The sequence below is a fragment of the Mangifera indica genome, chromosome 11 (genome assembly GCF_011075055.1).
Source record: "Mangifera indica cultivar Alphonso chromosome 11, CATAS_Mindica_2.1, whole genome shotgun sequence".
NCBI lineage: Eukaryota > Viridiplantae > Streptophyta > Magnoliopsida > Sapindales > Anacardiaceae > Mangifera > Mangifera indica.
The window spans coordinates 6,888,334-7,032,152 of record NC_058147.1 but is presented as its reverse complement, the minus strand read 5'-3'; the positions used below and the strand labels follow the sequence as shown (position 1 = coordinate 7,032,152).

General features: G+C 32.2%; 12 protein-coding genes and 1 pseudogene across 23 annotated transcripts; 9 read left to right on the top strand and 4 right to left on the bottom strand.

Annotated features, from left to right (window-relative positions):
- Nucleotides 1–5,305: 5,305 nt before the first annotated feature.
- LOC123229685 lies at nt 5,306–8,298 on the top strand (annotated as a pseudogene).
- On the bottom strand, nt 8,225–12,221 carry LOC123228808 (serine decarboxylase-like). Of its 4 annotated transcripts, none has more exons than XM_044654257.1 (6): nt 12,067–12,221; nt 11,596–11,925; nt 10,048–10,279; nt 9,749–9,942; nt 9,526–9,662; nt 8,225–8,914 (listed from the first exon to the last, which is right to left on the bottom strand). In XM_044654257.1, the coding sequence occupies exons 2-6, from the start codon at nt 11,876–11,878 to the stop codon at nt 8,345–8,347; spliced, it is 1,416 nt and encodes a 471-aa protein (XP_044510192.1). In that variant the 5' UTR covers nt 11,879–11,925; nt 12,067–12,221; the 3' UTR covers nt 8,225–8,344. The 4 variants fall into 4 exon arrangements, with proteins under 4 accessions (XP_044510192.1, XP_044510193.1, XP_044510194.1 ...); XM_044654258.1 differs by having other exon boundaries at nt 11,596–11,917; nt 12,067–12,217; XM_044654259.1 differs by having other exon boundaries at nt 12,082–12,186.
- Nucleotides 12,222–15,657: 3,436 nt separating this feature from the next.
- Nucleotides 15,658–17,138, top strand: LOC123228676 (SKP1-interacting partner 15-like). The gene has a single exon (XM_044654137.1). The coding sequence runs from the start codon at nt 15,922–15,924 to the stop codon at nt 17,029–17,031; it is 1,110 nt and encodes a 369-aa protein (XP_044510072.1). The 5' UTR covers nt 15,658–15,921; the 3' UTR covers nt 17,032–17,138.
- Nucleotides 17,139–31,909: 14,771 nt separating this feature from the next.
- LOC123229925 (serine/threonine-protein kinase STY46-like) lies at nt 31,910–43,743 on the top strand. 3 transcript variants are annotated; one of them, XM_044655973.1, is made up of 16 exons: nt 31,910–32,406; nt 33,531–33,645; nt 34,376–34,488; nt 34,687–34,806; nt 36,294–36,360; nt 36,999–37,109; nt 37,691–37,741; nt 38,134–38,273; nt 38,361–38,468; nt 39,256–39,329; nt 40,757–40,932; nt 41,595–41,690; nt 42,281–42,361; nt 42,495–42,545; nt 43,136–43,167; nt 43,235–43,376. In XM_044655973.1, the coding sequence occupies exons 1-15, from the start codon at nt 32,225–32,227 to the stop codon at nt 43,148–43,150; spliced, it is 1,500 nt and encodes a 499-aa protein (XP_044511908.1). In that variant the 5' UTR covers nt 31,910–32,224; the 3' UTR covers nt 43,151–43,167; nt 43,235–43,376. The 3 variants fall into 3 exon arrangements, with proteins under 3 accessions (XP_044511908.1, XP_044511906.1, XP_044511907.1); XM_044655971.1 differs by lacking the exon at nt 43,136–43,167 and adding an exon at nt 43,455–43,743 and having other exon boundaries at nt 31,911–32,406; nt 43,235–43,375; XM_044655972.1 differs by lacking the exon at nt 43,136–43,167 and adding an exon at nt 43,455–43,743 and having other exon boundaries at nt 31,911–32,428; nt 43,235–43,375.
- Nucleotides 43,744–53,610: 9,867 nt separating this feature from the next.
- On the bottom strand, nt 53,611–60,240 carry LOC123228599 (extensin-like). 3 transcript variants are annotated; one of them, XM_044654028.1, is made up of 3 exons: nt 59,808–60,240; nt 53,899–54,746; nt 53,611–53,799 (listed from the first exon to the last, which is right to left on the bottom strand). In XM_044654028.1, exons 1-2 carry the CDS (start codon nt 60,195–60,197, stop codon nt 53,934–53,936), a joined length of 1,203 nt encoding a protein of 400 aa, XP_044509963.1. In that variant the 5' UTR covers nt 60,198–60,240; the 3' UTR covers nt 53,611–53,799; nt 53,899–53,933. The 3 variants fall into 3 exon arrangements, with proteins under 3 accessions (XP_044509963.1, XP_044509962.1, XP_044509961.1); XM_044654027.1 differs by lacking the exon at nt 59,808–60,240 and having other exon boundaries at nt 53,899–54,183; nt 54,220–55,002; XM_044654026.1 differs by lacking the exon at nt 59,808–60,240 and having other exon boundaries at nt 53,899–54,489; nt 54,520–55,001.
- A 5,784-nt stretch (nt 60,241–66,024) lies between these two features.
- On the bottom strand, nt 66,025–69,331 carry LOC123229319 (RNA-binding protein 2-like). Of its 2 annotated transcripts, none has more exons than XM_044655062.1 (7): nt 69,197–69,331; nt 68,997–69,086; nt 67,499–67,635; nt 67,115–67,406; nt 66,932–66,993; nt 66,710–66,791; nt 66,025–66,408 (listed from the first exon to the last, which is right to left on the bottom strand). In XM_044655062.1, the coding sequence occupies exons 2-7, from the start codon at nt 69,076–69,078 to the stop codon at nt 66,305–66,307; spliced, it is 759 nt and encodes a 252-aa protein (XP_044510997.1). In that variant the 5' UTR covers nt 69,079–69,086; nt 69,197–69,331; the 3' UTR covers nt 66,025–66,304. The 2 variants fall into 2 exon arrangements, with proteins under 2 accessions (XP_044510997.1, XP_044510996.1); XM_044655061.1 differs by having other exon boundaries at nt 69,166–69,313.
- An 8,125-nt stretch (nt 69,332–77,456) lies between these two features.
- LOC123229312 (PH, RCC1 and FYVE domains-containing protein 1-like) lies at nt 77,457–85,095 on the top strand. 3 transcript variants are annotated; one of them, XM_044655052.1, is made up of 9 exons: nt 77,457–77,821; nt 79,144–79,195; nt 80,375–80,464; nt 80,590–80,676; nt 80,790–80,909; nt 81,178–83,289; nt 83,425–83,571; nt 83,948–84,453; nt 84,630–85,095. In XM_044655052.1, the coding sequence occupies exons 2-9, from the start codon at nt 79,184–79,186 to the stop codon at nt 84,787–84,789; spliced, it is 3,234 nt and encodes a 1,077-aa protein (XP_044510987.1). In that variant the 5' UTR covers nt 77,457–77,821; nt 79,144–79,183; the 3' UTR covers nt 84,790–85,095. The 3 variants fall into 3 exon arrangements, with proteins under 3 accessions (XP_044510987.1, XP_044510986.1, XP_044510988.1); XM_044655051.1 differs by having other exon boundaries at nt 79,144–79,230; XM_044655053.1 differs by lacking the exons at nt 77,457–77,821; nt 79,144–79,195; nt 80,375–80,464 and having other exon boundaries at nt 81,186–83,289.
- Nucleotides 85,096–96,830: 11,735 nt separating this feature from the next.
- LOC123229317 (U-box domain-containing protein 29-like) lies at nt 96,831–98,306 on the top strand. The gene has a single exon (XM_044655058.1). The coding sequence runs from the start codon at nt 96,969–96,971 to the stop codon at nt 98,166–98,168; it is 1,200 nt and encodes a 399-aa protein (XP_044510993.1). The 5' UTR covers nt 96,831–96,968; the 3' UTR covers nt 98,169–98,306.
- A 3,595-nt stretch (nt 98,307–101,901) lies between these two features.
- LOC123229316 (protein MITOFERRINLIKE 1, chloroplastic) lies at nt 101,902–103,456 on the top strand. Its single transcript, XM_044655057.1, has one exon. It carries the CDS (start codon nt 101,997–101,999, stop codon nt 103,194–103,196), a length of 1,200 nt encoding a protein of 399 aa, XP_044510992.1. The 5' UTR covers nt 101,902–101,996; the 3' UTR covers nt 103,197–103,456.
- Nucleotides 103,457–105,931: 2,475 nt separating this feature from the next.
- On the top strand, nt 105,932–108,323 carry LOC123229315 (L-type lectin-domain containing receptor kinase S.6-like). The gene has a single exon (XM_044655056.1). It carries the CDS (start codon nt 106,153–106,155, stop codon nt 108,184–108,186), a length of 2,034 nt encoding a protein of 677 aa, XP_044510991.1. The 5' UTR covers nt 105,932–106,152; the 3' UTR covers nt 108,187–108,323.
- A 5,916-nt stretch (nt 108,324–114,239) lies between these two features.
- Nucleotides 114,240–119,382, top strand: LOC123229313. 2 transcript variants are annotated; one of them, XM_044655054.1, is made up of 7 exons: nt 114,240–114,530; nt 114,966–115,054; nt 115,434–116,411; nt 116,507–116,728; nt 116,810–116,934; nt 117,093–117,355; nt 118,719–119,382. In XM_044655054.1, exons 1-7 carry the CDS (start codon nt 114,528–114,530, stop codon nt 119,271–119,273), a joined length of 2,235 nt encoding a protein of 744 aa, XP_044510989.1. In that variant the 5' UTR covers nt 114,240–114,527; the 3' UTR covers nt 119,274–119,382. The 2 variants fall into 2 exon arrangements, with proteins under 2 accessions (XP_044510989.1, XP_044510990.1); XM_044655055.1 differs by lacking the exon at nt 114,240–114,530 and adding an exon at nt 115,210–115,229.
- A 7,920-nt stretch (nt 119,383–127,302) lies between these two features.
- On the bottom strand, nt 127,303–128,768 carry LOC123229318 (nuclear speckle RNA-binding protein B-like). The gene has a single exon (XM_044655060.1). It carries the CDS (start codon nt 128,591–128,593, stop codon nt 127,742–127,744), a length of 852 nt encoding a protein of 283 aa, XP_044510995.1. The 5' UTR covers nt 128,594–128,768; the 3' UTR covers nt 127,303–127,741.
- A 9,398-nt stretch (nt 128,769–138,166) lies between these two features.
- Nucleotides 138,167–143,605, top strand: LOC123229205 (ABC transporter G family member 22-like). The gene is made up of 10 exons (XM_044654852.1): nt 138,167–138,238; nt 138,452–138,697; nt 138,802–138,905; nt 138,987–139,219; nt 139,306–139,645; nt 141,901–142,209; nt 142,299–142,586; nt 142,684–142,968; nt 143,056–143,163; nt 143,260–143,605. Coding segments are annotated over exons 1-10 (2,139 nt in total). The 5' UTR covers nt 138,167–138,237; the 3' UTR covers nt 143,485–143,605.
- The last annotated feature ends 214 nt before the right edge of the window (nt 143,606–143,819 follow it).

The window sequence follows — 143,819 nt, the reverse complement described above, 5'->3', positions numbered from 1 at the left end:
CCATCAACAGTCACTGTTTCAATTTGTTGAAAGGGGCATTTGGTTTGTGTAATGTTTTATTATCAAAATAGAGAGATTATCTTGAAGATAGATTACTTAAAAAATAATTGAGTATAAATGATTATTATATTTGATAAAGTTTGATAGGTATAAATAATTATTGTATTTGGTTAAAGATAATAAAAGAATACTAGTAAATCATTTTATTTAAATTCTTTTTAATATAATTATTTTTAAATATTTTTTATATTATTTTTTATATTAATTAAAAATAAATTTATTTTTGTCTCAAAAAATTAATAAATAATAATATAATTATAATAAGATCAAAGGATTATTTTGCCCTCAAGTTTAAATTTTATCCTAAAGTCACACCAATAAGGTTTAAAAAACTTAAAATCTCATCCATTTATTAAAAATCACAGTTATGGCTAAGGGTAAAATAGTTATTTAATAAAAAAATTTTAAAATCTAAAGTTTTATTACATTTTCCCCCCTCAGCTTGAAGATCTAATAATTCAGCTCCCACCTAAAGTTTGAAAAATCAAAATTTCCCCCCTAGGGTTTGCAAATCACGGTCAAAGTTGTCGAAGACGACCGTCTTCGGTGGTGTTGGCTCTCCCTATCGGCTCAACTCTCTCTGCTAATCACTTCTCAACCATCGATGTAAGCTATTTCCTCAAACGAAGACGAAATCATCTTTGTCTCGAACGAAGACAATTTTCTCTTCGACGAAAACGATCGTCGGTGGTCTTAGACAGCCACGTCGTTTCTGTCTGAGGGGGGTCAAAGTAATAAAACTTTAATTTTTTGTTAAAAGATGATTTTACCCTTAATCCTAACCGAGATTTTTAACAGACGGATAAGATTTTGAGTTTTTCAAACCTCATGGGTGTGTCTTTGCAATAGCACTTAAACTTGGGTGGGAAGTAGTCATTTGGCTTATAATAAAATCAAAATTACTTTGGTAATCTTTTAATAGTTAAGGTAAAAGTGGTAATAAAATTACCACCTATATTACCTGTCACGTTAGTATTAGCAATAAAATATTACTATAATTTTTTATTACTGACAAATCAAACAAGGTAATAAAAGTGAAATTACCAAGGTAATCTTTAAATCTTGGAACCAAACAACCTCGAAAGCTTTATGTATATCCTATGTATATTAAAATTAACAAATAAAAAAAGATGGGATTATTTGCCTCTTAATTTTTTTTACATTCTCATTTTAATACCTAAGGTGAAAGTGGTAATAAGATTATCACATATATTACATGTCACATTAGTATTAATAATAGAAGATTACCGTAATATTTTATTACTAACAAATCAAACAAGATAATAAAAGCTAGATTACCAAAGTAATCTTTAAATCTTAGAATCAAACAACTCCAAAAGCTTTATGCTTATCCTATATATATTAAAATTAACGAATGAAAAAAGATGGGATTATTTGCCTCTTAATTTTTTCTACATTCCCATCGTAATAAAAAATTATGAAAGATCAGACGGGGCAAGCCCAGGCCGTTGCGCCTAGGCCTGCCGATTAGTGGGTCTAGTGGGTCATATCAGTTTTTTAGCATGACAAGACCTATATTACAGTCAAAAGCCTCCTGAACTGTACGCTAGCCCCCAAAATTATATTAACTTTTGCATTTTTATCAATTTTTAATTATTTTTATTTTTAATTAATTAAAAAATTTATTTTTAATGGGTCGTGTTTAGACACGTCAATTGGGCCGGGTCGAATGGAGGCCCGGCCCGAAGCACGAAGAAAAGCCCGGGCACGATAAAGCCCGGCCCGGTACTGTAGCGTGCCGGGCCGGGCCCATAGGCTTATCGGGCCGGGCCTTGGGCCTTAATATTAAACCCATGGGCTGGCCCGGCCCGGCCCGGCACTGTTCACATATATATATAATTTTTTTTAATTTTTTCTTCTGCCTGGTGGCAGAAGGTAATTCTGCCTGGTGGCAGAAGCTGCTTCTGCCAAATGGCAGAAGCTAATTCTGCCTGGCAGAAGCAAGCTTCTCCCAGGCAGAAGCCCAGGCAGAACGCTTCTGCCTGGCAGAACGCTTCTGCCTGGCAGAACCGCTTCTGCCTTGGCAGAAGCCGTTGGCTAGCTTCTGCCTTGTGGCAGAAGCCGTTGGCTAGCTTCTGCCACAAGGCAGAGGCAGAAGCCGTTGGCAACGGCTACTGGCGCCAGTAGCCGTTGCCAAACTTTGTTTTAATTTTTTTTTAATTAATTGATTTTTTCCTATAAAAACCTATTCAATTTTTCATTTTCATTTTCAATTACAATTACAAATTTCTCAAACTCTCAATCTCTCAAACTCCCAATCTCTCAAACTCTCAATCTCAACTATTTATTATATTTTTAATTTCATTTTATTTTAATTTTATCATTACAAAATATTACAAATGGATCCAATGTCAAATGAATTCAATCCATTTGAATATTATCATGCTGGCGTTGATGATATTATTGATGATGCACAAGGTGGGATAGGTAGAGCACCAACAGGTGAAAGTGGTACGGGTACAGGTTCGCATTGTTCGACAGAGAGAAAAAGAAAACAAACGTCAATGGTATGGGAACACTTTGATAGAATAGAGGAAACAATAGAGGGGAAATTAATTCGTCGAGCAGTATGCAAACATTGCGGTTCTTGTTTAACATGTGCAAGTACAAGTGGGACGGGACATCTTCGCCGACATGTTACTGATTACTGTAAAAAAATTCCACATGAACTTAGAGGACAAAAACAAATTGCATTCACCAGATCGCGATCTGTTGGTCCAGGTGCCACTTCAGCAGGAGGTCCGAGCGGTTCTGGACATATGGGAGAAATGTCAACTTTTACGTACGATCAAATGAAGGTTCGAGATTACATGGCCAGGTATGTCGTTGCTTCTGATCAACCTTTTAGTTATGCAGAAGATGAAATTTTAGAATGGATGATGCAAAATAGTATTCAACCAGCATTTAGAAGAATTCCTAGGTCAACTCTTAGGTCAGATATATTGAGAAATTATGAACTAATGAAAATAAAAATTATTGGAGAATTAAGTAATTTTAATGGTGTTATTTCAATAACTTCTGATTTATGGACTGCTACAAATCAACGTATAGGGTATCTTTGTGCAACTGCTCATTATATTAATTCTGATTGGCAATTATGCAAAAAAGTTATTGCATTTAGAAATTTAGAATATCCACATAATGGTCTTGCAATTTATCGTTCATTAGCAAATATTTTTGATGAATATAAAATTAATAATTCTATTTTTTCAATTACTTTAGATAATGCTAAAAATAATAATAAAGTTATTGAATATATGCATAATCATTTATCTCCTCCATTTAATGGAAAATTATTTCATGTTAGGTGTGCATGTCATATTATTAATTTAATCGCTCAAGATGGCTTGAGTTTGGCAAAAAAACATTTAGAAGTAATTAGACATGCCATTGCATATATTTCATCATCCCCATCACGGGTACAAGCATATCATCAATTATGTAAATCAATGGGGTTAAGAAGGAAAAAATTAAAAATAGATATTAGCACTAGGTGGAATTCAACATATCTCATGTTGAAAGCATGCGAAGGGTATGAAGTTCCTATAACACGATACTTCAATACCCAACCAATGGATTCGCAAGATCCTATTTTTTTGACAGATCAAGATTGGGAAATAGCTATGGCTTTAATGAACTTGTTAGAGCCATTGAAAACAGCCACAGATCATTGCTCAGGTGTGTATTATCCGACAACTTGTTCTATAATATATAATATGGTAGAAATAAGTGATATATTTAAAGAACATAGGTATCGTCACTCTCATAATGCTTTTCAAAATATATGTATGCAAATGGAACAAAAATTTAAAAAATATTGGAGTGAAATTCCTTTACTTTATTCTGCAGCTACTATTTTAGATCCTAGGGCAAAAACTAATGGATTACAAAATTTATTTGATGTTATTAATGAAAATTTGTCAATTAATAGCAATGTAAATTCTGTTGAATATGTTCAAGAATTTTTATTTGATATGTATAGTATTTATGAACAAAAATATGGAAAAACTGGACAAAGTTCTGCACCAGAGGTAAGCTCTGGTAGTTCAGGTAAAAAAAAGTCACGCATATGGTCTTTATTGCGCAAAGGTAAACAAACTGTTAGTCAAAGTACAAATTATAGTCAATTTTACAATTATATAAATATTGACCATTATCCTGAAATTATTCAAAGATATAATGCTGAAAAACTAGATGTTTTGGCATGGTGGAAAGACAAGGCAGAAACCTTTCCTGTGCTTGCAGCCATGGCTCGAGATCTACTAACACCTCCGGTGTCAACTGTAGCATCGGAATCCGCTTTTAGTGCAGGGGGATGTGTGCTGGATGATAGACGATCCAATTTACATCCAAATATGGTCGAAGCGATAATGTGCATGAAAGATTGGATCAAAGCTGATTTTAAATTACAGAATCGTGTGACAGAAGATGTCTTTGAAGAATTCAAAGATTTGGATGTAGAAGATGAATAGATAAATATTATATAGTAGATAAATTTTATTTATGTTTTGTAATTTATACAATATGTAAATTAATTTATTTGTATTTTATTAACAATTTATAATATTTTTTATCATGTAACCACGGTATTCCTCCGCCATAAGTGAGGGATTATAAATAAAATATTCGGGGTACTGTCCTCGATTTTAATAATTGAAAAATAATTTGTGTTTAAAAATTTTAATTAAAACTTTTTTTAAAAATATTTAATAAGGCCCGGCCCGGCCCGTTTACTGAGGCCCGGCCCGGCCCGTTTACTGAGGCCCGGCCCGGCCCGTTTACTAAGGCCCGACCCGGCCCGTTTAAAGCCCGTTAGTATATGGGCCGGGCTTTGGGCCTTTATATTTCAAAGGGCCGGCCCGGCCCGAAGGCCCATTACTGTTTGGGCCTCGGGCCCGGCCCGGCCCATTAGCCCAACGGGCCTTGCTGAAGTCGGCCCGGCCCGGCCCGGCACGGCCCATTGACGTCTCTAGTCGTGTTAGACCAACTGGTAGATCTTGTCCTAAAGCCTCAACACGGTCCGCAATTTTGTGCATTATGCCCTTGTGAGCTTTGCCAAAGAGGGGGTAACAATACACATTATCACCATGAAACTAGTCAAGTGTTTTGTCAGACAATATAGTAAGTAGCTAAGCACTGTGTCTTACATTGGGCACATTTTTGTTCCAAGGTGGCTGCCCAAGCTCGGTTTAAATAGGCACACAACACAATTAAGAAGAAAACAATGGAACTATGCAGCATCACTTATAGGAAGCTAACATATGATAACAATCTATCGTTTATGGAGAGAACAGCAGCAATTTTCAGTTCCTATTTCTGCTGCGATGCAAGGAGCCTGAGCTTTCCCGTCCTGGTACCAAGTTTTGTGGTGCTCAACCAACTCGTTCAAGAAATCATCCAGTTTGTCAACGCTGACACTAGGCATAACCACAACATGAGTGATATTACAAGGGCCGGTGTTGGTGCCGGTGCCTCTGAATGGCTTTCCTCTGGGATGGGAGTATTCAATCTGCTAGACCTTCTCATATTCTTTCTATTTCTGCAAAATCACATAGTACTTTGAATAAGGTATATCAATAGTTACAGCAGGTATTTACTTACAGAGGTCAGGGCGCGGGAGCGATCAACACTGCTTTAGCTACTAACTTATGAACATGTTATGAAGGAAATCATTTTCACAAATTTTTTTTTTTTTTTTGGGTCCCATAACCATGCTCTGATACCATTTGTAACACCCCAGGTCCAATAACCCGGCCCACTGTTAAGATATTGTCCACTTTGGACACACAGTCCATCATGGGTTTGCTAATGGGCTTTGCAACCCAAAACGCGTCTTTACAGTTAAGGAGCTCACAGGCTATTTAACCAATCCAATTCTCCCACCACTAACCAATGTGGGATCCAAAGACAGAGCACACACAGACCCAGCATCTCTCCCGTGCTTTGTCGATGTGGGATTCGCCTAGGGGTATCACATTACCGTAATCTTTTATTACTAACAAAACCAAACAAGATAATAAAAGCTAAATTAACAAAATAATCTTTAAATCTTAGAACTAAACAACTCCAAAAGCTTTTTGTATATCCTATATATATTAAAATTAACGAATGAAAAAAGATGGGATTATTTGCCTCTTAATTTTTTATTACAATATTTTTTCTACATTCCCATTGTTATAAAAAATTATGAAAGATCAGACGGGGCAAGCCCAGGCCGTTGCGCCTAGGCCTGCCGATCAGTGGGTCTAGTGGGTCAAATCAGTTTTTTAGCATGACAAGACCTATATTACAGTCAAAAGCCTCCTGAACTGTACGCTAGCCCCCAAAATTATGTAACTTTTGCATTTTTATCAATTTTTAATTATTTTTATTTTTAATTAATTAAAAAAATTATTTTTAATGGGTCGTGTTAGACCAACTCGTAGATCTTGTCCTAAAGCCTCAAGACGGTCCGCAATTTTGTGCATTATGCCCTTGTGAGCTTTGCCAAAGAGGGGGTAACAATACACATTATCACCATGAAACTAGTCAAGTGTTTTGTCAGACAATATAGTAAGTAGCTAAGCACTGTGTCTTACATTGGGCACATTTTTGTTCCAAGGTGGCTGCCCAAGCTCAGTTTAAATAGGCACACAACACAATTAAGAAGAAAACAATGGAACTATGCAGCATCTTACTGATTATGGTGCTTGTTGCCACATTTGTTCTTTCAGTTTCCTTCTTGTTGACCAAAAACAACGGAGCATATTCCAGGAAGTTTCGGGTGGCCTATTGTTGGTGAAAGCCTCTCATCTTTATCTGATTTCTCCAATCCATCTGGCATTTACAGCTTTGTGAAGGAGAGGCAACAGAGATAACAAAATCAATCAAATGAAGAACCATGAACACATGTAAAAATATATCAAAATTGTTTGCTTTGATGTTCTAATAAATACTTTTGCGTTGGGGAGATACAGTGTGTTCAAGCTGGGAGAGAAGCAAGCAAAATTTTTTTAACAGGAAAAGATGGGATTGTGAGTTTGAACCTTTTTTACACAGAAGAGCAAGTTCTTAGTTCAACCAGCTTGCTGCAGACCAGTGGAGAAGCACACAAACGGCTGAGATGGCTGATCGCTGAACCTCCTTCAGTTGATGGCCCGAAAAAAATATTTTTGGTTTATTAACACACTCGCAATTGAAACACTGGATCAATGGACTGGAAGAACGGTGCTGGTTTTTGAAGAGGCTTCCACAGTTGAGTCTAGAGAGCAAGTCAATTAGTGCCCGGTGGTGTTTTCTATCTTCAAGTATATCTAAATCTTCTGTTGTTTATACAGTTCACACTGAAAATGATAGGCAACATGATAAAATGAGCTTGGAACCAGCCGGCAAGGAGCTGGAAAAGTTTCAGGCCAATTTTAAACTCATCTCTTCCGCATTTGCTTCCTTGCCATTGAAGCTCCCAGGAACAGCTTTCAATCAGGGTATTAAGGTAGTACTTTTCAACAACTTAGCTGCATAAAATCATAAGAAATGACACGAAAAAGAAAAAAGATGGACTCGTTTTGCATTTTGTTAAGCTTTTAAAATTGCCAAACAGGAGACAGAGAGATACTGAAGATAGACTTACTGAGAAACAATTGAAGGACAATATATTGACTCTACTTGTTGCAGGTCATTACACCACAACTGCTGCTCTCACATGGCTCATCAAATTCCTTGAAGAAAACCCCTACTGTTTTGGAACAACTCAAGAGTAATATGGACTTCACATTTTCCTCAAAATTTTAATTTGTTTTCTTGAGAAGTTGAACTGAAATTTTCCAGTGGCTTTGCAGAAAGAACACTACGAGATACAATCAAACAGAAAGGGAACTGCAAATCTTACCTGGTCCGAAGTTAACAATATGCCTTACACTGCCAAAATAAGCAAGCAATTTTTTTTCCTTTTACAGCAAGTAACAATCTGTTGAAAGGTCTCTTTCTTTTTCGGATATTTTCCCAATTGAAATTCAGGTAATCAGTGAAACTTTTTGTAAAGCAACAATTTTGCCTTGGTTTTCAAGAAAAGCTGCTGAAGATTTCAGCCATGAAAGCCTAAGGCAATATCAAAATTCAATTAGTATACAACATAATAGTCAGAAACCGGAAAACAAAAAAAAGATGCTAAAACAAATCCAGATTCTATTAAAATCAAGAATTTTGATACAAAAAGGACAACAGACAAGTAATCTCTGAGTGATAACAATCTATCACTTATGGGAAGCTAGCATACGATAACAATCTATCGTTTATGGAGAGAACAGCAGCAATTTTCAGTTCCTATTTCTGCTGCGATGCAAGGAGCCTGAGCTTTCCCCTCCTGGTACCAAGTTTTGTGGTGCTCAACCAACTTGTTCAAGAAATCATCCAGTTTGTCAACGCTGACACTAGGCATAACCACAACATGAGCGATATTACCTTGGCAAGCAAGCTGCCACTTTCGAACAAACTCTTCATCATGAGGACGCTCAAACACAACTGTGCTGCTAAGTTCATTCAACATGGCACTGATACCAGCATCAAGAAGGCGGTCCTTCAAGTAGTGAGCATTTCTAAGACACTTTTGGACTTCTTTTTGGAAACCTTTGTATCCTTTTCTATTGAGAGTGTACCAGAGGAAGAGAGGAGCATGGCCATTTCGACTTCCCATGATTGTGGCATCCCTCGAAGCAAGGTATTCAACATTTCTTGAGAGTGCATTGATGTGCTCCATCCTTGTTATCTGAACACCACAAGGCATTGGGCATCCCACAAACTTGTGGCCAGACACGGACACACTTCCAATGGGTTTCTTGAAACTAACCTTTGGTGCCTGTTCATCAACAATATGGATAAGTCCAAAAAGGATTAAACAAGGCCAAGAGAATGAGACTGAAGATAGATTAGCACTTGTGTAAGGTTAATCAAACATGTGCAAAAGGAGCCAATAAATCACACTAAGACAGCTATCCAGTACAAACATTAATATCATCGCATCATCCAATTATCCACATGTGAAATGAGATACTTGGTCTCCACAACTTACAGATTTTCAACAGAAATGCTTTGTGACAACCGTGTTTTCTAAGGTAAATTGAAATATATACATGAAAAAGCTAGTTCATACCAGAAATATGAGATTTTACTAACAAGCCTATTGTGTATGATTGAGTTCATCCAATGCAAAGGAACCAGGGCAGAAAGTCTTTTTATTCAAACTGAAGCCAAATAATATGTTCTGGAATGAAACACACCACAGTTGACTGATTCAGTTAATAATTAAGAGCAAAAACTATTAAATCATACCAAGGAAACTCTTAAGAGCAAAACTGCTAAAGCCCAAAACCATCTGCTAATGCAAGATATGAATGACAGAAAGAGAAGCCGAATTTTCAATCTTTAAGTTTCCTTATGATGTTAAGAGTTTGGAATGGCATGACTTACACGTTTAACAAAGGGCATCATTAGTCCAAACAGAGCTCCATCACAATGAATATAGAAGCGATCATGCTTAAATCCACTTTCTTCAAGCGTTCTTATCACAAGATCAAGGTCATCAACAGCTCCTTTGACAGTTGTTCCTGTATACAAATAATTGATCACATCAACTCAGTTAAAAGTGCACATTCACTTCTTTGAGTTTCCCAAATTAGGGGAGAGAGAGAACCTATATTAACATTGATAATAGCTGGTTTGTCCTTGTGAGCAAGTAGTTGAACTTTGAAATCAGCACAATCAATTTCACCAGATATCAGAGTGTTAACCTTAACACATTCCATTCTATACATTCGTGCAGCTTTAAAGACTGAATAATGGGACTCTTTCGATGCATACAGAATGCCATCTGGAAACACCTCCCTCCTGCAGGATCAAAGTACAATCTCTTCCACATTTCTTTGACAGAAACAATAAATGATTATGATGCGAAATAGAAGCAATGCAAAGCAATAATCTAACCATACTTACCCAACTAAAATGCCATGAAGATTGCCTTCTGTACCACAATTTGTAATGTATCCCCAGTATTCATCTTTCTCTATTTCCCATAGACGAGCAAACCAATCCAAAACACCAACTTCAAACTGTCTTGAATGGACACCATAGTTGCTCTCAATAAATGGATCCCCAAGATTGTTGATGGAGAAATGCTGCAACTGACTAAGGGCACCATAATCGAAGTCAAGATTATAAGGATAACCTACAAAAAAGACACCATTTGAAGCAAAAGTTTAAAACCAAAGACATAACTGGAAACTCTATTGTCAGAGTTCAGAATGACAATGCTTTTTCATGGCATCTTTAGTAATTGACACAAGTTTATCAGTTAAACAATGAAATGTTGCCTCCCACAAGTAACCATAAGAAGTCAGAAGGCCTCCAAAACTATGCTACTCAAAACAAATTGGCAGCAACTACTCTTACTCTTTCTTCAACATATCTATTTTTTTCACTTGAACATCAGTAAGCACAACCTTAAACTAAATCACTTTCAAATTTTCTGATATTAGGTTACCACTTTTCATATTTTGTGCAGTAAATTGTTAAATATAATGAAAATGATACACATTTTCGACTACATAAAAATGACAACAAAACAATAATAAGCACACACATAACTTTCACTTATGTCTAATTTGTAAGTGTATCCCTTGTCATATCAAATAACTCTATATAAACATCAAATCACAAACCAAAAAAGAAATTAAACTAGTTAATCTCAGGCTATGTAAGAACTAACAAGAGATTAGTATATATTCACGCCATATTTTATTCAGCATTCTAACAGATGCTTCTGCTTAATTTTTTTTTTTTTTTGGCAAGTGCTTAGTTTTTATTTATTTTTTATTTTTTTTGGCAAGTGCTTAATTTTTATTTACTTTCTGCTTTTGAGAAAATAATAATCTCAGAGGCTATCACTGAAAAAATGAAAACAAATCAATGTAACCACTCACACTCTGTACCAACGTTATAATATCTTAATAATATGGCTATCACAATTCGCACATCCAAAAGTAAAAGTTCTGCTTTTAAAAGCAATAGATGTCTGCTTTACCAAAAAAGCAAAAACCTATTTTTATGGTAAAACCAAAAATATGCTTTTCAGCTTTTCAGCTTTCAAAAACAAAATTATAATTACAAATGTGAGACAACCATCAGGAGTACCCATTTACCTCAACCACTTGAGCATATCATGTGGTTGAACTTGAAAAATAGACATGATTCATTTAGTTCAACTAGAAAAAGCACTTAAAATTTTTCAACTAATTTTCAACAAACATACACCTAACAGTAAATTTAGAATTCTTATATCATAGCAAATATGAAAAAGGTGTGACGTGCAACATTTACAGGCCACTTACACTTAAGTATTATCACAGTAATCTTATAACTTGTAAGTTAGTATATGATGTAACACACAGTCATTATTTTAGCTTACAACAACTAACTTGAAAATAAAGTAGCATGCATCATCTGAAACGACGACGTTTAAACACATTTCTTAATGTTTAATACCTAAATGGTGCTTAGTCCGTTCGACCAAGGTCTTCCTATAGCGAGCCAAGACACCAGCCATGTAAGCCTCCTTATCACCGGTGAACTCATCGTTCGCTTCCGGCTCTGTGACAGCAAGGCACGTGGTATGCACGTTCTTCCCGAGCACAATCTCTCTCTCAGTCTCCGTGTCAGACTCGGCAATAATCTTCACAGGCCCGCCGTTCTGCTCCGGCACAACCGGAGGCAACGGTCCAGGCACCACAGCCGCCGGATCAAAACCTCTAGAAAAGATCTCCGCCATTGCTCCTTTCACTACCTTCAAACTAGCCTCCACTTCCACCTGACGACCTAAGACATAAACGTAAATTAACAACGCAAATGTGAAATAAATCAGAGCGCGTAAGCGAGTGAGCAAATTGTAAGAAGATTTTGAATATTAGAGGATGTGTTAGTTGAAATGAAGTGATGGCAGATCTAGAAAGAGAAAACCTGATTAGAGATTACCGAGGCGGTGGATTCGTTCGTTCAAGAACAGAGAAAAATTTGCCTCCCCTGCCGAACACTTTATAAGAGAAGCGAGAAGGAAGAGGCGTTGCTGCCACTCTATTTATAGTGGCAATTTTTCTGGAGAGCCAACTTAATACAAAATTAGCTTAGATTTTTTTTTATTTTATTTCATATACATCACGTGAGTCACTAATTATTATTGCCAGTGTGCCACATCCTGCCGACGAGAATAAGCCAACAGCAGAGTAGATAGGAGTGAACCGACGTCGTACTGTTTTAAACTACTATTCGGAATCCTTAGTCCTTACTACAAGAAGTCGACCACCAGTTCTACTCTTGTTCGGCGATCAAACAGAAGTAAGTAAGCTTAGTAAACCACGTGACAAAGAGGGGGTAAGCAATGCGGATTATTTATAAATTTTGGAAATTGATAAAATGGTTAAGCCTGAAAAATATGAAATTTTAAACTACTGAATGGTGCATGCATGAAAAGTTCAAACCCGTTCATATCATATTGGATGAATTAAATGGACATAGGATTATTTTAAAAAAATGAACAATCATTCATGCCAGATGAATATTTGTTCCAACAATTACTATTTACAAATTATAAAAAGTTTTATATCTACACATAACATCGTTATTTCATTATATTTAATTTTTTTAAACCTTGTTTAATAAAAGTGTTGTCAGGATTACTATTAGGAGGATGAACTTAATTTATTTGATTGAAAATCTTATATGATAAATGTGTTGCTAATATGATAATCAGATCTATTGTATGTGTTTTTATATTTTAATAATTCGATCATATGATATTAGTTTTAGGTTAATGTAAATATAGAATAATGGGATAGTAGTATGCATAAATATATATTAGGAGAACGGTTGAGTTTTCATGCTTTATGTCTAGTTGTGTGAACAAAGAAGTAATTTTGTTAGTATTTAATAGTTAGATGATTCCGATAGAAGGTGTTATAAATTTATCTTTTGTGTGGATATTAGGTTTGATGATGAGAAAGTTGATAGAGAAAAATTAGCCGACTTTTGATATGTGATGTACAAACATCTTTCGACTTAATTTGGTGTTGTTTATATGCTTGACCTCATAAAAGGCCATACACATGCAAGCCAATACCTCTATTTCTGTCGTATAAATATAATGATGTGAAGCTGACCTTTCTCACTATTGCGTCTTCACTGTCATTTCTGTCCATGAGTGGGCAGTTTGAGGTCATGTTGAAGAGTACACTGGTCTAACATCAGACGCACAAGTTTTAAATAAAGGGAGATATTGTTAAAATTAGCTCATGAGAATAAAACTATTTTTCTAAATAAAGGGAGATAGAACAAAATCAGAGCTCAAAATTGCGAAACAGCGTCGTTTAGTGTTCCTTTCACTGATCTTCACTCTGCATGTTGAGAAAATTTCCCATGTGACTCACTTGCCGAAATTCGTAAAAATATATTCTGAAGGGTCCACCATGGAAACCAATCAAGATTCTATTCGATAAGAGTCGACCAGACACGTATGGCATCACATGGGGAATTGTGATTTTTTTTTTTTTCTGGTCCCACAACTTCAAGTTCAATGGTCTTATCAATTCTTGCAACGTGTTGACATCTGTGTTTCCCGACACAACATGATTGATTTTTATGTTTCTTTAAGGGCCCAGTAATATTACAGTTGGATAAAATTAAGAAGGCCCAAAACGTTAAACTTGTTTCGGCCCATAAATTGAAAGCAGGCTTTTAACGACTAAATTTCACTGAAAATATAATATGGTCAGGGTTGTTTGTTTTTCAGCAGTAAAATATTTCTTAAGTCATATATATTTTATTATTAACGTTCATTTATTTATTTTATCAGTAATAAATATTTTAATAATATTATATTAATAATAATAATAATGTAATAAATAATATAAGAAATAATGTAATTATTATTTTTATGATTATATTTTTATTTATAAAATATCAGAAGATAAAATTATTTTATTTTTAATTAATATAAAAATAATATGAATAATATTTTCCTAAAAGTTTCCAAACAATTCTATCATAAATATTAGAATTGACAACTTATTTTAAAGGTCACGTCAACCAAGCCAAATTTTCAAGGCTAAAGATTCTCTCCCACACAAGGTATCATCCTTTAGCCTTAAAAGGTCTATTTGGTCATTTTCATTTATTTTTGTTAATGAAAATTTGGTTCAACATTTTTTATGGGTAAAATCATTTATTAAATACCTCATATTTTCATTTCTACAAAATTGCATAGATAAGGATCTTCTCTTTGGTCACACTATCGGTGGGGAAAAGTGCATGTAGTCTCTCATCAAATGCCAAGTTTACCACTTTGGTCGCCCTCAGTAATACCATCCCCTCATCTTTGACCACCTTGTGGACCACCGTGACCACAACTTTGGCCCTGACATGGTACCGATTCCAACAACACTAAGAACCACCCCTTTTGAAGTTTCAACAATTACATTACCGACACCTAAATATCTTTAAACCTTTTCAATTAGGATAAAAATTTCTCTTAACTTGATTAGATTCATATTAACTATTTGTGTTAAAAAACTTAAATTATAATTTAAATTTTTTTGTATCATATCGTATCATATCATATTAACGTGTTGTGTAAAAAATGATCAACTAATAATAACCAAATAATATAATTAGAATTAAATTTTAAAATTACTTTAAAATATTTTTGTTATCTTACTAAAATAAAGACAGGTTAGTTATGGATGTTTGTATTAAGTGGACAGTAAAAGCTAATTTACTATAAAACCAAACATTTTTATTATTGGAAGAATATCACGGGTGAGTAAAATAGACTTTTCCAATTTAATGGGTAGTAAAGTTATTTCTCAATGTTTGGGTGGAAAATAGTTACTCGGATTATCTGCAATTATAGCATATATTAATTAAAATAGCTTTTTTATATATATATATTGATTTTTTTATTATACATATATAACCGAAAATATAAAATATCAAAAATATTTTAAGATTTTATACTTACATAATCTAGTATAAACTCACTCACTCAACAACTACGATTAAGATATAAGATAAAATAGGATAAAAATATAAAAAATTTTAACAACTTTAATAATCAAAAGATTTGTTGGATGTGTAATCAATAGATCACTAATCTATTTAACCAACTCTAAATTCTAAGATTTATACTTTTAAAAATAAAATCAAATTAAAAAATATTATATTTATATAATAAAAAATAATTATATCTATAAAACAAAATAAACGGTTATTTTAATTAATATCATCAATCATATATTCAATAAAATTATGTGTATCTATTTTTTATATATAATTTATATACACAAATGAGGTATTATCATGTGATTAGATTTTTTTATCATATGATAACACATATTTTAAAATCACCTAATTATATGATGACATCTCACTGTATATATAAATTATGTACTAAAAATAGATACACATAACATTACTCATCATACATTATGTTGTTTTAAACTGAGAGTTTCTTTCCTTAAAAGGTACTGTTTCCTCCGCCTACTTTGAAAGTAAAATAAACCAACTCTAAACACGGTCAAATCTCAAAAATCTATTGCAATTATATTTCCCAGCCCCACTACAAGAATTGTGTAATTTTGATATGAAGCAACAAGAGGCAGAAGAATGGGCAGTTTTTATATTTCTGAAAATACGGGGTATCTGGAAGGTATTGAGCAAAGGACCTGCAGCATTAGAAGAAATCCCCCTCACATCTTCTCCGTTATTTTAACTTTCAGCCCCCTAAAATAAAAAACTCCCCTGTGATCCTCCGCTTCGCGCCCGATGGACACGCCCCCGATCTACGCTCTCCCGCAAGACACGCTCCAACAGATTTTCTCCTGTCTGCCTCTCCGTCAAATCATCGTCTGCCGATCAGTCTCAAAACTCTTCAATCAAATCTTAACGTCACCGTCCTTCCTACACCACATCTCCACACAAAGCCCTCCCCTCTTTCTACTCGCTCTCCGTCCGCTGTACCACCACCACTACCACGTTTCTCATTCTCTTTTTTCCGTCCTCCACGTCTTCGATCCTAACCAGAATATATGGCTCAGATTCGATTTCAGCTTTCTCCCTTTCAGATCGCTGCACCCTGTGGCTTCCTCGCAAGGACTCCTTTATGTCTGGGGTCATTCGCCCGACTTGCCCGAGTCAAACAAATCTCTCATTGCTTGTAATCCCTTGACTCGCCAATTTAAGGTTTTGCCTCAGTTAGGATCAGCCTGGTCAAAACATGGATCGGTTCTGGTTGACTCGTTGAACCGAGTCATGGTACTGACGGAACTAGCCGCGCTGTTTTATTCGAACTCGGTACATTGTTGGCTAAAGTTCTCCTCCAATCTTCCGTCCAAACCGCGAAGTCCGGTTATGACGTCAGACTCTGTGTACGCGTTATGCGACGTCGGATCACCCTGGAGAAGTCAATGGAAATTATTCGCGTGTAAGTTATCGACTCTTAGGAATTCGCAACAGTTTTGGTATGGTTTAGAGAAGCACGAGTGGGGAGACGTGTTTGATGTATTGAAACGGCCGCGTTTAGTTCGCGGAAGTGGGAATAGGGTTTTGATGGTAGGGGGATTGAAGTCATCGTATTCGTTAAACTCGTCCTGCTCTACCATAATTATACTGAGACTGGACTTGGATTTGCTGGAATGGGAGGAAGCGGGGAGAATGCCCGGGGCTATGTATAAATTTTTTCAAGAATCGAATAAGTTTAAGGTGTTTGGAATGGGGGATAGGGTTTGCTTTTCGGCAAAGAGACTTGGGAAGTTAGCACTGTGGGAATGTGGGAAAGGAGGAGGAGACTGGAGATGGATTGATGGACTGGCTGTGAGTGGAGATGGCCCAAGTCGTGGATTTGTGTGGGAAGCAAGACTAAATGCAGTGCCTTGAGGTTTGTATTTTGAATTGAATTTGGATGGCGGAGCAATTTAAGAAAAAGGACCAGACGATGATGTATTTTAATTTTAGATACTAATAAAAGAATTTGTTTGTCTTTTTGTTTTTGAGCTCAGTTTATTTTTTGTTTTTGTTGTTAAATTGCAGTTTCTGTGCATTGATGAAAAAATTTAGATTACTTGTTAGTGGAAAGACAATGGATGTTTTGGTTGATTTTTTGTGTTATCGTTTGCTAGGAGTTAGTGGAGAGTAAAGGGAGATGGTATTTATACGGCTATAAGTGCTTGAGCTAGACTGACTGATTGGAGTTGTAGTATTCAGAAATGCATAATTACGGCAAAAATGTTGCAATGAGGCCTTGCGAATATTTTTGTTAGTTTTTTGTCCAGTCTTTCTTAGCAGATTAGAATCTTCTTAATTGAATTTTAAAACTTGATGGATAATAAATTCCGCAGAGTTTCTTTGTTTGTGAATTATTTTACAAATAGTCATCACCTCTTACAATAACCAAGCTTGAACATGATCAAGTGGTCAATATTATAACATGCTGGATCTTGTGTGGCTGGCAAAAGAAGATGTAAGGTTTTAGTTAATAAAATGTGGATAGACTTTTGTGTGGAGGTGCAATGTAGTTGCGAATTGCAAAATTTTCAGTTGAAGTAGAAGTTATGTTTCAGAACTCTGCTCCAATACACCAATTTTTTGTATTAGAAAAATACACCACTTTTGGTTGAATTTGGTTGTGATGACTAAAGTTTTTACCTACTCCAGTTCTTGGTTGTTTGCTTCCATATTTTAATCTTTTTTGTTACTCTTTCTGATATTAAATCAATGGTGACAAGAATGTATTACTGGTTGTTAGTCTGTTGTTTTTGTCTGAGTTTGTTTTCATCCTGGTTCTTAGTTTGTAGAACTTATGCAGGAATCACTAAATATGAGGAAGTGTATTGTTTTTTCTTTCTATTGAACCTTGTGAACTGGAAATGGATTTTTATGTAGAAAGTTAATGAGCACTGCTATGCGTACTAGCTTTTGAGTTCGCACGTAATGTGTCATCATATGATTGAGTGTTATTTTCTTATTAATTCAAAATACTTAATCATTTGATGACACACATCAAGTATGTATCTATTTATGTACTCAAAGTTGGTAATAATAGTTTTATCAGAAAGTTAATATCTTGAGCCCTTCCTCACACTAATTTATCCTCTATTACAGTCTTTCTTATCATTTATCAGTCTTCTTTCAGAGTCCTCTCTCCCATTCTTTTTTCTCTCTCCCTCTCTCAGTCCTGTAACTGATCCATCTTGTTTTAGCTAACCACAATTCTTACGTATTCTGAATTATACTTTTCTGGGGGGTTTCACTCATTACTTTAATTTAATTTGCATTATTTCTAGTAGAATTATTTAATTTATGGGCTGTGATTTATGGTTTTGTTAACTTTTGAAATACTGCTACAACAATTTTCCTGCATTTGGTTGCAATTTTGGGGCAGTTGCAGAGGCTAGAATTTGTTGCTGATGTTTTATTGCTAGCTTTTAGTGATTCTGTTCATTATTTTCCTACGTCATGTTATATAATCTATGTGGGAACCAGAGAAATTAAGGAGTGTCTTGTATTGAGAGGAATGGGGCACATTAAATCCGTATGGGATATGGTTCAATGATTAGCTTCCCTTTGGGCCTCAATGATAAAAGAATTTCAAGATCTTGCTTCTTCATTCATTTAAATTGGGAGGGGAGTTTCGGGATACATTTAGTTTTGATAGTGAGCTTGTGGCTGGTTTATGAGTCATTTTTTATGGTTCTATTTTGGGCTTTTCATTGTACACATCAATTTTTTTTTCCTCAGTTAAACTTGTCCTTCTTTAGTGGGTTGTTCGTTCACATTTCTATAGCCTTGCCTCTAAATTTGGTTGAACATCAATGGAACCATAAATAGATCTGGTATTAATACGGTTAACCTCTAATCGTTTCTCACAACTCTCTTTTCTCTTCTCAGATCTTCTGCATGGTTTATCTTTTCACATATCACTTATCAGCCATCCCATAGCCTTCCCTTATTGTATCTCTTCACCTTTTTCTGTCACAGATCTGTCTTCAGTTGGCCAAGCAACGATCTTCGTTACTGTAAATTATAGGCATATTGGGTTTTATGTTTTCGGACATAGATATGAGTTTATATTATTTATCTATTGATAACATGGTGTATATTTTGTGGGGTGTACATTTTCTGGATGATTTGATGGTGTGTAGATATGTTGCTTAGTGGTGTAGCGGATGGATGTTGGACATAGGAGGGATACCAAGATTGTCAAATATGTGGTTTTCATAATAAATATGGTCAAATATGTGGTTTTCATAATAAATACTATAGGAGCGAGCGAGTGCTCCTCTGGAACCATTATGGCTGAAATCCCTGGAAGAATATTGACATTCTGGGATTAAGTATCCTATTTGTGCAAGTCTTTGGACTTGAGTTTCAAGGGATTTCCAGATATTTCTTTCTTCTTAATCCACCTAAATTGGAATAGGATTTTTTGCAACATTTTTCTGTTGTTTTGTGGGTTGCTTTCCACAAACTGGTCAATGTCCTTTTGTACAGCTTCATACAAAGTTTTTTTCCCTGGGTTATTGGGGATGATTTGACACCTTTGTGGATATTTTATCTACTTTCTGTTTCCCTTTCGATTAAGATAATTTCCTCTCTTGTTTCTTTTAAATAATAATAATAATTATAGAAAAATCTATATTTAGAAGTTCCCAGTGTCATGTATGGTTTGGTTTTTGAGTTGGAGTTTCCTTCTTACTCTTCATATGGAAGCGGTTATTGAGGTTTAATTTGGAACAAAATTACTATTTTCATGGCTATCAAAGGTGAAAAGTCAAGATGAATGCTTTGCCTTTCCAACAACCTCTCCGGTAACTGGGGAATTCGCCGGCAGTATCTTAGTGACCTTTTAACTCACCGTCCCTGAGATCTCCTGATCAAACAATTTAAAGCCTAAACTCTGGCTAGGATTAAGATTGCTGTTAGATACCATCAGAGATATACTTGGCGGAGTTGTTCTCCTTGTGTAGCCTCCTTCAGGATTGTCTGGTTTATAGATCGATAAGAAAAGTCTACAAACATTTCTCCGAAGCAGAATTATTATTACCTTTTTCGGGAAAAACCTAAATTACTTGGTAAGATAAACTAAATTTTATTTGTGTTGGAACTAAAGGTATTTATAGTCTGATTTAGTGTGATTTTAGAGTTTTTTAAAACCAAAATTAAAAAAAAAAGTTTAAAAATTTTTTAAACCATTTTAGATTTTAAACCAAATCAAATTGAAAAAATATAATTTAGTCTCATTTGAATTTCTCTTTAAATAGATTAAAATTATATACTTTTACATATATAAAAAAATTCTATCAAATATAGTTTTTATATATTTAAAAAAATAATTTGATTTAATTTAAAAATCACTCAAACTATAATTTAAACTAAAAATAGGTTTAAAATTTTTAATGTAAATTAAACTAAATTATAATTTTTAAACGATTTAATTTGATTTTACCAATTGAACTAAATTATACAAGCCCATAATTAGAACTCTACCAATGATAATCCATTTTCATAAGACGAAATCAATAGTATTGTCATTACACAGTCATTGTAAGAAATCAAAAGAAAAATATTTGTGATTCTTACACCTCAAATCTCTTATAATTAACAATTAATTGTAAATCTAATGAAAATAATTTTTTTTTTCTTCTGATTATATTCCTTGAAGATCCAGGCAACCGTAAAAGACAAAATGTAAAATCATTTCCCTTTGTATTACAATTAATTTCTCCCAATTGAGAAGTACTTTAGTTATTCTCACATTATATAATTTTTTTTTTTGGGATCATTAGCATCATCAAATGTAGAAAATCATGATGGGTCCCCATTTGCTTTATTTGTTGAGTGAACATTTTGGAGTAAAATGGACCATCAACCCAATAAAATCTCCCTGGCGGCGTATCATGTTCCATACTTATGCATAATCTAGGTACCCAACATCCAATGCTCAACCTACCTTATCAAAGTGGACCTAAATTTTAATGTAATTTCCTTTTATTTTGTTCTTATAAAAATTTACTCTCGATGCTAAGAGTTATTTATACGAAATTGGTTGGTTAGCTAGGTTTGTAATCTGTTTTCCCTGGGTTTAAGTTCCATTTTGGATTGGATTTTGAAAGTTTCGAATGAGGCCTAATAGTCATTCCATTTTGGATCAGATTTTAAAGATTTTGAATCCGACTTAATAGCCGTTTGAGTTTGAAGTAATATCAAAGGAAGTTTGGAACCAAACACGAGTTAGAATGCTAATCTATTATCTGCTTAAGCCAACTGCTAATAGAGTTATTTCGTAATTAAAAATACTAATAAAAAGTGGATGCATGCACATGCATATTGAACAATGAATGGATGTTGAAAAAATATTGACAATGGCTCCCAACAAATGGCATTGAAAGGCCTTAAACAAGCAATCTTCAAGCCATGGAGCACCGTCGAAAAGGTAACATACTATACTATACATATTCTCATTTGGTTTTATGTTCATTTACTAGGTTTGCGACTTGATGAAGAGTTACATAAAAGATTTGGACGAATTTATGAATCTTATGAATTGATATATGGTGTGCATCCAACAATGCTAGCATATTCTACTTATTAAGCTTATTAAAAACATGTTTTTCTCGTTGATGTCTTGCAATTGCAGCAAAGGGATGATGTGCCACAATAAACCGTTACATCTAAGGATGATAATTTGGGTTCGACTTTAAGAGCTCTAACTCTAACGGAGAGAGAATTCTCTGATAAAAACGAGAAAGAGGATGAGGACGAAGATTAAAAAAACCCCCATAATTGAGGATGGGCCGGGGATGGGGATGCATAGGTCTTTTCCCCACCCCGTCCCTTTATATTAATATATTTATTTAAAATATTAGCAGAGACAGATCGAGGATAGAGATTGATATCTCTTACGGGGACGAAAACAAGGACGGGGATTAAGATCCCTTCCCTGCCCCTCCCTATTGTCATCCCTAGTTTAGATCAAGCGACTATGATATGTTTACATTGAAGTTCATCTAGTGTCTATCATTGGGTTAAACATTTGGTTGTCATAGTGAGGACTCTAACTGTTTTAGGATGTAAATGATCATTCATTTGTTTTTTGGGCAACTGGATTGATTGCATTTGTGTTATGTACTCTATATATTCGTTACATTTTTTTTTTTTTTTGGTTGATGTAGATTGATAGATTGTTGTATTTTATTATGTATTGTGTATAAATCCATTTGTTTAACATTTTAATTAGCACTAGCAAATATTTATGATTGAGCGACAACCATTAATTAAGGTAAAAAATTAATATAATTGAAAACAAACAATAATATAAAGCTAAATATATATGTTTGGAGAAAATTTACATTAACTAATCTCTTATACGTCATGTTTAGTTGAATTATCACCATTTTTAGTTTTTTATTGGCATAATTCATTTTCTTACCTCCACACTTGTCCGTTACCCTTCATATTCAAAAAGAAAATAAAAAACATTGACATTTTGATTAGACATACGATCTTATTATATAATATATAAAGGAATTATTGAAGAATTAAAAAAGACTAAATTATGTCAAAATATTCAATTTTATATGAGATTTCTTGCATATTGCATATGAAACACATAGTGAAAAAATTAATACCCCCCCCCCCCCCCCCCCCTCCATTAAGCTCAAACAAGAGTTGAATTAAGTTAAGTTAGACTCGAGTTCAAAACGACTAGCTTGAGTTAGTAAATAGTAATACTAAAAAAGATTAATAACAATGTTGAAGAAGAAAAAAATTTTGTTAAAAAAAAAGAATCACCAATGAGACAAACTTCAGTATTAATGTCAAATTTGAATTGATTTCAAAGAGTTGAAATTACTTCAAACTCGAGTTTAGCTTGTTCAGTTATGAGTTAGCTAAACTCGAATCTACCCTACACATTACATATTGTAAAATTTCAACAAGAGCCTTGTGTATTACATGTAGTACAATATCAATAAGCCTCTAGTATTACACAAAATAAAATTTTAATAAAGCCCTGGAGCATTACATATAGTAAAATATCAGAAAAGCCCTGTGATACCCCTAGGCGAATCCCACATCGACAAAGCACGAGAGAGATGCTGGGTCTGTGTGTGCTCTGTCTATGGATCTCACATTGGTTAATGGTGGGAGAATTGAATTGGTTAAATAGCCTGTGAGCTCCTTAATTGTTAAGACGCGTTTTGGGTTGCAAAGCCTAGAAGCAAACCCATGATGGATTGTGTGTCCAAAGTCGACAATATCTTAACAGTGGGCCGGGTTATTGGACCTGAGGTGTTACAAATGGTATCAGAGCAACTCCGCGTGTCCTCTTGAACGATGGTGGGGCAAACCTCAGCGAGGACGCTGAGTCCCGTAAGGGGGGGTGTATGTGATACCCCTAGGCGAATCCCACATCGACAAAGCACGAGAGAGATACTGAGTCTATGTGTGCTCTGTCTATGGATCCCACATTGGTTAGTGGTGGGAGAATTGAATTGGTTAAATAGTCTGTGAGCTCCTTAATTGTTAAGACGCGTTTTAGGTTGCAAAACCCAGACGCAAACCCATGATGGACTGTGTGTCCAAAGTGGATAATATCTTAACAGTGGGCCGGGTTATTGGACCTGGGGTGTTACAAGCCCTTTGTGTGATATATATATATATATATATATATATATATATATATATATATAGAGAGGTGATCTTGACTCAATAAATTTATTTATGTATAAGCTGCCTTGGTGGCAGTTGGAAGAAGTTTAGTTATTAGTAATTAGTAATTTTAGGTGGTTGGAGGCATATTTAAATGTCTAAAAAGTCGTCACATTAAATTAGAGCCAAAGCAAAAAGTTTGAAAATATTTTCCTTCCTCTCTCAAAATACGATGCAAACAAAAGGGAAGAATGAATCTCCCAAATAAGCTATTTATTACAGCCAGAGATAAAGTATGGATAATAAACTGTGTTATGAAAAATAATTAAATTAAAGCTTTATATTTGGATTGCATTCAATTAGCTTAAAAAACAACACTAGATATGTAGTTTGCTGTAATTCTTAATTTACAAAATTGACATGTTAGTCTGGATCTCTTTATCTTTGATGAAAATATATACTCCAAATCACTTCTCTTATGTTAGACATCAATTTAGGATGGAGAGAGAAGATCATTGGCTTCGAAGATGGTGGATAGAGAAAATAAGAAAAAAATCCTAAAGTTTGGGAGGGGGGGAAGGAGGGAAACGTGATTTTTCAAAAGTTTGAAAAACTTTAGGTAGAGATGAGATTGTTAGTTTTTAAAACTTAAGGAGAGAAATGTAATGAATTTTATATTTTTTCAATATTATAAGTAAAATAACTTTATTTAAAGAATAATGATATATCACCATATAATTAAAAAGTTTTAATTAGAAATATAGTAATACCCAATCATATAGTAATATATCATTATTTATATATAAAATTGTATATATTATTTATATATATAATTTTATTATTAATGTAAATATCTCGGGATACTTCTAAATACCTTCCATGTCTATATAAAACAATAATTGTACATCTAAAAGAACTCTTATGAAAAAAAATTATTGTTCCACCACACTTTGTAATCATATATAATAAGAGATTGACTTGACTCGAATTTTAGCTATCTACCGCACAATCGCGTGTGCGAAGATAGCACTCTAGTCTACTCAAAAGTGTAAGACAGTTTTGTTGAGTTTGTAATTCACTAAAACAAGATTGATTTCATGAGATTCAGTCGGTTCTTGAATGTTGTTTTATTAATGTTAATTGAAATACTAAGTTGTGATGGGAGATTGTGACAGTCAATATTAAGAAAGAAATTGGTAATTTTTGTATTTGACAATGTTAATCCTTGAGTAATTAGAAAGTGACATTGGAGATTCGATAAGGAACTTAATGAAAACAACTCCTCCAACTTTGAAATTGGTTCAATCTGTTTTCACTATTTGACTTTAAATTGGGCCATTGCAATCTTACAATTAGGAGAAGGGAGAAGGACTATTTCCCACCCAACTTTTGATGCATTCTCAAATTGGCACCCACGGCAGATGAAAATCCAGTTTTCCCACCCGTGACCAAACTACCGTCCAATTTTTCCGTTAGGAACAGAGGTAAAATCGTCATTTGCTATTTAAAACCTTAAAACTTTTAAATTTAACTGTTTCCCCCCTCCAGGTTTTAAAAACTAATAACTAACCCATCCTCAAAGTTTGAAAAGTTTAGATTTCACCCCTGGGGTTTGCTCCTTCTCCGGCCACCATCGACGGTCGACGCATTCGATCGATCTCCCATCTCCGACTACAAGGACGACGAAGGACGACCCTTCGTCGCCCAGATCTGGACGAGGAAGCGTTGTCCAGATCTGGAAGAACAGACGTCGTCCTTCGTCGTCGCGTCTTCCAGATGCGACAGCGTCGTCCTTCATCAGCGCGTCTTCCAGATGCGATGAGCGACGAAGAGAGACCTTCGTCGAGCGATCTCCCAGATCTGGACAACGAGCGAAGTTTGAAACCGATCTCCCAGATCTGGACGACGAGCGACGAAGAGATCTCCGTCTCTTCGTCGCACCGTACGACGAGGAGATGAAGATCTCTTCGTCGCACCACGGCCGTCGCACCAGGAGAAGGAGGAGGTCGGTGACGACGCCGGAGAAGACGTTGGGAGATGAAGTTGAAGAATGGGGGTGAAATGCTAGTTTTGAAAGTTATGGGGGGGCGTCTGTATTTTGAAAAATATGGAAACCCTAGGTTTGAGGGTGAAAATGTTAGTTTTTAAAGTTTAAAAACTTTAGGGAAGGTGAAAATGTTAGTTTCTAAAACCTAAGGGGGTGAATGGTAAAACCCTCACATCAATTTTAAAAAATTAAATTGAGGGGTATTTTGGTCATTTCATCTAACAAGGGTAAAATGGACATTTTACCCTTATGCAAACAGATATCATCCATTTTAACAGCTTATGGGTGGGAAAACTGGATTTTCATCTGCCGTGGGTGCCAATTTGAGAATATATCAAAAGTTGGGTGGGAAATAGTCCTTCTCCCTTAGGAGAATCAAATCTTAATTGTCTACCCAAATGTCAGGAACTCCACTAATGATTAGAATAGTACTGGATGTATTTATTTTAGATAAGCCAAAAAGACTATTTTCCACTCAAACTATGCTAAATTTTCAAAGTTTCTCTTTTAACTTTAAAAATATTATTTACCTACTCATAGTCAGTTAAATTTAACGAAATTCTAACTCCTGAAAATTTAATCTTATTTTGCCCTTTAAAAGTTTAAAACCTAATATTTTATCCCCTAAGTAAAGTTTAAAAAGATCACATTTTTTCTCATAAGATTTAGTTTCAAAACTCGTTCACTTTCTCTGACGTCATTGCTGACCGTCTCTCTCTCTTGACAGTTTCCCTTCCTCCAACAACCCACCTCAACTCCACCCTAACCCATCCGACACCAAGAGACATCGTCTGAGAAGACGATCGTCTTCCCAGACGAAGATGACACGACTCGTCTTTCTCTGGGAAGATGAGTCATCTTTATCTGGGAAGACAATCGTCTTTCTAGACGATAAAGACGAGATCGATCGATCTCGTCTCGTCATTTGGAAAGACAATTTCTCTTTCCAGACAACGTCTCTTAGTGTCGATGGGTTGGGGTGAAGTTGAGGTGGGTCGTCGAAGGAAGAAAAATCGTCGAGAGGGAGAGACGGCCGACGATGGCACCGAAAAAACTGAACAGGTTTTGAAACTAAACCCTAGGGGGGCAATGTGATTTTTTCAAACTTGGTTTAGGGGAGAAAAGTTAGTTTTTTAAATTTTGGGGGGGAATAAAATCATATTTAAGTTTATTTTTAATATTAAATATAAAATAACGATTTTACCCTTAAAATTAACAGATTTAAACGATCATGAGTAGATAAATAGGATTTTCAAAATTAACGGGGAAACTTTGAGAATTCCGCATAGTTTGGGTGGGAAATAGTGCTTTGGCCTTTTAGATGTATAATTTTGTATATATTTATATATATTATCATATAATTAGATATTATTTTATTTTTAATTTAAAATCACTTAATTATATGATGACATATATAAATGTGTATATATTTGTATATACGAAATGGATAAACATAGTTTTATTGTAATAATTATAAGTCCCTTACGATGTATGTATTCAATAATATGATATGAGATAGGTAAAAGATAATACGTATCATATAATATATCAAATTAATACAATACAATATACGTATCATATGATACAATACGTATTATTGATACAGATTGATACACCATTTAAAAAAATATAATGGTATAATAGATGCATATTTGAAAATTTTTAAAAATTTAGAGGTATTTATAATATTTTTTAGAATAATACCTATCAATTATATTTTTTTATTATTTTATTTTTAAAAAAACTAATCGTATGATATAATATAATACATTATATATAATATAAAAAGTTAAATTTTTAATATACGATACGATATATAATTTGACTACTATATTTTTGCTAAGTTTGTAAATATTTTTGATAATATAATTGAAATGAATTTGAGATCATTTATATGAAATAAAAAAAAGTATTAAATAAATAAATAAATAAATTTTGTAAGTGGAACATTGCAAAGGAGGGGAATTAACCTAACTTAATTGGCCCAATTAATATCGAATAACACAAAGAAACAACGATAAGGCCTAAGCAATTACAAGTTGTAAATAGTGATGGACAATTTTGAATTCCATGAAAAATCCAACACTTGCCTTATTATTTTAAATCAAATAATTCTCCTCCAATCAACAAGCAAACAATATTTGGAAGCCTCCTTGTTAAGGGTATTTTTGTCTTTTGAACAAGATATGATCTTACCATGAATGAACGGTGAAGCTTACGTTTCAATATTTTATGACTACAATAATATAATAATATATGTCATTGACTGCAAAATAAGTGAAAGATAAAATAAAATTAAACATGTCAGCCAAGGCAAAGCACCATCTTTGAATAAACAGTTCAACAAGATTCAAAAATAAAAATCAATAATTTGCAATTGTCCTTTGGTTCGAATATATTTTATTATCAATAATAAAATATTAAAGTAAATTAACTAAAAAGATTATTAATAAAAAATTATTAATATATTTAATAAAAATAAATATATATAATATATAATAATAATAAAATAAAATTAAGATTTTTTATTTAAATATTCTTAAATATAATCATTTAAAATATTTTTGATATTACTTATTATATTATCTAAAAATAAAGATATTTTCGTCTGAAAAAATTAAAAAGTAAGATAGAATAATCAAAATTACTATTACTTTAATAATTTTTTAATATCTAAAAAGTACGTTTGGTTTGAATAATATTTTATTATTAAAAATAAAATATTATTATAAAAATATATTACTTAGATGATTACTGGGTGTAAAGTATTATTATATTTGATAAAAATTGATGAGTATAAATAATTATTATATTTGATTAGGTGTAATAAAATATTACTAAGATATTATTTACCTTCAATATTCTTGAATATAATTATTAAAAATATTCTTCCTATTATTTATTATATTAATTAAAAATAAAAGTATTTTTGTCTTTAAAAATTAATAAACAAATATATAAATATAATAATAAGTAAGGTGGATTTGATAATAAAATTGTCTCTTATTTTACCTATCGTATTACTATTAACAATACAAAATTACTAAAATATTTTATTACATACAAATTAAATCAAAGAAGGTAAGTAATTAAAACAAATAAATTATTATAGTAATTTTTTTGTCCTTAAACAAAACTGGAGATAATAATCAGAGTAACTTTTATATAACTTATCATATCATTATTGATAATATATATAAAATTACAATAAAATTATATATACAAACAAAGATATGTCATCCTTTGATTATGTACTATTTTATTTTTAATTTTTTACTATTCAATTACTTGATAATATATTATTGTTTATGTATAAAATTATATACATAAAATTACTTATATAATTATCGGATAGAGAAACCTTTAATTTTTTATTGTGTGAATAAAAGGAGAATGTTTGATCATTAGCTGGTTTTTAATTTTTACATTTATGAATAGGGTTGGATTCGAACCGAGCCAAGCTCTAGAACGGCTTGGTTCATATATAATTGAGCTCGAGTTCGTCGAGCTCGTGAAAGCCAAGCTCGAATTCAGTTTGATTCATTTTTCGTTATTAAAACGACATCGTTTTAATACATATTGATCAAAATGACATCATTTTGTATCAAAATTTTTAATTGAAAAATCTAGCGAGTAGTTCAAGGTCAAACTCGACTAGGGCTAACTCGTTTTGGACTTATTCAAACCGAGCTCGAACTCAAACTCGAACTCGAACTAGAACTCGAACGGGCTTGATTTGAGTCCAACCCTATTTATGAAGATAGCAATCAAGCAATTAAAAAAATCATTGAGTTTACACATGAGATTCACTCTATGTAAAAATACATTAAAAAAAAATTCCCAAGATGTGATATTCAACAAGAATATCAGATTAAATTGTCGGCTTTAATCTAGAAACTTATCATATCATATTTTGAAAATTCCCAAGATGTGAAATAATAGCTTAAATTAAGAGGAATAATGCTTTTTGCTCAAACATATGATTCCCTGCCACCCTAAATTCTTTATTATAAATAATATATATATATATATATATATTTTTAAATAGAGTATTGTTTAGAGATACATGTGTAAATTACCATTTGGTAATAGACAAATTAAAGAAACAGTATATTCCTCTTTGAAAAGTTTGGAATCCGTGGAATCAATTTATTAATTAAATTTTTTAACCAAAGTCTTGCCTAAGTTTTTATTAAATTTCGTCATGATTGTGACCGAAGAGTATAATAATATAATGCCCAATTTGGTGAGATTAGCCGTCCCACAATCATGGATATTGCAGTATTACTTGATTAATCAACTATATGTGTCGTGAAACTTAAGAAATGGCTCATGAATCTACTTGAATTTATTAAAGGCCAAAGCACTAATTCCCACCCAGGTTTGATATTTTTTTAAATTTTCACCCCCTAATTTAAAAAAAAAAAATCTAAAATCTCACTTATAAGGGGTTAAGTTAAAACAGTTTCGGTTAGCCTAAAATCTTAGATACAATAAAATGACCAAAATGCCTTTTAACATAAATAACTATTTTACCCTTTTTCCAAATAAAATGACCAAAATCACCTGTAAGGTAACTTGCTTGAATTTCATATCTTGGACGTAGAATTACCCTGAACATTACAGCACTTGAGGCAAACTTATTTATGAACACATTCACATAGTCCTCAAATGAACATCATTTAGAATACCTTTACAAGAAGCACGGGCATGTTCAATTTCTCGTTTCAGAATTAGGGGTAGAAGTTACAAAATGTACAAAATATGATGCAACTGGAATTTCTATGCGAATCAAAAGCCGGCAATACTGAAGATATTTGCAGTGCAGTGTCATTGAATTTATCTGTACATTGCAATACTGAATGGTGTTTTAGGAAGACAAACAAATCCCAGCCTTGGAGCTTTAGTTTGATATGAACATAAACATTGAAACCATTAATATAGATAAGACCCCAGCTCATTCCCTTGACACTAGGCCCCTCCTCTGGATCACGACCAGCTTCAAGGCCTCAACGTAAGCCTTTTGTCGAACACGCGGTACGCCAACACAATCAGCGGAATGAAATGAGGCGCGGTCTCTTCGGCTTAAACATCGCTTTTTCGCCTGAAAAAACGAGATCCGGGTGGTGAAGAAATTTTTGGGGAGGATGCGAAAATGTTCGTGGATACTGTGGTCTAGTTGAATCTGCAAAAGCTTGGAGTTGTGGCAATGGCTTCTCTCCATGGGCCGGAAAAATGAAGAAAACAAAAGGGTTTTAAGGAAAGAAGTTGAAGAGAGAAAGTCAGCACAGAACACGGAGGGTTTGACTGTTCTGGTGACAGATTTGGTATTTAATTTGAATTGTTGCTTTCTTTGTCAGGAATTGGAAAAGTTTTTTAACCTGTTGTAAGTATATTAAAAGTAAGAGATTTTAATGCCGTGTAAAAAAGTACTCATATATCTAACAGAATAATCTAATGGAAATAGTGAATGGGTAAGTGTTTAAGTTTTTTTAAAGTTAATTAGTATAAAAATCAATTGATCAAACTTTTGGGGGTATCTAATATATGTAAACGGAAACCGTCCCATATTTTCAAAATTAAATTAATGATATAATTATTAATAAATAAAAAAATTCATTAAGAATCAATGGTAAATTCTTAAAAGCCTATTTCGTCTCGTAGGCTTTTCTCAAGGAAGGAACTTGGACCTCTACTGTCACTGCATTTACAAAATATGCCTTCCTCTCCCACGCCACGTGTCGATTTCCTTCAACAATACTCTCTTGTCTTTTCTTCTCTTATATTCTTATTTTGCCACGTCATAATCGCCCTCCCATTGCTTCACATCATCTTTCACCGATCAGCTTTTCCAAACAAAGAAAAAATAATTTAATTGTAAAAATTATGGAAATTTGGGAGTAGAGATTAGACGAAACTTCCCATCAAGTCAATTTTCAATTAAATGGAGGTTATTTATGTAATTTCAATTGGTAGAGTACACTGAAAATATTCACAACCCTATCCACTCCACTTTACACCGAATTTTTATAATAATTATTATTATTTTCGTATTTCATTTCATGGAAACAGGCCTGGTCTCTGTTTTGCCTTTTTCCTAAATGGCCTGACATTCGCTCTCTAGAAAGTTAAGACACAAGAAAAAGACTCAGCTCAGCGCTTGCTTCCTCTTGCTTCTCCGTCTGAGTTTTCTTTTTTGCTTTCCTAAATTACCCTCCACTTCCCTTCAAAACTCCATTTTGCTCGTTCTCTGTCCTAGTAGATTCTTATAATAGTCAAAGATCCTCTTCTATTTCTCTGAAATTTCCTCACCTAACTCGGCTATGTGACGTTTTTCCCTGGACTCGGACAAAGGATTATTGGAAGTAAAGCGCTATGGATTTGATTGAAGGAGTGGGAGAGAGCTCGTCTCCGCCTCGTAGCTTTGGCAGTTTTAGTAACTACGATTTGCGAAACGACGTGTTTAATCGGTTGATAGAGTGTGGAAATGAAGAGGCTGTGTGTAATCCAGAGTTTCGCGAACAGTTGGATGCTCACTTCAATCGATTGCCTGCGAGGTAATTATACAAAAATATACATGTACGTTTTTTTCTCTTTTGGAAGAAATTGATTTTGAGTTTGTTGTTTTCATTTTGAATGTTAACGTTATTGTTGTTATTTTAAGTTGTTCTTGCTGAATTGAAAGATTCGGGTTGTACGGATGGAGTCACACTGTGTTAGTGTGTTGCATGTAGTCATGTAGATTTGATCTTCTTTTGTTAGTTCTTTTTTATTTTTTGGTAAATGACTTAATGATTTTTTGTTGCTTTGTTTGGTTTAAAAAAAAAAAAGTTAAAAGAAAGGAAAAAAATGGATGTTGAATGGGAATTATTTTGATGGGGTATGAGAAGCATTTTTTGATTGATTTCCATTTTTTTTTTTGGTAATTTATGTTTTCTGGTGCTGATATCTGCTTGAGTCATCAGGAATATGCGCTCACTATTTTCACTATTGGATCTTTATGCTTATACATGTTTTTATTTTTTTCCTTTGTTGTTTACATGGTTTACTGTGAAGACTTGGCCTCTTGAGTTGAGTTGTGTGCAGCCTTTATTAGTGGGGCTTTGTGAACTTCTCTACTTGCACTATACCCTCTTTTAATATAGCTTGACAACAGGGTCTATGGATCAAGAAATTGAAAGTAAAACTTAGCAGAAAAAAGAGGATCAAAGGTAGATATAAATCATAGAAAAGACAAACTTGGGTTTGAGAAAAGAGAGCTGTTAAGGTAAAGGAGAGCAAGCAGCTCTTGGATGAATTTTTACTAACCACAATTTATCATCGTTCTTACAGCTCTAAATGGAGCCTTTATATAGGCATGTTTTCCATTGTGGAATTCATAAAGATAACCCTGATCTAATAACTAGCACGATGAAGTCCAATGTTACATAGAATCTTCCTAAATACATTTTAAACTTGTGTTAGAATCCATGAAAATTGTTTTTTTAATTAATCTTCTGTACATAGTTTGCAATAAAAAGATGCAAATATTACTTCCATGAATAAAAATCTAATAAAAAAAATAAAGTCTTTGTTGAATCTTTTAATTTTTTTTCTAGTCTCTTGAATTCTGATCTCTTTTGGCTGGAAGTATGATTAATTACATTATTAGTAAATTAAGTTGCATCCTTTTTTGTATTAGTTATGGGCTTGATATCAATATGGATAGAGTGGAAGACGTTTTGTTGCATCAAAATCTTCTCACACTTGCAAAGGATCCAGAGAAGCGGCCTGTTTATCATATCCGATTTATGGAGGTAGTACGTTTTGTTCTGCTGGATGGTAAATGCTTGAATTTTTCTTCTTGTTGAATATTTTTGCCTTAATGCCCGTGAAAAACAACTCATCTTCTTTTTTTGATTTGTTTGTCACTAAAATGCAAAAAAACCAAGTCTGTCTTATGAAAACATTGGATTATCTATGTAGCTTTCTTTACATAAGATGATCATGAAGAGCAACAAAACATAAAATGTGTAATTTTAGAAAATTTCTTCTATAGTCTGAAAGTGTATGGTATGTTCAAGATGAAATATATAGAACTGCATTCTTTTTTTTTCACTTAGTCTCAAACTTTTATATATTGTCTTTTATTTGTGGAATTATGATGGGTGTAATTTCCATTTTCACTTGAGGAATGGAAAAGTAAAAGCCATTTTCTACGTTGATGACTTTTGACTTTCTTTTTGCAGTGAGATTATTGTAGAGATGAGTTGCAAATGAAATATGTAATTCAATGAAATAACTTTTGTTGTACTTCATTTTGTTTTATATATGAAATCTTAATCTTTCTTCACTATTTATCATCTGTATCTACACAGCTGGCCTAAATGCTAAAGGATTTTACATTTTGCATTTTCTCTTTTAACCATGAATATACCAATTTTGTATTTATTTCTTCTCTGGTCTTTGGGTCATGTATCTCATTTTCTCTTCTATTTTTACCAGTATCATTATATGCTTTGCTAACTTCTTTTTTTTTTCTGGTAGAACATTTGCACCAACTCAGATGGTACTGAGGATCAACAGGATATAAACGTTTTTTCTAGTCCAAGGCCATCTCTTGATGCAGATAATGAAGGAGTTGTGTCATCTCATAAAAGGTATTTTATTTGTGAAGGTCTTATATGCCCATTTCTACTATCTCTGAGCTTATTAGCTACGAATGAATTTATGATGTTGCATGAAGCTTGTATTGCATGGTTCCTGCTGTTTTAGATGATGTTTTGGTGTGGTTAAAAAGGTTATTAAATGTGTTATTTTTTACCCTTATTGGTGACTTGTATTATTTTTTCAAATAGAATCAAGGATTCTGCAATTGACTTTGAGCCTTGCTCTAAGCTTGAGGACCTCAATTTGGATGTTAGAAAAAGTACCAATGACATGGAGGAAAGATATCTTACAGATAACTTCTCAAGAAGGTACTTCAAATCTCCAACAGTTTTTTGTTGTTTCTCATAAACCAATTGATAGGCAAGGAGATTTCCAATTTAAGGATTGAGAATGCTGTTTGCTTTTTGTTGGTGCTATGCTTTTGCTTTAAATTTTACCAGTACCTTTCTGTTTTTATTGTTTTGGCTGTTTGCTGAATTAGATTTTATCCTGTCAATAGCTAGTCCTAACTGATATAAAGATTACAATCAAGAGTAACAAGAATTAGCTGTAACAAAAGAGTTTCTTAAAATTGCGTTTCCATCTAGAGCATCTCCTTCAACCTTTGAGGATGTAAATTCAGGGAGAAAGAGGTAGGAAAGACAATATCACTTTGAGTGAGAAAGAAAGTGAGTATCTGTGTGAGTGAGAGAGAGAAAAGTGAGTGCATGTGTAACCTACCTATCATTTCTCTTCTTGCCTAACAGAATGCTTTTGATTCAAAGCTTTTTGTTGATATTTGGTTTGGCTTCTATTACTATCTCCATTTTAGGCTTCATTTCCTAGGTTTTTGCATTGAGCTTGTACCTGAGAAGGAGCATTAAATGACTCACTTTGGTTGGGTTTAATTTTAGTATGGCTTCTCATTCTGTTTAGGCCTCACTACATCTGTTTATATTTGTTGAATATTTACACAATTAATGAGACCTCTTTACTTGATAGCTTAAGCTTTATGGTTATGGTTCCTGAAAAATAATAATGTTTTAGTCATAGTCAACTTCCAAGCTTAGAGTTGAATCAGACTTGTTGCATCTCTGGGCTCCTTCGGCAGGAAGTTAAATGTCCATCTATGCTTCTGTGCTGTTTGTCTTTTCACTTATGTGCAATTTTTTTATTCTTTCCGAGGGACAGTCAGTTCCTGCTACTGGATCTTCAAGTAGTTGAGGATCTCACTTGATCAATATTGATTCTCTTCAATATTTGGGATTGGTAGGGTACCAAAAGTCTAAATGACAATTAGGCTTTTTATAAAGTTCTTTGCCTATAGCACCTTTAAATTCCTTGAAGTTCTGCATATTGCAGAACCACCTTGAATTACTTGAGATAATAAATTATCTTCTTTATAGCATTTAGAGCTAACAGGCTATATCCAAACATTGTTGAGGTATTTGCTTGATCCTTATCCCTGCATTTAGCTAGGTCCATGAGAACCTCATTGTAAATAGTACCAAAACTTGGCATCACTATTATGTTGCATAATTCATAATGTTATATAAATTGAGAAATGGGAGGAGCCTACAGATTTTTTTTATTATCATATCGATGATGAATAGTGTAAGTTTTGCTCCAGTGTAATATTTTTGTAAAAGCATTGATTAATGCTGACAAATGATTGAAATCTAAATTTGAATTTCTCATTTTTTTCACGAGTTTAGAAAAAGTTAGATGGTTAATAGAAGCTGTATTTGTTATATTAGTCATAGATGGGATATAAGCATATGTTGTAATAAGTTATTTTTTTGCAATTGTAATGCAGGCAAGAAACTTTGAACATTCACGAAGTGATATTTTCTACAGTAGACAAACCAAAACTTCTAAGTCAGGTATGTATGAGGAAAATTGTGTTTCATTCTTTGTTATCGAGCTTTATGTTCGTCATGAGATCTACTCTGAGTCTTATTTTTATCATTGTGAAAGCCTTAAACTTCTATGAACAAGTTATGCTTCTGAATGCCTGTGTGTTTTGACTGAATTTTACTGGTGTTTAAATTAGCTTCTTGAATGGTCATAATATTTTTTTGCCAATAAAATATAAAGTTCAGTGCCTTTTGATTTCTCTGTTTGCGTGTGAAAATGCATTTAAATCCACAATTGTGTAAAATTTAAAATTAAGAGAACTGCATAAGTTTTAACTCTATAATCCATCTACTGCTGCCTACCTGTAAGAGATATTGTACTATGTGAAGTGCTATATTTTCTGATATCAAAAGAAAAGATATCTGGAGCTTAAAATTTTAAGTCTGTCTTTTTCTCTATTTATTTATTTGTTTTTCTGTGGTAAAATTGCAATTTCAGTAGATTTTTTTAATTTTTTTGGAAGTTATATGGATGCATAATTAATCTAGATCAGAATGAAGTTATGGCATTTTAGCACCATCTCTTCACTAGTATACCAAATCAAGCTTAAAATTCTGACATCAAGATTGTGAATATCTTCTAATGAGAAGTCATTTTCTTCTAGCTTTCTGCGTTACTTTCTGACATTGGACTAAATATTCGAGAAGCACATGTGTTCTCTACAACTGATGGCTACTCCTTGGATGTATTTGTTGTGGATGGATGGCCAGTTGAGGTATGTTTTTACTTGCTATTCTGTTTATTGTCTTTTTGCTGTTTTCACTTTAATGTTTGCGTGTCTTTTTATTTGTCTGCTGGACCACTGGTTAACAGTTCTTTTACATATTATAACTTGAGATGCAATCCATATCCTATTTATCATTTTACTGTTCCTTCAATAATGCCGATCCTTTGCTCACCCTTTTATTTTTCTTCAAAATGTTCATAAACTGCAATCAGAAGTGTTTTCTTGTTTCTCTTCTTTTCCTTCATCAGAGGGACTTATTCTTTCGTATTGGTCTTGGTTTCTGGTTATTCAAGAATATTGCCCCAAGCCATTCTATTCACTTTTATTAATTTTTCTGTGACTGAACTTATATAACATATTTATACAAAACTGGTGGCTATACTTTTTCAAGCATTATATTTTCTTTGTTTTTTGAAGTAAGATTTTTCAAACTGACCTTTTTAAAGGAATTATGCTTTATCCTAGGACACTGGCCTTTAAATATATTAAGGAGCATTGTGATTATATCTCTTTATGACAGGGATCTGTGCTGAGTCCAAATGTTGCTGACTTTACAATGTTGTGCCCAGGATACAGATGGTTTGTATGAGGCTATGGAAAAAGCAATTGCTAGAAGTGAGGTAAACTTTTTTGCATTGTGGTCCCCTCGTATATATGTGGTTTGGTTGTCCATGCTTCCATTCAGATGGTCCATCTCAGGGAATTAGAGAGTGCTTCCCTGACTTGTGTGGCATTATATATATTATGTTTTTTTTCTTTTTGAAAAAGTCAGTTTAACTAAGCCTTTATTTCAGTTACATGATCAGCTCAATTAATCATTACATCCTTTCCCTCTGTTTCTATTCTATGCTGTTGTCCTACTGCCGACATGATTTCATTCTAGAAATAAAAGGAAGATGCATTTATTTAGTGTGATTATGAATTTTGAAGCTTTCTTATGATCACTAAATGGTTGAAGTAAATATAAATGTTAATAAAACTGTTATTATGGTTTTGCATTGACGAAATATAGGGGTCATGGTCTGGTTCTTCAAATGCTCATTCAGCCGTAGAGAAGGCATTGGCAGCACAAACAATATCTGGAGATTGGGAAATAGACCGAAGAATGTTGAAGCTGGGAGAAAGGATTGCATCTGGATCTTGTGGAGAATTGTGAGTTGTGTCTATACAGCTTTCCTTCTTCCTTAACTTTGTTTTTCAGTTTATTTGTTACTCACTTTTTTGTTGGTGGTCTCAAAGGTACCGTGGATTTTACCTTGGTCAAGATGTTGCTGTTAAAGTTCTTCGATCTGAGCATTTAAATGATGCTTTGGCTGATGAATTTGCTCAAGAAGTGGCTATACTACAGTAAGTTGTTTGGAGTTAAAGTTTGTGTCCTCAAAACTGAGTATTGTTGTCTATTTACACATCATTTCATTACGGCCTTCTCTCCTCCATTCAGACTCTTACTGATGCTAATTGCCTTGCGAAGGCCCATCTACCAGTTGCTTATTTACTGAGATCAATAATAGAACTGTGATTCCAAACGTGGGCCATTCATTACAGTTTGCACAACTTTAAAACTTAAAATGTAAAATTTATCAGTATTTTTAAAATTCTAAACAAAAAATATAGGGAGAGAAAAATAAAATATGTTTTATGTTTCAAATCCTTTATACAAAGACGTGATATATTGACATACCTTTTTAAATTGAATTTTCTTCAATTCTACTTTTTTTTATAATAGTGTAATATTGTGTGCATAAGGAGACAAGATATAAACTCATCTGTTATCTTTCCATCTATAAACTCATAAAAGTCAAAAGGCTTTATAAATATTCTTCTTTTAGTTCTAATACTTTGGTTGTTTTTTCATTATCATTGTCACACACACTATTGCTATCTTGGAAATTTTTGCACCACAAATTTGAAAAAGGTTTTCCTCCATACTGTCAAGGTTTACAAATTTTTTTCTACTACATTTCTTTTTGCTTAATTTGGAGATTGTCAATAATTGTTTTGCTTTAAATTTGAAGTTCATACCATGATGATTGGTTTATATAGATTAGAATTCTAGTTCAATTGTTGTCCTTGATAATGCTAGATTAAGTTGAATTTCTGTAGATCACCCACTGTTTTCATGTTCAAAATGCAGAGAGGTCCAACACAGAAATGTCGTTCGTTTTATTGGTGCATGCACAAAGTGCCCTCATTTATGCATAGTAACTGGTACAGAATTTTATTCCTGGAACTTACTAACTATGCCCACACGGTTATATTCTCATGTTTAGCTTCTTTTTCCGCAAAATTAGGCTTCAGCTCTCATATACTTATTCACTATATATTGGTTCAGTAGTGTTGCTGTGGTAATGTTATATGAGCATATGGATATGTTGTTTTATAAGGAAAGAGGTTTCTTTTACTAAACATGTGTGTATGAAATAAGATACCAGGGGAAATAATTCTGAAAGAACAATTAAGTCTTGGCACAGATGATGTGAAGTCGCGGACTAATTTCATTAATAGTTTAGGTAATATTTTGATGCTATGGCTTGTTTAAATTTGATGTAGTTCCTAATTAACTTTCTAATTTAAGTAAGATTTTTTTTTTTTTTTTGCTAAGCTTGACCACTATAAGTATGGTCCCACTTGATGGGGTACTGAATATTGGTATTCTCCTTCAATTCTGCTTGTTTCCTTCCCTTTTCTTTCTTTCATTTTATTTCTGTCTGTCCAACATAGTGTTCTTATTAGGAGGCTAGATCTATGTACCTAAGAGTATTGTCATTCCTCATTAGGGATGGCAATGGGGTGAGGCGGGGCCAAATACCCTAATCCCTGTCTTTGTCCCTACAACAGAGACCTTTCCCCATCCCTAATATGAGGATGCGAGGAATCTTCGGCCCCTATCCCGTGGGAAAAATTTCCCTTCCCTTCTCCTCATCCCCGTGGGGAAAACAATAGAATATGTATTAGGTGTTACAACATATTCCTAATGATTCAAAACTTTTAAGGGTAACAAGTATTTAAGGTTTTAGGAGCTGTGTAGGGGAGGGGATGAACTAGGGAGGGCACGAGTTAGAGATATATTTATTATTGTCCTTGACCGTGGGGATTTTAACAATCCTTGTCCCGTCTCCGTTATTATTGGAGAATCCCCTCTCCCTTTGAGAAGGGGTGGACCATGCACCTGGTTTGGAGAGTTGAATTGCCATCCCTAGTCGTCATTCTAAATTTTCATTTCAGCAAAACACTAATTTTGTTTTTCACGAAAAAGTAGCCAATAATACATGGAGAGACTATATATAAATATATGGATACACCTTGATTTGTAGTTGTTCCTTTCTTTATTGTATTGAGGAAAATTGGGTTATTTTTCTATGCTTATTACGTCATTTTGTCCTGTCCTCAGTCAGGAGTTTCTGTGAAATTTCAGAAATGAAGCTTCTATTGTGTACTCTGCTTTTGACATTTAAATCCAATCCTTATTTCCTTTCTTTCTGTGGTAAAAATCATCAAATGTACCCTTATTATGGCTTTAGCCTATGAATTTTTATGATACTAAATATTTTTGTTAGTATATTTTCTTGCCTGTCTTCATTCATTATTTTCTGGGTCCAGGAAAGTGCACTCATGGAGTCTGTTTTCTCTTGTAGAGTATATGCCTGGAGGAAGTCTGTATGATTACTTGCATAAAAACCATAATGTCTTGAAGCTCTCTCAATTGTTGAGGTTTGCAATTGATATTTGCAAAGGAATGGAGTATTTGCATCAGAACAACATTATTCATAGGGACCTTAAAACAGCAAACTTGCTTATGGATACCCAGAAAGTAAGATTTTTCTTCAATATGGCTGATTTGATTAAATTGCTTTATTTTGTCCAAAGTGTATGAACAGGAGCCTCTCTTAGAACTATTTTGATCCTTGACTTATTTGATTGTTTTAGGTGTCTAGGAACTGAAAGAGATTAACTTGTAAACTGGGCCATGGTGTCTGGGAAAAGTTAGGTTCTTCCCATTATAAAGTTGCATACTGGAAATGGAATTGACTTATCATATCAGAAATATGTCATGCCCACGGGTGAGCGAGTCAAGTGCTATAAAAATCTTTTTGGTTTTTTTTTGTTCTTGTAGAGAATTGAGTAGGATTGTCTATGTTGGTTGTTTTTGAGAGAAACTTTAATCTACAGTCATTGCTCGATGGTCAGTTAACTTTATTGTTTTACTGAAGTCTCTGTGACTCCTCAAGCTAAATATGTTCTCACAGGGACTTCTAATAAATGATTTGTTGGTAAAGTAAATATGTGGGCACTTTTGCGTTACTACCCTGTGTATTTTCCAATCTCTTCCATATTGCAAAGATTAAACCTGTCTATTATTTTACTATTATGGAGTCATTAATTTTTGTAAAATTGATTTACATAATTCAATAAAAAAAATTGTATCTTCACAATCTATTTCTGTGATTAAAAGGGTTTTTGTGTTTTCTCAAGGTTGTTAAGGTGGCAGATTTTGGTGTTGCTCGGTTTCAAAGTCAAGGGGGAGTAATGACAGCTGAGACTGGAACATATAGATGGATGGCCCCAGAGGTCTGTTCAATTTTTGTTATTATTTTTTGCATTTTTAGCTTTTAACTCTAGCATGTCAGAAGTTAATATTTAAAATTTGATCTTTTAAGTTTTAACTCCAGAGTGCTGACGCCACGTTTATATTTTAAAATTTGAGATTTTTTGAGATAAATATTTGTTTGCAAAATATTGGCAGTCTCCACTCTTTGTTGTCTCAATCATCAACTATCGAAATTACTGCCCTTTGGGAGAGGACCACCTTGGGAAAGGACCAAATAACACAAGTTTATATGCATCTGCACTATGAGTAGTGTATCTCACTGGTTTTAAGACTAGAATCATGCATTATTTTGAAAGTTGAGGAAATTAAGTTGCTTATTAATTTACGGATGCTACTTCGTAGGATAACGGTCTCTTGCTTTTCACTTTTGATTGAACATCCTACTCAACTGTGTTTACAATTACCTTTTTCAATAAATTCATTTCCAATACCGAGTAGCATGTCACTTTAATTTTAGATTCTGAAATTCAGAATAGTCACGAATTTTAAAAGCCCTATCTACTTGACATGTTATACCTTGTGATTGTTTTTTTTTTTTTTTGGTCACAAGGTTATAAACCATCTGCAGTATGATCAGAAAGCAGATGTATTCAGTTTTGCTATAGTGCTGTGGGAGCTAGTGACAGCCAAGGTATTTCCTAAATTTGCACAATTCTGTGGTTTTGTTTTCATAGACGGTTTGCTTTTTCTTTTACAGTTTACTAGGTATGTAGAAGTTTTGTAGTCAAGATAACGCTTGCTAAGCCATTGTTTGGGTATTACAGGTTCCATATGATAACATGACTCCCCTTCAAGCTGCTCTGGGAGTGAGACAGGTTTGCACATCTTACCAATTAGTTTTGAACTGTGGCGACCTCTTACTTTTGGCTTTTAAAAGCACATTAGGACATGATATATTTCTCTTATTTTGGAGAAGCACTCACGCAAATCTTTTGACAAATATTGGTAGCACCTGTTTCAACCAAGCGAGAGTAGGGTACTTTGCAGCTTCCTGAGGGAAACATCTGAGTTTTCTTTTTGTATATCAAATTCTCCGTTGAGACAGTTACTATTTTTCTGTAACATCATTTCTAGCTTATTAAAATTTGCAATAATTCTTAGGATCAAATTCTGCTCACACTAAGGCAGAAAGTAGCTTGGTTTAAAATTATGAACTGTTAGACACAAATATTTAATGAAAAAAGTGTCGTGAATCTTTTGAACACCGTAGTTGAGAATCTGGTTTGGAATCTCTGATCAATTCAGGTCTCATTTTAACTCTATGAAACAATTGTTTAAAAATCAATAGCTTCTATCTTTCACACTAGTTAACTTGATACAAATTGAATGCCCATGCAAATGGAACATATATCACTTCTAGTTAAGCTGTTAAACAACTGAACTTATTTATCTAAATTATGATCAGGGCACCAGGCTGTAGTTTATGGAAAACAGAAGGTAAGAATTGCTTCTATATTTGTGCCTAATTGCTAGAGTACTTGATTTTTTTTTTTTTTTGGTCCAGGGACTGCGTCCTGATCTTCCTGATAATGCACATCCAAAACTGTTAGACTTGATGCAGAGATGCTGGGAGGGGGTTCCTAGCAAGCGGCCTTCCTTCTCTGAGATAAAACTCGAACTTGAATCTCTTTTTCACGAAATTCAGGTATAAATCTTCAAACTTTGTTTACTTTTATGAATTTATAGTTTCTGGAAACTATAAATTTAAAATGTGTAAATCTTAGGAAACATCGGAAGGTGTAAATGGGAAAAGAACAATCTAAACTGGCAATGTCCTAGTCAGCACATTCTGAGGCGATTATGTTGTGTTGTAAGTTGAAAAGAGTTGTAGAGGTTATGTATTTTACAAGTGAGAGAGATATTAACAAAAGCAGTCCTATACCACATGAAATAGACTTATAAAAAGAAAAGTGTAGTGACTCTTGTTTGATTTAGCTAGTTTCTTTGTTTTCCACTTAGACGTTGTAAAATCTGATCTGCTGTGAGTAATCTGATATACCGCTTTTTGATGCATATGTTATATCATTTGTAACTAAAATTTACTCATCTTTGCCGTCCTTTTTTTTTTTTAAATTCGGTAGTTAAAAATCTTCCTCAAATTTAATGATTTCCTTTTGGCCAAAGGACTATTTCCTATTAAAGTTTTGATGTATTCTTAAAGTCATATCTGTGGGTTTGAGAAATCCGAACTCACCCATAGGTTAACTACCGTTAAAATTTTTTGTTAGAGACAGTGGTAAAATTATCATTTTATTAATAAATCTTAAAACCTTAAATATTTATATTATTTTTTCTTTTAATACAGAAAACTAACAATTTTCTCTTAGAATTAAATTTTAAAAAACTTATTTTTCACTTTAGGGTTTCAAAATCCCCTTTCATTTTCTAGTGATTAGCCTGGTTTTTCCTCCATTGTTGATGATGGACGGCAGCACTCAGCCTCTGTCAGGGATGATGAGGCCTTTGTTATATCAGTTGTCTTGTTGTTAGCGGAGATAGGGTGTTGAAGTGTTGTTGTCAATAGTCAGAGAGAGGAAGAAAATAAACTATAGTTTTGAAGAAAATAATAATTTTATTTTTATTTCTAATAAAAAATTTTAGTTATGGATGAGATTTTGAACTTTTTAAACCCAACAAATATGACTCGGGTAGCATTAAAATTTGGCCAAAATAAGTCCTTTGGTCTTTCTTTTTAACTCACAAAATCCGGTTGTATTCAACTCAAGCTGCTGTCATTCAAACTAAACTTACAAACTTTTCAATATATATTTTTTTTGAAATTATTAGAAATTACATTATAATTTTTAAATACACTTCTCTGTTTTATTTGTTAAGCTTTACTCGTTTAAGAACTCTTTTAACTTTAAATTTTCATATTCATAGAAACCTTTTATTTATTTTTAAATATTTATATTATTAAAGAAAATATAACGTTAGAACTATAGAATAAGTATTTGCACAAAAATTAATTAAGTATAAGATTGGGAAAAGAGGTATGAAAATAAAAATCTAATTGAGGGAAAATGTAGAGTGTTATGTCAATAAAAATAATTTTTTCTTATTACGGAAAAAGGTATATTTAGTGATGGGAGGCTGAGCAATTAAGAAGGGACCAAAAGAAACTTCCAGGCCAGGCCTAACCTGGCTGGGCATAAATTACACCAGCCCAGGTTTGATATCGACTGGGTATATTGCCAAATCATAGCCCTGTATTGGCCTACTGGTATATTCCATTAAAAATAATAAAAATTATATTTTAAAAAATTAATTAAAATTTAAAGCATTAAAAAATCATAATTGATTTAGTTTGCTTGCAAAAGCATATGAGTTGACTTGTTAAGGGTCTTTGAAGGCACGGACTTAGGGTCCTAAGCATGAACTTGTTAAGAGTCTTTGGGGCCACGGCGTTAGGTGTCTTGAAGCCATGTCTCGGGCTTTTATGTTTTTGTCGAATTGTCTCAGTATTTTGTTATATTTAATATGATATAATACAGATTAAAAAAGATACGTATTATAAAATATATTAAATTATTATATCATATAATATCATACGTATTCTATGATATAATATATATTACTAATATTGATCAATACATTTTTTTAAAGAAAATGATAATATAATAAAGATATATATATAAAAATTTTAAATTTTTAGGGTGGTATATAATATTTTTTAAAATAATAATATCTCAATATAATTTTTTATTATTATGTTTTTTTTAAGTTGTATAATATGGTATTTTATGATAATTGATACAATGCATGATTTGACTGTCATGTTCTTGGGACGAAGACCTATCAAGTGGTGGGTCTAGGCCGGACACGTGGGCCTATTGGACCATACCGGACTCAGTTTGGGCCGCTTACACCTATATTCCTTACATATTAACGACAGACCCCATAACCCTGTAAAAACAAACATCTTGCCTCAGGCTCAGCTATAAAGTGAAAGTTTGAAATCTTTTGTTTTATGTATATATATAGAGCGAGAGAGAGAGAGAGAGACCAAAGCTCCGCCTAATGGCCTTGGAGATCTGACCGGATTTTGTAAAATCTGAGCTTTTTTGAAGGCCTGGGCTTGCTTTTTGAGAAAATCTTGGGCCAATTAATTTGTTGATTACGTTTTGCAGTTGGTCTCTATACTTTTTATTTTAGTTTACATACATTCAAAATAAATTATATTTCCACCCTGCGAAAATAAGAAAATGTTTTAGGCTGCAAATTCTTCATATGTATTTACGATTCTGTTGCATAACTTTGAATTTATTAGCTTTGGCCCTTTTGATATATATATAATATATATATATATATATATATATATATATATATATATATATATATATATATATATATATTTATTTATTTTGAAAAAGAAAAAAAATTTAAGATTTATACAAAGATGTAGGGTTTTGGTAGGCTGTTTAGTTGAAATTATTGATGATTGATTGAAGATGTATGTGTTCCAATAATCAGTCTAAATTCAGTTTGTTAATTTCACATGCTACAATAATAGAGAAAACTATTTTGCACAGACTGTATGTATGCTTCTAGATAATACATCTAGATTCAATTTATGAATGTGAAAATTGATAATACCAAAACGGAATCAATAAAATTTATATATACATTTTTAAGTATATAAATAATGTTAAAGATGATGTATTATTATATAAGTTAATAATTTTAAATTAATAATAAAATAATATCTAAATATATAATAATATTATTTATATATTCAAAATTACGTATACGTAATATTATTCAAAAAAAAAATTAACAGCATGGTTAGGCTTTCCTTTTCACGAAATTAATTGCAAAACCTTTGTGTCTGGCTGGACCGCATGTTTTATCTTCTTTACATTGTGACAACCAGAGATGAGGAATTTCAAGCTCCACTTGCACAATATTTTATTATTATTTTTAATATATAAATAATATATTATCTAATCATATAATAATATATTATTAATATATTTAAATTATATATAAAAATATATAATATTATTTTTAAACGTAATATATAATTTTAACAGTTGACTTTGGCCCACGGCAGTCCGAGTGAAGTGATCTAACCGCCTTTGTTTTTCTTAGTAACTTAATCCATATCAATCCATGATATTATAATTTATACCGAAATTTCAAGAAGGATGAAGAATAATTTAAGGCTGAGACAAAAGTTGAAGAAGAACTCACAATTAAATATATAATTAATTCTAATTAAACATATATTTCCGTCATTAAGCTTAGAGTGAATGATTTGACGATTAATGTTTATTTCTTAATAAACAAACAAAAGAAAGAAAAAAAAGGATAAATTAATAGGAAATAATTAGAAATCTGGTCTACTAGCTCCCTTAGTTTGATGTCTAATCAATAATTAATCACCAAAATGAGGGCTAATTTAGCAAATTAGTTGCTGCATTTTCTTGTTTAATTATTTGCATGTTGGGTATCAATCAATCGAGCTCATCTGATCTTGCCGCCTTGCCCGGTTGTCCTCCATTAATTAATTAATTATACTACTACTTGCTTATTTCAAAATAATTAAAAGGCCAAATAACTTACTTTCATACAAGGTTTAGTGAAAATTGAAACATATACCTATTAATTTTTTGAAAATTTAAATAACTATTTATCTATTAATTTTGGTTGCTACTGTTAAAAGAAAATTCATTATTTATAGATTTTATATAAATTATATTTTAGAATTACTTTAAAGTTTTAAAATTTTATTTCTTCCTTTTAATCTCAAATTGTTTAAATTTAAAAACTAACTTCTTCCCTCTCAAATCTAGGGTTTCAGTCTCTCATATTTTCACATATACAACTACCCTCTAGCTTTTTAAAAATTTTAGTTTCATCCTAGATTTTTATCTTCGCCAATTTCTCTCTCATTGACCAAGCCTTGATCTCCAGCCTCCCAGCCACTGCCTTCCCTCTCCGGCTAATGAAAACAAACAGTCATTTGTTGTCTGAGATGAAAATGATTGTCTTTGTCGGTTGGAGAGGGAAGGGAGAGGGAAGGGAGAGGGAGGGGAGAGAGACTAGGAGGGAGGACATCGTTGGAGATTAAGGCTCGATCGATGGGAGAGAAATTGATAGAGATAAAGATCTGGGGTGAAATTGAAATTTTTTAGAAAGTGGCCGACTATGTATGTGAAAAATATGAGGTGTTGAAACAAGACTTGGGGGAAAAAATCAGTTTATGAGTTTAAATAAAATCTATAAATATCGATTTTATCCATAACAATAATAGCCAAATTTAATAGATAGATAAATATTGACGTTTTTAAAAATTAACAAGTATGAGTTTGCATTTTCACTAAACCTTCTGTGGGAATAAAACTTTTGGCCTAATTAAAAGATTATAACAAAAAAAAAAAAGTGATATCTTTCATTTTCAACTTATAATTAATTTTATATTATATATATATACATATATATATATATTTGGTATAGTTGTGGAACCATGTCGGCCCGGTGATTAACCTACTTGAATACTTAAGTGATATATTTTCAAATTTCAACATGGACAAATCTGTTATCTAATTTAATCCACTTTCTTCTACAACTATGCATGCATTTTAAATTTATTTATCAAATTTCAACCATATTTAACACGAATTCTTTGTCCTCCACCTTTTTTCCAAAAAATGGGCTGAAAAAGGTGTATAAGAATTAAATACAAAGTTGTATCCAACGAAAAAAGAAAAGAGTATGTATGAACACAAGAAAAACGTATGCATGCATGCAAGACAAAACGACGACGAGTCTCTTGAAATTCAATACGTGGTGGGGTAGAAGATCTGTGATCCACCATCAATTGACATAATGTTAATTTATTCAAATTCATCTTGGATAATTATTAAAGCACTTGGGATTTCTATTATTAAAAGCATTTTATTCATGAATATAATTTTACTTTCTCCATGTAGTGCGGAAATTATTACCTCGTGTTCCCATTTAAGTGTTTATTTTGATATAAATATTTCTCTTGCGACGTCGGTGGCCAGGAGGATTCCAATTCAAGAGTAGGCAATGAAATGAATCCCATTAGTCAAATGGAAAATTGATTCAAATTCTCACTTACTTAAAGATTAAAATTCATATACTTTTAGTCCAATATTTGAAAATTCTCCCTTAAATTTTATTAGAATATTTTTTAGCTTATCTTCAAGTTTTCTTCTCAATAAAATAAGAAAGGTTGGTGATGAGTAAGACAATCATCATAAAAGTTATAGAATTTTCAAACTTGTCTTCGAGACTAAATTTAACTAATTCACTATAATTTTCAACATTGGTTATCAAGTTGATGGCCAAATGACTATTTCCCACCCCAACTTTGATGGATGACAATATTCCACCCTTTTGAAAGTCTTATTTTCCACATGTGTGTTAATTAAATTTGTTAATATAATCTTATTATTGTTATTAATTACATGAAAAAACAAAAATGTTCTCAATATTAGCTATCGCTGAATAACAATATGTCTTCTAATATTTACAAAATTTTTATTTATCGTTGATTAATAATTATAAATACTAAAACTATTCTTCTCCCCTTGTCACCACCATTGCATTGCCACCAACCAATATTTCAACTTCTAACGATTGTGTGACTAGACTCTCTTGTTGCTGCCACATTTTTAACCGTATACAAAACTTTTTGGTGTCGGACATTATTGCTCACCTTCAAATTGATTTGGATATGTCATATATCACCTAGATTTGTTGCTTCTCACCCAAATCTACTATTGGCAAGTTTTGTTTTTGCTGGAACTTGTTGTTTCCACCAATTCTGAGACACTTCATCACCCACAAAATCCCCAATTATGACCAAATTTTTGGCTCTAAATAAGTGCTTTTTGGGGATCATGATCAAGAAATACGAAAGAAGAAGAAAGAGAAAAAAAGTATAAACTAATTAGAATGAAAATGTAATTTGTTTACATTATTAACCATATTATAAATTGTGAGAAAAAAAAACAAAAATACTTTATAACAATTAAAACTAATGTTTAAATTTGACATATCGATAAGAAAAATGAATCTTATATTCTTAAAGGATGAGGATATTATTCATCAAAGTTGGGGTGGGAAATAGTCATTTGGCCTTACTTTGATTAGTCAAGTTAACAGCGACATGAACATACCTAACATTTGATTACGATTTGAGAGTCTGCTAATGAGCTCCAACAACAAACGTCAGATCATCTTAAACTCTTCTTCTTAATGATGTTTCATTATCTTTAATTAGCCTAAACCACGTACTTTTCCGTAAATCTTATTGCAATGGCTTCTTGACCAGTGAAGATTTCAACATATTTTAATTTGATTCATCCTTGCGCCAATACCCACTTTGCGGATTGATTTCACCATTATTTAATTTGATGTATTGACTGCCTAATAACTAGGGCACATGCATTAATCTGTTGACTAAAGAATTATTTTTTTTCACAAATAACCTTGGTATAAGGAAATTGCATGTGCAGTTAATCTAATCTCAACGAGACAAAGATTAATAGACTTGTGCATTGAAATACGGATGACGAAAATTAATTAAAAAATTATCGAAAGGCAAAAAATATATAAATCAAATAACATTTTGCCTTAAAATTTTTTAAAATAATTTTGGTATCATAATTTATATTAATTTAAAAAAATTATAGTTTAAATATAAAAATAATTTTTAATTTTTAAATGAATAAAGAAATGCAAGTGTAAGTGGAAGTTGGCCATATAAATTGTCTTTTCTCCCCCAGTTCACACCTTAATAATCATTAAATTGCACAAGTTTGAAGACAAATAGGAGAATTTAAAATGATGAAATCAGCCAAAGATCGATGCAACTGGGGAGCATTTGAGTAATAGCTGGCTCAAGAATAACTTGGAATACAATATTAATCAACAATTAGGGAAGAAAATTAATATATAATTAAAGTGATCTTTGATCTTTATCAAAAAAAAAAAAAATTAAAAGGTATCCAAGGTAGTGGATGTTTCATATATTTCATTATAATATGTCCAAAAAGAGGAAGACAAAAATCAGCAATTTCGAAACCTTACATCTTTTAATAAAACGTTTTCTTAATGGCTAATCAATTATCACCCAAATCTAATTAATGGTCAAGAAAACAGTACTTAGAATTTTATCAGGAATATTATTAGCAGTTTCTACATTTATTAATTTTATTATTTTAAAATTTGAAATGCAATGCTTCACACACATTAAAAAAAGAGTACATTAATTACATTTTCCCATATAAGGTTTCACTTGAAAACACTTTTTATGTCTTTTAATGACATAAATATTTTTTTTAATCCAAAATAAAATTTTGTTAATGGAAAAGAGTTATGAAGCAGTGTTATATAGTTAAATTATCATATTATGTCTAATCAATTCACTTATTGGAATCATACTATCACCTTAAATTAACAAAAATTAAAAAAAAAACCCTTTAGATATTCAATTTACATAGAAACTCTCTTATTTCCCTTTATTTTACTCTCACCCTGTCTTCCTTGGTTTCTCGATCAACTCCCACCACCCCTTTCTCCGACAATTAGGGTTGAATTCGAACCGAGCAAGCTCAAGTTCGAGCTCGGCTCGGTTCGAGCTCGAAACGAGCCGGGCTCAGCTCGGCTCGATCGAGCTCGAGCCGAGCCCGAGCTGGTTCGGGTTGGCTCGATATTTTTTTTTAAAAATTTTTTTATACAAAACGGCGTCGTTTTGATCCATATATATATACAAAACGGTGTCGTTTTGATATAAAAAATGAACCGAGCCGAGCCGTTACCGAGCAGAGCTGAAAACGAGCCGAACTCGAGCCGAGCCGAATTCGGCTCGAGTCGAGCTCAAGCCGAACTCGAACCGGCCATTAAAAAGCTGAGCCGAGCCCGAGCTGGCTGCGAGCCGAGCTCGGCTCGGCTCGAATCCAGCCTTGCCCCCCTGCGAGCCGAGCTGAGCTCGGCTCGAATCTAGCCCTGCCGACAATCCACCCACACTTTCAACACCTCAGTGCTACAATCTTCTTTGTATCTCTATCAGCCTCCCACCACCCTTTCTCCAGTTGCGATCTAAAATTATGTTGATGACTCAAATTGATCAAGTCATCAAGGAAACGAGTTTTTGATGAATTGAACTAATTAAATTGTTGGCGTCATCTCAGATCACGACTAGATAGATTGTGATAGTAGTTTAGGGTTTAGAGAATAAGATCGTGACAGTGGAGAGTCAACAATAACAGTGATGACGAGTAAGGTTTCCAATGGATTACAGGGTTGAGTCATACATTTTCAAAATGAATCAAAATGTTATGTTTTAAACTTTTAGATGAGATCTATATAAAATGTTATATTTAATTTATTTTCAAAATATCTAAATAATAAAATACTATTTTATCCTGATAATATTAGTTTTTTTTTTGAAGGAGATTGATTTTGGGTGAGGAAGTGTTTTATATACCATTAAGGGATAGAAAATTGTTTTTAGGCCAAACCTTGAGTAGGAACATACAATTGACTCAAAAAAAAAAAAATTGCCATTATCTTTCTATATTTAATTTTATTTCTATCTAGGTGTTCCGCAAATAAAAATATGTGCTTAAAAGGTTTTTTACCCATCTATATATTGTTTTTGAAAAACTTATTATGTCCAATCAGAGAAATTATATTATGCAAAAACATTCTAAATTATTGTTAGAAATTAAGCTTAATTAACATTGGTGTTACACTGGCAGACCAGTCAAATTAAGTACAATCATAACAAGAGTCAAGTGGCCTTATAAACAACTAAAATTGGCAGCCATCAAAAGGACTCCAGCTTTTGCATTTATAATTTATTGGGATATTTAATTTTTTGTCTTAACTTGGGTTTTATATATATAATATATTTATATATATATTATATATATATATATATATATATATTATAAATTTTTGAATTTAAATTTTTTAAATTTATATACATGTTAGAGGCCTGTAATGGATTGATATTGGCGTTAAACAATTGTGTTAAACACTTATGTTTAAACAACTTTTTACATGTGGGATCAGTTAACATCAACCCCTGGTTTTCTGTCAACTGGTTCAACATTTGGTTTTTATCTATATTTGGATTTTCGTATTTTTAACCATCAATATAATATTATAACAACATTACACAATACAACAATATAAAAGCACAACATTAAATAATCTAATAATATGAAATTACAACAAAATTATATTTTACAGGAAGTTATAAACATGACTTTCTCTCACGGGTTTTATTATTCAATCACAGATGTCTTCTTTGTTGAATAATTTTTTTCATGTTACAAAAATTTCTTTTTTATTAGAAGACTAAAAAAAAGAGAGATTATTGTTGTGATATTCTTTTTTTTTGTATGAGTTATATTAATGGGGATATTTTGAAAAAATATACTATTATTGTGGTATTTTTGTTTATGATTTAAAGTGAGTAACGTTTTTGTATGATAAAAAATTTAATATCCCTAATTTATTTGTGAGGCAATGATTTGCTCTGCATGGTAGGCTCCATGTTGGAGGATTAAAGAACTTTGCCATTGACCACATAAGCATAGTAATAATATAGAATATAGTGTTAAATCTATCAATTCCCCCTAAAAGCGCTTTCCTTTCAACACCAGTTGCATGAAAATCCATGCAGGCTTGCATTTTAAATAAGTATTTAATTTTACCAAACATAATGTCAGATTCAGTTTTTAAAGTATGACAATTTAATATGAAAATCCATTAAAATTTTCACTTATCATACGATCAACCTGTGCATTGCTGTTCAAAAACTATTGATAATTTCATTAAAGTTCAACAAGGGGGACCAGATTAAAAGAAGAGTGCAATTACAGAAACTATCACTGCATGAAAATGAGAATCCGACAATCTTTTGATAATTAATTTCTTTTTTACATGCTTATTATTTTTATAATTAAAAAGGACAATACAACAAATGCAAACGCGGAAACCCGCTTAATTTCTTTCACACCGGAGATACAGGTCTCTTCAACTATACTCCTTTATTTTGATACAGCTATTCCCTTCTTTCTCCTGCAAAAAAGAAAAAAAAATAGTGTTAATTAATCATTTAATGTGAGTATTTTTATTGAAGAAGTTGTTTTTTAAGAGTAATGTGGAATATAAATGTACCTGAAAAGGAAGCTAGATATCAAAGGGCACACTTTCTAGTAGTGGTGTGGAGGAGGTGGTGAAGCGTAGATGTAATGAGGAGGAGGAGGGGACTTGTAAACTGGAGGAGGAGGTGGGGATTTGTATTTATATGGCTTCTTGGGAGGAGGTGGCGGTGGAGACTTGTAAACTGGGGGAGGTGGTGGTGGAGATTTGTGAACTGGTGGGGGCGGAGGAGACTTGTACTTGTAAGGCTTCTCGGTTGGTGGTGGTGGAGACTTGTAAACTGGAGGAGGAGGTGGGGATTTGTACTTATATGGCTTCTCGGGAGGAGGTGGGGATTTGTACTTATATGGCTTTTCGGGAGGAGGTGGTGGAGACTTGTAGACTGGAGGTGGTGGAGGAGGGGACTTATAAACCGGAGGTGGTGGTGGAGACTTGTACTTGTAAGGCTTTTCGTGTGGTGGGGGTGGAGACTTGTAGACTGGGGGAGGTGGTGGTGGGGACTTGTACTTATATGGCTTCTCGGGAGGTGGTGGAGACTTGTGGACTGGAGGTGGTGGAGGAGGAGACTTGTACTTGTAAGGCTTTTCGGGTGGTGGGGGTGGAGACTTGTAGACTGGGGGAGGTGGTGGTGGGGACTTGTACTTATATGGCTTCTCGGGAGGTGGTGGAGACTTGTGGACTGGAGGTGGTGGTGGTGGGGACTTGTACTTATATGGCTTCTCGGGAGGTGGTGGAGACTTGTGGACTGGAGGTGGTGGAGGAGACTTGTACTTGTAAGGCTTTTCGGGTGGTGGGGGTGGGGACTTGTATTTGTATGGCTTTTCTGGTGGTGGTGGTGACTTATACACTGGTGGGGGAGGAGACTTGTAAACCGGTGGTGGGGGTGGTGGTGACTTGTACACGGGTGGCGGAGGTGGCGGAGATTTGTAGTGGTAAGGCTTTATGGGTGGCGGAGGAGAAGAGTAATGGTAGTGATCATCGGCATTGGTTTCGAAAGGCAAACTTAGAGAGAGAGTTACCACTAGAAGAGTGGCCAAAACAGAGGCCATTGAAGACCCCATAATTTTTCTAAATGGGGTTTTGCTTTTGCTTTTGCTTATGCTCTCAAGCAACGCTCCTCCCCTACTTATATAGAATTTGCTTTTTACCCTCAACACTAGAAAGTACCAAAGGTAAAATTGTCTTTTTCTAAAAAACAAATCAATTAATTTTAACCCTAAATGGTTCTAGTATGAAAACAACGAACAAGATTTGGACAAACCTTACATTGAACAGTTTTTTTTTTTTTCTTTTTAATTTTAACTCTTGATTGATTTTTGCTTGAAAGAGGGTGCAAGCTAAGCAGGGAATAAAGTAACATTATGATTGTGCTGATTTAGTCTTTTCAAGTTCAATAATTCAAACACTAAATGTCTTTGAAAATTAATTAAATTATGAATGATACATTTATATTATCATATGATGGAGCTTGGAAACATTGCATCTGCATGAAGTTGCCTAATTTTTGTAGATTTTCTTGGGTCTTGGAAAGATGGGACCAGTGCCGGCTCAACCTTCATCTCTCTCAGTCTGCATTTCTTCACTTACTCTCTTCTCTCAAATCTGAATTTCTCATGTTCAACAACAAATGTAGAACTTTTAGGTTATTTCTGTGGGCGCTACGGCCTACAACTTCTTAGTAATAGATAATATTAGATATTGTCTGTTTTTTCCTTTCAATTTTGGCTAAAAGTTGCATTTCAGAAACTGTTTACCGCTTTATACTCAACTAATCCATAATATAATTGCAAAATAGAACTCAAATTTTTGCAAATGTAGGAGAGGTATATACCAAAACTTTTTTCTTAAAAATTCTAATATTCATTAGTTTTACTAACTCCTAGGATTAACAAAATATATTAAACTCTAGAATTAGGTCAAATTCTTTTAATTAATATATGATGCACATGTTATGAAGTCTCCATCCCGTCTAGAAAATTTGTGATTAAGTTAAATAACAGAACAATAAACATGTCAAACGCGTAGGTCATAGTTAATATATATCTCTCTTTATAAATGTAAGCTATCCTGTTTTCAACCCTTTAGAAGATTCCTCTCACGTGCCATGTGCAGTAATATTTACTTGTCAGAACTAACCATTCCAATTCATATGGTGTTCATAGCTGTACAAAAGAGTTGGTGAAGACTAAACAAAAAAAAAAAAAAAAGCACGAAGATCTGACTATATTTCTGCTACGGATTTAACTTGACGTTGTTGGAAACAAAGAAAAAAAAGGAACAAATGAAATACAGTAAAAATACGAATGAAATAACGTTCAAGCAACGTAGCTGAGATCCTCCTAATTAATGCCAGGTTTGGCTTATGTTGAAGAAAATGGTAATGGGTTTTGAATTTTCCAAATTGATTTACTGAAAAAATTGTGGCGATGAGGATTGCACCAAACAACAGAGAAAAAGCAATGGTGGGCTCAATTCAAGATCAAAGTTGGTACGGTGGTTGGCAAATTATGAACCAAAATTTCAATGGAAAACCTACGTGGAAACTTTAGGTACACCCAAAACTCCAATATTTTGTTTTATTTGCTTGACAATTTTGATTTAATTTTGTCAAATATGTTATCCAATGTCCATATCAGTCATATATATCCTGCTAGGATATTAATATCATAATTATTTATATTTGGATAAATTTTCAAATTAAATTCAGAATTGGATACTATAATAATATTGAAAAACATTAACATCTTACAATTAAATGGACTTTTTTTTTTTAATTCTAATGAAAGGATGGAATTGTCAAAATTTTTCTATTCAATAAACCAAAATTTTAAATTTTATTATAAAAAAATCAAACTTTTAGTATTTTCTATTATTTTGTTTTATTTTAAAAATAAGGTGATTAATTTAATACTTTTACTAAAAAAATAGTAAAAATTTAATTATTCAATAGAAAAATCTAAAAATTAAAATTTTTCAATAGAAAAAGCCGAAAATTTAATTTCCTTGATAGAAAAATACAAAATTTGATACCTTCAAACATTGTTACCTCATTCTCTTTATCATGATTTGTAAACATTTTTTAATAATAATATTACATTTCACTTACATATTTATATTTTATTTTTTAAAACAAAACTCTATATGCTTGAAGATACATAAAACAAGAAATAAGCTTTGAATGTATAATTTAATAACGGAGAACAAAACTAAAAAAATATATTACAAAAGGAATTAAATTGACATATCATGAATTGGGATTTTATAAATTGTCTTTTATATTATAGTTTTAACTTTTAATTGCACATTACAATAAAATAACGTTAGCCCTAAATATCGAATATAGACGCAGCCATCAATTTGTCTTCGTGTTATTTTAGACTTTTAGTTATTTACGAAGTACTGCTAGCTAGAATGATGTTAACTTATACAAATAGATTTAAAAAGATAATGGCGAATCCATAAATTAATTTACTATATAGTTTAATATAATTAATTTAGCCATAGTCCACGGTCCATATAATTTTATATAATTTGGAGCTGGTAACCGACATATTGGACAAATTTTTGAGCCAATCATCTCTAAACTTAACCTAAATTTTGCATTACCAAAAATGTCCAAGGCTGTGATTATTTCGGCAAATGGCAATTGAATTTGAAAGCTGTGAATAGTCAAAACAGAAACACATATGAACCCTTGAGGTTTCATATGATTATTAATTATTTGTTATAGTTGCAAAATTAGCAAACTTGCACTTTGCATTTTCTCATTTATCTCATTCTCACACATGGAACATGCATATTTTTAAGTAATTTATAAATTAATTTGATTGATTGAAAAATTGGAAAGATTGTGACAACATAATTTGATTGAAAAGATATAATCCAAAGTAAGTTGAACGTTAATGCTAACGTAAATATGTAACTATTTATAGATATTACATGAAAGGCCTAATCGAAGTACTATAAAGAATGTATTATTATTTACTCTTTTCTTTTTACAATATGTTTACATATAATAATTACAAAGACTAATAAAAAATCTTCTGGAGAGAACTTGAAGGGTATACTCCATGTGAGCTTATGAAAATGTTAATGAGACAGTAAGAAATCTCTGAGGGTAAGCTTTGTACTACTGTAGAAAGATCAAAAGGCTCCCAAAATATCCTTTCTTTTGTTTTGTCCCTTGGTTTTTATATACTTCGAATGAAAGGATGTTATCGTCACTTGGGTTTGTATGTCGATTTGATTAAGAAAATGTATACCATTAGATCATTACACGTTAAAAGAGGTTGAGTGTAGTACCAAAACTTTTCATTAAATGTAATATATGTTATTTGACCAGTTTAACCACTTTGCATTCTCAGAAAAACACCTCTCATTTTCATTAAATGCATCACAGCAAGTTTGGTTGACAATATTATATTCAGATACTAATATTGAATATAATTCAACTGCATGCAAAAACCTTCTTATATATATAAATAAATTTTGTCTAACCCCTTTTTAATGGTTATATTCATTTAATCCCTAAAGTACTAGTTAAAATCATTTAGACCCCCCTCAAATAAGGTTAATATAACTCAAGCGATGTGATATTGTCATACTGATACATAAATAAGATGAAGATCATCTGGGTAAGTATTTGAGATAAATAGCATTACTATCCTATCATTTTTCTCGGTTCTAAATTAGGTACACATTAAAAGAAATTATATTCCTTTTTTTTTTTTTCAATTGAAATTTTAGATTCCGGTTTTAATTATTTACATATATATATATATATATATATATATATATATATATATATATATATATATATATATATATATATATATTTCATCAAACCATATACTTTCATGATTGGATGTATATATTCGTAATCTTTGATGAAATTATTTCAAGAAATCCTGACTAAAAAAATATTACATATAAATTTTCAGTTAATTTAATTATAAAATAATGTTTCAAAGAATATTGAACTTATATTTTGTTTATATTCGGCTAAATAGTTAATTAAATTGTGTTAAATTAGTTCCTACGTATTAAATTAAAAGTAATATTATATCTAACTATTTTGAGTATACAAATGAGTATATATTTAATGTATTATCATATGATTAGGTATTATTTTATCGTTAATTTAAAATCATCAATCACTTGATGACATATATCAAATTTGTCTTCTATTTATATACTCAAAATAGAATAACCATAATTTTATTTTTAATAACAAAACTTGCATTCCACATGTATATGTGACGTGTGCTTACAAACATTAGAAAAATTGTAATAAAATCAAACTTTGTAGAATAAATATTGAGCACAAATTTAATGAGAAATGTATTTATTTTTATAAAGTAGATATGAAATACATAAACCATGAATACATGAAAATGACAGGTTTTTTCTTTCTTTTCTATATGTCCATTGACAATTATTATTATATATATGCTTCTATACGTAATTATATAAGATAAACCAAACGCTGAACCCCCTCTCTCTCACTGTAGATCTCTTCAAGAGACAACACTTCAACTGCATGTATATGTGGTACTGTTCTCCGCTGCCTGCTGCAACAATTTTATATTTAAATTACATTAAAAAAGAAATGCTTATCAAATGTGATGCAATGCATGCAGCTTTCAGGTACCAGAAGAATTTTGTATGTTAAGTATAAAGTAAATGTTTATGAATGGTGATAATTATATATAGAGCGTAGAATTTTACCTTGAAAGCAAGCTATCAGAGCCATTATCTAGTTTCTAGTAGTGGGGGGGAGGAGGAGATGAATAGACGTAATGGGGAGGTGGTGGGGATTTGTAAACAGGTGGAGGTGGCGGTGGAGACTTGTAGACTGGTTTAGGAGGTGGAGCAGGCTCGTATTTATGTGGCTTCTTGCTTGGTGGAGGAGGAGACTTGTAGACTGGTGGAGGAGGTGGTGGGGACTTGTATTTGTAAGGTTTCTCTGGTGGTGGTGGTGGTGATTTGTAGACTGGTGGAGGAGGAGACTTGTATACGGGTGGTGGGGGTGGTGGAGACTTGTACTTAGGTGGTGGTGGGGGAGACTTGTAAACTGGTGGTGGGGGTGGAGGGGACTTGTATTTGTAGGGTTTCTCGTGAGGTGGTGGTGGAGACTTGTAAACTGGTGGCGGAGGCGGCGGTGACTTGTGAACTGGAGGAAGAGGTGGTGGTGAAGATTTTTTGGGTGGTGGAGGAGAAGAGTAAACATCGTCAGCTGAGGATTCAAAAGGCAAACTAAGAGAGATTGTCAAAACTAAAAGAGTGGCCAAAAGAGAGGCCATTGAACTCCCCATTTTCGCTACAAAATATTAAGTGGGTTTTGCTTTTGCTTGTGCTCTCAATCTAAGCCTCTCCCCCTCTTTATATAGAATTTGGTTTTACCTTTACTTTCTCACCAACTTATCATGGTAAAATTTGACTTTAATCACAACAAATCGAACCCTAAATCATTGAATATCGTGTATGAACTTGACTTTTAAAAATTATTTGGATCTTTATTTCGGCTTATATCAGAGAGTTGCAATTTGCAAGATAAATACCGAAAAAAAAAATGTAAGCAATATTATGGATGATATGTGGTTTCATAATTTCAAGGGGGGAAAAGGACTATTTCCCATCCAACTTTTAGGCTATTCTCAACCTTATACCCACGGGAGATGAAAAACCCTTATTCCCACCTATAATCAAACTGTCATCCAAATTTTCAGTTAGGGACAGGGTAAAACCGTTATTTTAACTATAAATTTTAAAACTTTAAAATTTCACCATTTCCTCCCTCTAGGTTTTAAAAACTAACACCTCAACCCATCCTCAAAGTTTGAAAAGTTTAGATTTCACCCCTAGGGTTTGCTTCCTTCTCCGACCATCACCGACGGCCGATGCATTCCACCGATCTCCCATCTCCGATTACAAAGGATGACCCTTCATCACCTAGATTTAGACGATGAAGCGTCATCCAGATCTGAAAGAAAAGGCCGAAGCGTCGTCCTTCATTGTTGTGTCTAGACGACGCGACGAGTGACGAAGGACGATGAAGTGTTGTCCTTCGTCGTCTAGGTGGAGCGACGGTGAGGTTTTTGTCTCTTCGTCGCACCGTGCGATGAGGAAATGAAGATTTCTTCAACCCACCACCACCGTCGCACTAGAAGAAGGAGGAGGTCAGAGACGATGTCTGAAGAAGAAGTTGAAAAATGAGGGTAAAATTGCTAGTTTTAAAGTTATGAGGGGCGGTTGCATTTTAAAAAATATAAAAACCTTAGGTTTAGGGGTGAAAATGTTACTTTTTAAAGTTTAAAAACTTTAGGTAAAAGTGAAATGTTAGTTTCTAAACCTAAGGGGGGTGAAAAGTAATAAATTTTATAACTTTTTAATATAAATAGTAAAATAACTATTTTATCTCTCCCTTTAATAGAAAAAATTAACAGAAGTTTGCCTATAGGTGGGAATAGAGGTTTTTCATCTCCCGTGGATGTAGGTTTGAAAATAACCTAAAAATTGAGTGGAAAATAATTCTTTTCCCTTTCAAGGGGGAATAAAAGTCTTTGTAAAATGATAAGGCTAGAGGACTATTTCCCACCCAAGGTTTAGTGGAATGGAAATTTTCATCCAATAATTTTAATAAACTCGAATACTCACTCATTAATTTTTTAAAATCTAAATATTCACTCTTATATTAAAATTTACTATTATAATTAAAAATAAAAATATTATTTAGCTAATAATATTTTAAAAAATAAAAATTTATCACATTTCACCCCTTAGGTTTAAAAATTAACAATTTTTCTTCACCTAAAGTTTGAAAAGTGATCATTTCCTTTATAGAGTTTCATCATTTTCCCTTCCTCCTCCTCATCCTACTATTCTTTGGCCAACTTCTCATGCATAGGGAAAATTTTGATAAATTTTTAGTTTTTTAAATATTTTTAATTAAATAGTATTTTTATCCTTAATCCTAACCGTGAATTTTAATATAAATATAAGTATTTAGATTTTTAAAATTTAATGGACGAGAATTTGTCTTTCTACTAACGCTTGGGTGGGAAATAGTCCTTGGCCAAATGATAATGATTGTATTCATGAGGATCAGCTTTGAAACATGAATTTAGCTGCCTAACTTTCTATGAAAATGGGACCTTGGGAAATTTATTATGGGACCAAGCGGCCAAACTTTTCTTCTCATCTCTCGTCTCTCTTCACACTCAAACTAATTTCTCTCTGCTGCAAGTAAATTTCGATGCGAATAGTAAATTTTTTTTAATAAAGTTGCGTCGGTTAATCCATAATTTTATCGCAAAACACATGATATATATTTACAATATTATGGGTATAAATTAGCATTATCATCATAATTATTAGTATTTTATAATATATTATATATCTTATGATACGATATAATATAAATATAAAATTATATATATGATGAATATATCTAATTAATACGATACAATATACGTATCATATAATGTGATATATATTAATGATATGGATTGATATATTTTTTAACGAAAATGATTATATAACAAGAGTGTATATGAAAAATCTTAAATTTTTAAATATATTTATAATATTTTTTAAAATAATGACTTGTTAATTAGATTTATTATTTTACGTTTTAAAATTGGTATCATATAATACAATAAAATACAATATTTAATACACTATATAAAAAATTAAGTTTTTAATATATAATACAATACGTGATTTGACTATCGCAACTATTACACGTATATATAAATTATAAATGACTGCCAAGTAAACCCCATTACTTAGTCAATAAAATTTAAAATTTATTTATTTATTACTTAGTCAATAAAAACAGCTTCAAGTCCATAAATAATAATAATATTGATGTCTACATCAAAATTAAACACATAAATTTATTTTTCTCTTATCAATTACTCAAACTAGTCTCTGCAATCTGTATGCACCATAGTCTTGATCCCATATAGAAAAATAGACATAATATAAATTCCGTAATATTGTACCATTTTAACTACAAAAGAGTAGGTGAGAAGTGTAATCAAACCAAACGCAATCTCTTTCCAAACAGGAAAAGTAAAAAAAACATTTAATAATTTATGAATGGTTTAGTTTAATTTTATAATTTGAATCGAACCATACGTAATTCTAACCATCTCTTTTAACACATATACGAATCCTTTGACTATTGAAATAGTCCTTGTAACTATTGTTCATCCAAAATAAGCCCTATACTTTCTGAGTGCAATGCTTCAAGGAAATTAAACACAAATTAGTAGTATGAGCTCTTGGGGCTCCTTGTATGAAAGGTTTGGCTTATTTTAAAGTACTAGAAGCTGGATCTTTTCTTTCCTCTAGAACGCTGAAAGGCATGATGATAAAAGATTGTTATATCAAAAGCACAGTATGAATTTTTAAAAGCAAATGAACTTCAATGTATGGTGGTTGGTATACAAGCAAATTTTCAATGCATGGGAAATTACGTGGAGAGTTTAAGCGGTGACACAATCCCAATTTCTGTTTTTTTTTTTCCTTGACAATTTAATTAACTTGGTCAAAGTTGCATGTTCTTCATATTTTAAAGCAGTTTCCTGTAATCAGGATGATGATTGAAAAAGAAAAAAAACATACAAATGTAAATAGTTAATTACAGAAGAAACGAGAAATCTTTACACCCAAATAGCCTTCCAAAACTGGACAATTGTACATTAAACCAAATTAAAGAATGCTTAGGTCGGTCTCAGCCATATTGTTATTATTATCTTAGTTAACTAATTAATAGGTAGAACTAGAGTACCAATGAATGGTAAACTTATGAACTAACACGTAGAAACTACATAAATTAATATTTGAAAAGTATATAATAATTTTAATATGTAGTCCTAATGCTCATTAGTAAACTGCGTTACATTAAATATATTATCCATATTGGTCACCCAAAGAACTAGTCATCATGTTTGGGTGGTAGGGCATGTGGGTCTATAATTTCTACCTTATAATAGAGAGAATTAGGAAGTGGGATCTTGAAATTTGGTTGATCTAAGACTAATTTATATAAGATAAGGTTAAACAGGGATTGTTTTTATTTATTATTAATATTTATTTTGTCTGATTCTAGAACAAATCACCATGAAATGAAATGAAATGATTAATTCACGTTGTTAGGCATATGCTTTTGAAGATGCCATGCGAAACATTGAAAGTTTGATATGATAAGTTGATAACATAGCTTTCATTGTCAATCTGATTGAAGCATTTGTTTGAACCAAACAGTAAGTTTAGTTGGCATCTCTTAATCGCCCAAACAAAACTTTTGCTGTGATGTGAGGATTCTTGTTACGCCATCCGATAAGGTCCCCCTTTAAGAAGGAGACGAATTTAATAAGTTTAGGCTTCAAATTTTTAGGTATAGAAAAAAAGAAAATGCAATTCCCTTCTTCCCCAGTCTGCTTAGCCAACTGTTGAGGACCGCCATCACATTTTTCCAAGCCTTTATAAAATACTTTGCTGGGGGGTTTAACATTCTAGAAATTTAATACAGAATTGAAAGCTTTATTTACCTAGGCGTCGGTAAGTTCCCAAGTAAATAAAAAGTATATGGAAAATTTATTTTTTATTATTTATATTATTTTATTTTATTTATCATTAATAAAAAGTTATAATAATTTTTGTTATTATTTTTATTTTAAGTATTAAAAGATTATCAAAATATTCTTAATTTTATTATAATTATATTCTTATTTATTAATTTTTTAAAGCAAAAATAATTTTATTTTTAACTAATATAATAAGTAATATAAAAAAATTTTAAAATAATTATGCGTAAAGATATTTAAGTAAAATAATATACTAATAATCTTTTATTATCTCTAACTAAACATAATAATTATTTATACTTATCAAATTTTATCAAATTGTGTACTCATTTATATCTAATAATTTTTTTTTAAAAATTTATTTTTAAGATAATTTTTTAATTTTCATAATAAAATATTACCTAAACTAATTACCCGTATATGTAATTGTTTAATCTCCATGAATTTAACATACTTTATATAATTGTTAATTGGGAGGATTTTCCTATTTAAAAACAACGATATCCTTGATTTTCATACTCTCCTATTTTAAAACAACGTATGTTATCAGCCGTTCAGGATTTTTATTTTAAGGTTATTATTTTATAATTGAATGATTATTTAAAATGGGATTTTGTAAATGTTAACATCAGTTAAATAGTTTATCATTAATTGATTACCATTGATTGACATTGATCTGCGTTGATCTGTTGTTGATGGATGTTAGCCTCTTTTGACTGTTGTTATCAATTATTATTATTATTTTTTAAGTTAGAATAACTATATTTATTAAAAAATATAAAATTAAATTTAAAATATTATTTATATAATTAATCTTTTATTGTTATTTACACCAGTAATTTTTACTTTTAATAATCCTTTTTAACTTATAAAGCGCCAACAAATAAAAATAAGTTTGACAAATTAATAATAAACACTGATTTGTTTATTATTAAATATTATTTTATTTTTAATTTATAATTATTTAATTTTATAATAACATATTATCATTAGTATAAAAATTAATACTTATTACTATTTCAAGTAAGTTTATTGAATGAACATAACCTTAATGTACTTAAAACAAGTGGAGACTAAGCCCTGGTGGAGCAAAATATTTCAGTGTATCATCTACCAAATCTTAAGAAGTGAAACAAAATTCATGCAGGCCCAAAAGGGCTTAGCTTCCATCGACACTTCGAGTGATATAATCAAGAGAGTAATATCATATATAAATATTTTTAAATATATAAATGAGTATATATATATATATATAAATATGTGTGTATATATATAAAATACGTTATCATATGATTATGTATTATTTTATTGTTAATTCAAAATTATCAAATTATCTAATCACTTGATAACAGACATCAAAGATATACCTATTTATATACATAAAATACATATACATAATTTTATTACAAACAAGATCCCAAGCCTAATATATTCTTAATCTTATTCACTCTAGCGCATTTTGTCATGCGGGCTACAAGCAAATACGTAAAAAAAAAAAAAAAGTATCACATAGGAACAAAAAAAGCCATTCAACCAGCTCAACACCTGCAAATAAATATGCTATATTGATGTCAAAGTCAAAAGATCAAAGTTTCTACTGCTTTGATCGCATGATTAAACTGTAAATTCTTCTCGGCCTCATCTCTAAATATTTTGTGCACCGCAAATGCTCATAATTTGGTTGCGGCAGAAGGATTAAACTACTTAAATTACAAGTTTCAGAAAGAGTTTAACCACAATGGGCATACTGCTACAAGGAAGACATACATACATATATGCAAAGTGTACCCCCAAAGTCAAACCAAGGAATCTCCACAAGGTACTATTCACCTCCTTCCACGAGTTCCAGAACCAGACCTTTGGCCTGGGTACCGAGAAAACTGCAGTCGCAAGTATCTAGAATCAGGATCATCTTCGTCCATCTTATAGCCTGCAGAAATCCAACAGTAAAGTCAGCGGACTCCAAGAATTTAAGAAACTAATAATGCAGGTGTGTGTGTGTGTGTGGTATATATAGCAGACAATGTATATGGTCCAGCAGTTAGGAATATTACTCCCTTTCAAGACTCCTGATGCCTTTCAAAGTAGTAAGACATCAAAGAAAGGCAGCAGCTGACATTTGATGCCACTTAATTACCTCCATTTCCCAATTTACATGGAGGACTCAACAAATGTTTGAATTTGAGTAGCATGGACAACTATTAAAATTCATGAGAACAATAAATAATCACCTTGCAAGGCACTCATAGCCGTAGCTGCACAGGCTGGACTTGCAAAATCAACAAAACAAAGAATAAGAGGGTCTCCACCACGCTGCATTGTTCATGAATCATGGGTTTAGTATGGAAAAGCATCACTTTTCCAACAACTTAACTTGCATAACATGATGATAAACCAAGCTGAAAAAATGATTTTAAAAAAATAACTTTTGCAATAGGATACTGTCCACTTACCTGCTTGGATCCTTTGCTCACAAGTCTCACTTCTTTATATCCCACAAAAGGTCGAAAAATATCTAAACAGTGAGGTAAAGGAATACAAACAACTAATCATGAGCAAAATTTGTAAAAATAATAAAAAATAAGGACAACAAAGATCACAGTAATTTCTTAGTGCTAAAGTATCAGAAAGGATACGTGCTACTTCTCTCCTTGTGGTGTCTGGAGGAAATCCCTCAACATACAGAGTGTTGGATGCATCAGGAGGTAATGGTAATGTTTCATGGCCTAGCCTGGTCATAGTCTCCACTGAGAGACCATCATCTAAATTCCTACTGCGACCGTTTGACACCATATCTCGACCAATGGCTCCAGGATGTCCAGTCACACCAGAATCAACAACTGAAATACTGCCCAATCCACCACTAAGAGCCCTTCCTGACCTAACTCCTAGTGCACTGGCTTCTCCAGAAGGAAAAGAAGGATATTGCTTCAAAATCAATTGGACTGATACTTTTAGCAAAACAAATATGTAGATGCTTGGCAGTGAAACAAATGCAATTTAAAGGTTGAAGAAGATACCGCACTCTGGAGATATCGATCATATGCTGATCCAATAGTTCTTGTATCATTTATAGACCGTGGCTCACCATGATCATCATCTCTTGATAAATAACTATGCATCTCATGATGTGAAGACATCCCAGACTGGGGAAGATCTGCAACATTCAGAATCAAATACATTAGCAAAACTCTTTTTTTCTTGATACTTCTTTATGGCAAGTTTCACACAAAAGTATCAACAATGAGAACAACTATCCATAGTTGTTAAAAACGCGCTTAAACGAGAAGCTCCTCAAGGCAATAGGTCCACCATCTTTAGACATGCAAGGCAAGCAAAAGTCCGAAAGCATAGCTTAGGCGCACTTTTATTATGCTTTAGAAGAAGTAAAAAGTGTCAGAAAAACACACTTTTTAACCAAACCTAATAATATAAATATTATAACTCTCTTATGTTACAAGAGCTACTACAAGTTCTTGCATTGGTAGGGTTGAGCTCACAGCCAAAAAAGGCCAAAATCTCTTCTTTTTTAAACCCTAACCCTAAGTCCATATCTAAGGAAAAAGAGGTCTTAGAATACGAGTCCTTTAATGAAGAAAAATATTTTGATAAAGAAATAGATGAAATTGGGATGAAAAATTTGATGATAAGGAAGAACATGTGACCTTCAATGATGAAGATGAAGGCTTTGATTTTGATTAAAATACATGTTTGATAAAAGTTTATTTAGATTGAAGAGTTTTAATATTCTTTTTTGTTTTATTATAAAATCTATTTGTGTTTTTGAGACTTTATCCATGATATTATACTTTGGTATTTGAATGATTGGTCTCTATTAATTTAATTTTATTTTTTTTATCGCTTTTGGTCCAAAAGCAACATCCTCGCCTTGGTTTTTTCGCTTAGGTTTTAGACGCTTTTCATTTTTAACAACTATGCAACTATCACACATTCACACTCAAAACATCACTACATTATAACGACTTGCTATTTAACCGCTACATAACTCACTTTCATATCAATAGAGTTTAAGCTGAAAATAGAAAAAGCCTCGTGAATAATATTTTAAGAACTGAGAACAAAATTAGTTAATAAATCGCTACATCTATTACTCGCTAGCAATTTATGTAAAGAAACAATTCAGATTGATGATAATATATATATATATATATATATATATATATATATATATATATATATATATATATATATATATATGAATAATATCATTAACCTTCTATATACTTTTGATAGCCATCATTTACACAACAATGCAGTGCTACAAAACCCTAAATTAGAAGCCAAATTATTTAAAAAAAAAATTGAAACATATTTATCCACGGCCAGAGAGAAATCTTTGCTTTATATTGACCTAATTTCTATTATTTTGCCCAATTAATTTTTATTAGCTGTGCCAATCACTTTCAAATTATAGATTTATCGCACTCCCAACAAACCAAACTAAAGAATTGAAGGGTTTTTTTTTTTTTTTTTTCTAAAAGAGAAATACGAAGCTACCGTAATCAGAACGGGGTCGTTTAAGAATGGGACCGGAAGGGATTAGAGACGCCTGTTGTCGATTCCAGTATCCTTCCGCCATGATTTTCTCTGTATTTTAAAGAAAAGATAAAACAAATTTAGAAAAAATATAGAATCAAACCCTAATTTCAAATCTCTAATTAGAGACCTTGGCGAGGACTATTTGGAATTGCTAAAACCTCAATGCTCGGACTCTTGTCTTGCTATGGCTCTGCTCACTACTTCCCCTGCGCAGCGTTTTCACTTTTCCCTTCTCTCGTTTATTAATTTTTCCTTCAGCTTAAGAGAAAGTTTATCTTTAAGAAATGGTATTTTCCGTAGATTCAGTGCGGTAGGCTACACAGCTTCTCATCATCAGCCAATTGTTTTATGCCACATCATCATATCCATAATCGCGTACGGTTTACTCTTACGAAGAATTCTATTAGAAGAGCCGACTTTCCACTAATCACATTTTACACCCAAAATTTAAATCTGCCATACAAATTAATCTTATAAGGAAAAAAAAAAGGAATTTCAACATCAAAAAAATTTGAAAAAATAACATTTTCACAAATCTCACTTTAACGTTGTAAATATAATAATTTGACAATTTCTTATATTTTAAAATTTGTAATTCAACCTCTATAATTTTGCAAAACCCTAATAGCCACGTTATAACAATCCCCCCTCCGCTGCACTTGAAGCCTTATATGTCCTCATTGACCTGAACATTGTCAATTACAGTCGTTGTGTCATTGGCTTTGTCAACCAGGGAAAACAATGTCACAATTGCTCTATTCTATTTATAGTCTTATGAATTGAACTTTGTTTTTCTTTTTCTTTTTTTTTACACGTGAAATGAATAGGTTAGGAGTAAGGTTGTTTCCCACTCAAGGTTTGCTCTAATCACACTTTCTCATCCTTTAAAATTGGAAAATCAATTTATCCTTGTATTATCCAATTTTGTTTGTTAATTTTAATTGTAAAAGGCATTAAGGTAATTTAATAAACACCCAAAAATAAATCCTTAGTGGTTGACACGCGGTCCTCAAAATCATGCATATTGAAACCACCTAAATTCCATGTACAACAACCTCCATTTTCACATACAAACCCCTCAAGATCTAATGAGAAGAAAGGAAAAGGGATCAAACTTCAAGTTTTTCCTTTTCTTCATTTGCTTTCTTTCACCATCACGATGACTATCACCACCACCATAGTCATTATAGATCTACCTCTTCTACTTTTTTTTTATGTTATTCGTTTTTTGATTGACAAATCTATTTATTCTAACAAAGTTATTTCGTTGTTAGTGAGATCAAAGGTTTTGAAGGAGAGTTAGTAAAGAGATCATTGAGAGATTTGATTCGACATTTGCATTATCAAAAGAAACATGTGAGGTTTCAGGTGCAATTACAAGGGGCTCCATATGCAATCACAAATGAAGGATTCTAGGTTCTGGTTCGCTGTGTGTGAAAAAGGGTTGAGATGCTCCTTTGTCAAGTTAAAAAAATAAAATTGAGAAATGGAGGAGGAAGGGAAAGGAAAAGACACAAAGAAAGGAAGAAAAGGAAGAAGGAAAGGGAAAGAAAAGATGTAGTAGATTATGGCATGATGAAAGGATATTTATTATCTTTTCATTTATCTATATAAAAAATTTAACAATTTAACGAAAAAATTTGGATGACAGGTAAAAAACAATATTTTTCAACTTAATAGATGAGAAATTTCTTTAAGGGGGTGTTTGGTTTGGGTAATATTTGATTACTAAAATAGAAAGATTACCTTGAAGATAGATTACTTAGAAGATTACTGGGTATAAATTATTACTATGTTTGATAAAATTTGATAGGTATAAATAATTATTGTGTTTGGTTAAAGATAATAAAAGATTACTAGTAAATTATTTTACTTAAATGCCCTTGAATATAATTATTTTTAAATATTTTTTATATTATTTGTCATATTAATTAAAAATAAATTTATTTTTATCTTAAAAAATTAATAAATAATAATTTTTCTATAATAAACTCAAGATTACCCCAGTAATCTTTAAATATCTAAAGTGAATGTGGTAATTAGATTACCACCTATATTACCTGCCACGTCAATATTGGTAATAGAAGATTACTGTAATCTTTTATTACTGACAAACCAAATAAGGGAATAAAAGATAGATTACCAAGGTAATCTTAAAAACCTTTAACCAAACGCACCCTAAGAGTGGCCTTAGGTGGGAATAATTGTTCTCCCCTAATACATGATCTTAAAAATAGGATCGGTTTAGTTGAACTGATTGATTGAATTGTAACCAATCAGAATGAATTATGTATAAAATCAAGTTTGATTCAATCAATATAAAAAATTGATTTTTTTCAAAAATTCATTATAAAAACTTGAAACAAACCTTTATTTATTATATTTGAATATATATATATATATATATATCATCAAACTAAACTTATTTTAACTTTAAATAAGTCAAATTTTATATTTAATCATAAATTATATAAATTTTTTAATATTATTTTTAAACAATTAACCAGTCTAATCATTGATCAATCGATCTGACCATCAATCGGACCAAATCATCTCTTCTATCGAATTGATATCCGGTATAATTTTAAAAACATTACCTAGTATATTTGTTAACAGTTGAATGATTATTTTCCACCCAATGTTTTGTCATAATAATGTTTTTCACTTTTAAGTTTCAAAATTCAGTTTTTCCACATATTATTATAATTAATGTTAAACATAAACAAAATACAAAATGAACTAAATTTTAATAATAATAATAATTAATTATCTCCACTTGGCTTTCCCTTGCTCTCTTATTTTCTCAATTAGGAATGTGTAATGAAAATTTGATGAAATTCAAAACCCATAAACACAGTTGTGATTAATGATATGGTAATTAAGATTTTTTATTATCATATTTAAAAATAAATATCTTACAATATAATATAATATATATTACAAAATATAAAAAATTAGATTTTTGATATATAAAACAATATATTATTAGACTAATCATGCATTAGACTATGCATTTACTTTATTGCATTAAATAAAAATATAATTAATATTAGTTTATCATAAAAAAATTTTCTAACGTTTGTTTTTATGGAAGATAACCGCCGATTTTTTACTAACAATAAAAAAACATGTCATCGATATTTTCATTTATTTTATAAAGAGTGTTATTTATCTTTTAACATATGAATTAATATTTTTTAATTTTCACTTGTTCTTTCTTCCTTGTCTATAGAATTGGCTTTTTATTGCTAACACAAGGTTTCTTGTGTCCAAATCGATAGTCGGAAGGGCAAAAATAGGGTATTTACATTTTAGAGTGTTATTGTTACTTTTTAAATTTTGATTGAGATAAGAGGTGATAATCTAAAAGTATAAAATAATATTGAAATAGTTTAAAAACCCCATTTTCAAATTCAATAAAGACTTTATAAATAAAAATTCAAGGCTTAGGCTTAAGCCTTACACAGTTACACTTCTCCAAATGATCCCGGGCCATTTCAGGTAAAGCACGGCCATTCTTTTCTTGCTTCATCTTTTAATTTTTCAGCCCAGCCCACCAACACAAAACGATAAAATTAACTCACAGAAAAAGTTATAAGGTAGAGCTATTCGGTATTTGAATAAAAACAACAATAAAACTATTTACACAAATAATGATATATTATCATATATTTAAATATTATTTTATTTTTAATTTTAAACTACTTAATTATATAGTAACACTTCATTATTTGTATATATAATATTACTCTGAAAATAGTGATATGTGTAAACATTTTTTGTGAACAATTTACGTATACAAATGACATGTCATCATCTGATTGAGTATTACTTTAAGTTAAAATCATTTAATTAAATGGTAATACATTTTCTGTGCACCCAAATTTTGTATCAAAATTGTATACACGTAATTTTATAATACTATATGTACATACTTTTAAATACATAATTTAATATATAGATAATATGTCATTATATGATTGGGTATTGCTTTATTTTTAATTTAAAATCACACAATCAAATAATGTTATGTGTAGGATACAACTATTCAATATTTGTATAATGTTATATGTACATATTTTTTAACGTATAATTAGTATATAGAATATGCGTTATTATTTGATTGAGTATTCTTTTATCATTAATTTAAAATCATACAATTATATAACGACATATTATCTATATACCCAATTATATACTTAAAAATATAGACACATAATTTCATTATTTAGTATTTACACCATTTGAAAAAAAAAAAAACAGAATGCCTTTTTCCCCTCCTCTTAAGCACAACAATTATCAGCATTTTAGATGCGACTTTATGATCACCTTTCACAATTTAGTATAAGCAATACTATGTGTATTTATTTTAAGTATATAATTATATACATACTTATATATGTTATCATATGATTAAATATTACTTTATTTTTAATTTAAAATAATTTAATCATATAATAATATATATAAATATTTATATATTTATATACCTAAAATAAGTATACATGATTTTATTGATTTAGTATTACCACTCTTATGCGGGTGTATGTATCAAGGTTCTCTCATTCGTAAATTAATTTTATTCCTATGTTCATTCTTATTCAATATTTCATACATACAAAAAATTAATTTGCACAATCAAGCCATTGTGGATTTCAAGTGAAGTATTCCTTTTCCTGCAAGGGCCATGAATAAACAAGTTAAATTGCAACATTAATGGATTATGACAAGTGAAAAAAATACTAAAGCCAACCCCATATGCCATGGTCCTCTTACTCAAAAAGTGCATTAAAATCATTCTCTATTCCAATTATTGAACTCAAAAGATTTCTGTGTCTAGAAGGATTTCCACACGACAAATTTCTGGCCCAATCTCCTACATCACTTGGATAACAACTTTTTTTTATGACAAAAAAGCCCATTGGAGTTAGTCTTCTTCCCCCATTGTTGTTGAGTATAGTAAATAAATAAAATATTAAATCTAATTATTGGTCTTACAATAATTAGATTGAATAAATCAAAAATCTTATTTTATTTTAGTATGAATGAATCTTGAACTCAAATCCTGTTAAGTGAATGCTAGTCAAGTTACCTTTTGGGACACAACAACCCTTTTTCGATTCTCACAATTTTATCCTCTCCACACAGTATCTATTTGCATTACTCTTTTTAATTTATAATACATGTTTTAAAGTATACAATTTTATCCTCTCCACACAGTATCCTTTAGCCAATACTAACTTCTTCTTCAATGAAGGTTTGTAGATGGGTTAAAAAAAGGCTAAAGGACTATTTTTCATTCAAGTTTTAGTCTAATTTTAAAAATACATATGTGATAGTTAAAAAACTTAAACACCTATCCATGTGCTAACTTTTGTTACAATTTTTAGTTATAAAGAAAGATAAAATCATCATTTTATCATTAAACCTCAAAACCCTAAAAATTAATATCATTTCCCTCTCTATGTTTTAAAAACTAACACTTCATCCTCATTTTCAAAGTTTGAAAAATTAACGTTTTGCCTCTAGAGTTTGTTTCCCTTCTCCAATTATCATCATTCCTGCCAACAGTTAGCATTTTCCACCCATTTTAATCCAATCGCGAAGAACGATCACCCACTATCACGAAAAGGATGACGTTCATCATCCAAATCTGGGTATCTGGACGCTTTGTCTAATTTTGTTGTCCTTTGTTAGAGAAGATTAGTAGACGATCCTAGGGGGAAAATAGACGAACGTCCTTTATCCTTCTCGAAGAAGATCGATCGACAACCATTGGACATGAAACCTAGAAATGGGGGAGGGAGGAAGTGAATTTGTCAAAGTTTAATTATGAGGAAAAATTGTTAGTTTTTTAAACTAAAAGGAAAAATAATATAAATTTTTAGGGTTTAGTGTTAAAATGATAATTTTATCTTTAATTCTAATGAAAAATTTTAACAAAAGTTAATTTATGGATAGATGTTTGAGTTTTTAAACTAATGGGTTTGTATTTTTGAGATTGTGCTTAAACTTAGGTGGGAAATAGTCCTTTGGCCCTTAAAGAAAACATTTTGAGCATTTTTTTTGCTTATGATATTTAACAAGTTTAGCAATTTTTAGGTGTGTTTTTTGGTTTGGTCTTATAGTGCATATGATAATAATAATTAAGAGAGCTATAATGCAAATGGTTTGGTCTTTTTCTTTTTTTTGGGTAAGTGTTGGTCTTTTTCTTTGATTCAACATAAAAGAGAATATGAAAGGAAAAGCGAAAAGGGGATCAAGTATGGGGTGCTTTAGATTTTGTCTGGAGCTTTGAACAAAATGCCCCCACGTTTGAGCTAGCCTTCCCCTTAATTTCAATGTAGACAAAATAATAAATTGCTCTTTCATGGCCATTTGCCCCCACTATTTTTTTGTTTCATTTGTGATGGCCATTGATTAACTTGAATTCCATTTCATACTTGGCTAGGGATGGCAGCGGAGAGGGGATTTCAATGCCCATCCACGACCCATTTTTATTATGGAGATGATAAATATTCTCTATTCCTTTTCTGTAAAGAAAAAATCTCTTCCTGTCCATATCCCTATGGGAAAAAATCTCCCCCTCTCATACTCTCTAAATACAGTATAAATATATTAAATAATAAAATTAATTAAAATTAAAAAAAATCTACTATTTCAAATGTTACAAATATTAATATTAATTATTTTAATCTGTATAATAAAAATATAAATAAATTTAAAAAATATAAACAATCTAAAACTATAAAAAAATATTATTATTTTGAATAAAAATATTAATATAAAAGAGTAGAAATAAGATATATGTATCTTTATTCCCGATTATAAAAATATTTTTCATTTTTGTTTATATTTTTATAAGAGAATTTTCTCTTCATTAGGATCAAAGATCATAAATTCGAATCAAAATTGTCATCTTTATACTTGACAAGAGAGAGAAAGAGGGGGAGAAAGAAAAGGGTAATAAAGCGAGCTAATAACATTGAAATGAAGAATTAGGGTTTGGGCCCATATGAAGAGAAAAGGGGCGACCAGGCGGTGTAATTGTGTCAAATCACCTTCAAACTTTGGCTTCTTCTTCCTTAAAGTTAGCCTTTGGATTGCAACCGCCCATCCTTCCTACATTTTGTTTTATCATTTCGTTGCGCTCTGTTTCACCCGTCTCTACTTTCTTCCCCTTATCTTGTCACAAACCAAATCAGCAATGGCGGCTTTCAAGATGAATCATTACATTCTGATTCAATTATTTTTTATTAATTATTCATAAATATTGCTATGTGGGGTTTCATTGGGTACAGATTTACTTACGAAGAGGATCATCCACCGGAGACGGTCGTTCACCAACCGAATCAACATAACAGAAGGGCCCGGGGTGGCCCGCTTTTCGTCTTTAAGATAAAAATTCTCCAGATTTTAAGGGTTTCTTTGGTCATTTCAAGGTGGGTTCTCATTTCTCAAAAGCATCAATTAATATACTTTAGAAATAGGGGAAAAAAAATGATGCACACAAAACGTCACCGTCTCTCGATATCTTGAAACTCTTTTGACACGATGTGACCCGGAATCAGATGGATCCACGGGTTCTGTCACTTTTTGTTATCTTCTTTCGCCTTGACAATTAAGTTTTAATTATTACTCACTAATCAAGTGCTTAAATTTTCAATTAACTTCTGGGTCAAAGATAGGCCACGACATCATCAGTAAATTTTAAATTCTAATTAAAATTAAATAAATATTGTTAATGTTAATTCGGGACTTAATTAAAATTAGAGAACATCTCTTGATTGATTTTATTTGAGGAAAATATAATTTCTAAATAAACACCACCAAATCACCTACCAAATCTACTAAACCCGAACCCAACACCAACTCCCCGCATTGCAAGGTTCTTTGAGTCATCTGGTGAAGTTAAATTACGGAAATAACCCTCCAACGTGCACCGCTGCCTCAAAGGACAACATTACTTTCAGACCTAAAACCAAGTACCAAAGTTACTCAATGGCACAACTATCCCAAGTGTAGGGGTCTGTTTGGTTGGCTTTTTAATTGTTTAGCTTGTTAAGAGAATAAACCGGACTAAAAGCGTGACTAAACAAACACTTCCAAACAGAGTCTTAAGAGTTAAAAAGGAGAAAACAAAAGTAGTAAAATTGCAGTGAAGAAATATATATTAGGAGATGAGCTTAACAAAATTAAAATTTTAAATAGAAGAATTTGAATTTAAATCCCTGTGTTTGTAAATTTTTTTATTTATATAATATATTGATTTAATTACTGTTTCTTAAATTTATCTCCCGTTATTATGGATGCTATATTAAATATATATATATATATATATATATATATATATATATATATATATATATATATATATATATATAATAGTAATTAAAAAATGTAAAAAATGACTGCTTTGGAAATGTCTATTCATAATTGTTCTCAATCTCAGGCGATTTTATGATATTCTTTTTCGTTTATTTTGTTTTCTCATCTTTGACTCCCTCTGTAGTTTTATTTTTTTAATTTTTGCCAAGACCGAGGAAACGCCGCCCCGTTCTTGTCATTGCCGGAGCGGAAGGCGATTAGGTAGATCTGTTGGTAGAGGCAGAGAGTTGATGGTGGAATGGTTGGGAGAAGAAAGTAGAAGAGAGAGTGAGTAGTGTATAGGATGAACGGAGGATTGGCGAGGGATCGAAGAGGGAGGTGGTGCTTTGGTGAATCTCTCACATGGAATGGCAGATCTTGTTAGCTACGGGAATGCCCACCGTGATATTGAGCAGGTCTTCTACTTCTTCTACCACTTCTTTTGTTTTCACTCTGCTTGTTTGCTCTTATTTTCCTACAAAGTTTCCCTCCTTTATTTATTTATTTTTGGTCAATTATTTTTATTTGTGTATCGTTTGTTGTTGAGAATAATGGAAAATTTCTCCGTTAAATTTGGGTTTTGTTTTGTTTATTAGAAAATAAAAATGTTGGAAAATTGACTATATTTCTCTCTTTCTCTATCCTTTTTTTTTTTAAAAAAATTTTAATTATGGGATATTTGGTTATTTTCCTATTAAAACGGGTTGAATTCTGTTAGGAGTTTACAAGTGATAGAACTAAGTCTGTTTCGGCCACTCTCGGAACGGAATAAAACTTTGAAAAAAACGTTGTTATTTTATTTTGTGAAATGAGCTGTTACTTGGCTAGGCACGGCGTTTGAAAACTAGGGGTTTTGTGGGTAGTCTTTGGCTCTTTTAAATGGTGGGCTGTTGTACCAAGATGAGGAAGGGGGAAAATTGGGATGCAAATGTCTTTTTTTCTTAACAAGCAAAGTTCTTGACTCTATGACTCTCAACTAAGATAAACATTTAGTATGATAAGAGTTTCACGCTATAGGTCTTGTGATAGTGTATGATGTATGTGAAAGATGTTTCAAAAGGCATTATGTGTTTTTTTTTCAGTTACCGGTTGGAAATTTGAATTTAGAGCCATTATTGCATGTAGCGAACATATTCTTCATTGTGGATAGAACCATTTCCTGTATACATGATTGTCTGGAGCAACTCTTACTTTCTCTTAGATGTTTTTTGTGCCCTTAGTGGGGTAGTGTCTAGTGTGGCATTATGTTATTGCATAACAGAGAAGCTCTAAAATTCATTGATTTGCTGCACAGAGTGGAGCTTAAACAAGTGATAGGTCTAAAGAGGTTTTGTGGAAATTCCACTATGCCTTGTGATATTCCACTACAGATGTCTTTCTGAGGATTCTATTCGCAAACCTATAATTTACAGAGCATGGAAGCATGCACTTCCTCCAATAAGTTTGAATTAGAAGCTCATTATCCTGTCAGAGCCAGCCAGTAAAAAATATAATCTTGGAATAGGGTTCCATACTTTGCAATAAATCATGTATTCACATTGTTCATGGGGAAACTGAAGAATGCTCATGAGCTTTTTGTGCTATGAAATTTTGAAAACTGATGCGATCAATTTACCTTTTTACTTTTAATATCTGTAGTTCTATCATGTTATATATGCTTTCTGTGGTTCCATGTAATAGTTTTTGTTGCAGTGGTTTTGTTCTGAGGTTTGTGGATTGTTTGCTCTGCCTTTTTCAGGCTTTAATTGCTTTGAAGAAGGGTGCTCAGCTTCTGAAGTATGGTCGTAAAGGCAAGCCTAAGTTTTATCCATTTAGACTTTCAAATGTAAGTTTTATATGAAAACCTTTAGGTTGGTCGCTTTGAGATTTTCATGCCTTTATTACTGCTTGAAGTTAGGTGTTTAATTTCTTATTTGAAAAAAGGAAAGTGTGATAGATATATTATGCCAAAATTCACTCAACTATAAATGATTTTAGTTAATATATGTCACTATGCAATGCAACTCTGGTGAAAGTGTGATATACAAAATACGTGCTATCTAATATGATGTTGGAGAGGAATAATAAACTGTTTAGTCAGAGCAAAAGGCCTTGGGCAAATCTTAATGTGATTCATTGAATACCTTTCATAGATGATACAACTTTCAAGAAAGCAAACTTTAGAATAGACAAAGAGCAGCGGATGTGACAGGGTTGCATCAACTTTATAAAAAAAAAAAGTTAACCTATTAGATTTGGGCATGTTACTATAAGTATGCCATATCTAGTGTTCTATATCCCGGGTTTTATTGTGGTTTGCATGGATTGGATGGCTCCATTCATCCTCCAACATATTGCCCAAATCTTTAAGGTATTCAAGATTTGTTCTTGGTTGATTATTTTTGTGTCATATTGATGAAAAGCTTTAGTCCTAGATCCTAACATTTTTTACTTAGATTAGGAGACTTTGTCCAACTTTAGACTGTACTTCACTGTCAAATATGAAGTTTCTTACTTGCTGTTTGCTGTCTTAACTGCCTGTGATTGGTTGCAAAAGTTCTCTCAAGTCTTGTTGGTCTCTTCATGGATGTTTTAGGAGACTTATATTTAGGTTCCTTAGTCAAGTCAGGTTATTGAGTTCAAGGAGGTGAGGGATGAGTTTATTAGTTAAGCTACTTGCTAGCTGTCTGGCTCTTATTCATGTTTAAGATCTTTGTGCATCATGGCTACTGCAGCTTAATGTTAGCAAGCACAAAAAAGGGCCTTCTTTGAGGAAATAACTTGAATTTTGTCAAATACAATATGGCCTTGATTCAGAAATCCATAGATTTTAGTCAAATAATTTTCCCAAGCTGTTCTGCTTAAAGTAATGCTGTATGTCTCACTTATACTTATTCACTGTATTGCTTTTTGTATTATTGTTATTATACAAGCCTATCATCTTTCATGTGTTCGTTTCTTTTATATTCTACGTATGTGCACAATCACAGGATGAATCATCTCTGATCTGGATATCAAGTAGTGGAGAAAGAAGTTTGAAGTTAGCTTCTGTATCTAAAATTATTCCTGGACAAAGAACTGTGAGATTTCATTGTTTTAATATTCTGTACTACTATTTATCTTTTTATGTTACTTTAACACATGTGAGTTTATTAACTTAATGATTTAAGGTTCTGTCTCTAAAGTTTTCTTGCTATCCTACCAGGCTGTTTTCCAGCGGTACCTTCGTCCGGAGAAAGACTATTTATCTTTTTCACTTATTTACAATAACGGAAAGCGGTCACTTGATCTGGTTGGTGATTAACTTTGTCCATAAATACATGGTCTTTTTTCTTTGCATTTTTCTTGTGCCTTATTCCTGCTTTACCTGGTTTGATTGTAAGCTTTATATTCTTTTCCTTTTAGATTTGCAAAGACAAAGTTGAGGCAGAGGTGTGGATTGCTGGCTTAAAAGCATTAATACCCTCTGGACAAGGTGGTCGATCGAAAATTGATGGATGGAATGATGGAGGCCTCTACCTTGAGGTAATTTTACCTGCCTTTAAACATCTATTGGTCGATATTTGTATTGTGCTTTATTTCTTGTTCACTCAGTGATGCTGTACCATTAAAAGCCTAAGTCTGGTTTTCATTCTCCCAAATTTGTTCATGTGTTCATTTGAAAATGCATTAAGTTTTCTAATATATAAACTATACTACAATGTTCATTATTTGATAAATAATCTTTGTTTTCATGTTATAAGTTCGGCTGCATATTCTGTCTTATGTGTAAACTTACCATCAATTAATTCAGGATAGCAGAGACTTGACTTCTACTAGTGCAAGTGATAGTTCTGTGAGTGTTTCACGAGATACTAGCTCACCGGAAGTTTCGGTCAGTTTGAGCAACCCAATTACTTCTGCAAAGAGCTTTCAACCTGAGAATTCCATTTCTTTGAATAATGAAAGATCACATGTAGAATCAGACAACACAAATATGCAAGTAAAAGGATCCGGTTCAGATGTCTTTAGAGTTAGTGTTTCCAGTGCTCCCAGCACTTCTAGCCATGGTTCTGCACCGGATGATTGTGATGCTTTAGGTGATGTATACATATGGGGTGAAGTCATATGTGATAATGTTGTCAAGCTTGGGGTTGATAAAAGTACTAGTTACTTGAGCTCAAGAACAGATGTGCTTCTTCCCAGGCCATTGGAATCCAATGTGGTTTTGGATGTCCATCATATAGCCTGCGGTGTCAGGCATGCAGCCTTGGTCACGAGACAGGGTGAAGTTTTTACTTGGGGTGAGGAATCTGGAGGGCGACTTGGCCATGGTGCTGGGAAGGATATTATTGAACCTCGTCTTCTTGAATCTTTGGCAGTTACTACTGTTGATTTTGTTGCTTGTGGAGAATTCCACACTTGTGCTGTTACAATGGCCGGGGAAGTTTATACATGGGGAGATGGCACGCATAATGTTGGGCTTCTTGGACATGGTACTGATGTCAGTCACTGGATACCAAAGAGAATATCAGGCCCTCTTGAGGGACTTCAAGTTGCTTCAGTTACTTGTGGTCCATGGCATACAGCCTTAATAACATCAATGGGGCAGCTCTTTACATTTGGTGACGGTACATTTGGTGTGTTGGGTCACGGTGACAGGGAAAATGTTTCATTTCCTAGAGAAGTAGAATCTCTATCAGGGTTGAGAACAATTGCTGTTGCTTGTGGAGTTTGGCATACTGCTGCTGTTGTGGAGGTTATTGTAACACAGTCTAGTGCAAGTGTTTCATCGGGGAAATTGTTTACTTGGGGTGATGGAGACAAGAATCGTCTTGGACATGGAGATAAGGAAGCTCGACTTAAACCCACATGTGTGCCTGCATTAATTGATTACAATTTTCACAAAATTGCTTGTGGGCACAGTTTAACTGTTGGCTTGACCACATCAGGACATGTTTTTACGATGGGGAGTACTGTATATGGTCAACTGGGGAATCCCAATGCCGATGGAAGGATGCCATACCTGGTTGAAGATAAACTTGCTGGGGAGTGTGTTGAAGAAATTGCTTGTGGTGGTTATCATGTAGCAGTCTTAACAACCAGGAATGAAGTATATACATGGGGAAAGGGTGCTAATGGAAGATTGGGCCATGGAGATGTTGAAGATCGAAAAACACCAACTTTGGTTGAAGCTCTAAAGGATAGACATGTAAAATATATTGCTTGTGGTTCAAATTATTCTGCAGCTATATGTCTTCATAAATGGGTATCTAGTGCTGAGCAGTCTCAGTGCTCAGCGTGTAGACAGGCTTTTGGTTTCACTCGGAAAAGACATAACTGCTATAACTGTGGACTTGTTCACTGCCATTCATGTAGTTCAAGAAAAGCAATAAGAGCAGCACTGGCACCTAATCCTGATAAACCATTTCGTGTTTGTGATTCCTGTTATGCCAAACTAAACAAGGTGTTAGAATCTGGTAGCAATAACAGGAGGAATGTTATGCCTCGCCTTTCAGGTGAAAGCAAGGACAGATTGGACAAGGCTGATATTAAATTGTCCAAGTCAACAATGCCTTCCAATATGGATTTGATTAAGCAGTTAGACAGCAAAGCAGCTAAACAGAGCAAGAAAGCTGATACTTTTTCCCTTGTACGCTCCTCCCAAGCACCTTCTTTGTTACAGCTGAAAGATGTTTTTCTCTCTACTTCTGTTGATATGCGACGATTGACTCCTAAACCAATTCTCACACCATCTGGAGTAAGTTCCAGGTCTGTGTCACCTCTCTCAAGGAGACCCAGTCCCCCTCGATCGGCCACACCCATTCCTACGACTTCAGGACTTTCTTTCTCAAAAAGTATTACCGATAGTTTGAAGAAGACTAATGAACTTTTGAATCAAGAAGTGCTTAAGCTGCGGGCACAGGTAGAGTCTCAAGTTTTTTGTTTTGTTTTGTTTTATATTCTTGGACCCCTGCATGGCCTCGCAGGGTGGGTGCTGGGGAGCATTGTCATGTTCAAACGCGCTATCTTAATCTTGATGACTATGATTATGATTTAGGTTGAGAGCCTAAGGCAAAGATGTGAGCTCCAAGAACTAGAGCTTCAGAAATCAACGAAGAAAGCTCAAGAAGCTGCAGCAGTTGCTGCGGAGGAATCTGCAAAAGCTAAAGCTGCAAAAGAAGTTATCAAGTCACTAACAGCTCAGGTTATTACTTATATATGTTCTTCTGTTTAAGATTGATCTTGTTCCAAACTTGTGCTTGCTATGTGTTAGAAGTTAATCTGCCATTATATCGAATTTAGTAAACTAAAATTCTCTTTAGAAAGAGGACACTGACATGATTTCACTGGAAGATTAGGCTACACAACTGTCCTTAAAATTGTTACTAATTTAGTGGTGGAAAGAAAGTCATAAATACTTGTGGCATTGTTTGAAACACGCTTTGGAATTTGGAAATCAAGATTCTGCGTTCCTTGAGAACATACTTTGCTCACTTCACCATTTCCTATTTAATTTTCTATAAACGTAATTGATGCTTTTGATGATAGTACTGTGATTTCATTCCTGTGTATTATCACAGCTAAAAGACATGGCTGAGAAGCTGCCACCTGGAGCTTACGACTCTGAGAGCGTGAGGCCAGCTTACCTACTAAATGGCTTGGAATCAAATGGAGTTCATTATTCAGATGCAAACGAAGTGCGCCATTCGAGGTCTGATTCAGTCAGCAGCTCTAACCTGGGTTTTCCCTCAGGAATTGACTCTATCTCTTCTAATGGATCTGGAAATCTTGCACACTTACTCCAAGAACCTACTGGAGCCAATGGGAGGGATGACCATCCTGATGCCAGACTGCCAAATGGTAGTGCGGTTTATGCTAGTGGCAGTCGGATGTCAGAATCTTCAAATGGGAAAGATTCTGGTCCTTTACAAGATGGTGAGAATGGTATGAAGTCAAGAAATTCTGCAATGGCTGTCAACAGTAATCGACTTGAGGCTGAGTGGATTGAACAGTATGAGTCTGGCGTGTATATAACTCTTGTAGCCTTGCGAGATGGAACCAGAGATTTAAAACGAGTGCGCTTCAGGTAATTTTGTTATGCTGTTATCCAAACTTGTGCATAAGTGGTTTTTCTCTTCACGTGTGTGGTCTTCTCCTGTGCATCATTCTGTTAATTTAATTTGAATATTGTTCTTAAGATATTATGTTAGATGCGTTAATATGGTAAAGTTACAATGCCTGAAACTGTTCAAACTTATGCAGCCGGAGAAGATTTGGTGAACAGCAAGCGGAGACCTGGTGGTCAGAAAACCGTGAAAAGGTATATGAGAGATACAATGTCCGCGGACTGGACAAGTCATCGACATCTGGGCAGGCCTCCCGCAGATCAGAAGAAGGCCTCTCACCCACTTCGCAAATTTAGCAACAAGGCCAGAGATAGGGAGGTTCAGCATTAATACAATTTGTACCAAATACTCTGAAGGATAAGTCTAAGCAGAGTTGAAGCTAAGCACAAATCCTTCTTTTTCCATTTTCCTTTTTTGACTCCCACCTCCTTCACTTCTCTTTTCCTTTTTTTTCTTTAATTTATTTTTTTAAAATTAAATTTATGGGTATCTTACCTTTACAGCTCTCATGTATTGTAGTGTATATAAAATCATCATCAATTGTGCCATCACTGTAGCAAAAATTGGTTTTCCTTTTATCCTAGCTTTCTCAATCCCTAAAATTCTTCTTGTTGTCCATATATATTTAGTTTTATTTCATATTTATTTAGAATTAATGAAAGAATTCTTGCTTTTATCATGAATTGTTCACAGTAAAATCCGTAAAACCAAACAAATGTATCGTGATTTCAGTAGCTCTTATAATATTGACATGATAATGTTGTTATCAAATGATTCCAAATAAGAAGAAAGGAAAAGAAAATTGGGTATCTCTGAGCCGGGAATCCCTGCAATTTTCTTCATTGTTTTTTAATGATGGAATCTTATTCGAGTAGGCCTGCTCTATATTGGGGTTTGAGAACAAGAAAAATTTCAATGGTCGATTTATAATCATTAAATTGGATATAATTTTTTTTATTTATTAATAATAAAAGTGGATAAGGTGGTGGAGATGTTTGAAGGCTCTTTTAAATTGTACCTTAGTATTATTTTATTTTAATGTTCTTAAAATTAGTATTGTGTTTGGGTAAATTTATATCTTTTCTATCAAATAATGTCTCAAATTATATGAGACACATCAAACCCTTAACATTGCTTTTTATATAATTCATCCCATGAGTTAGTTTAATTGCACTTTTGGCCAATGTTTTAATATATATTAATTGAGTGTATTAATGCTTTTGGGTGTGACTCACTTTATATGTGATTACTCTACAATCTTTCAATCATGGGTATCAACCCCTTGTTAAATGTGACCCATAGGTCCCTATCGTCTTGGCAATGAATAAATATAAGATTAATCTAATTAATCAAAAAATTATTCACAAATTATGAGAGGTTTTTAGTAAGACATCATAGATACCCAATTGATAAAGAATCATCAGAAGATATCTATTATCAATCGATATTTCGTTAAGGCTAAAATATAAAAATAATGTTTATCTTATATTACTTTTGATATAAATATTCGGTTAGTTAAGCAACAATTGCGTTAATGTTAGATCATCCACAAACACTTTCTCACCATGGTGATTTATTTTAGTATATTGTCGTAACCAAATGACTCATTTAGATATCTATTATTATACTAGAGATTAATGAATCCTTTGTTGATTCACTGTAACCTCGTTTTACTTTTCAACATACCCAACCATTACCATCCTGATAACCTTTGGAAAAGGGCTATGTTAAACTAGTGTTAAACCAAACTAATTGGTGTACAAAATGTTTCAGTGATCTCAAGTTTAAAAATCATATATACCACCATCTATTAAAAGATTTATTTTATAGACATTTGAATTATCATCTATGTGAGATTTTCTTGGTGAGCCAATTCGATGGACATGTAGTTAACATGCATCCATGCTTGTGTTGCACTACGTTGATATTGACAATCTCGATACATGAAATCTGTTGCTATCTTTCGATAGGATATTCTAATATTATAATATTATAATTCATTTACCGTATTATCTATATTCTTAGTCAATATAATAATATTAAGAGTATGAATGTTTTTAGATTAACTATTATATATGCTTATAATGTCCTCACGATCAAGCTATCCACTGATGTTCTTATCACAATCCTATCAATATAAAAAAAATTTATCAAAATATATGTGTAAATATATATACTTAGATATAAAAGGCATCATTCAAATATTTGAATATAACTTTTGGTAGATTTATATGACCGAAATTATGATAAAAACTTTGATTGGCAGGATTTGACTGTTTGTTCGGACACATAGATTTATGCGATCCCAAATTCAGGCCAACTTCTTCAAATAAAATTTCCTTTAAATTAGTTGAAGTACAAGTTACGAAAAGTACACACCGATTTTATTTCTTGTTATTTCAAATATCATCATTATTTTTTTGAATGGAGGAGATGGTGTCACACAAGCCGATAATGTTTTTATTATTATGAGGTCAACTCCCTATTTTCCACCCAAGGTTTGACAGAAACTATTGTGATTTGTTAGCTATTAAAAATTTAAATTTTCACCCATTAATTAAAATTTTTTATTATGATTAGAGGTAAAATTATTATTTAAAAATTTTATTTAAACTCTTATTTTTTTTATTATTTCTAAGTTTTCAAATTTGTATTTTTATCCCATAAACTTATATTTTTCAGATTTAAAAACTCATTTTCCCTCAAGTCTAGGATTGCAAAATTTGTTTCATTTATGCCACCCTCTGAATGTTTTAGAAAGTTACTGTTAAACCTAACATCCTTTCTCCTTCTCTTTGATAACGATTCATCGAAGACAACGATTGAATCTCTTCCTTCTCCCTTCCCATCTCCCTTCGTTATCTGGTTGTCTTTATCTTAGACGAAAACGAAGACTCAACGCTGAGTCTTTGTCAGATGAAGGTCAGTCATCTTTGTCTTTTTCTTTGACAAAGACGATCAGATAGTGAAGGGAGGATGACTAGGAGGGAGAGGAAAGAGAGGAGAAAGAGATTCGACCACTGTCTTTAGGGAATCATCGCAGGAGAAGAGAAAGGAAGTTAGGTTGAATTGTAACTTTTTAAAATATTGGGAGGCGATTGATATGGAAAAAAAATTTACAATCCTAAACATGGGGAGAAAAGTGAGTTTTTAAACCTAAAAAATATGGGTTTAAGGGGTAAAAATAAAAATTTGAAAACTTAGGGATAATAAAAAATATTAGTTTAAATAAAATTTTTAAATGACAATTTTATTCTTGACAATAACAATAAAATTTAACTGATAAGTGAGTTTTAAGTTTATGATAATTAATAGACAAAAAATTGGATTTGCACCAAACCTTGGATGGGAAATAGTCATTTGGCCTAAAGTTTATTGATATTTACATAAAATTTTCTTTCTTATTATAATTAACTTAAAAAGATCATTAACATTTCTAAATTTAAATGATGTATATGTAGTATATACGTAAATAACTTGTGTCTTTGTGGAATAATGAAAAAATGGAAGGTAGGTTAGGGCTTTAATTGTCATTGGAATTATAAATGGAGGTTGTGAAAAAATTCTCCCACACACGTAATAACTATCCAATAAGATTATCACCCATCCAATTCTCTCATGAATCTTAATTTGCTTATTTAATTATAGCAACACTAATATTCCACACCCTTTGGTCAAAATTGACGGTGATCTTGGTGGATTAGGTCAATCCATTTTCATTTTCTTAAAAAAAAAGAAAAAAAAAAAAAGAAAGATGAACTGATTTTTATCACCAGTAGATGAAGCAGAAGTAGTGTTATTATATGTCAATAATTATGTAAAAATTAACATCAAAATAAGAAAATCTAATTTGTAGCCTCATCAATCATCACAACACTTTGATACAAATACAACTCAACAATTAAGAATTAATAGATATAATCATAATTACCATTTACTTATAAAGATGGACCACTTAAGTGAAATTTTTTCTTCTTCATTGTTGTTAAATAACGTAAACTACAAGAGTCAACCTTGAGAAATTTTCAAAGGAAAGTTCCAAAATGGTTAGAAATAAGGCATGTTTTATTACTTTTTGTCTTACCAAATCCGATTGAAATTCCCCTCCATTGAAATTTAAACTTTAATCTTAACGACCTTTGAACTTAATCCATTGGTAGTTAATTAGGATTATGTTTTGACACATTAGACAAAAATAATATTATGTACTCCTACTTTTTAATATATATATAAATATTTTTTATAATTTAAAATTATTTAATAATATGATAATATATTATTTATGTATATTAAAAAATATACCCACATACTACATGTAACATTGACATATTCCTCCTTTTATTATATATTAATTTAAAAGCACCAGAGAAGCAAATATTCTTTTCATAATCCACGTTCATATTGCTGAGTAAATATTTACACATATTGAATCCAGTTTTATAAGACACCACAAGTTTAATTATAATTATTTGATTAAATTATCATTAATTGCTCATAAATGACTCATTAATCCACCCAAAAACACATGTGGTATAGATTTGTCTTTAAGATTATGTTATAGTATAATGGATAAATGTATGACATATATGTACAACAATAATCATTTGCTTCAGCAAGCAAACATAGATTTTATTAATTAAAAACTGCAAAAAAAAATAATAATAATAATTAATTGAGGGCAGAGATAGAGTAGTAGGTAAGGTCGTGGTAAGGTGGATGTTATTGAACAATAAATTATGAATTATTCAGATCAAATCAGAAGAGAAGATCACGTCTCTCAATTTGGAAAATCTGAGTGTCCATGAATGGTCATCTTTTCAACTGTGTATTGGCTTGCGCGCTTTTGAATTCAGAGCTGTATGTCACTGTGATCCATCACTTGTAAGAGAGAGATTTATAAAAAAGAAAAATTTTTGTGTATAACATTGTTAACATTGCATTTGGAGAATTTTTCTAAGAACCCATTTGCAAGAGATCAAAATGAAGAAGATTTGTGATTTGCATGTATCAATGGAGCTCAGAGCTTCTGTACAATGTCAAAACTCGCTCTGCTTTTACTTCTTGAAGAAAAAGGAGAGGGGTTTCACTACATAAATATAATAGATGATGGTGATGATGATGAACAACTTCTAAAGAAATCAAAAGGCTTGTAAAAGAAAGAAATAACCCCTTGGATATGACTGATAATAATCCCATGTTCATCGATCTTTTTGATTGCTTTATCATGAGCATTCAGTTGAGGCTAGCTGCTTCCAAAAAGCTTAATTCCTCTTCATGGCAATCTATCTGAACTCTGTAACCCTAAGTCGTTGTGCTCCTTGGAGGGCCCAGAAGGCGGGATTGGGGCTCCTTTTGGCAAGAAACCAGAGATTGTACGTGTTGTATTGTGGGATTTTGTTGGGTTCACTTTGAAAACTTGAGAACTGTATCTTGCAGCCTGAGTGTTGCCAGCCAAAAGAAACAACAAAAATACCAGCCAAAACAAGAGAATCAGATATCTTTTATCCATACCCATTTAAAGAGAAAAAAAAAAAAAAAGAACCAAGAAACTCCAAAAAGAGAGAGATTGATTCTGAAGCTACGACAGTTGAAAGCAGTGGTGGGCAAATTAGGTTAATGTTGCTAACAAAATGTGAATGTTGGTAGTACAAGTAGTGGTGAGTTGCGGTGGATTGTATGAGAAGGAAACGTTGAAACATGGAGAAATAAATGCATGCCGGGTGATGATGTGGCGTTTTCTTTGGAACAAAAAGACCACTAAATGAGAGAGATCAGCTCGCCATGTTGAAAAGACAGAAAGAGAAGAGTTAGGGTTTCAACTTTGAGCGGGTCTTTAGGACAATTGTTTCGAGTAAAAATGGACCGAGGATACTAAAAGGATTGGGTTTAAATTGAGTTATTTGATTAAGAAGAGTAAAATTTTTAATACAATAAAATTACATATATCTTTTTTGAGTATATAAATATATATAAATTTAATATATATTATTATATAATTATATAATTTTAAATTAAAAAAGAATATTTAATTATATAATAATATATATAAATATATATTTATCTTTGTGTGCTTATTTATTGAATGAACCAAAAAACATGAACACGAGAGTTTGCAGAAAGAGAGGCAGAGTTTGTGTTAGAATAGTTGAGAGTGTGGGGACATGGCTAATAAATTGGCTGACTATCAAAACTGAAAACTGTTTTGTTTTCGTCTAAATCCCACAACATGGAACCTTGACTTTCTTGTGTCACACATTTCTTGTAATACATATATATAAAAAAAAAAAGTTATGATAAAGTAAATTGTTGGTCTTTAATTCAACAAGAAATGGTTAATTGATAAATATAATATGATTTCTTGGTGTGCTATGAAGGGTTCCTAATAATCGAGGATTTCATCTGTATTTATTAGTCGGATAAATTTGAGATATAATAATCAGATCTATAATCATTATATCAAATAAGTTAAAGTTTTATAAACATAACAAAGACTCGAACCCAAATTTTTATCTTAAAAATTCTAATATTGTATAAATTATACTAATCCTTGGAGTCAAAGCTGCAAGATTAAAGGCAATGAAATTGGGTGGTTAAGTGGCACTCAATTTCTAAACGTACCACTATGTTGAATTCGATCGGCTAATAATTTAATGTAATCTATCCGCCATATGGTTGTGTGACACCGCACAAAAGAATTATGTGATGTTATTCATTAATTAAAGAGGTTTAAGCTTCTGATTAGAGAGAAAAACTCAAGATTAATTAATTTTAGGTCCTAGTTTTTGTGCATTTTGTTCAACCAAAAATCTTAATTATAAAGCCATGCTCTCAAGTTCTTATCTTACCTGTTTACACTAAATTATACATATAAAGAAGGAGTTCAAGCATAACTGTGGAAGTAAAAATTTGTCAAGTCACCTGACATACATAGGCAGCATACACTATTAATGGAAGTATGGCAATAAATGAGAAGGGAAGAGGTGGTTAAGTTTTGGTTACATTAATGCCGATGGGACACACATGCCCCCACCTCTTCTTCCACTTTGAATTTTCATGTTAATTACTAAAGGCTCAAACGATTACTCCCACCCAAGGTTCTTTGAAACTTTAACTAAGTATTAGCTAACTATTAAAAATCTAAATTCTTACCCATAAATTATTAAACTTAAAAATAAATTAGTATCAAAAGTAAAATTATTATATAATAAATAATATATTAAAAATAATAAAATATTATCTATTTTTTTAAACTAATATTTTTTTTTTAAGATTAAATTTTAAAAAATCATTTTTCTCTTATAAAGTTTTATTTTCAACCCATTCTTTTCTGGCAGTGGGTTTGTATGTAGATTAGTGTTGTATTTAATTAACCTAATTTGTATGTAGATTTATTATATTTGATCGGTAATAATAAAAAAATACATAAATATTAGTTGACTTAAATATATCTCATGTGTTGGAAGAGAAATGATAGGGGCAAACACCATAATTAAAAGATAGGGAGGTTGAATGAAATTAACTACCTTTCATTTCCATTTGAATAATCTTTTAGATCCAAACAGAATCAACTGCATCAAAATCTGATGAAATTAATAGAATCGATCTCATGTCTCATCTCAATGTCATTTACCAAAATATTTTGGCACTAACTATTTTCCTATTTCAACGTCTTTATCTTTAATGAGGATTTAGACATTTTCACTGATAGAAATTAATATGACCATGACAATGTTTTAATCCCCAACACCTCACCCATCAATTTTGAATCTACGTATGTGCCATTAAGCTAAGTTTTTTTTTTTGATAAAACAATTCAGATTAAATATTTAATTATTAATTATATACAATTATTTTAAATATTTATTATCTCTAATATCTATCTAAACAGCTCACTAATTTTATTATTGATTGAATAAAACCATCTCTTTTAAAGGGTCAATGCTCGATCTTGCTTCAAAAATATTGATTAGTAATAATAAAAGAATGCGGAGATATTTTTTTTTACTTAAATGCTTTTAATATATTAAACTAACTTAAAAGTGTGGAGACAAGGAAAATTACGACAAATCAAAAGGGGAAAATGAGAAATGGTTGAAGAAATTAAAATAAATCAAAAGATTGGGGGTTGAAGAGAATTTTGCGTTTCTCATCTTCTTATCTCAATCAACACCAACAACTTTTCTTCTCGATTGATATTAATAGCTGCTCAGCTTAAAATTGTTTGTTTCTCATCTTGTTCAAACAATTTTTTAGATTTAAAAAAATTGACTCTATCTCATTTTGATCAAACAATTTTCCATTAGATTAGCCCTAGTAAGAAAACTGGTAATGCAGTCCATCCAATTTTTGACCTATTGAAATTCGTTTTTGGACTCATTTAACATAAAAACAAATAATTTTCGATTTATGCATGTCATCCTTGCAATTCTTGAAGGAGATGATGATGATGATAATAATAATAACAACCCTCAACATAAGGTTGATAGGAAATATTTATGGATTTGGTCTAGTCAGGTACTATAATGAAGATGAAATAAAAGATAATTAAATGAGCTGAAAATTATTGCTCAAGCAAATCTTTACAAACAAGAAATAATTAGTTGTTTATGTCGGTCAAGTTAGAAGACCAACTGGTATTGTCGACAAAGCTGTTATTAAAGAACTAGTTTATTTTTTGTACCTCTTTCATAGTGCTTGATTAAAAATCGTAAAGAAACATCTTGAAGTTTTGATCTTTCAAGACACTCTAAATACAGGACATCAAAATAAGCATGGACCCGTTTTGAGTATTCTAAAGGCCAAAACACTTGTTCCCTCCAAAGGTTGAGTGCAATTACAAACTTATAACCTTGAAAATTTTAAAAACTTAAATATCCATCTGTCATCCAATTTTTTTTAAAATTTTTTGTTATATGTATGGGTAAAACAGTTATTTTAATAGTAATATTAAAAAATATATAATTTTATCTCATCTCTCATATTTTAAAAACTAATAATTTTACCCATATCTAAGCTTTTTCTAGTTTTGAAAAAAGATTATTTTTCCCCACATCTAGGTTTTTTTTTTTTCTACCCTCTCTGACCACCACTCCATCTCCAACAATTTTCTCTTCCCACCCTTTTTCCTCTATTTGATTGTGTCTCACCATTGGAATCGTTCGGTTGACTCTCCGTACGACGAAGAGACAAAGTCTATTTGTTGAGGAAGAGATGAATCATCGATAAGAGAGACAACGATGAATCGTTAGTCCTCATCTCTCTTCATTGAGGAAGAGAAAAAAGATGAATCGTCTTTATCTCTTCTTTGATGAAAAGATTCATCTTTTTGTTGCACAAAGACTCTGTTGAACGATTTCGATAGTAAGAGATGGCTAAATGGAAGAAAAGGGTGGGAAGAGGAAGTCATCGAAGATGGAGTGGTCATTAGGGAGGGGAAAAAAAAGAAAACGTGGGTGTGAAGGGAAAATAATCACTTTTCAAAACCGAAAAACTTTACACATGATTAAAGTTGTTAATTATCAAAATCTAAGAGAAAAATGAGATAATATTATATTTTTTTATTATTAAAATAATGGTTCTACCGTAACATATAACAAAAAATTTTAACAAAAATGGATGACAGATTTGAGTTTTTGAAATTCTGTGAGGGTAAGAAAAACATAAACTAAACCTTGGGTAGGAATAAGTCGTTTGGCTTATTCCGAATAAAAAAGAAGCTGAGACATTAGGGCTGCCGCTGTCAAGTCCTCTGAATACATAAACAGGTTAATATGCCATTGTTGCACTTTTGGTCTAACTTTCAATTGCACATTTGCATTGAGTTCAGGGAATAAAACAGGGCAAAAGAGAGCATCGAGGTTTTGATATTTCAGTAAGGATAAAGTACCATTTATATAATATATGAGTCTAGTAGTCCATACCTTTGTGATGTGTTAAAGGAAAGCAACTTGTCTCGCCCAAAGCTTTCCTACTGGGACCTTCTTCTCAATGGCTTATCAATGCCACAAAGAAACAAGAATTTATATTCAATATTATTATGAAATTTTATATTATGTTTTTGAAAAATGTCTCTAGTCTCGGCTTAAAATAAGGAGATATGTCAAATTTTAAGGACAAATTAGGCTTCAAAAAGCAAGTCAATACTCAGTTTCTGTTCTTCTGAAAGGAAAAAAATATTATGCATCTAATTCATAATTTCATGCATTAATTAATATTAGACTAGTTTGAAAGATTCAAAATCACCATTTTTCCAGCTTCAATTTACTGTCATCACTGAAATCTCAAAAATATAAGTAAGAATTCAACCACAAAACAGTAACTGAATAAATAAATTTATGAGGGGTTTATATCATTTTCACCAACACTTGTGCATATTCAAGTGTTGATTCTTGTTTTAATCGAAAGTTTTTTTTATATATATTCAAGTAGAAAGTATAAGCAATATTCAAAGACTTTGACAAAATCAACTTGCCAGCCACAAATAAGTCATCAGCGGCCGGCTCTTTGTAACGACTACTTACTGACCATGTTTCGGGTCCAAGTCTACATATTCAGGCAATCGTAGTAGTTAAAACAATGGGACCCCAAAATTTGTGAAAGTCAAATACACGAGGATTTTAAAACATGACAAAATGTCGCAATATCAATAACAACAGCCAGGCTGTAGCAGCTTTAGTTGGAGCCAACTCAGACGGGCACTGATACAACTTATATTAAGGCCAAAATACCGATTCCCACCCAAGGTTTGGTCTATAGCCCAACTCTCACCAATCAACTTTTAAAAACTCAAATATTCACCTGTCTATTAAATTTTTTTGTTAGAATTAAGGATAAAATTATCATTTAAAAAATATATAAAAAAAATTAAAATTTTATCTCATTTTTCCCTTTTATTTTAAAAAACTAACAATTTTTTTTATCCAAAGTTTTCAAAACTCATATTTTTCTCTTAGGATTTATATTTTTTCTTTCTTTTTCTTTGATGCCCTTTGCAATCGACAACTGAAGTTCTTTCTTTGTCGTGGACGATGACTTCATTCTCTCACACCACTCCTGACAACACATGCAGTGAAATCATTCTTGGCGACGACATAATCGACCTTCTTCTTCCTCTTCATTCTTCGTCTGAAAATCAAAACTCTTCACTTTCTTCTTCTTTCTTCGTTTGAAAATCGTCAAATGAAGAATGAAGAAGAAGAAGGCGAAGAGTTCTCAGATAAAGAACAAAGAAGAAGAAAAAGGTCGAGACCAAGACTGATTTTGCCGCTGTGTTTCTTTGGGAGTGAAAGAAGCACTAGAGAAAGAAGGTTGGTGGCAGTGGTAGGGAAAGAATGCTGGCTATCAGTTGAAAAGGGTATAAGAAAAAAAGGGGAGGAAAATATAAACTTTAAAGAGGGGAATGTGAGTTTTCAAAACTCTAAATAAAAGAAATTATTAGTTTTTTAAATTAAGGGGTACAAAATGAAATAAAATTTTAGTATCTTTATATTTTTTTTGAATGACAGTTTTATATTTAAACTTAATAAATAATTTTAATAGAGAAGTAGATATTTAAGTTTTAAAAAATTAATAGATGAGAATTTGGATTTAGACCAAACTGTAGTTGGAAATAAGTCTTTTCGCCTAATATTAAAAAGTGTGGTAGGTTAAGTCAAGCGTCAAGAAGGTCATACTGATATCATACCAAATTGTGGAACGGAGTAGTACCGGTGTTGTGGGTTTGGTACTTTGATAATGATTTATTTAATTTTCAATGTTCAAGTCTAAGCCTACAGCAAACGCTTGCTGTAATTGTTTAATGTGTGTGGAGTCTTTGGGTTTGGGTCCAGGACTTATGGAATTTCTAAGGAACCATAATGGGATTAGCTACTCTGCATTTAACTACTCACAAGTAACATAATTTTTTTTTTGGTTATGTACATTCACATTTGTTTCTCCATATTTGTTACAACAAAGGTCCGGTAGTTGTTGGTTTTGGTCGCAAACCATAGTTCAGACCGCCTTAAGTAATTATAGTCAAACCATGGGTCAAAGGGAGTGGTTTGATTATTCAAAACTTTATACCTTATGCAAATTAATATTAATTTTGACCAAAATTTGTGGATAACAAAAAGGGTCAATTTTTAAAAAATGTGCACGCAAGAAAAATAAGGAAACTAACCTTCCGGTCGACTTAAGTCAAGTGCGGGACCGCGTTCCATAAATTGCGCGGCCAAAACTTGACCCCTGTAACTAGTCTTCAACCCACTCTTCTTCTGGTCCCCCATCGTCCACGTATGAAATTTGAAACCTTTTTAATTCCAAGTAAGAAATTATTAAATATAAACCGACCCAGAGCTAATACGACGTCGCCTATTGCCTTGATCCTTCCCTCTACAAAAACCCTTACATTCTGTCTTCTCTCTCAGCCTCGGTTACAGCTTCTCTCTCAAGTCTGAGACTCTGAGAATTCCTTTGTTCCGAAAACTGTACAAAAATGGTACGAAAGGAAATGTCCGTAACCGTACCAAGCTTGTTCCGTTGCCCCATTTCGTTGGACGTAATGAAGTCTCCGGTGAGCCTTTGCACGGGCGTCACATATGACCGTTCCAGTATTCAGCACTGGCTTGAATCAGGACATGATACGTGCCCGGCCACGATGCAAATCCTGTCCAACAGAGACTTCACTCCCAATCTTACGCTCCGCCGTCTGATCAAACTATGGTCCCGTGAATTGACGGTTTCGGAGCAGGAGATTAAGGCTTTGATTGAGGAGATTGGAAGCGAATGCGAGAACGTGAAGAATTGCGGGGAATGTTTGGTAAAGATTTCGGAGTTTGTTCGTGGTAGTGAAGAGAATCGGAGGTTTTTGAGTAGTTACTGTGGTTTCCTGGAAGCCATTGTCAGTGTTTTGAATCGAAAACACGTGGAGATTTTCGTTTTGGAGTCGGTTGTTAAAGTTTTGAATTTGATTTTGAACGAAAATGGAGTCAAAGAGAAATTAAATCGCTTGATTTTCCAAAGCAATAGTAATTGTTTAGCTTCGATTCTTCAAGTTCTTCAAAAAGGAAACCTAGATTCAAGAATCGAATCAATCAAAATCCTGGATGCAGTTTTACTGGAGAAAGAATCAAAACGCAGAGTTTTAGAAACAGAGAGCATCTTCTCCGAACTAATCGATCAACTCAGAACGTCAAACGATCATGATATAAACAACGCGGCATTATCAATCTTAATCACTCTATCAGAAACTCGGTCAGTCAAAACTCAACTCATCCGATTCGGACTCGTTCAAATCCTGTCGAAGATACTCTCCGATACGACATCTCGGATTCTGACGATCGAAAAAGCGATCAAGTTGCTGTCTATAACCACCACGTGCTGCGAGGGGCGGGCGGCAATTAGCGAAGAATCGAGATGCGTGGCTAGAATCGTGGAGAAATTAATGAAGGTGAGCAAAACGGCGAGGGAGGATGCCGTTGTGGTTATCTGGAGCATGTGTTTTATGTACAAAGACGGGAGAGTAACGGAGGTGGTGGTTAAAAATGATGGCGTGACGAAAGTCTTATTGGTTATGCAGAGCGAAAACGAAGGGATTGTTAGGAAAATGTGCGGGGATTTGGTTAAAGTTTTGGGGAAGAAGAATTACGGGTTGGGAAGTTATGATACAAAGACAACTCATATCATGCCTTACTGACTCTTTGTTTAACAACAATTCTCAGTATCGTGCCCTCTATCAATTTTGAACAAATTGTACATGAAGATAATGAAAATGATTTTGATTTTGTAATACACATGGTTAGAAGAAAGGATAATTCAAAAATTCTTTTGTCAAGAACCGTTTCATATGGGTAATGTGTTGGGATAATTAGAATGAACTCAGAATTGAAATACTGATAATGATACTCAATTATATGATAACATATTATTATTTGTATATAAAATTATACACATTCATTCGCATATAACTTTATTGATAAAAAAAATTCAGTGATTGGCGTTTAAGGAAATTGGTTGATGGATCCATCATTCATTCAATGTTGAGTTCATTTATTCTCAACAACTTTAGACAACTTTAGAACTCTGCTCTGCACCATTCCTTGAGTTGTTAGTTGTTTGATCACTTGTTTTTTTAATTATTATTATCATTGTTAATAATTTATATTAAATCAATAATTAAATTATTAGGCAATGAAAATATATCCCTTGATGACAAACGATCTCTCGCAACTCTATCTAATACTTACCATCATTACTTTTGTTTCAAATGATCTAGTCACATGTTTCATCAATGGGGTACCGTTGATGTGAAAATTCTATCGGTAGGTACAATCTTGTATAAATAATAAGGGAAAAATATAATTCTTTATTTAAATTTTAACTCAATCTCAAAATCACATCTATGATAGATTAAAAACTCAAATATTCACTTATAAGCTAATTATTATCCAAATTTTCAATTAAGGGCAAAGGTAAAATCATCATTTTACTTATAAACCTTAAAACTTTGAAACTTTTATCATTCTCCCCCCAGGTTTAAAAACTAACACTTTAACTCATCCTTAAAATTTGAAAAATTTAGATTTCATCCCTAAAGTTTGCTTCTTTCTCTGGCCACCATCGTTTCCATCGATGACCAACGATCGAAGACCAACTCTATTCATCGATTTTCCATCTTCGACTATAAAGGATAATGAAGGATGACCCTTCCTCGTCCAGATCTGGATAACGAAGCATAGTCTTTTATCTATTCTTCCAGATCTGGACGATACTTTATTGTCCAGATCTAGATGATGAAAGGTCGTCTTTTGTAGTCGTAGATGAAGATCAGTTGAAAGCATCAGCTGTAAGTTGGAATGATGGTGGCCGGAGAAAAAAACAAACCATAGGGGTGAAATCTAAACTTTTTAAATTTTGAGGATGGGTTACAGTATTAGTTTTTAAAACTTGGAGGGGAAAATGATAAAAATTTTAAAGTTTTAAGGTTTATAGATAAAATAACGATTTTACCCATTTCTTTAATTGAAAATTTGAATGGTAGTTAGTCCATGATGGGCATTTGGGTTTTTCAATTGTCGTGGGTAAAATTTTGAGATTAGACTAAAAATTGGATGAAAAATAGTCATTTTCCAAAATAATAAAGAAAATAATTAGGTTTTTAAAATAATTTCACCTTATATTTAGAAATTTATATTCACTATTATGTTATTTATATTTTGATGAAATTTTGGTAGAATAATAGTATAAATTGTTAAAAAATATATTTTCATCTTTGTACAATCTTATATTTATAAAATATGTGTAGAATATAATTACATGAAAAATATACTTAGATTCTAATATATTGAATTTAGATATCTAATGAAATATATTCTAAGGAAAAATATTGATTGAGTGATCCGTAAGAAATAGGAAACAATTGACTTACCCTGCAACAATAAAAGATAGAGATGAAATGTGATTCTGTAATAATAAAAGTTAGAAATAACATGTTAAAGAGATTGTGGAAACAACTAAAGTTGTCAAAAATCACTCTCCTTACTATTTTTGAATAAAAGGATTTCTACTCACACTTTGGGTTTACCTACATGTAGGTGATGTGTTCATTTGTTTGATTTCTCTCACATAATGAGTTACTTCTTTAGTGCAACTCTCATGCGTTTTGGTAAGGGTAAGTATAATCGTAACCCAACTATCCTCAATTTCTAAAGTATGAATAGGGGTTTGGAAACTCTTCACTTTTCTGCACATGAATGATAAGGATCTTTGCTCACAACATGTTGTGCAAAACAGCTTTTAAACTTTGTATTTCATGTGTTGCATATGTCTATTGTATGTTGTTAGGACTATTCAAATCATCATGGAATCTTTTTTAGGTGATGGTTCATGTACATTATTGGATGATTAACATGTGTCACCAACTTAACTCAAATGGTTAAGGTTGGTTCTTCATCAATCCTAACTTGTTTATATAAAACGGTTAAAAATCACGTTTTAATTGTCTTTAACCCTAAACTTTTATGGGCTTCACACATTTTGAAACCTTAAAATCACATCGAGCCTTTGAAACTTGTAGAACTATCAAAACTAGAGATGACAATGAGTCGAGTAAGGGTTGAATATCTTAATCTTTATGTCTATGCTTGTAGTGAAAACCTTTCCTCACCGTGCTCTATGCCCAATATGAGGATGATAGAGAATCCTTATTCCCTCCACGCTTAGCCCTCCCCATCCCTAATGGAAAAATGATTATATATATGTATATATATATATTGGACATATTTGTAATAATTCAAAAATTTTAAAGGTAATTTAATACATAATGATTTAGGGATTATGTAAGGGAGAAACCAATTGAGGAGGCTGTGGGTTAATTGTGTAAGAATAATATTATGTGTACACATTTTTGAGTATATAATTAGGTATATAAATGATATGTTATTATATGATTGAGTGTTACTTTATTCTTAATTTAAAATCATTCAATTACATGATGATACACAATTTACGAATCTAATTAAGTACCTAAAAGTATATATATATATAATTTTATTATTTGTGCAATTTGTGTTGGGGTATTTTGGAGTCACTTCGTTTCAACTGTTGTCAAATGTCTACCAGTGTATAATCAAGACGTATGTTAAGTATATGAAGCAAGGACTAGGCTAGATCACTATGCAAGAGCTCACCTACATCAACATGTGAAAGAAGCACACAATTGAGAAAGAATTTTACATCCGACACAAGAGTTGAAAGGAGTTACTTGTGTAATCATGTAATTACATAAGATATTGAATCTTAATATACTTAAATTTTAATATATCGAATCTATGTATATAATGAAATCTTTTTTGAAGGATTACAATTGATGTAAGGATTATGTAAAAGTATGAGATAAGTATTGTTGTCGGATCAAATAATAATACTATATTTACTAATTTATTTATTTAAACTGATGTATTAATATGACTGAACGATTCAATTATTTATTTTATATTTAATTATATTAATACCAATAAAAGGTGTTTGATTCAATGTATTCAAATATTACTTTTATATTCAAATATTATTTTGTTTGATTTATAATTAATAAAACATTTTGATAATCTATTATTATTAATACATGTGATAATTATTAAAAAATTATTAAAATAATTTTAATTTTATTACAATTTTATTTTTACTTATTAATTATATCTATTAATATAACAAATGGTGTGAAGAATAATTTAGAATAATTATATTTAATATATTGTTTTATTATATGTAATTAACTCATAATAATTATTTATAATTATTAATTTTATGATATATAATAATAATTTATATATCTTATCTTGTGTAATATTCTATTTTTGGTAGAAAACGATTAACAAAACAAAAGCAACCTTATTGGCTAAGTTGTTTATTTTATTATGTACTCGTACAAATAATCTCTTCATAAACGACACCGTTATCTTGTCCATTTTAACCGGATTGGGGAGTTCCTCACAGCCAGAGAGCTGAGTGAGCAACAAGAGCCGCCATGGAAACGAGACTCTCTGCTTCTTTAGGACTCCCAACTCCAGACCCAAATCACCATCCCCTTAACACCGATTTCAATTCCCTCTTCAATCACTTAACCTACAATCTCATATCCACTCAACCCAACAAACGTCGACCCAAACTCATTAAAAACGACGTCGTTGGATTCGCCTCTACTTCGCTATCTACTACCACCGATACCCACCAATCTACAGCGTTGAAGCCACAAAAATGGCTCAAATCCACTTCAAATAACACCTTTAAGGCTCAAACTATTATGAAGAATCTCTCAGTTCTCGAGCGCGCCCTTATTGGCGCAGCTGGCGGCGGCATTGCTGGTGCATTCACTTATGTATGTCTTCACCCGCTTGATACAATCAAAACCAAGTTGCAAACAAAGGGTGCTTCACAGATTTACACGAGCACGTTTGATGCCATTGTTAAGACGTTTCAAACCAAGGGCATTCTTGGGTTTTATAGCGGTGTTTCTGCGGTTATTGTTGGTTCTACAGCTTCATCTGCTGTGTATTTTGGGACTTGTGAGTTTGGGAAATCAATTTTGTCCAAATTTGAGATGTTTCCTTCTCTGCTTGTTCCTCCCACGGCTGGCGCAATGGGGAATATTGTTTCGTCAGCTATAATGGTGCCGAAAGAATTGATTACGCAGAGACTGCAAGCTGGGGCAAAGGGGAGATCTTGGGAAGTTTTGTTGAGAATTTTGGAGAAAGATGGGTTTTTGGGGCTTTATGCAGGGTATTCTGCTACATTGTTGAGGAATTTGCCTGCTGGTGTGTTGAGTTATTCTTCTTTTGAGTACTTGAAAGCTGCGGTGTTGAGTAAGACTAAGAAAGGTCATTTGGAGCCAATTCAGAGTGTGTGTTGTGGGGCATTGGCTGGAGCAATTTCTGCGTCTCTAACAACTCCACTCGATGTGGTGAAAACTAGGCTGATGACTCAGGTTCACGGAGAGGCGGTTAACAAGGTGTCTGCAGTGATGTATAGTGGCGTTGCAGCAACTGTGAGGCAGATTTTGAAGGAGGAAGGATGGGTTGGATTGACTCGAGGAATGGCCCCTAGAGTTATTCATAGTGCTTGCTTTTCAGCATTGGGGTATTTTGCGTTTGAGACTGCTAGGCTTATGGTTATGCAGCAGTATATGAAGAGGAAGGAGTTAGCTGAAGCGAATGTTGCTCCTGTTTGATTTGTTGGCTGTTGTTGAGTCTCAGACGGTATACATTATAGTTGTTGGTTAATATCCTAAATTTCTAATTTGTTTTTATTTTTGTTTCTGCTTAAAGTAGAGTTCTCATTGATTTTTGGTAATGCCTTTGTATACCTTTGAAATAAGGCACTTCGATAATACTTGTTTCTTTTGATAATAGTTAAATATTTTGCAATGTTATTGATAACACTTTGAAAATTTTGATAAGGTAAAAGCAATATTAGTTATTTTTAAGTAAATTTTGTTTGAACTTTTTGTAGTTAATCCTTATATCGCAAATGTGATTGTGTTGGTGTACAGTTTTTGTGAAGGGGCATTGTTGAGAATGCAGTTCCTTCTTATTGGACTTTTGCAGTAGCTTTAGACAATTTGTTGCACTATTATTTGGATTTCCTCTTAATTCAGCAAACTTAAAAATAAATTGGTACGTGCTTTGAGGCACTACTTACAAAACATTGAGTTTTGGCTTTTCATGGATAATGCTTTTTTTTTTAATTTTTGTTTTCTTCATACAGAATATTCAAATTGTGATTTGCTGCTGAGAATTATGCAGACGCGTAGCAGTTGAATTTTTTGCAGAGGTGGAAGACTTATGGATTTAGATCACTTAATATGTTACATTATAGCCTGACTGATAGAATGAAAATAAGTTAATCTAAACCTTTACAGGAACATTTACTGGCTAAAGAATTCTCCTCTAGGCCGAGATTAGCAAGTTTCATACATCTAAGTTGTGTGAACAACTATGTCGTTGAATAGTTTCTCTAGTCGTCCTGTACCTGAAAAGCATAATTGGTGAAAAAAGCTTCTCTAACTGTCTCCATAAATTTGGTGTTAAAAATTTTCAAAGTAAAGATGTTAGTGCTTTTCCTTCTTCAAGAGAGAGACATTTAGCTAACCTCTTTTCTGTTTGGATTAAAGCTAGAAGCTTTGTCTACTAAAATATTATATTTTATATGAAGAAATGTGTTTTGCTCGGTCAAGAAGATAAATAAAAATTTATGGATAATAAATTGATGATTATCTGCGCTCTTGTATGCTTTTAGGTTCAAGATGTTTAGCCCGTGTTAGGACTCCTATTTAGGTGGGAAAGTGGGCAATTGTGAAATGGGAAAGTGGGCAGTTATGAAATGGGGAATATGAAGGCAGTCATCGGCAAGAATAAGGGTGGGAAATATGGGCAAGTATAAAATAGGGATTTTGGAAGGAGACAAGGAAAAAATTGGGTTTTGTCTAGGCAACTTCTGGTTGACTGAGAGAGTTGGCCTCTCAAAAGCCTAGGAAATTAGAGAGAGTCTAGCCTCTTGAATGTTGGACAAATTAGGGATTGACTATGACCTCTTAAAAGCTAGAAGTGGGAGGGAAATTGTTGATTGTTCATTTTTCTTTTTATTATCATTTTGTGTGAGAGAATAGCAAACTCTCATTCATTGTAAAGTTTTGTTGCATCAATACAAATTGATTGTCTAATTTCACCATATTTTGTCATTAACATGATCATTGAACAATCTGTTTGCTTGTTATTTTTTGGGTTGGGGAGGATCGATTTAGTAAAGGATGAGATCGAGGAGTAGATTTTTATCTGACAATTCACAAAAGAAGAGGACTAAACCATTTGTTTCACCTTGGGGGGAAGGTGATTTTCAACAGGGTAGGTAATGTTAGGACTCATATTTAGATGAAGTGTGTAATTGTGAAATGGCAACTGGGTATTTATGAAAGGGGGAAGTGGACAATTATGATGGCAATTTATGAAGGCAATTATGTGCAAGAAAGGGAAACATGGGCAATTATGAAGACAATTTATGAAGGGGATTATGGACAAGTATGAAAGAGGGATTTTGGAAAAAAGGTGACAAGAAATTGGGTTTTGTTTTGATAGCCTTTGACTAATTGTGAGGGAATTGTTCTCTCAAAAGCCGGTGAAAGTGGAGAAAGTCTAGCTGTTGATTGTTCATTGTTCTTTTTGTTACTGTTTTGCATGTAAAGGAATAACAACCTCTTATTCTTTGTAAAGTACTATCTCTTGTCCATTGTAAAGTTGGTTGAATAAATATAGATTCATTGTCTAATTTCAATATTTTCTACCATTAATCTGGTCTTCCAATAATCTGTTTGCTTTTTATTTACCGGGTTCTAACGGCTGCCAGAATAAAGATAGATATTCTATAAGCATTTGCTAATATCTGTGCTTGCTAAAGGCGTTTTAGTAGCATGAAACAGAGCTGTCTTCTCCTGTCCAAGTCGTGCTTCTTGTATGCAATGAGCCACAAGATGGTTTACTGCTGGATGAATATTGTACAATGGAAGGTAAATTAAATTGGTGGTGGAATGGAGCATCATAGCAGTCAAATTCTACTCTATTATTATAGTAACAGAATGAAATAACATTCCTTTTCATTGTAGTCTTGAATTGATGTTAAACTCTAAATAAGATGATGGTATATGAAACTTTGCCCTGGGCTTTCTGGGTTTTTGAATATGAAAATCACTTGTGTTTTGTTTTTATATGCTTAGATGATGGACTTGCATCAGAGTTAATGTGCCAAAGTTTGACATTATGTGATATTTTCCCTGTATCAGCTGCCTGACCGTAAAAGATATTATATTATTTCTATGATAATATATATAAATATGTATTTATTTATATATTTAAAATAAATACGTATAATATTATTCTTCAACCAACAATTAACAATCCAGAATTAAGCAACAATTACGGGTTCCTATTGGCCACGTCTCCCTAAAACAGAATGAAGCTCATGTTACTAAAAGGACAAAAAAATGTTCTTCCCGTACATTTCTCTAAATTATTAAAAAAAAGAAATAGGTTTTCAGGAAAGTTTTATTTCACTTTCCTTCCGCACATTTCTCTAAAACCTCTGTTTATGTCTTCAAGTATTCAAGATCTTCCCTTTTTCTGTAACGCATCACAATGCACTCTCCTCTTTTGCTTCTCTTCTGCGTTACTTTCTTTATCAAGATCTTCGGTTTCACTTCATTGCTTGCCGAAAATATCACTCTCTATGGGGATGCCTACTTTAGGGACAATGCCATCAGCCTCACCCAAAACCTCAATTGTCACTCTCCATCATCATCATCTTCTCCTTCTCTTGGCGTTGGAAGAGCTCTCTATCTATCCCCCATTCGTTTTCTTGATCCCACAACTAACACGACAGCTTCTTTTTCTAGTAAATTTTCCTTCTCTATAATCCCCTCTCCATTGTGTCCCTTTGGAGATGGTTTGGCTTTCTTGGTCACCTCCAGTGCTGATTCTTTTACTCGTTCTAAGGGCTACATGGGCCTTCCCGGACCCCAAGATTCTTTCTTTGCCGTGGAATTTGATACAAGTTTTGACCCTTCACTTGGGGACATCAATGGTAACCATATTGGTATTGATGTTAAAACGGCTATATCTTTTGCTTCAGTTGATGCTCCTTCAAGAGGGATTGATCTTAAAAATGGGAACCAGATTACAGCTTGGATTGAGTACAAAGATGCATTGAAATTGATTAGGGTGTGGGCTGGTTCCTCTCAGATTAGGCCTCCAAATCCACTTCTCGTTGTTCAGATGGATCTCTCTGAGCAGTTCAAAGAGTACATGCATGTTGGTTTCTCTGCTGCAAATGGGCAAGGCTCATCATTGCATATAATTGAACGTTGGCGGTTCAAGACTTTCGCTTCTTATGCTTCTGTAAATCCCATTGATATGGTTGAAGATGGGGAATGTTTCATGTGCTATCATGGGGATTCAATTTATGATATTAGTAATATTAATTTTCACAGAAGAGAACCAGATGTAAAAGACGTGGCTCTTGAGTTTGGAGGATTTGCTGCATTTGGCTTCTCCATAATTGCTATTGTTGGTGTGATCAGTTTCCTTTTTATAAGAAAGAAGAAGCATGATGGCAGAAGAAGTAAAGAAACTCAAGCATATGATGCAGAACCCAACAAAGTGCCCAAGCAATTGTCACTTGCTGAGATAAGATTAGCAACCATGGGGTTTCACCAAGACAGAATTGTTGGCGAAGGAGCTTCTGCAACTGTGTATAAAGGATCCCTCAGTTCTGGTGGAGAAGTGGCAGTTAAGAGGTTTGAAAGGGCTAATTTGATCGACTGTACGCACAATCCTTTCACCACCGAATTTGCCACAATGGTAGGTTGCTTGAGGCATAAAAACTTGGTTCAGCTTCAAGGATGGTGCTGTGAAGGAGCTGAATTAGTCCTGGTTTATGAATACTTCCCCAATGGAAGCCTTGACAAAATTCTCCATAATTCACGTTCTGCAAGTTTGCTTCCATGGGAGAAAAGGTTAAATATCATTCTTGGGGTTGCTTCTGCTCTTTCTTATCTTCATGAAGAGTGTGAGAGACAGATAATTCATAGAGATGTAAAGTCCTGCAACATAATGCTAGATGCAGAGTTCAATGCCAAGCTTGGAGACTTCGGTTTAGCAGAAGTTTACGAGCACAGTTGCATCACAAGAGAAGCTACAATCCCAGCTGGGACAATGGGATATCTGGCCCCTGAATATGTATATTCCGGTGTTCCATCGGAAAAAACTGATGTTTACAGCTTTGGAGTAGTGGTGCTAGAGGTTGCCACAGGTAGAAAGCCTGTAGATAATGAAGGATCTCTTATTGTTGATTGGATGTGGCACCAGTGGGAAAAAGGGAAGTTGCTTGAGGCTGCTGATTTGAGACTGAGAGGGGAGTTTAACAGGTCCGAAATGCAAGGGATGCTCATGGTGGGACTGGCTTGTGTGCATCCAAACCATGAGAAGAGGCCTACAGTGAAGGAAGCTGCAAGAATTCTAAGAGGGGAAGCGCCGCTTCCTCTTTTGCCGGCAAAGAAATCAGCAGTGAACATTGGATCAGTTTTGCCTGAGACTTCAAGGGATTTTGGTGGAGATCAGAGTTCCAGTGTGGATGGTTCACAGTGGTTGACCCCCAGGAGCCGTTTCAGCTGACTTCAAATTACTTGTAGCAGTTTATGTTAGAGATTTTCCGTGAAAGTTTTGATTAGATTCTCGAAGTATGAGACTGCTTTAGATGTCGAACTAGTTTATCATTGTATTGCAATTGAAACATGCTGAGATTGTTCACTGTTCAAAAAATCTTACAATAGAAAAACATTTGGTGCATTGCTTACACCACACATACAGTTAATTAACAATTAAAATGATTTGATTTAGGTTGATAAATATTTGAAAAACAGTTTTCAATTTAGATTATGGTTTAGACAATTTTCAAACCAAACAAAACTGTAAACCGTATTTTTTAAAAATACATATATATAACTATATTTAATAGAAAATTTCAATAAATAATTAGGTGTATAATTTGTTTTTTAATATTTATTTTGTTATTTTCTTTATATGTATATTATATATATTTTATAAATATTTTCCGTGTTTATATTATATTCTAGAAAACTATAATTCAATTAATTTTATTAAATAATATATATTTAGAAGTGAATGATTTTAATAAGTTTAAACTGTAATCTAAACAAGACCAAATTTTGTTTTTTCAACTTAATTTTGTTTTAATCTAAAATGGTTTGGTTTGGTTTGATTCGGTTTAGAAATTTTTCAAAGGCCAAAGGACTTATACCCACTCAAGTTTTAGTTCATTCCTAAACACCCACTTGTGGGTTTCAAAAATCCAAATTCTCATTCATTATCGAATTTTCATTAAATTTTTCAATTAGTTATAAAGATAAAACTGTAATTTTATCATTAATATTAAAATAAATAAAATTACATCTAATTTTCCCCCCCTTAGTTTAAAAAACTAATAATTTTCTCCCACTAAAAAGTTTGAAAACTTATATTTTATAACATCCCTCCCTAGAAGTACTACTCACCAAAGGAGAAATGTTACGAATTAATATCTAGAGCGTCTATTTTTTTTCTTTTATAATACTTTAACATAAACGCATCATTAAAAGTATTTAGAAATTACTCTAAGAAAAATGAAATTCTGGAAGCGAATAAAAGATGTATATACTCATATGAAAACTCATCTGAAAGCATCTGAAAACATAGAGTAATCATATACAACTGTATCATCATCTCAAAAAGGTCAAAAATCAACAAGAACATGTAACTATATGCATATAATATAAACCAGAGGTAGTCTGCTCTAGTCGGATCTACCTTCACTGACTTGACCCTGCCTCACAGCTACCTCGATCACATGTACCTGCAATCATGAAAGAAAAGAAAGTGAGTGATAAGAACACTCAGTAAAGGGGAAAAATTAAGTAAACTATCTTTTTTCTGTTCTGACTCACTCTCGGGACTCAAACTCACTCACAACCCTCATAAGAACTCGAGAGAATAATTTAGTTTATACTTTACTATTTGGGTCATACTTTGTCCTATCTGGTGTCTATTTGATACTTTCTGGAAGCTGACTATAGGGATTTGATGCTTTTCTAAGTTGGAGCTCTCTTCTTTTCCCTCACTACACCATTTTTGAATCTGAATTGAGCTCTACTGCAAGCAGACCCTACTGTGGGTCTATGTCCTACTACGAACGTGTTCTATTACAAGCGTGTCCTACTGCGGGCGATGTAGTGTAAAGTGCCCTCTCATAATTCATAGCATGCATGCATGTCTTATATCTTACTATTTTTGCTTCCATCTAAATCTATTCATAACTCACCAGACCATATTCTTGGGACGACCTTTGAATCTTGACCCAAAAATTCCTTTTCTTGTTTTTCTTCTTCTTTTCTTTTTCTCTCCTTTCTTTCCTTTCTTTTCTTTCTTTCTTCCTTTCCTTTTTCTCCTTCCTTTCTTTCTTTCCAAAAACTACAAAATACTGTTCACAGAATAGTCATTTGATAGGGTAACCTTCTTTTTCATATAATTTAATAGCCCAAACGATTTCTAATTCATACAAGCTATATATCATTGAAAAGAGGATTCAAAGATCTTTCCAACAAGCTATAATAGCACTCATAATTCATTAGATAAGATAGTCAAAATGTGAGATGAAATCAGTGGCAAAAAAAACCTCTCCCCTGTTTATTTGATAAAGCAATACATTTAGTTCATACAATATTTAGTAGTGCAAATGATCTCTAATTCATACAAGCTATATATCATTGGAAAGAGGATTCAAAGAGATTTCCAAAAAACTATAATAGCACGCATAATTTCTCAGATAAGGTAGTCAAAATGTGAGATGAAATCAATGGCAAAAACTTTCCTTTGTTTATTTGGTAAAGTAGTCCTTTTGGTTCATACAATATTTAACAATCCAAATGATCTCTAATTCATACAAGCTATATGTTAGTGGAAAAAGGATTCAAAGAGCTTTCCAACAAGCTATAATAGCACTCATGATTCATCAGATACGACAGCCAAAACATGGGACGAAATCAGTGGCAAAACTATAAATATTATGCAACTCTCTGCCATGAACAAAATCACACACATAGATATCCCAAATGGCAAAACAACATTTCTCAACTTCAAAATCATCATTTATAACATAGATCTAAGGAACCAAAAGCTTAAAACATGCAACATATCAAGGATGATACCCCTTACTTTGTTTCAAGCCAATTTTTGCAAGTTGGCTTCCCCTTCCTTGTCTTGCTTCTTTTATCACTAAAATCACCTTAAATCAATTTCAAAACACACTAACATATTCATATAACATGTATCAAATATATATAATCATAGGTAAAAGGGAAAGGAAGGAGATCTTTTGGTTACCAAAGCTTCCAAAGTGTTTCTTTATTTCCTTTTTTTATTTTGTCTTCCAAAACCCCTTCAAGTTCTTCTTCTATCTTCACAAAACAAAAGCAATTAGCATGGAGAATGGTGGCTGCTGGAATGGACGGAAAGATGAGAGAAAAGTCTTGAAGTTTCTTTTGTTTTGTCTTCTTCCTTTCTCTTTATATACATTTTTATCTCTTTCTCTTTTTCTTTTTCTTTATATATATATCTAAAGATATATATATATATATATTCTCGAAACAGGGTCAAAAGACGTAATTGCCCCTGAAACATGCTTGAGGGTATTACATATTTTCTCCCTGAGGTTTTATTTTTTCAAATTCGGTGACCATTTCAGGAAGGCCATTGATCGACCTTCCCACCACCTTCCTCTCTGGTGGTTTCTCAACGTGGAAACTTGTAATACCCTTAGTACATTTTAGGGGCATTTATGTCTTTTAGCTCTATTTTGAGATATTTCCAATTTTAAATATATATGTTCAAATGTATGTGTCTGTGTATATATATATAAAACAATTACAAAAAGACAAAGGTATATATATAGATATATATCTATATTAAAAAGTATGTATATATATAAAGAGAGAAAAGACAAAAAGGAGAACTTTATGCCTTTTTCCATCATCTTCTCCCGAGTCTTCCATAAGAAAGCAGCATTTTTCATGCTTTTTCTTTGTTTTTGGAAGAAAAGTGGATGATTTGAAGGGTTTTGAAAGAAAAGTAAGAAAAGAAAATAAGAGAAAACACTTTGAAGACCTAATGTGTTCTCGTATTGATTTAAGATGGTTTTAGTGATAAAAAAAGTAAGACAACGAGAAGGGAGTCAACTTAACAAAGATTGACTTGAAATAAGGTAAGTGAAATCTTTTTTGATATGTTTCATGTTTTACACTTTTGGTTTATTTGCTCTATATTATAAATAATGATTTTGAAGTTCAGAAATGTTGTTTTGCCATTTGAAGTATCTATATGTGCGATTTTGTTCATAACAGAGAGTTGAAAAATATTTACAATTTTACCATTAATTTTGTCTCACATTTTGGTTGTCTTTTCTAATGAATCATGAATGCTATTATAGCTTGTTGGAAAGCTCTTTGAATCTTCTTTTCAATTATATATGACTTGTATGAATTAGAGATCGTTTGGACTATTGAATTAAATGAAAAAAAAGACTGTCTTACCAATAAATAGTAAACATAATTTTTTGCCATTAATTTTATCCCATATTTTGGCTGCCTTATCTGATGAATCATGAGTGATATTATAGCTTGTTGGAAAGCTCTTTGAATTTTCTTTTCAATGATATATAACTTGTATGAATTAGAGACTAGTTGGACTATTAAATTGTATGAAAAAAAAGACTGCTCTATCAAATAAACAGTCCAATAAACAGTAATTTACAGTTGTTGGAAAGAAAGAAAGAAAGAAAGAAAGAGAAGGAGGAGAAAAAGAAAAGGAAGAAAAGAAAGAAAGGAAAGGAAAGGAAAGAAAAGAGAGAAAAAGCAAGAAAAGGAATAAGCTCATAATTCATGGGTCATCCTAAAAGTATAGTCTAGTGGGTTATGAATAGTTTAGATGGAAGCAAGATTAGTAAAAGATAACGCACGCATGCATGCTACGAACTATGAAGGGACACTTTACGCTACACTGGGCATAGTAGGGCACATCCACAGTAGGATACTTCTATAGTAAGACATAGAGCCACAATAGAGCATGCTCGTAGGAGAGTACAATTCAGATTCAGAAATGGTATTGTGAGAGAAAGGAAGAGAACTCAAACTTAGAAAAGTGTCAAATTCTTATAGTCAGCTTCCATAAAGTATCAAATGGATATCAGATGGGACAAAGTGCTACTCAAATAGTTAAGGATAAACTAGATTGTCCCCTTGATTCCCTGTGGAGATTATGATGTGAGATTGAGTCCCGAGGGTGATTTGGAATAAGAAAAGAGATAGTTACTTAATTCTTTTCCCTTATTGAGTGTTTTTATCTCTCACTTCCTTTTCTTTCATAATTACAGGTACAGGTGATCGAGGTAGTTACGAGATAGGGTCAGGTCAGCGAAGTTAGATCCAGGCTAGGGCAAGTTATTTATAGTTTTTGTTACATACATATGATATTGTTGACTTTTGGCCCTATTTAGATAGTTGTACAGTTGTATCTAAGGGCATGTATACGATTACTTCATAATCTCTTATGTTTTCAAATGAGTTTTCATATGGGATATATACATATTTTGTTCGCTTCTAGATTTTTAGTTTTTTCAGAATAATTTCGTAACGTTTTTAGCGACGAGTTCATTTTAAAATTTGTTTTAAAATAAACGCTTCAGATATTAATTTGTAATATTTTTTCCTCCTGATGACAGTACTTTTGGGGAGGAATGTTACAAAACCATTGAAAAGTCGACCAAAATGGTCAGTGACATCACACAAATGTCACATAGATCAATGCAATGTCGCACAAATTTGTACGACATTGTTAGCCATTTTGGTAGGCTTTTCAGTGGTTTCCAACCACCGGGGAGAAAGGTGGTGGGAAGGCTAGCCGATGACCTTCCTGGACTAGTTACTGGATTTGGAAAAATCAAACCCTAGAAGGGGAAGTAAAGTTTTTAAACTTTTATATATGCGAAAATTGTTAGTTTTTTAAACTAAAAGGTGAGGGGGGGGGAATGAAATGTAGTTTTATTTATTTTAATATTAATAATAAAATAACAATTTTACTTTTATAACTAATTAAAAATTTTAATGAAAATTAGATGATGAATGAGATTTGAGTTTTTGAAATCTGACGTATAAGTGTTTAAGAATGAACTAAAACTTGAGTGGGAATAAGTCTTTTGGCCCTTTTCAAACTGTTTTTTTAAATTTAGTTAGAAAAACTTTTATACTATAACAAGTCAAATCATATATACCTTGAAGTAATTTTGTAGCGAATCAACAAAAACATGAGAAGGAGAATGTACAAGGGAATAACACAAAGAGATTAATTATCATGATAACAGAAGGAAATTATCATTATGACCTAAAAGGTTATGCCATATAAAGGGTCAAAAGGTATACAATGCAAGGAGACCATAGTAAATAGATCCCAATAATTGGGAGTTTAAAAACACCCTTTATAGTATACTAATAATTACAAATAATAGCAATTATTATTATTTTATGAAAAAAAAAAAAACTTTAACGGGAAATCCGGCGAATCATGGCGGTTAAATAGTTCTCTCATCGTAATCAGCAATCAATCCCACTTATTATACAGGCAACTGCTTCTAAAGCCCAAAGCCCATAAAACCCTTGTTCTTCTAGGCGATTTCGACCGGTTAAAACCCCTCTCCATTTGCGTGTCGGTTTTTGCCAATTTTAAATTTTTTAGTGCATGCATCTTCTTTTGTGCCTCGGATCACATAAACACTTAAAATCCTATGTTTTATTTGAATTGAAACCAGGATATTGATCTCGTTTAGCTTCTCAATTCTTGGTTTTGGATTTAGTTTCTTCAGGAGGTTCTCTTCTTTTTATGGTGGGCGATTGTTTTACTCCATCTTCGCCATGGTAAGTTTATGGTTGTTCTCGAAAGTTGTATTTTAGATGTGGGTTGCTTACTTGCTTTTAATGAATGGGTCATGATTGATGTTTGAATCTAGTAATGTTGATGGGTTAGACTTGGGAAAACAATGTGGAGTGTTAAGTTCCAAGTGGAATTGGGGATTGTTTAAGGCTAAGTCTTACTAATTGCGTGGCGAGATAAGTTATTTTGATTCAGACATTGCATGTTTTGTCAAGTGTTTTTTACTGGTGGTTGCTATTCGTGCCTTTGTGAGTGATTTTGTCGAAATTGATCTTGAGTGTTTTTTTTTTTCTTGAGTAATCTGGGCTTTAGTAAAGCACTCTCGTGAAGGAGCAAAATTTGGGCACAATGAGTTGAGCTCTGCTTAGTATTAATGCGCTACGGACTAAAAGGTTCTCGATTGTGATTTTCTTTTTTAGGTTAAGACTATTTGTGACCAGTGTGGTGATAGAGGCTTCTCTGAGGCTTTAATTTACTGTGACGAGTGCCAGATTGCTGCTGTGCATCGGTAAGTTGCGATTTGGTAATTATGTATGTTTATTTTCCATTGGGTCACTATACTTCCATTGGTGGTGCTAGGATGCTCCATGGATATTTATTAGGAATTTTATACTTTTAAAATAAAATGATCAAATTTCTCTTTTCGTGGTCAAATGGTTGCAGGCCTGGACTTAACTGGAAAGGTTCAGTGGCATCATTGCTTGAATCAATATATTTAACCATATGCACGGATCATATATAACTTTTAACGTCTTAGATGCTATATCTTTAGTTTGAAAGTTTTTAAAGAAATGTTGTGTGCCTTGAGCTTAAGGTTCCTTCATTTGCCCAACCTTTATGATTTTCTTTTTGTTTGGTAATATTTATTTTGTTTCCTCATTTTCCAGCTATTGCTTAGCAGTAATGCCGGCAGATTTTGAGGAGCATGTTATTTGGTATTGTCTGGATTGTGAACAAAAGGTTGCAGAACCGTCTTCTAAAGAAAATTTGAACTCTCTTCCAGCCAGGAATTGTGGTTCTGGAAATTTCGAAATTGTCCAAGAAACCCAATCTGAGAAGAATGACATTAATGAAAAGAATATGGAGAGAAGAGACTGTATTGAATCATTTGCCAAAGCAGATGTTTGTCAAGGAGAAATTAGTCCCTCCAGTCATCTTGAGTTACATTACAATGTGAAATATGGAAAAAATAAAGATCAGAAGTTTAGCAGACAGGGAGAACAGGATGGGAGCAACTCTATTGAAGAGGCTGAATCAGTGAGAACAAAAGCCACTGAAATAGATATTAGGGACTGTAAAAATAACCTAAGGGGCAATTGCAGTTTGCATTGCAGTGAAGGTGATAAAAACAATAAAAATCTTGAAAGACAAATTGAATCAGATGGGAGTAGTTCTCATAAAGAGATTGAACCAGTCAAAGGTAAAACCCCTCCACTGGTAACAAATGACCCTGCAGATATTCTACAACATTATGACCTTAAACGGCCGATTATGAAGGTTCAATGCAGTGAGAATGAAAAAGGGGATACTAATTTCAAAAGACACAAGGTGCTAATTAGGGATGGCTCTGATGAAGAAATTGAATCTGTTGAACCTAAAGACTCTCTTGTAGCAACTAGTAACTCTTTAAATATCCCAACACCAAGTTCTAATGCCTGTTCTGAGTTGACCACTGAAGTGCATTGCAATCAGAATGAAGAAAATGCTCAGGGGACTAGAAGGCAAAAGGGAATAGAGCAGGGTAGCTCTACTGAAGAGGTCAAATCTGCTAAACATGAAACCTCTCTAGTAGTTACCAGTGCGCCTTCAAATGTCAATAACAGCATATATGTCCCTGCACAACCAATATTCGAACCAATCTGGAAGTAAGGCTTATATTTATCTATTTAATTTCTGGGTCCATTATGTTTTAAAATCTGATGCAGATAGTAACATGTAATCTGGCTTCTCTCATTGACAGTGGAAGCTTCTACCTCCGCAATGAGAAATTTGGTACTGTTGGAGGACTTGTGGCTCATTTGTCTACCATGGCATCTTCTAGAGTGTTTGAAGAGGCAAAGAGGTTTCCTGGGTTGCTTTGCCTGGATTTACTTTCAAGGTCTGATGTGTGGCCGAATAATTTTAACAAATGTGGGCCAAGTGATGACAATATTGCTCTATATTTGTTTCCAAACAATGATAGGTGAGAGTTTCACAATGCTACATTAGCTTCATGTTTGGTTTTCCATATCAGGTGTCATTTTAATGTATTTTTGTGTTGCAGGGACGAAAAAGTTTATGACAGCTTAGTGGATGACATGATCAGCCATGACCTTGCCATGAGAGCTGTTCTTGAAAATGCAGAACTCCTTGTTTTCACTTCTATTGTTCTACCGATACCGTTTTGGAGTGAGTGGAAATATTTTTTATTCATTGAAAATATCAGTTTACACTATCTTGTACAACAAAATAAAAATAGAAAGAGAGTGAAAGAAAGAAAATTAAACTCCTAATCATCCTTTTAGCACAAAAAATTATTATTTTTTTATTGCTCATTCACTTTGTAGGGTTTGAGTCGAAGTTTTATTTGTGGGGAGTATTTAGGGGAAAGCAAGTGTCACCTGTACAGGAAACACAATTTGCGCATGCAATAACATGTTATCCGCAGAGCCTTGTTAGCCCTTTGAACGATAGTGAGAAGAACGACATCAATAGATTGAAGCAGCCTCAGAGCATAGACAATATTGACTCATTGGCTAAGGCAGAGGTTCATCAAGGTTATATTAGTCCTGCTAGCCAACTTGGGCAGTTGTTGTCGAATTCCTCGCTGGTGAGTACAATTTTTGTAATTTCTCTTTTTTATATGTGATTAAATATTTGGAAATTAAAAATTACTTTTTTTTTCAAAAATTACAAATTGGAAAGGTTTCAAAATTAAAGAGCTTTAATTAAATTAAGATTCTTATGAGATTATGATAAAATCTTAAGATTTTTGAAATCTACAGAAGGTTGAGTGGAATTAGATTTTCAGAAACATTTCAGAATCCCTATTCAAATTAGAGATTATGATAAAATCTTAGTAGAAAGTGAAATATGAATTCCTAATATTTGGAAAATTTATGTCTCTGAGTTTTTGATATTGAGAAAATCCTAGGTAAATTTTATTAACTTGAATTTTCAATTCGAAGCAGGATTTTGAGAAAATCCTTATTTATAAGAAAGATTATTCAAAGGGACCTGTAAACAGTAAAATTGAAGTTGGAGCTATTAGTTATAGGATAGACCATAGTGAAGTATTAACTTTCTCCCTACGGTTTCACTGTATAAAATTTATCTTTCTTTTTAAGTAACTATTTACTCTTTTTGTCATTATTTTGTTAGGGTTCTGGGTTTGATTTAATATATTAAATGTAATTGTGTTAATCATTTGATGAAAACCCTAATGGAGTCTCAGATACATAGACGATGAAATTATTTTTAGGGTTACTTGGGAGTAAATACATTCAACCTTTTAATTTAAATAATTTAAATTACAATATTTCACGATTGATTATAGCATGCCATATAGAATAAGGAGTGCCAAATATGCATTATAGCACGTACACACACATACATCATGATAAAAAAAGGGTAAAATCAATTAAAAATCCCAATTTTGAATGATTGAGTAGGATGTTATTTATAAAAGGCTTAAGATGTCCATTGTTGATCCACTTAGATAGGTTATTGTATGTTTTGCAATTTCCATTTGCTCTTTTATGATGGGCTACAATAATTGTTCTGAAATACTGGATCTGTTTAGCTAAGGTTTAAAGGTTGGCTTTTAAGGGAATCACAGAAATAAAAAGATAGTTAAAAAAAAGGTCAAAAACTACAAGAATAATTAATTTGAGAGAAGCAAATACGTAGAATGATTATTACTATGGAGTATGAAATACTTGGTCATAGTACCAATCAGAAGGATTCTAGTCTCACTGTGCAAATGGTATGACGTCTGCTTAAAGGTTTATTCTCGTTGAATGAAGCAACTATATTGGGTAACAATGTATGCATCATGCATACGTACATCATTTATGAATATTCTAAAGTAGATTATTATATTTTGATTGTTGTCGATATGAACTTTTGCAGATAATATTTTGATCATTGTCAATACAATCCTTTGCTTATAGGAGATGTTTTTTTGTGAGCAGGGTTGGAAAGCGAGAAGAGAGGTCGTCAGAGCCTTTACGAAGCTCAAGATGAAAGCCGGTGAGTCCGTTAAAGATCACATGATGAAAGTCAGCATGTATGTTAATGATTCCAAGTTACTTGGAGTTGAGATTGGTCATCAAACCGAGATGGATATGATTACTAATACATTGTCTGATTCCTTTGCTGAGTTCAAAATTAATTATGAATTGAATAAGAAGGAATATACCTTCACTAGGCTGATGGATGAGCTCCAAGAAGCTGAGAAAATTCTCCTCAAGAAAAAGCATGAAGAATGCAACATAATTGAGGCCACTCCCAAGTCCTGGAAGAGAGGCAAACGGAAATGGCAGAAGTTTAAGAATAAGGGAAAACTTGCCCCTAGGAAGAATGAAAGTATTCCCCTTACTAGAAAGGGAAATCTTGCCCCTGTGAAGAACAGAAAGAAAGAAGCCAAGCCAACGGGTAACTGTTTTCATTGTGGTGCGTTCGGCCATTGGAAGAGGGATTGTCAAGTTTACCTAGCCCAGAGAAGAGGAACTGTTAAGTTTACCTAGCCCAAGAAGAAGACTGCAAAATAGGGGTGTGCACAGTTCAATTTAGAAAAAATTTTGAACCACCCTTTGAAAAAAAAGGGTTTAGTAAAATCTCAAATCGAAACCTAATTATTTTGTATTTCAAATCAAATCAAATCAAATTGGATTGAAAAATTACAATTTGTTTTGTTTTGAGCATAAAAAATTAAAATATAGTGTATTATAAATGAATAAGGAATTTTTCACTTTTTCAATATTTTATTCCTTTTGTGTATAAAATTTATCAAATATTAATTATATCTAATGTCAACTCAATCTTTGCATATGCACATTAATGTTTATTATAATTAAAAAAAATTATTTATATCTATAAGGAATGTAGATGTATATTTGTATGACTGAATATTATTTTATTTTTAATTTAAAATTAATTTATTTTATAATAACATATCATCATCAATACTGGATCATTCATATATATATATATATATATATATATATATATATATATAAAACTGGTAAAAATATTAACCAATCATGATAATCTTCAACTAGTTGATAAATTTAATCTGCAAGAATTATTTCATTTATCAATCAAGCACCATGAAACTTTGGAAAAACTAGTTGTATAGCAACACGAGTAAAAGTTTGTGGTTAGGGGTGTGCATGGTTTAGTTTGATGTAGTGTGAGAGTCTTTTTAAATCAAATTGAAAAAAAAAAAGTTTAAAAAATTTTTAAACTAAATTAAATTCAAACTGAATTAAACTAAATTAAAAAAAATGATTTGGTCTAGTTTGAGCGGATTAAAATCATTCACTTCTAAATATATATTATTTAATAAAATTAATTGAATTATAATTTTTTAGAACATAATATAAACATGTAAAATAAATATGAAATATATATGATATACATGTAAAGAAAATAATAAAATAAAAATGACAAAAATAAGTTGTACACTTAATTACTCATTAAAAAATTCTGTCAAATATAATTATATATATATATATATTAAAAAAAAAAACTTATGATTTCGTTCGGTTTAAAAATCATTGAAATCTCAACTCAAACTGAAAAAATAAATTTTAACTTAAATCAAACTATTTTACAAACCAAACATAATCTTGAAATGATTCGATTTGATTTTACAATTTGATCAAATTATGCACACCTTCATTTGTGGCTCATGGAACCCGGATGATGCAATGCCAAACCAAGCCAGCAATTAATTAAATAAGAAATAAATCACTATCTTAGTGTCATTGTTATGAACAAATGTGAACATTACAATTAGAGTTTCAAATTCGAAGATTCACACTTGAATTTCATATTTTAATTACTAATTTAAGAAATCTCTTTCAAAGTTTGATTTGATTATAATTAATTGATCCATCTGGCTGACAGATAAACCTCTTGCTTATGCATAAGTGATAGATTGATTTACTGATTAATCAGAATTTTTGTAACTGTGGATAGAATAAATAAACTAATTTTCATAATTTTTTTTAAAAATTATTACTTAATCGAGAGGAGGTTCGTTCATGCATAAAATGTAAATACAACAATATTAAAATATTAGCCCTGTCAGTCCCCTAATTAATAAATACGAGAAGAGACGAAAAAAATTATATAGATATAATACGATAAATAATAAAAAATATATTTATAAAAAATATCATAAAATTCGGATAAGAAAAATATACTAAACGTATATATACAGATTTAATATGATATATCGTCAATAATACGTTTAATAAAAATACTGTAATATCAATAATAATTTTAACAATTTTCATAGATCTCATGATTAATAATTCAAATATAAAGTGTTTAATTTACTATTAAACTTAATATAATATAATATATAATTAAGATTCAATTATCACAAAAAATTATTAAGAAAGGTTAAAGATTTAAGTGACACAAAATTGAGTTTTTTATTTTATATACTTATAATATTATAGTAATTAATTAAAAATATAAAAAATAACAAAAATATATGTTTAATATAAAAAATGTATAAAAAATGTGTTTAATATATTACGAATTAAAAAATTTGAAATATTATATTTAAAATATAAATTAAACAAAAACATAAATTGGATATAAATAATTGACGTATGATATTTGTTTCGACCGTAGTCTTCCCATGAACTAATGGCAATTAATTTTCATTTTCCAACGAGATTAATAGAATTAATATTATTTATATTATTAATAACACAAACAAAATACAATTTACTTTTAACCTTTTTTTTCACTCTTTTTCATTTTACATAAATTGGTATAATTTTAATTAAAATCATACTAAATCAAGACAATTTTAATAAAAAATTACATCAAATTTATACCATTTCAACCAAGAATCACATTGATATGATATTATTTCGATTAAAATCATATAAATTTATATGAGTCTTAACATTGCTTGTATTGAATGTCATCAATAATAGTTAATTTTATATTATTTAATTTTAATTATAATTAATATAAATTAGCGATGTATAAATTTATTAAATAATATTTAAAAGATAAAATGTTACTTTTTTTTTTCCCTATTCATCAATTTTAAAATATTTTTTTAAAAAAATTAAGGCATGGAAATTGTGGCCTCATTAAACCTTGGGTGGGAGTTGTTAATCGGGCTTATAATTATAATAATAATATAATCAATAGTGTGAATTTGATGGTGTGGTTTTTCCTTACTGAAAGCTCTGTTAATTATAACTACTCCCCTGGAGTTGTTGCTTTCAAAATAAGATAATTAATTAATAAGATTAATCAAGTCATAATTGAAATTAATAAAATATAAATTTTGTTGACTTTGTGAACCCTGTAGAGTTGTGCGTCATCATCTGATTCCAGACATGGTAGCGGCGTAGTACTCCCCATGAGTTTCAATGTAATTCAAAAGGATTCACAGATTTTTTTTTTTTTGGTGATGTGACCATTTCTTATCGAATGACTTGTCAATGTTGAATGAAACCAATTGAAATGAATGTTGAGCTACTGGTAGTGTTTCTTGTATAAGAAGCTGATTGGATTAGCACTGAGGAAGAAGACAAAAGTAGAGGTGGAGCCGTGGAGGTATACTGTTATCCGTGTCACCTACCCAATCTGCGCAGAAAAGGCATGTAGAGTCATAGAAGAAGAGGCAGGAAGATGAAATCCATAGTTGATAAATTAAGGTCCCCAATATCTTTAAGAGAAAACTGAGAGGCAAGAGCATGGATAGCCTTGTTAATATCGGTGAGCTGGTTGCATGTGACTGACTGACGATGATATCATTGACATAAACTAGTAAGGAGATTATAGTGGAACCTTGAGAAAGAACAAATAGTGGAGCATTGGAGTGAGAGTTGATGAAGCCATAAGAGACTAGAAAAGTTTTGGGTTTGTGATACCATAGATGGCTTTTAGAGTTTGTAGACGTGAGTGGGCAACTGACAGTGAGTGAACCCCAGAGGTTAATGCATAAACACCTCTTCAAATTGACGTTAGAGGAAGGCATTATTATGCCAGTTGGTGTGGGAGACGAGGGGAAGTACTTATCCATTGTGAAAAAGGGAGTTGGTGGTGTCATTCAATGTGTCTAGAGAAGGGAGCCTGACTGAAGTGATGCCAATGTTGCAGATAAGACATTAGAAGGAGTGGACTATAGCGAAAGGTGGTGAACAGGTGACCTCCACGTGGAGATTGTGTCCTAATTAACCTGAGAGGGGAGAAGGATTATCTCCCACCTAACTTTTGATGCATTTTTAAAATGTTATCCACGACAGATAAAAATTTATTTTTTTCATCTATGACTAAATTATCATCCAATTTTTCAGTTAGAGACAAGGGCAAAATCATCATTTACTATTTAAAATTTTACTATTTTCTTCTCCAGGTTTTAAAAACTAATAACTAATCCATCTTCAAAGTTTGAAAAGTTTAAATTTCACCCCTAGGGTTTGCTTCCTTCTCCATCCACCACCGACGGCCAATGCAATCGATCGATCTCCCATCTCCGACTACAAAGGATGACCCTTTGTCGCCCAGATCTAGACAACAAAGCATCATCTAGATCTGGAAGAACAGACGAAAGACGATGCTTCGTCGTCGTCATCCTTAGTTGTAGCGTTTGGATGACGCGACGAGCGACGAAAGACGGCGAAGAGTCGTCCTACGTCTTCTGGGTGGAACGACGAAGAGAGACCTCTTTGTCGCACGGTGGTGCGACGAGGAGATAAAGATCTCTTCATCGCACCACCGTCGTCTCACTAGGAGAAGGAGGAGACCGGTGATGACGCCGGAGACGACGTCGGGAGATGAAGTTGAAGAATGAGAGTGAAACTGCTAGTTTTGAAAGTTATGGGGGGCGGCTGTATTTTGAAAAATATGGAAACCCTAGGTTTGGGGGTGAAAATGTTAGTTTTCAAAGTTTAAAAACTTTAGGTAAAGTGAAATTTTAGTTTCTAAAACCTAAGGGGGGTGAATGGTAAAACCCTCACATCAATTTTGGGATGAATTTTACAGACTAAATTAAAGGGTATTTTTGTCATTTCATCTAACAAGGGTAAAATAGACATTTTACCCTTATGCAAACAGATATCATCCATATTAACGGCTCATAGGTGAGAAAAGTGGATTTTCATCTGCCGTGGGTAATATTTTGAAAACGCATCAAAAGTTAGGTGGGAAATAGTCCTTCTCCCACATGAGAGGCACCCAAAGACTCTTCAAGGTTGTTTGGTTTCAATATTTAATTATTATTTTGATAATTTATTTTTTATTTTTTTTGTTATATTTGTTAGTAATAAAAAATTATAATAATTTTTTATTATCAAATTGACGTGATAAATAATATAAGTGATAATTTGATTATCACTTTCATCTTAAAAATTATCAAAATAATCTTGATTTTATTATAATTATATTATTATTTATTATTTTTGGAGATAAAAATAAATTTATTTTTAATTAATATAACAAATAATATAAAAAAATATTTAAAAATAATTATATTTAAGTTCATTTAAGTAAAATAATTGTTAATATTCTTTCATTATTTTTAATTAAACATAATAATTATTTATATTTATTAAATATAATAATTATTTATACTCAATAATTTTTTAAATAATTTATTTTTAAAATAATTTTTTTATTTTAATAATAAAAATATTTTCCAAACTCAACTTGTTTAGGTAGTTGAGAGAGCTTTAAAGGGAGAGCACGAGTGACAGATGAGGGTGGGCATTCTATTAATGAGGTGTACTACAGTTTGGCAAGCGGAGTCTCCTGATGCATGATGGAGTGGAGGCTGTAGAAACTATGTGAGCAATGTTTGAGTGGATTGAGTCCATTTTTGCGTCTCCAAGTAGACTATCTTGCCTAGTCAAGGGGTTGTACCTTGTATTGGGGATTATATTGTCATCGTATGTGATTATTTCCAGTGGACATAGACATACATGATCAATCCATGAATACTTGCCCGTGAGTTTAACGAAAAGGAATTTATGAGGCAATATTGAAGGATACCAGGGTGTTAACAAGTGTTTGAAAAGTTTGTGAATAGAGATAATAATTTTGATTTAAATTTAATATCTTTAATTTAAATTTTAATTTAATTAAAAATAAAATAAAGATCGATATCTCATATAAGAATTAAGACAGAAATGGAATCCTTGTCCCACCCCTCTCCACTGTCGTCCCCTAAATGTGGAGAAGATTTTTACAATGTTGCATTTAATATGAATTCTCTACGGGTAATAGGAATTCTCTTTGGATATTAATTCCACCCATTAAAAACCTAATAAAACGCAATTGACTCGTAGTTTTACCGTCAGCCTAGGCTATTGTATACAAGTTGCATTGGATTGTATGAACAATCACATTAAAGTCATTAACATGACATTAGATTATATCACTATCTAGCCAGGGAGTCAAATTCAGTAAAATATCATGTATCAAAAATTTAATTTATCATATTATATATTATATAATATTATATAATATATTTTTTAAATAATAAAATAATAAAAATTTTAATTAACAAATTATGTTTAAAAAATATTACAAATATTCTTAAATTTTTAAAATTTCTTATATATATCTTTACTATAATATTACTTTTTAAAAAAAATATGTATTGATTTATATCTTATATTGTAATATAAGATATATTTATTATAATCATATTAATTCAATATACTTCATAATATATATTATTTTTTATTTATATTTTATTATATTATAAAATATATGTCATATATCATATAATACAAGTTTCATGCTATTCATTTTTATTAAATAAAAAAAAAATTACCTGACAATTGGCAAATTTTCTATAAAAAAGAGATTTAGAAAGTCAATCTTGTCCGATCAGTAGGCTGAAGGGGCGACCATCCAATAAATTATGGTGACAATCAAATGAAATTTTTAATTTATATATAATGTGTCACATATTTATTATGTAATAAAATTTTACATATATATTTAAATATATAAATAATGTATTATTACATAATTAAATAATTTTAAATTAATAATAAAAGAATATTTAATTATATTATAATATATTACCTATATATATAATATTTTTTTTGTTGCATTATTTAAGAGTCTTTTCAATAGGTAACAAAATGAAGCAGTGATAATATCCAATTTCCATGCAAGTATTTCTAGCCTCTATAAAGCGCACTTACTTGATTCAAATGAATATTAAAAAAAAAAACAATATATATAATTTTATATAAAAATAATAATATATTATTATATAATTAATTAGTTTTAAATTATAAATAAAATAATACGTAATTATATATTAATATATCATTATTCATGTATAAAATTATTTATATTATTTATATAATACTACTCTTTTTCATATGATAGTCAGTTAATTAATTATTTCTAAATTTTTATATATTTATGTTTATGATGTATTTAGTTTAAATAATATTTTATTAAAAAATAAATAATTATAATAAAAATAAAATATTTAAAAGAAATTATTAAATATAAATTATTTTTATATTTAATAAAAATTAATAGGTATAAAACTTATTATATTTAATATAAAAATATTATTATTTTTAAATATTGTAAAAATTATTGTTATATTAATTAAAAATATGATATTTTTATTTTAAAAAATTAATAAATAAAAATATAATTATAATAAAATCATTGCGTATCATCATGTATACAGTGTCATTGACCTCAAAATAAGAATGATTAATTTGCAAAGTGAGATTGAGATGTGCCTAGTAAACAAAAGCTGCGAATAAACTTGAATTATTGTACCTATTTGTCCAGATAAGCCTAAGCCTAAGCTGTGGAACCAAAATTTTTCAAACATTAATTTATGAAATCTTTGGTGAGCTCTAAATCATAGAAGATAAATTCATTACCCTCACAACTTGGAAAGTTATACTACTGAAACCATGCAATTCAAGGTTCATATTATATGCAATATATAGCCCAAATGGATGGGCATAATACCATTATTTTTAAGACCAGACTGATCATTGAATTAGCCATTTTATTGGTTTATAGTTTGAACAGTTCAATCAGATAACCAATCAATTTAATCTATTATCATATTATTATATATATATTTAAAATAATATCAAATATTTATTACATTTTTTAAATATAGAATATAATTTCAAATATGTTAGTTAAACAATTGATATTCTAGTACATAGATAAAAAAACCTGATTATAGATTATTGGTTTTAAATAAATTTTTTTGATTAATGAATTTATCGATTTTGATAGAATTTCAAATAAGTTAATATTTATATATAAACTAGATTAAATTGTGAAATCTAACTAAATTATACACTAATCAAACTGAATAATCTAATCTAGTTTTAAAAATCTTGCATAATACAATGATAGTCACATGGTTAATATGAATATCTAGGTAAATCACAGTTAAGACCCAATTATACGTTAATTAATTAAGTTAAACAACAACCTGAAAGTTGCATTCCATTGGAAGTTTCAAAACTTGCAAAAATAGGCAAAATATAATAATAATATTTGGTGGGGAAAGGGTGAACAACAAAGAAAGGGCAATTTATTAATTAATTTGAAGTTAGAAATTACTATATGAAATTTAATGCTAAGAGCTACACGACAAAAAATGATATGAAAAAACCAAGGGGGTAAGTTACATCAAGATTACATAAATAAAATAAAATTATATTTGAGCGGCCAAACTCAATCCGACCAACCAAAATTAAAATATGAAAAGACAAACCCATTAACATTTCTCCAACTTGCACTTTCTTCAAATCTAATGCACCAGAACATATCCTCCGAAATTCCACTTTCGTCCCTTTCTATCTTCTTCTACTTCTTCTTCCATTTCTTCATCAATTTCGAAGATCCAACACCAATCCAAAACCTGCCCTTCTCTTTAATCTTTAATCTTTAATCTTCACCCTAAAAGAAACAAAAACAAAAAGATTTTTTAATTTTTTCCCCTCTCTGCCTAGAAGTCAAAGAAATTGTTGAAGATGTCTAACGATGGAGTTGGAGATGGTATGTGAGGGGAAAGAAAGCTGGGAGGGCTTGGCATGAAGCTCCCTTCCATGAAATTCTTGTTGCCATGAAGCACTGGACTCAAATCATGGAAGAAATTGCTGAAGTAGTTTGGATCAGACAGTGGCGAAAAGAAGCTTGGTGATATCGTGGGAAGTGAAGTGGGTCCTGGAGATAAAATCCCTGGAAAAAAACTTGACCTTTCAATATTATGATCCATTTCAATCCCCTCTACGAAACCGCCAATGTTATTAGCTTCATGATCGTGGCCGATTACTTGTTGCTTCTTCATCTTACCGGGCGTCTTCGCGGCTTTTTCTATGCTTGCGTATCTTGCAGCCGGCGAAATTGCACCGCTCATGTTGTTAAAAGGATCATATGTCGATGAAGAAGACGATGTACCGGAGGCGGAAGAAGTCATAGTAGAAGAAGTAGAAGAAGAGCCAGTAAGGCGTTGAACAAGGTTCATAAAGTCACTAGGGTTTGTGTGAATTACCTTCGGTGACACAGTGTAGATTATCACCGGAGGCCGCGGCGGCGCTTGGTGGTGTGGGTGATGTTGTTGTTGGATTTGTTGTTGTTGCTGTGGCGGCACTGGTGGCTTCCTGATCTTGTAGGAGTCTTTACGAACTTTTAAAGGCGCCGGCCGAGGACCTTGAATCTCTCTCCGGGGAGATTTACTGACAGGGAAATCCGATGAATCCATGAAGGAAAAATCAAACCAAAAAGCTGAAGAAAAAGAAGAAGAGGAGGAGGACGAAGAAGATGATGAAGAAGATAGTGATGATGAAAATAAAGGCATTATTATTGTATTTTTAAAGATAACAATATTGAAATATTAAAAGGAGGAGGAAGTCAAAGAAAATAAAAAGTGATTAAATAAATAATTAAGGAGAAGATTAATTAGCAAAAATTAGGGTTTAATTTTCTAAGATAAAAAATGGGCCCGGTTTCGTGTTGTTATTAATGTTTGAACATGTCTTAGCTGCTTGCTTAGGTGTTGAATTGTTGAGAAAAAATGGCAGCCACGTCATCGTGAGAGATGATGGCGTACTCCTCCACGTCATCATCATATTTTAAAAGCCTGCCCATTTAATTTCTCCAGCTTTTTGTGCCTTGTCAACATAGCTTTTCATCCCATGTTGTGCATGATTTTGTACAAAGAAAAATCGATGCCACTACTTTTCTTTACTTATTATTTATATTCTTTGTTTTTATCTGTATGAAAATAGAGCAATCTCTAAGACTGAAGACCGCCACGGGCATTGGTTCATCGCCGGATTATACACTCAATCACCTTTTTGTCATTGCACCACGGATATATTCAAATCAAATTTATTTAAATTTAAAATTTAATTTAATTTAATCAAGACTGAAAATAGTTCAATTTAAATGAGTTTAAACATGACAATTTAATATTTATGATCTCAAACTTAAGTTTTACGAGTGTTTGATTCATTAAATTCACAAATTTAAAAAATTTGATATAACATAATATCCTTTTAATAAAAATATATTAAAATAACGTTGTTTTAATATCTAACTAAGTTTAAAGTTAGATTAGAGTTTGAATTCAAATTCAACTTTATTTAAAACAAATTGAACTCGTATATCTTTAAAACAAGTTCAAACTTAGTCTTATACAAATTGAATTATACTCGAATATAATCCAACCTTGGCATATGCGGTATAGACTCTGGCGTAAAAAAGATTAAGCTAATGACGATTGAATTTGTAGAATAATTTCCTAATCAATTATATTAATTGTCTATCTAATTGTGATCACTTGATTAATCATTAATTTAGGTTAATTTGGTTATTAGCGATCATGAACATCAAAAATCTTATACTAATTGATGATATTGGTAATACAATTATTCATTATTGATAATTATATTAATTGAATTGATAATTATAGTATTTATTATTTTTGGATTATTTGGTTTTCATAAAACATTGGTAAGTTTAAAATTAAAATATTGGTACATATATATAAAAAAATGTTTTTTTCTTAAAAATAAAATAAAATAAAAATAATTATTGTTATTTAATTGAGAGAATGTTAAAAATCTTTCTAATATGGGTTTACGTTAATTATAATTTTGGTTTAATAAAATTGGGTAAATGAATAATTTAGTGATAATTTATATATAGACATAAGGTGATCAGTAAGGATAAATCAATATATTTTATAAATAAGACATTTTGAGAGAGGTTTTGATATCCATTATATAGAGTTTATTATATTAGTAAAATCATATGTACCCATTTTTTATATATAATTTGTATATACAGATGATATATCATTATATAATTAGATAATTTTAAATTAAAAATAAAAAAACACTTAATCATATAATGATATATTCTCTACGCATGCGAATTATATACCTAAAATAGATACACATAATTATTACTCTTATTATATTTGTTCATGTAAATTAATCTTACACATCTATTCCAATTTGGCAACAAGTCATTGATTTACTAAGTGGGCGAAGATTAGAATGAACAATCTAGAAAGATTGCGCAGAAAATATAATTATATACCTAAATGTAAAATCACATATCATAATAATTCTATCCAAATTTATGATTTAATCGCAACAGACTATGAAACCCCATAATTTAAAGATTAGAGATATGAACGAACTTGTTTACGTTATGTTATTACTAAAAATAAAAAATTTAATCAATATATGTGTACATCATTTTAACATAAAGTTGTTGCGTTTGAGTGAGAGACTTCTATTTACGTTCTATATTGAGGATGTGTTTAGTCGCTTTTCTTGTACTTTATCGCTTCATTGAGTATAGTTTCATGAGCTTGGTCGATTTGAGGTTTTATCGAATAACAATTTAATTTTTAATTTTTTGTGTTAGAGTTTCTAGATTTAACCTTTATTACTTACTCTTCATTTCATATGCGAATAAACGCAGATTGTTGTCGAGTTTGAAAAGTAAGTTGAGACTTTTTTGCATAGGAGAGATTCATACGAAGTTGAAAGAAGGCTTAATAGGGCCAGAAGCAGTGCATCAATGGTGTCGAGCAAAGCTGTGACATCCCAACAAATTGCAAAAGAAATAGTCAATGAATTTAAATTAAATCCATTTTCTGCTGCGAGTACGAGACAAAGCCGTCTGGACATTTTTTTTTTTATTACCGACGCGCGGGAATTTTCAAGTCTGAGTCAATCAGGGCTATAACTACTACTAGTACTGTTCCACAGAATCCAATTAATGGCATCAACCAATTATATTCATTGCTAGTACTTGTGGGTAGAATTATATTTGAATCGAAGGAAGTTCAAATTCACTTAAGAGTAAATTTAATTTGATTTGTATAAAACTAAGTTTAAGCTTGTTTTAAAAGTGTTTAAGTTTAACTAATTTAAAATGAGCTAAACTCAAGCTCGAATTTAAATTCAAATTGAATTTTAATCTTGGTTTGATATTAAAATGATGTTTAGAGATATTCAGTTCATCAAACTTACGAGCTTAAAAAATTTGATACAAAATGATATCGTTTTGACTAAAATATATTAAAATAATATCTTTTCAAATGAGTCAAACTCGAATTTAAGCTTTAAACTTTATTCGGTATTGAAATAATGTTATTTTGTATTAAAATTTTCAGACTCACAAGTTTAAAAAATCGAACATTCTTAAAGTTCGAATTTACTTAAATTGAATTCATTTTGAATTTGTTTAAACTGAGTTTAAACTCAAAATCAAATAAACATATTTCAAATCTTTTCCTACTTGTGATTTGTGGGCTCCTTACCCAAAAGACACTACAACAAAAGTGAAAATTGGTTGGGCTCAATATAGTAATTCAAGCATGAAAGTTTAAGCAGTTTTGCTTGACCAATTCAATAAGGAGTCCTAGGAAATCCTTGAATTAGCATGGTGTCTTGTTAATGACAAATTGGTAACCCAAATTTGACTGCAATGGAGTCATCTCCCTTAATGAGTCAAAGCACAATAGATCTTGTAATAGGAAGCAGGTAGTCTAGTTTTGGCTGTTGATGGGTCCATTTTTGTTTGGTTCTAGATAAACTTCCATTACCGTCATTGGTTTTAGAATAGGAGTAGACCCAAAGCGAATTAGTTCATACTTAAAAATCAGCTTGACTCAATTCATTTTGATTTAAATTTGTTTACTTTAAATATAAATTGAGTTCAAGTTACAAGATTCGGTTTGTTTTAAAATTGAGCTGAACTGTGCTATAGAGAGTTTGACTCGATTCGATTTGGATGTTGGATAGATGACTCAATTTGGTTCAAACTTAGCTCATAACTCGATTTAAATTATGTTAAATAATTATTAAATGATATTGTTTTAGCAATAAGCTATAAATTTAAATCATATATCTGAGTCATGAATTTGATTTAAATTCAAACTAACTCATTTTCATTCAAACCAAGCTTAAACTACCTTTAATATTGGTTCAACGAATTCAAATCGAATTTGAGCTAAGCTACTTTTAATTCAAATCAAACTCGAGCTAATGGGTGTTTGGATTTGACTCGGCTCGTATCCACCTCTAATTTCAAGTTCGGAACTCTAAATAAACACAATGATAAATTAAACTCTTACTAATTTATCACAAACTGACTTTGTATATAAAAAGAAAGAAGTGTAAAGCCTAAAGCGTTGTGTCCAGACTCAAGTTTTGTTTAAAAAGCGTTTTGGTTTGGCCCTTGGCGCTGTCGTACACCATATCATTCATACCATTGGGCGGTCAGTGCAAGCCATTTGGGATTGCTTAACGCCCCAAGGTTGTGCAGGCATGCATATGGGCGGCGCCGATGCGAGTACAGCGGTGATATACTGCATCGGCCTAAAGGTTTTTTGCACCGTGCGAATTAGCATTAGGAGTGTTAAAAAAAAAAATCCAGTGACCAAACTGTATTGATTTTTGAATTGAAAATCAAACTGAAAATTAAGTTATTTAAAAAACCGATTCAGATTTTGGTTTAAAAATAAAGAAAAGTCAGTTTTTCGTTGCAGTTACCAGTTTTTTAAAAATTAAATAAAATATTTAACCTATTAAAAATAAAAAATAATAAAATAAGATAATATTTTGAAATCCGTTCAAATCCGATTAATCTTTAAATTGTTTTAGTTTTGATTTATAATTTTCTTTAAGCCAAAAATTCAATCTGATTTGAAAAATTATCAAACTGAGTTAGTTAATCCGTTTTAAATACCTCTAATTGGCATTGGAGAGTATTGGCCCTAATGATAATGTATGAGCGAGTTGTCAGGGTAATTTCCCATGTTAAGACCTTTGCCATATTGGGATATGATTTTTTTGTTTTCAAAAGTATAAGGATAAGTATAACAAAATTGTTTGATATTTTTTTGGAGATTTATTAATGGGTTGCCGGAGAAACTAGAAGAAATTGATTAGGCTTCTAAGCCCGTAGATATACTTGTTTTGGAATAATATAAATTAAAAAAATTAGATAATAGATGGATATTTGACATTTTAAAAATTAATTGTAGTTATTTGTCATTTCACTAAACGTTACGTGGGAATAAGTGTTGGCTATATATAAATCTTTACATGACTTGAGGGCCAAAGGACTATTTCTCACCCAAATTTTATCATAATCTAAAAACATATTCTCAGATGATGAAAAACTCAAATATTTATCTATCGACTAATTTCTGTTATAATTTTCTATTAAAGATAAGGGTAAAATCATTATTACTATTTTTCTCATTTAATTTAGAAACCTAACAATGTCCCACCCCATTATTAACTTTAAAAAACTACAATCCCCCCCCCCCCCCCCCCTCTCTAAGGGTAATTTCTTCCATCTCTAGTGACCAGTTATTGTTCCTTCCGTCGGTTGGTGTTCCCACCATCCTCTTTTCCCCTAGTTGACGTTTCCATCTGATCGATTTTGTTGGACGGAGATGACTAGTCTTTGTTTAGTCAAAGAGACGAAGACAATGGATTAACATAAGAAGAATCTTTTGATTATTTATATAACTAAACCTTGGGTGGGAATAAACTTTTTGGCCATATATAAATCTATATATAACTTGAGCTTTGGTGATTCTTCACTACAATTATTTTTTGAGGCCTTAGCAATCTCTTCCAAAGATGACAACGAATTAGGTCAGGATTGAATGCTTTAATCTTCGTTTTCATAGGAGAAATCTTTCCTTGTCCCTCTCTACGTGGAAAATTTTTCTTCCCTTCCTCTCTCATCCCTGTGGGATAATTTTCTCATAGCTTTACTCTCCTCATCCCTAATAGAAAAATAATAAAATATTTATTATGTATCAAGATATATTTGTAATAATTCAGAATTATCTAGAGTAATTTAATATGTAAGTGTTTAAAGAATTTGTACGGGAGGAGACAAATCAAAAGGAGAATGAGTAGAAGATATATTTATCTTTGTCGAGATTTTAACTATCTTTATTTCCATCTCTAACGTTATTGAGGAATCCCCTTCCTCTTTAAAAAGGATGAGCCGAAGATACAGTTTTGTAGACTGAATCACCATCTTTGATCTCTTGTAATGTCACCAGCATAACACAGTTGATAACTTCTCTTGCCTGCGTCGAGCATTTCGGTTCTCATCAATTTCTTCCGATTATAATCAAATAACTGAATAAGACTCTGACAAAACCTTATAACACCATTTGTCACAACCCACAAGACGTGGAAATGAAAAGAGGTGCTGAAAAAAGAACAATTACGCGTCCAAGAAGGATCATGAATAACTAATGCGGCCTCATAAATGCAAGAGCTGCTTCTCTAATTGACATCGATGGTTGTGAAGACATGGTATCTGATTATACCATTTTTTCCTTAGAAGATTACAATGATGTTGTGATATTGTAATTCTTAATATAATCACGGTTAACAAAATTGATGGAGCTCATTGTTTCTTAGGCATACTCACTTTTTTTATTGTCTTTCTTGCGCTCTCAATTTTGACATGGTGTCAAAGCTAATTTCATGATCAAGCTCTTGCTGTTTTTTGAAATCTGCCAACCTACTCAAGCCTCTCTGTTTGCTTTAAACTTGCAAGCACGAATCGACTCTCAAGGGGCAGAATTAAACAATCATAATGAACACAAAACTACAATAACAACAACACCAATGAGCACAAAGTTCAAAGGCTCAAAACAAATCCACAGTGAATTCACATCAACAATGAATCCGACCAACTTCGGCTTCCCACCTATCTTCTTGTCCAACACTCTCTCCCCCTCTTGGTGCTCTCCTTGAAGAACGGCGATCGAAGAATCGTCGAATCGAAATATGGGTTGTGCCGTAGCTTCGATTAACTAGGATTCTGTTGATTTGAACAAAATGGAACTCATTCTCATCAAGCACACACTCATCATTTCAAAAAACTATATTGCACCCACTCATCACTTCAAAAAACTATATGACGTGCCACTGCATGAGTGGATAGTTATACTCATTGATTAACTAGGATTCTCTTGATATGAACCAAAATCAATAGTTAATGTGATTAAAACATGAAATTAATAATTAGGGCAAAAAATTATATCTCACCAAAGTTTTAGCTTAATTTAAAAAACATATCCGCAATAGTTGAAAAACTCAAATGTTCATTTACGGGCTAACTTCTGTTAAAATTTTTTGTTAGAAAGAATGGTAAAATTGTTATTTTATCCTAAAACCCTAAAAATTTATAACAATTCCCCTTTAGGATTAAGTTTTGAAAAATGATATTTCCCCATTTTCAAATTTCCCTGAGAACGACGACCACTCTCTCCCTCCGATGCCTTCTCTCCATTTGAATCCCTCTCCTTCTGGTTGGATTTCTTCTAGATAATGAAGGTGTCGTTTAGACGAATCATTGTCATTTGGACGACGATGACATGTTCAAACCAATGTTAGATGCTAGAGACGATAAACCTTTGGTCGGGACTCTTTTTAACGAAATCCCAACCATGGGAGAGGACTTTGGACATAGAAGAGTTGCTTGGAGGGAGAGAACGACTGTCATTCGTTGGGAAATTAGATAGGGGGAAATGTCACTTTTCAAAACTTAATCCTAATAAAAAAATGTTAGTTTTTCGAACCAAAACGGGAAAAATGTTACAAATTTTTAGGTTTTTAGGGTTTATAAGAAGATAACAATTTTATTTTTCTCTCTAATAGAAAATTTTAACAAAAGTTAACTCATATATGAATATTTATGTTTTTCAACTATCATAGGTATATTTTTAAGGCTACACTAAAATTTGGGTGGGAAATAGTCCTTTGCCCTAATAATTAAAACGTGGGAATGCCGGTAGTTGAAAGTAACAAGAGAAGCAGAAACTTATGGATGGAACCGGATGGAGTGGGGGGATGCGCCCCAGCTGAGGCACCGTACATACGCAGAAGCCATGAATAAGCACCACCAGCCATAACATACCCATCAGTCACGGCACCGCCCATTATTCTGGTTTTATGCAGCTGCTTCACATGTGATTGCAGTACATATTTCTAGATCTCGCTGAACAAAGCATCTGATTTATTAGAGAAATGCATCACAATTCAGAGGACGACGATGCCAATCGCTTTCTCAATTAATAATTTCGTTGGGTTGGTATATGATATGACCATCCACTTCTCTACTATTTAATTCTTTTCGCTTTTGAATATCTTATACTGTATGAATATTCAATTATGAAAGTATTAACTAAGCCACGATCTCGCAAAGAATAATATTATATATACCTATTTTTATATATATATTACTTCTCTAAAGTTTATTTATGAGTCTGTTACTGAACTCAAGATTATATTTTGCAACTCTTATTACAAATTGATATTAACATATGGTGCCAGAGGCATATTCACTGTTGAGATCGTTCTGAAATCTCTCTCGCAACCATCAAAATATTTTTTGCTTCTAATATTTATAATTTTTAAAAATGAAAACCCTTGAATTTTCCTTGAAGGGTTGGTGTGCATCAGTTCCCCTACATCAAGCAACAATACCAGCAATACCATGCCAATTTATTCAAACACGTTTTTACCTTATATTGTCATTTCTGATTTTCAACTAGACCCACTTCATGACAAATATCAAATTCATTTGAAAAAAAACACTCAACAGGTAGCCCAGGAACCCAAAAGTCTCTTGTATTTTTCGTCTGGATCTGTTTCTACTATCTTCACTAGGGAAAACGACTATTTCCCACCCAAATTTTAACTTAATCTCAAAATCATACCTATAATAAACAAAAAACTGAAACATTTACTCATGAACTAACTGTCATCCAAATTTTCAGTTGGAGCAAGTATAAAATCGTTATTTTACCCATAAATCATAAAACTTTGAAATTTATATCATTCCCCCCCTCAAATTTTAAAAACTAACATTTCTATCTATTCTCAAAGTTTAAAAAGTTTAGATTTCACCCCTAGGTTCATTTCCTTCTCTAGCAACCATCATTCTGACCAATGGTCGATGCTTTCCATCTATCTTTCAGATTCAGCCATGAAAGACGACAAAGGATAACTGTCTAGACGTGACGACGAAGAGTCATCTTTCGTCGTCTGAAAGATTCGATGAAGGACGACGACGTCCTTCATCGCGTCATCCAAACGCGACGACGAAAGATGATGAAGCATCATCCTTCGACTCTTCATGCCGATCTGGATGACAAAAGGTCATCCTTCGTCAGAGAAACCCTTCACTTCTTCTCGATCGTCAGCTAGTTTCCTAAGCCATTAGACATGAAACTTAGAAAGGGGAAAAAGTGAATTTTTTAAAGTTTAATCATAGGGGTAAATGTGAGTTTTCTAAACTAAGGGAGAAATAATATAAATTTTTTAGGTTTTAGGATTTATAAGTAAAATAACGATTTTACTTTTACCACTAACTGAAAATTTGGATAGCAATTGACTTATGAGTCGGTATTTGAGTTTTTTATTTGTCGTGGGTATGATTTTGAATTTCGATTAAAACTTAGATGGAAAATTGTCCTTTTCCCTCTTCACTATCTTGCAGTCCATTGGAAAGTCATGAATAACACAAGTATGTTAATGTCAAAATCAAACAATTCAAGGTTTTTTATCAATCAACTTAGAATTTTACTATCTTTATTTTTTTTTTTAATTTTAAAATTTTTTTTAAATATGTTTTGACATGTGAGCTCTAATATACTTGAATGAATTTTGGATTGGAGCACTGTCAACTTTATTCCGAAGGGTCAACTTCTATGTGAAAGAAACAAAAAAGAGCTATTCAAGGAAAGGAACTTAACCAATGGACAGAAGTCAGTTACTTGTGTACATTAATTGAAAGTCGAATGAGAACAAAATATTCAACAGTAAAGAGTAGGCCTATATAAGCTTCAACACTTTGTTCACACTTCAATGCATTCCTTTGAGCTCTTATTGATCTCTTCCTTACATAGCCCCTGGCCTCAAACATCTTAAACTTTTCAGTAATTAATTTTCTTTCACTCTCTTTTTAATCTTCCTGTCTTATCTGTAAAATGTCTAATTCTAACTATAGCATAGGAAAACAAATGGGAAATTTTCTTGTTCCAATTATTTAAGAAGTCATAACTTGTTTTGTTTAAAGCAATTGTTTGCCGTGCATTTTAATCTAATTTTCACTTAAGCTTATCACTTGTTTTGTTTTCTGAATTTTGCAGTGCAGATGGAGTTGCAAAGAGAACTTAGATTTGAGGAACCTGAGACTTTTCAGGGGATGACTGAAGCTGAAAATGTCGAGAGTAAAATCTGTGTACAAAGGGTTGAAAGCTTAGGCAGGACAAGAGAACCACCCTGTAAAACAACCATAGGCAAAACAAAGTCATTAAGTGCCCAATTCTTGGTCAACATAGATGACCTTGTTAACAATGTTTCGGATAACATTCAGCGGCAGAGTCCCAATTGCAGTAAAAACAACTTCTCCTTTTTACATTGATCGCTTTTTGCTCATAAAACTTCTCAAACTGATATTCCTGAGATGTTTAGCTGACTAATTTTGTATGGTGAACAGAAGATAGTGTAATGGCTCCATCTCCTGCAGATCATGAAGAAGATCCAGACTCATGCAGGTCAAAGAGAATGCAAATTGGGCCTTCCTTACCCATATATCTCAAGGTATATATCAATAAAATTTATGCAGTCCTGGTCCTGGAAATGATTATGCAATATAGTGATATAATTTTCTGCTGGCCATAGTTCCAGGATGTAAAATACAAGGTTGCAGTAAGGAATTTAAAAGGCTCAGATAAGGAGAAGCACATACTCCATGGAACTACTGGTTCAGTTAATCCTGGAGAAGTTCTTGCAATAATGGGACCATCAGGAGGTGGTAAAACAACTCTGCTTAATATTCTCAGCGGCAGGATCAAACTTGACAGTGGCATCATCGCTTACAATGACCAACCATTTAGCAAATCACTCAAAAAGAGGTACAATGTTACTTGGAATCCTCATTTGAAACTGCTTTCAAATGTTGCAAACGAGTGGACTCATTGCAGAAATGTTGTTGAAACAGGATCGGATTTGTGATGCAAGATGATGTAGTGTTCCCCCACCTGACAGTAAATGAAACTCTGACATATACTGCTCTTCTCCGGCTTCCGAATACCTTGACACCACAGCAAAAAAAAGAAAGAGCATGGGATGTTATATGTGAGCTTGGGCTGGAAAGGTGCCAAAACACAGTGATTGGAGGGAAATTTGTGAGAGGGGTTTCAGGTGGTGAGAGAAAAAGGGTGTGTATTGGCAATGAGATCTTGCTGAATCCGTCACTTCTGTTCTTGGATGAACCAACGTCAGGCTTGGATTCAACAACCGCTTTAAGAATTGTGCAGATGCTACGAGACATAGCAAAGGTACTTTCTATTTTGTATTTATTTTTTTATTTTCCTTCTGGTATCTTGGAAGGAAACAGTAGAGAGTCTAATCAAGGCATTTTCAGAAATATATAATATACATCTAAGGTGGTCTAATAAAATATTTTCGGATGGGATCTTGAAGATTCATTCAAGATCTTTAAAAAAATAATCCTCAAGATTCCAACTAAAGTCCCATTTATGAATAAATTATAATATATTATGTTATGGTTAATGGATAAAATAATATTTAATTATATAAAAATATACATAGATAGTACATATAATGCTATTAAAGTATGTCAATGAGAACAATTTTATGAAAAAGTTTGTTAATATATATATATATATATATATATCTTCCCCCACACCCTAGCAAATGAGATGCCAATCTAGACATAGTATAAATTTCAACTAGGTCCAAAAATATCCATAATTTTTTTTAGGCCAATTGATTTATTCCCACCCAAGGTTTGTTGAAATTCAAATTGATATCTGCTAAATATTAAAAATATGAACTTTCACTTATAAGTTGTTAAAATTGACAGTATCAATTAATTTAAAATGTATAATTGTTATTTAATATTAAAAAATAAAATTTAATTGTTTTGAATCCTGAATTTTAAAAACTAACAATTTTCTCTCAACTCTAAGTTTTTAAAACTTCATTTTCCCCCATAAGTTTATTTTTTTCTTTCTCCTTTGATAACTTTCTCTATCACTGGTCAACTTTGGCTTCCCACCCATCTTCTTCTTTGGTACTGTCTCCCCCTCCCAGTGCTCTCCCTAAAGAATAATGGTTGAAGAATTGTCAAATCGAAGCATGGGTTGTGCATTTTGTCAACCGATGCTTCGATTTGATGACGGTTGCCATCATGTTTCTTTGTCGACTCATGCATTTCGTCGACCTATGCTTCAATTTGATGACAGTCAGAATCTCATGGCTCCAAATTCAACAGTCAAAGAGACAAATCGATCAGATTCGTGAGATGAAGCAAAAGACGAATTAGTCAAATTCATCTTCTCACAAATTGTTTTCAACGATTCATCTCTTCGACGGAGAGAGAGAGCACCAAACCATCTATTGTTGGTCTTGAAGAAGGTGACTTGAGCGATTTGATCATTATAAAATGTGTTGTATTTTGTAGTTAACCCTAACAGGAGGTAAAGTGAAGTTTTTAAAACTTAGGGTTGAAAAAAAAATTATTAGTTTTTAAAATAAAAGGAGAGAAAATGAGATAAAATTTTATTTTTTAATATTAAATATTAAATGACAATTATACCTTTCAAACCAACTAATTCTATCAATTTTAACAGTTTACAAATGAAAATTTGAGTTTTCAATACTTAATGAGTATCAGTTTGAAAATTCAACAAGCCTTGGTAAGAATAAGTCTTTTGGCCTTTTTAATATTCAATGAACTACAGGGGTCCATCAACATTCACCAACAAAATGATTGTCGATTTTAAATAAACTAGCATGGTTTTTACTATATTATTACAGATAACCGATTGTGTGTAATCGCAGTTAGTTACTTACAACATCTATCACATGTCATTTCTTGGCATAATTGATATAACATTTATTTATATGATAAAGATACAATAATTATATTACCTTCACCAAGCAACGTGTCGTTTGCTCAAGGCATGGGCCTCTCGGTCGTGCCCTCGAGGGTGATTTATGAATTTTTTATTGGTTGACCTACTATATAAAATTAATTTTTAAAAATTTTCTAATATTTTTGCCTGGTACAATAACGAGTTATTCTAGATATCAATCCATCTAAAAAATTTATAACAAATAAAAAAATTAGTTTAATAGTATCAAGGTACCCACAGATTTTTCTTACGACCTAAAACATTGGCTGCTACATGGGCCTGACACAACCTTTTTTTTTTTGTGTTGGGCTTAGACGAGTCATGCCAAAATGCCTAATCTATTTGACACTTCTAGACTTAATGATATATTTACTATAAACTATTTTAAATTCTTTTATTGAACGGCAATAGTTCATTTTTAAATTAAGATGTTATTTATAAGTTCAATGATTGTGTAAATATTCAAAAAAGGTCTAACTATAATAATTTTTTTTTTTATATGTGTGCCGATTTAAATAGTAATAATAATATATTATTATATGATTAAATAATTTTAAATTAAATATAATATAATCTAGAATCATATATAAATTAATTATAATCGTACGTAATATTACTTGTATCTTTCTCCGCAAATTCAATCTGATGCGTAGGGTGGCAAGACGGTGGCGACTACAATACATCAGCCCTCCGGTAGACTCTTCAGGGAGTTTGACAAACTCATTTTGTTGGGTAGAGGGAATTCTTTATACTCGGGAAAAGCTTCGGAAGCCATGCCATATTTCTCTTCAATCGGTTGCTCTCCTCTTATAGCCATGAACCCAGCAGAATTTCTCATTGATCTTGCAAATGGGAACATAAATGACAAAACATTTCCATCAAAATCACAGGCCAAGTTGCTACATGGAACTGGAAACCAGAGTTATCAAAATGGATGGCCCTCTCCATCTGATGTTCATGAGGTCAATTTCAATAACAATGCCAATTATAATCATTAGCTATTTGATGAACTATTGCCTGTTAATCTGATTATAGATTTTCTAATATGCAGTACCTTGTGGAGGCCTATGAAGCTCGAGGAGCGAAAACCGAGAAGAGAAAGGTCTTAAAACTTGTGGAGGTAGAAGGTGAGATGGAGATGCAGGAGAAGTTAAATTACAGGGAAAGTCAAGCAACTTGGTGGGAACAGTTCTCAATTCTCTTGAGAAGAGGCCTTAGGGAAAGACGCCATGAGTATTTTAGCTGTATGCGTGTGACACAAGTTATTTCTACTGCTATAATCATTGGCCTACTTTGGTGCCGTTCGAATGCTTCAACTCCACAGCGACTTCAGGATCAGGCAAGGCAACATTGTCTTAAACGAATTAAACTTGAACTAATAGCTCCTTTTTGCCAATGTTTTAGTTTGTTTATTGGTCTTGTTAATCTGTCTGCAGGCGGGGCTGTTGTTCTTCATTTCAGTGTTTTGGGGCTTCTTTCCTTTATTTACAGCCATTTTCACATTCCCCCAAGAAAGAGCAATGCTATCTAAGGAAAGATCTGTGGACATGTACAAACTCAGTGCCTATTTTTTAGCCAGAGACATTAGTGATCTTCCATTGGATCTCATTCTGCCTATTGTGTTCCTTGTGATAGTCTATCTTATGGTTGGGTTGAAACTGAACTTCACCGCCTTTTCTCTGACAATGCTCACAGTTTTCCTCAGTGTTATAGCTTCTCAGGTGTCAAACATGTCATAGTAATCTGAAATTAAGACACTTTAATACTATACTTAATTATATCGCCTTTTTTGAACTCGAAAATTGCAGGGTCTTGGACTAGTTATGGGTGCAGCATTCATGGATGTGAAGAAAGCAACAACATTGGCATCTATTGTTGTTATGACCTTTATGCTTTCTGGTGGATTCTTTATCCAGGTTGGAAGGAATTAGTCCAACAAATGCCTCAAGCTAATTACATGAAATTTTATCATTGATACTTAATGCGTTGTTTTGTATAATAATTTGGTGCAGAATGTTCCATATTTTATGACATGGGTGCGCTACATCTCTTTCAATTATCACTCATACAGGCTTCTCCGGAAAATCCAGTTCAGTTGCTCTGATTCAGGTCCTTGTGATTCTCCTTTAATCAGAGAACTCAGACTCGATCAAGGTGGCCTAGAAGTGGGAGCTCTGGTGGCCATGATGGTGGGGTATCGGTTACTGGCTTACTTCCTTTTAAGGAGAATGAAATAAAAGACAGTGGCTTAGATTACAGTATATTCGTTCAATCATCTGCATAAGGTCAAGTTATCTGTTTGATAAAGACAACAAATAAAAGAGAGACTGATTTTCATCCTCCTTATTTTGTTGCTCATCTTCCTCTATCAACTTGTCAGTGTTTCATCATTTTCTTTTTACTGCTGCAGTCATATATTGAAGCTGGGTGGCCTGACTTTAACTTCAACTCAAAGGATAATTGGCTAACTCAAGTGACACCAAATTCAAACTGAACAGAACTATCAATATATAGGAAATCAGAAGAGTCTATCAAATATGGCTACTAATTAGTTATCACAGGTTAAATATAC

What these genes read in the sequence shown, in the direction of transcription:
- LOC123228599 (XM_044654028.1), bottom strand. Translation starts at nt 60,197, where the DNA reads ATGGGGAGTTCAATGGCCTCTCTTTTGGCCACTCTTTTAGTTTTGACA. An exon ending in CCCCACCACCTCCTCCACCA is followed by an intron (nt 54,747 to 59,807) that starts GTCTACAAGTCT and finishes CCGGTTTACAAG; the next exon opens with TCTCCTCCCCCACCAGTGTA.
- LOC123229319 (XM_044655062.1), bottom strand. Translation starts at nt 69,078, where the DNA reads ATGGCGGAAGGATACTGGAATCGACAACAGGCGTCTCTAATCCCTTCC. An exon ending in ACGACCCCGTTCTGATTACG is followed by an intron (nt 67,636 to 68,996) that starts GTAGCTTCGTAT and finishes TGAATGTTGCAG; the next exon opens with ATCTTCCCCAGTCTGGGATG. An exon ending in TGAGCAAAGGATCCAAGCAG is followed by an intron (nt 66,792 to 66,931) that starts GTAAGTGGACAG and finishes TGAACAATGCAG; the next exon opens with CGTGGTGGAGACCCTCTTAT.
- LOC123229313 (XM_044655054.1), top strand. An exon ending in CAGATTGCTGCTGTGCATCG is followed by an intron (nt 115,055 to 115,433) that starts GTAAGTTGCGAT and finishes CTCATTTTCCAG; the next exon opens with CTATTGCTTAGCAGTAATGC. An exon ending in TGTTGTCGAATTCCTCGCTG is followed by an intron (nt 117,356 to 118,718) that starts GTGAGTACAATT and finishes TTTTGTGAGCAG; the next exon opens with GGTTGGAAAGCGAGAAGAGA.
- LOC123229205 (XM_044654852.1), top strand. An exon ending in CTCCATCTGATGTTCATGAG is followed by an intron (nt 142,210 to 142,298) that starts GTCAATTTCAAT and finishes TCTAATATGCAG; the next exon opens with TACCTTGTGGAGGCCTATGA. An exon ending in CTGGTGGATTCTTTATCCAG is followed by an intron (nt 143,164 to 143,259) that starts GTTGGAAGGAAT and finishes AATTTGGTGCAG; the next exon opens with AATGTTCCATATTTTATGAC.
- LOC123229315 (XM_044655056.1), top strand. Translation starts at nt 106,153, where the DNA reads ATGCACTCTCCTCTTTTGCTTCTCTTCTGCGTTACTTTCTTTATCAAG.
- LOC123229318 (XM_044655060.1), bottom strand. Translation starts at nt 128,593, where the DNA reads ATGCCTTTATTTTCATCATCACTATCTTCTTCATCATCTTCTTCGTCC.
- LOC123229317 (XM_044655058.1), top strand. Translation starts at nt 96,969, where the DNA reads ATGGTACGAAAGGAAATGTCCGTAACCGTACCAAGCTTGTTCCGTTGC.
- LOC123228676 (XM_044654137.1), top strand. Translation starts at nt 15,922, where the DNA reads ATGGACACGCCCCCGATCTACGCTCTCCCGCAAGACACGCTCCAACAG.
- LOC123228808 (XM_044654257.1), bottom strand. Translation starts at nt 11,878, where the DNA reads ATGGCGGAGATCTTTTCTAGAGGTTTTGATCCGGCGGCTGTGGTGCCT. An exon ending in TATTATCAATGTTAATATAG is followed by an intron (nt 9,663 to 9,748) that starts GTTCTCTCTCTC and finishes ATTTGTATACAG; the next exon opens with GAACAACTGTCAAAGGAGCT. An exon ending in TGATGCCCTTTGTTAAACGT is followed by an intron (nt 8,915 to 9,525) that starts GTAAGTCATGCC and finishes GTTGATGAACAG; the next exon opens with GCACCAAAGGTTAGTTTCAA.
- LOC123229925 (XM_044655971.1), top strand. Translation starts at nt 32,225, where the DNA reads ATGGATTTGATTGAAGGAGTGGGAGAGAGCTCGTCTCCGCCTCGTAGC. An exon ending in TTCAATCGATTGCCTGCGAG is followed by an intron (nt 32,407 to 33,530) that starts GTAATTATACAA and finishes TTTTTGTATTAG; the next exon opens with TTATGGGCTTGATATCAATA. An exon ending in CTCTTTTTCACGAAATTCAG is followed by an intron (nt 43,376 to 43,454) that starts GTATAAATCTTC and finishes TGTAAATCTTAG; the next exon opens with GAAACATCGGAAGGTGTAAA.
- LOC123229312 (XM_044655051.1), top strand. Translation starts at nt 77,774, where the DNA reads ATGGCAGATCTTGTTAGCTACGGGAATGCCCACCGTGATATTGAGCAG. An exon ending in ATCCATTTAGACTTTCAAAT is followed by an intron (nt 79,231 to 80,374) that starts GTAAGTTTTATA and finishes GCACAATCACAG; the next exon opens with GATGAATCATCTCTGATCTG. An exon ending in TGCTTAAGCTGCGGGCACAG is followed by an intron (nt 83,290 to 83,424) that starts GTAGAGTCTCAA and finishes ATTATGATTTAG; the next exon opens with GTTGAGAGCCTAAGGCAAAG.
- LOC123229316 (XM_044655057.1), top strand. Translation starts at nt 101,997, where the DNA reads ATGGAAACGAGACTCTCTGCTTCTTTAGGACTCCCAACTCCAGACCCA.